Source organism: Anas acuta, chromosome 4 (genome assembly GCF_963932015.1).
Source record: "Anas acuta chromosome 4, bAnaAcu1.1, whole genome shotgun sequence".
Lineage (NCBI taxonomy): Eukaryota > Metazoa > Chordata > Aves > Anseriformes > Anatidae > Anas > Anas acuta.
Window position 1 is genome coordinate 1,937,209 of NC_088982.1, and position 141,836 is coordinate 2,079,044.

A 141,836-nucleotide genomic window follows, 5' to 3' on the forward strand; every position below is an offset into this window, starting at 1 on the left:
CCCCCAGCCCTCAGGCTCTGGCTCCCCTCCCAACGTGGGCTGCTGTTCTTCCAGATTTACATCTCCCCAGGCTCTGATTCGCCTTCTGCTATTTTTTCCCCGTGAATGCCTTTTGTTGCTCTTGTTCCTTCTAGAAGCGTGAAAGGTGCCGGGCTCGCGATTCCCTCACCTCCCCCTTCCCCCCCTTTTCCTTTTCTCCTTCCCAATTTTTGCTGGCATCCTGCGTTTGGAGCAGATCCTGGCTGCGCCGGCTTCTCCTGCCATGGGGGCGAGCTGCCAAAACGAGAAGGCAAATGCTGCGGCCAGCTCCCTCGCCGCGTCCCCGTCCTCCTGGTTCTTGGCTCCCGGCCACCCCAATAAAATCCGTGTGGATTTGGGCTGGGAGAGGGCAGATCCACACCGCAACCCCCCCCCCGCGGCGCATCCAAAGGGGACGTTGTGAGGATGGAAATTGGTGGGAGCAGCGATTTGGGAGGCTCCTTCCACTGCTGCCTCGGTGCCCTGAGCATCCTGAAGCATCCACTGAAGGGATTGTGGAGGCTGCTGCTTGTCCTGCTTTGATTTTGGAGGTTTCCAAATTTCCAAGGGTGACTTTGATCCGGAGCTGAGCCCGGCAGAGCGACGATACTTCGGGCAGCCGGCATCGAGCATGGGTGGTTTGGCCAAAAAGGGGAACTTTTTCTCCAAGCAATTCAGAGCCCACCACAAAACACGTGTGGCACAATAATTACGGGTGGTTTTGGAGCTAACCCACCACTTCTGGGCAGAATGAAGCCGGTGAGGAGGTCGACGTGGTCCATGAGCATCACCTACAGCATCCGTGGCACCAAGCGGGGCCCCGGCAAGGGCGCAGCGCTATTCCTGGCTGGGGCCGTGACTCAGTGCCTCACCTCGGGCAGAGCACTTCCAGATGTGTCTAGCAGTGCTTCCCCACGCTGGCTGCTCTGTAAAATGTGCTGAGATCTCCGGAGAAAAGGTGCAAAGAGGCGTTCATCCAGGCTGGTGATTCAGGGAGTGTCAGGGGATGAGCTGCGAGGTTTAGGCTGGAAACAAGAGGGGATGGAGAGAGGGGCAGGACGTTGTCACTGGTGGAAATGGTGAGCAGGACATGGTTATTCATTGTTTTTTGGCTCCTGGGAGCTGGGGGAGTCCAGTGCCATGGCCACAACGCAGGTTTGGGGCAGGCCAAAGGCAAGGCTTCGCCCTGCAGGGCTCGGTGAAACCGAAACTCGCAGCTTCAGGACGTCACGGAGACCAGAGCGATAAATGGGTTCAAACAGTCTGCCTGTGGCTGCCGGGCACAACCACAGCCTCCTGTGCAGGAGATGAGCTGCCTGCTGGTGGGACCCAAACCGGGGATGGAATTCGGGATCCTTGCTGTCCTCCTCCTCCTGCCCTGGGTGTCTCTCCAGGGATGTGTTGGTCACCCCAGGTCCCTTTTCTCCTGGAGGTGGACAAACCTGTGCCACCTTTATGGGATGGCAGCAGCAAGGGCTGACGTGCCCCACATGTCCCCTGCCACCACCACGGGGCGAGGGCAGCCCTAGGAAACCTCTCTCCATGCGGAGAGCTGATCCTAAAATCGTGGTGGTCTGCGTCAGGGAAACCACGGTGTCATTTATGGGAGCCTGGGGGAGCCCTGCTAATTGTCCAGGGGTGCCTGTGATGGTTTGGGTACGGTCTCCCCTACCCTCTCCTTCTTTTTTTGCTTCGCTTGAGAGAAATAAAACCTCTCTTGCATTTGTAAATCAGCCTCTAAATGACCCTCTCCGAAGGCAGCTCCCCTTGAGGCGCGAGGGGAGCATCAGCTCCGGCCGTGGGGAGGGGACGCTGCCAGCAAGGGCTCCAGCGAAGCGCATGAGGTAAGAGAAAACGTGACCGGGAGCGGAGCCAGGCTCTGGGGCCAGCTGCTGGCACAGCTCCTCGGTGCCCAGGAGGGTCCTTGGCCGGGAGGACGCGGGATAGCCTTCCCGTGGCGCTCCGTGTCGTCACACGGGGACAGGAGGGAATCCATGCGCCGCCGCCAGCTCCCCTCCCGCTTTGCGGAGGCACCCGGGCAGATAACAGATTTCACCCCCGATTTGCAGGTCCTCGCTGGACCGTGTCGCAGGAGCCTCTGCTGAAGCCCTCCTGGAGTGGAAGAGGTTTGGAAACCACTTTGTGAGCTCCGTGCGTGCACCTTGCCGTGGCGATTGCCCCAAGGAGAAAGGGTTCGGCTGCTATCCGAGCATCCCTCCCTACCTGCACCCTCGGGGCAGCCACCCATGACCCCAAAAGGAGCAGATTTTTTGTTCTGGCATTGCCAGGAACCCAAAGACAGGCCACAATTTGCCCTGTGCCCGCTGGACCCCCACCTTTTTTTTTTGGCCTCCCCCCCGCGACACACAGATCATCGCGACAAGCTTCCTCCCCACCCAGCGGGGCTGTAGCATGGAAATCAAGTGCAAAATCTTGGTTTTGTTTCATTTCTCCCCCAGCTTTCGCCTTTGGGGGCTTGGTCTGGGTTCGCCCTTATGCTCCAAGGGGATTTCAGCAAAGGGATAATTTCCGTGCGTCTTCTCCCACATCCCAGGTATTCCTGTCTCCTGCTTCTTCTGCACCAGACCTATATTTAAGAATCCTTTGTGATTTTTTTCCATTGTCCTATTGCTTTTTAAGCCCTTGGCACCCTCTGCTCAGCCCCGTGGGGTGTGTGCGATGAACCTGCTGGCTGCCCACCAGAGAAGGTGCCTCCACCAGCTGAGCTGCTGGTCCTGAATATTCAGCAAGCTGCTTCGGCGATTCCTTTAAACCACCCCCACCAAAACTGAAGAAAACACCAGGAGACGATGCTATTCCTTCATAAACCACCCCAAATTTCCCTCAGCTGGGCCTTGGAGATGGGAAAGGGAGCAGCAGCACATCCTGAAGCTGGTGATGGATTTCACGGGGGGACGGGTGGTGAGGTGGGATGGGGCAGGGACCCCTCATGGGGTGGCTGCTGGAGGTGGCACGGTGCTGGGTCGCTGTCCCTCCACTGGATTTCACCTCTTTGCCCCGTGTCACCCCTCCGGGGAGACGTCCATGGCCCCGTTCAGGAAAACCAGCACGCATTGCTCCGCATTTCCATGGCAACTGGCACGCCACCAGCCCTGCTGCCAGTCTCGTCCCTGCTCGGCAGAGGGGATGTTTCTGTGACAGAGGGGACACCGAGAGGTCGGAGGGGATGCTCGTGTGATGGAGAGGACACCAAAAAGTCGAGAGGATCACCTCCATCTCCCCCCCCGTGCCACCACCGAGGACTTTCGCCCAAGCGCATCCTTCCCCTGGTGGCTTCAGCAGATTTGAGCAGCGTGTGAGGCTCTGTAAGATGTCTGCCAAAAGGGCTTTTTTTTTTAATTTTTTTTTTTTTTTTGTTACCTGGCACGAGGGAGGAGCAGCTGGCTGGAATTTCAGAGCTGAGCCCGGCGGGAGGTCAGGGCGGATGGCTATCGCCCTCCAGGTTTTATGTTGCTGCCCATCACCATATTCAGCGGGCGCTCGGCGACGATGCCGCCTCTTCCCAACCTTAATATTTACGGCTTTTCCTGCATCTTTGCTTTTTTTTTTTTTTTAACAGCTTTGGGGGGAAATCCCTCCTATTCAGGTGCCGTGGCTGCTCCCTGCAGCCCGGGAGCAGGCGAGGACAGCGGAGCAGCTCGCCAAAACGGAGCTTTTCGTCCTAAAAATAGGTTGGGAGGAAACCAGCTCTGCTCCTGCTCCCCCCCAGCCCACCGAATGATCACACCCAAATGGATCCCAAAGGCAAAGAGCTCGCAGGGAAGCAGCAGCAGCGTTTCTGCTCTCTCCCTCATCACACATCCTGGCCACAATATTTTTAGCGTGGGTTTTGCGTGCGCTGGTCAGGGGCAGGGCAATCAACTGGGCTCAGGACAAGCACGGGGACTTTCTGGTGGACACATTTCCCTGTAATAAAGCCCGAGGGGATGATTTCCTCAACTTCTTTCCAAATTCACGTTTTTCTCTACGAGTCTCTCCGCCACGGTGCGTCGAGTGGCAAGCTGCAGGCACTTCAAGCAAGCCTTCCTTCCAGGCTGGATGAAATGATTCACGGAGCCCCAAAAAAGCCTTTCTCCACTCGCTCTCACACTGGTTTTTAACCACCTCTATAAAAAAAAAAAATATCTGTGTGTTTTTAATAAAACAATATTTGACCTGAACCATTGGGCTGGTTTATTTTTGACTTCTGAATTTCCAGAGGGCTTTGACTGGGACCTTGATGCCCGAAATGAAGCAGCACCGGGGGGTTCCCTCGGGGCTCTCAGCCCCTCCAGGACATCCCCAGCATCACGGGGCTCTGGCTTTGCCAGCAATGTGGCAGCGATGTCCTGAGAAGGGGATCACAGCAATGTGGCAGCGATGTCCTGAGAGGGACAAGGACATCTACTGCCACCCTCCACCCGAAACGGAGCCGCCTTGCCATCAGATAAGGCTGCTCATTAACAAACCATTGCAATCAAATCCCCTAAGGACGGATGCAGAAGAGCTGAGCTGGCTGCAGAGGTGCTGCTGGCAGAGGGCAAGTTATCAGAGCCATTTCTACACCCACCGGGACGAGCTAAGTGCCATGACCAAGGAGAAACAGAGAGCTTGTTGCAGAGACGTTGGCCAAAGCTTTTCCAAGCAAGCCGTGCCCTCGAGCCCCCCGTGGTTCCCGACCCTTCTGATTTTAGGGTGAGGAATTTATCCCACAGCTCCTCATTTGTGAGGGCTGCCCGCTTCCTTGACCAGCTCCTTTTCAGGAATGTTTCCGAGACTCCAGAGAAACACACTCCGGAATCATTAATCAGAGCAGCACAAAGATTTATTAACTCTCTTCTCTGTGAAATAAAACCATCAGCCTCCGAAGCCGGCTCTCTGTGCCATCAATTCTTCCTTCCAAGTAAATTTAAAGGCTGTCACCGTCAGCTGCTAGAGAAGGCAAATCCATCCATCAAGTTCTGATTTGTTGCTTGTGGTTACAGCATCGTGATCTCGACCCACGGCCAGAATACGACTGTGAGATGATGGGAGGCTTTTCTTTTGCCATTAGTGTTAATTACGTTAATGAAACTTGATGGCATTCTTGCCAAAAGGTTGGGAGCGCATGGAAATCCACGGAACCCTGTGAGCTGACTGCTCTGGCCTCTTGGCATGTAATTAGGAGAACTATTAAACGCGGGGTTTTGTGCAAATGAATACAAGCTACATCTCTTCTGCAGTGCCCCCGTTCAGCAACGAGAGCAGAAGTTCCCTTCTCACCTGCCTGCCAACCTAGGTATGAATGGAAAAGTGTCACTCGCAAATATATTTGCTAAAATGCTTCTTTTTTACCCCAAAACCCTCTCCGTGGAAAAATACCGTGGTGCAGGAGAGGGAAGGAGTCAGCGCATCCCCTCCTGGTCCGATGCCTTCTGGCCACGCATCCATCTCCTTTTTACCAGGATCTTCTGGAGCTGGGAACAGATCAGTAAGTAATGCAGCGAGGAAGATGTAGAGGAGCATTAGGCTGAGCTGGAAAGGGATGGGGTTGACATTTTCCTATAAATATGAATCACCCCAATGCCACACATCAGAGGAGGTTGGTTCCAGGGGGGACCTTGCCTTGCTTCGGGCAGGGTCTGGGTGTCCTGATGCCAACAGCATCAGCCCATTGGTGTGGTGAACCTCTGTTTTTTTCTCTGTTTTGTTTCTCTATTTTTTTTTTAAGACAAGCAGGATGCAATCAGTGCGGGCAGCGCCGAGTGCAAGGCGCAGGACGGACGTGGTGCCCCTGGTGTTGTGACAGCGAGTGATGACAGACGCATGCTCAGCTCACACCAATTTCTCCCTCGCTGCTCTAGTTTGCAACTAAAAATAAGCTGAAGAAGGAGCTGAGTCTGCTCCAAGGAACTGTGGGGTAATAGATAAATAAAAATAAAAAGCAGTGCTGGTGAGCGGAGACGTTTTTAAAGCTCGATCACCTCCGTCATTGCCACAGCGTTAAACCTCTGCCCAGGAAACACCCCCAGATCGATGCCTTCCTGCAAAAAATAGACATTTTTTTTCCTGTACGGCCAGGAAATATCCAGGGAGGGGGATGCAGTCAGAGCTGCTGACCCCACCTTCATGGTCAGGTGAGGGGTCAGGATCCCAGCATGAAAACCTCCAGCCAGCTGAGTTGCAAATTTGGGCACCTTGAATCACCACCTGGAATCTGCAGCTTCTCTCACCAGCTGAGATTTGAGCTCCTAATAAAACACTTTTATTGCCCAAATTCAGTTGGCGTGCATCCCTCTCCCAGCAGGTCACATTTTAGGGGATCCCAAACACTGGGGTCCTGTGCTCCACGGCCACCGAGTGACCCGGTCTGGCTGTCTGGGACTCCAGAGAATCATTCCTTGCAGGGCGCACGTGAATTAAACATTTTTAACACTTGTGTTAATAAAATAACATCAATAACAGGTTAATGTTAATAACAACATGCTGCAAGATGCATCATTCCTGCCCGAGGAGTTTTTGGGAAGGGCCAACGAGGCGCACGTCCCCTCCCAAGGTCGTGCACCAGCTGCCACTGGGGAGATGGGGGTGAGCTTTCTTCTTTTTTCCCCCTTCTCCTTTCAGAATTCAGATTCAATCGGTGATAGCAAAAGGTCGAAAGACCACATCGTGCTGGAAGCGTGGACATTTCGGGGGAAGAAACATGCCTGGTGTTCCGAGGAGATGAAACAAGGCTGCGCTTTGTCGGCACAGCCGCGACTTTCCCGCAGCGATCCGCAGGCGACGCTTTGAACGTGTCCGACATCAGAAGCTGTGGCTCTGCCCTTTCTCCTTGTCCTCGCTGGTGATTCTGACCCCTCGCTGGAAGCAGCTCCAGCTTTCTCTGCAGTCACCGAGAGCGCTGATTAATCCCATTTGATGCCTCGCTGATGTGTTAAGCAAAATGCCGCACCGGTTTGGAAATGTCAGGCTCTTGTGGAGTGTTTGCTTCTGATCGTCAGGCTTTGCTCCCCCTTTGTCACATTTAGCTTCATGAAACATGGGTGTTGCATTTTGATTTCCATTGCATTTCGATTCCCATTGCATTTCGATTTCCATTGCATTTCGATTCCCATTGTATTTCAATTCCCATTGCATTTTAATTTCCATCGCATTTTGATTCCCATCGCATTTTGATTTCCATCACATTTCAATTTCCATCACATTTTGATTTCCATCGGATCACAGGGCCAAGCCTGGAGCTCGAGCCAGCCAACTGACACCGCCTGAAGCCCTGACTCATGAAACTTGGCTGGGGTTGAGTTGCTCTTCCAGAGAAGACCAAAAGCTGAGGTCTTCAGCCCCGAGCACCGGCTGAAACCATGCGGTGCTCTTTGCCAGAATGTCTGCATTAGCTCTCCGTTATTATCCCAAGCACTTGTCAGATCAGGATAATTTGGTCTCCTTTCCTCCTCCATCCCATTGCTCCTGCTGTATGAGAGACACGAACCTCACCCCTCCGTGGTGCCTTGGGCAGAGGCAGACAGGCTCCTGCTATTCGTGTCAGCTCTTGCCCGTCTCATCCTTGGCACTGGCCAAAAAGTCCTCCCGAGCTCCTCTGCTCCCAACACGTCCCGCGTGCTGCAGGAGCAGCAGCAGAAACCCGTGCTCTTCACTTTCAGGAGCTGTGGAGGGCTGAGATACAGTCCTGCAGGGCAAAGCATTCCTAGATCATGCCTGCAAGTTGCCATAAATCTCCTTGAACACAAGGAAAAAAGCCAGATTTGTCAAAGGCAAATGCTCCACCTGAGCACCTTCAGGTGGATTTTCCCAGGATGGGTATCTCCCTGATCATCCCACATTTTTTGGCGCTCCAAAACGCTTTTTAATCCACCCAACCAACATATATTTTTTTTTCCTCCCCTCGTTCCCGAAAACCACAGAACTCTTTCATCCGAAACTTTACACAAAATCTCAGCTGGAGAGAGACGTTTGTCCCAGAAAATTCCTGTCCAAACAACTGCAGTTTGGCAAAAGTTCTGAGCAGCTGAAGTTGGGCGTTGGAAACAGGAAGACCTGGGCTGCCGTAACGAGCAGTTGGAACTGGCAACGGACCATATATGCTACCTACAGCAACGGTGGCTTTAGCTTTGTATCCCTGAAGAAAACTTAGTTAATTAGTTAATTAGTAAATTAGTTAAAAGTTTGGCTTCTGTATCTGCAAGACTCATTGGCAAAATGTTACAAGTGCCCTCACTACTTGTCCGCGCTGCGTGGAGTCTTCCCTCTTGCTTCCCAATGGTTGCCCAAGGTCAAAGACATTTCAGCCTTTAGGATCCAACTCTGTTTCCATAGCGAATGAACCCAAAAAGCAGGTGCTTTGTATGAACCCCAAAAGAGGACTTTCTGAGGAGGTGGGACTCGAGGGTCTCCTACAGGTGAGGGGTCAGCCAAGGTGGGCTTTAACTCGCGACAGCAGATCTTGAACTTGGCTTTCCTGGATTGTCGAAGGAGACCACTTCCGAGCTGCTAAAATCTTAGCAGAGAGGATTACAGATATATAAGCCAAGGGCATCTTGCTTCACAGATGGAAAGATACAGAAATCATGCTGATAAAATTACTGAAAACTGTAACACACCCACAACACGCTGGCTACCATATTTTTTTTGCATGCACATTCCGGGTGATCCTGTAGCCAAAAACGGCAGCTAGAAAAGCAACCCGAGGGGACGCAATTCCTTCATCTAACTTTGCGCCCGGGAATCATGATGTGTGCCAGTTCCGCGGATCTGTGCTGAACCAGCCGGGGTGATTCAGAAGGGTTGGCAAAACGGAAGCGTTAGTCACTGCGAAAGATCAAGGAGGTAGTGTTGGCACATCGTGGGCACGCCGAGGAGAAACGAGAACCAAATAGGGAAAGGGTAATGCAGTGGAAGAGAAGCCGAGAAGAGGATGGAAAGGGAAGGGTAACGTCGTAAATAAGGAAGGCTCTGGAAGAGGAGGGTAGGGCCAACACGGGCAGGTCATGGGTAGGGCAGGGTGGTAGCGGGTGTTTGAGCTCGGAGAGGAATGGGACTTGTCCAGCACATCAGTGCCCTCACATGGGTTGCTCTGTGTCCTCAGTTCAGCATTTCTCAACTTAAAACCACGACCAGGCACTGAGATCTGGCAGCTCCGCAGGCAACGGTGGGTCCCCAAGCCCTCGGCAGGAGATGCCAAAGTGGGTTCAAGACCAGGCTCACGCGTGCTGAGATCTCCAACCTCTTCTTTTTCCTGGTGTGGGCTGCTTGGTGGGCTGGGTGCTTGTTATGGTTGGGACAAATTCCATTTGGGACAACTGCTGGGGATCTGAGTGGCCACATTTTGGCCCCATTCTATGCTTGGAGGCCGTTTGCTGGAGCGTGGTCTTTCCAAAGGTGCAGGGGCTCTTTCCCAAGACGAGAGTGAATTGGGCACCCTCTACTGCCTGGGTTTGCCTGTCAGATAGCTGGGGTTAACTCGGGTTTTTCTTGAGTATGACACGGGAATACGAGGCCTCCACGCGTGGTGAGCTTTGCCCACAAAGCGTGATGAACCATGTAAGTGAACAAGGTGGGCAGTGATCAGCAGAGCCGCCGAAGCCTGATGTCCTCCAGAGCTGCAGCTCTTAATTGGGTCCCCTGGCATTTCGTAAGGCTCTAATTAACGGACTATAAAAATCCTCCCGTGGCCGGGCAATTCACAACATTTGGTTGAAGCCTCCCAATGGCTATCAGCCAGTGATTACTTTATTCCCTAAAAAATCAGGGCGATGAGCAGACAGACAGATGCAGGCACAGGCAGGATGCGATCACCTCAGCCTTGTTTCCAAGGAAGCCGGGCTCAGAGGTGTCTCAAGGAATTAGGACGGACATCTTACACTTCTCAAGTGTAAGATTTCATAAACTCCCACACGGGGGTGACCTGCCAGACAGAGCTCAGCGTCATGCTTTCTTTGTAACAGGCTCTGACAATGTGAGTTTGGAAATGCCAGCAGCTGAAGAGGCACAAACGGGGATGAAATGCGCTTTGAGCCCATTGTTGTTTCACATTTCTTTCCACATTGAAAGGAGCAAGGGAGAAGGTGGAAGGGTTTGAGGTAGCAAAAAGTGATTCACCACGAAGGTGCGGGTCAGCAGGTGGGGGTGGGCTGTACGCTCACTCAGCTCTGTGCAGGGATTTCGGGGATATAAATGAGGTGCCGACGGCCGTCTGAAACACAAATGGATGTGTGACCCCTCCTAAAGCTGCACTGTGGGTTTTCATTTTGTCTTCGCAGCTAAAAATTACAGCTTACAGAGGGGGAGCACACTGTAAATGTTTGGTTCAGCAAGTGGAGTCTGCAGAGGGCACATAAAAATTGATTAACTTTTAATAAACAGCTGCCCTTCCGTGCTGGTATAAACAGGCTCTGTGTCCCCGGTCCTCCAGACCCTTGGTCTTCTCAGAAGGTATAAAGCAGAGCAAATAAAAGCTTTTTAGAGGGGGTGAATCACCCCCTGGGCTCCATCTGATCTCTGTTGGCTACAGGTGGATTCGCAGAATGAGGTCCATCTTGTCCACCCATCTTCCTTCGGCACAAAAAAGGTGCCTGCGAGTTGGGTTTCTGCATCTTGGAGCCCTAGGGGACCCGTTTCTTTGTTGGATTATGGCCAGGACCCAAATAAATACACCAGGAATAATAACTATAATAATAGTTACAATGATATAATAATAATAAAATACTGGTCCAGGTAACACTACATATTATGATTTTTAAGTCATCATAGGAAACCCTAGGACAGGAGGTGAGGATTTACAGGACTTGGCTTTTAACCTGTTTTTTTTAAGAGAGGCATTGACATATTGGAAATAATCCAGCATATGGCCATCGAGATGATCAAGAGAACCAATTTTTTGTTAACCTAGAAAAAAAAGGGGGTTTGGGGGATCCCGTCCATGCCCATAAATCCCTGCAGAAAGGTGTGGAGGGGATGGAGCTTGCTCTGGCCGTGCTGCAGAGGGAGAAGCCGTGCTGGGAACTTGGTTTGTGCAGAGCAAATGCAATTTTGCCCGCAGAGCTGGGAGCCCGTGGCCAGCTCTGCCAGCTCCCCTGTCTGCAGAATGAAGGAGTGATGATAGTGGCATTCAACGTGAATTCCCACCTGCCTCGCGCGCCTGTTTTGGGCTTTAATTAATACTTGCAGAGTGCTTAGAAAGCCACATATAGGAGATGTTATGTAAGCACAAGTTATTATTAAAAAACATTATGAGCGAGCTGTTAGACTGGCAGATGGATTTATCAGTGGAATTATCCTTATTAATCGATCATCTTTCATTTCGTTTCACCTCCCATTTCTTTTATCACCCCCCCAGCTCCGGGCTGGCTGTCCCAGCACTGGTTAAATGAGCACCACGCTGAGTGCTGCACCAGTGGGGGCACGAATTATTTGCAGGCAGTGATGGGAGCACGTGGTGAAACCAAGCAGAACCCATCAGAGGGCTGAAATGGGCACCGAGGGTAGCTGAGACCTGGTTGTCATTTCCAGCATTAAATTTCTCTCTTCCCTTCTTGGGATGTTAGGGGGACTTCTCAAAAGCCAAAGCTCCCGAAGAGGTGACTCCTACCCCAGTGCTTCCAAAAGCCAAAGAGGTGACCTTCCAAAACTGCAGCCTTGGTAATTATTTCTTAGGTCTTTGGTCTGTACAGCAAACATTTCCTTCTGCACTTGGCCAATGTAGAGCACATCTGGCCTTTGTTTCTGGCTGGGGCTTTTCAAACAACAAGACAGAAATATTCCTTTTTACTATTAGATTTCTCTGGAGTGATTTGGTATCTAGAATTAGAGAAGTCTCTGGAGTATATACTAAAACTAAAAAAAATCAGAGCCTTTTGGGAAAACATCTACAGATAACATAACACTTTCCCAATTCCTGTTCTAGAAAATCCTTTTTCCTCCTTGACTGTACTGGGAAAGACCAACTGGGACAACTGGATCCTCTAAAACACATACCCGTGCCTGTTGCTTTCCTACTATTTCCCCCACCCGACCATCCCGTCTGTCAAAACTTCTCATTACATTACCTGCTTTTTGCTACATATTTAATTGCTACATTTAATTTATGATGCCCGTGCAGTCTAAAATAGGTAACTTGCTCAGCAGCTTGGATTCCTAAAATAATCAAGTTCATTAATGTGATTAAGAGCAAAATCACTTACTGCTTCTGCTACTCAACATCAAGTTGAAGAATGAAGAATGAACATTTAAATAAGACAGTGTCTCGTGTAGGTCTCTTATTTTTGCAAAGCATAAAAACTCTGTTAATGTTAAAGATTTCTGTCCAAAAATAGTATTATACTGTACTTTAATAGTAAAGTACTCCAAAAAAACCCACCCAAACCCTTCCGTGAAGTAAGAAGGAAACAAAATGTTAAGCATTGTGAGTTCCCAGACGTTCATTGCATGACTAATACCGCAACGATGATTTTAGACTGGTCAGAAACCAAATGACAAGGATTCTGTGTAACATCCGACTATGAGAAGAAGATGATTGTGCATTTAACATGGGGCGGCGGTTTATGATTTGTAGGATTTTGGTTGCCATGCTAAATTTAAATCCTTAATTTGCTTCGAATTGGAATTGCTCAGTCTGCTTACAGCCTTTTCTTAGCCAAGTCTGAAAATGAACTACGGTTCCGTGTTATTGGTCTCACTTTGGAGGCTGATAATTATAAGTAATTTAAGGACAATCAGAGAGTTAAAATGGAGGTAGTTTCCCATTACCCCGGAAGAGGATTTGGGGAACAGAGATGAAGTCTTGTACAATTTTAAGGCCTTTTTTCTTTCTCGTGAGAGCCGAAAGCTGGGTGCCCACTGCTGTGAGTGTGCCACTGTTATTTTATTGTATGTTTATCATTAAAATGCTTCCAGCCCTGCTCACACACCAGGGCCACGCTGTGCCATGTGCTGCACGAGCACAGCAATCAAAAAGACAGTCTGCCTCTCAAAGGCTCCGGTCTAAGGATAAGGCAAGATATAACAGATGGAAACAGACAGATGGAGGAAAGCAAGAAAACAATGATACAATGTCAGCCAGCATGACGGGAAGTCAGCTCAGCACCCCAGTCGGGCTGCTGGAGAGCTTTCTGCAGGAATCGCAGCAAAACGGGGGCAGTGGCATGGGGAAGGGCTTGGAGGTGTTTGTCTGCACACGGGCACTGAGGTTGCACATCAGCACAGAGGTTGGACATCAGTCCAGAGGTAGTGCCAGCTTGCTCCTGGTGAGAGAAAAAAAAAATCTGGCTTCCTGATGCTGATGAAAGATGAGGGATGCCTGGCAGTAAGTAGGGAGGACCTTGAAAATGAAGAGCGAGCTCTTGAATTGGAGGCAATGGAGGGGAGAGAGCCAAAAGACACAGAGAACAGGGCAACTGGAGGAAAATGTTTGGTTTGGCAGCTATCCCTTCAATAAGGGGGGTCAGGCTGTGAAGTCCAGAGAAGAGGACAACACAGCATTTAGGCTGAGAGATGGCTGGCGGTGGGAGTGCATCTCTGAGCCTTCAGGTGGAAAGGGTCAGAGATTTTTAGATAGATTGAGTGGGAGTCCAGGAAGGAGACCCAAGTCAAAGGTGAGAGCTGTCATATGTGGCATATGGAGCCCTGTGAGACCTACGCAGAGACCCTGGGAGCAAGAAGAGAAATTCTCCAAAATACATACTGAAGGATCCACTGGAGAAACAGAAGGATGCCAGAGAAAGACAAGACTTCAAGAAGTTCACTGTCACCTCTGGAACTGACTGCTGAGGGAAGGTGAGGATGTAGCATTGTTGCTGAGATTTAACCCTAAAGAAGTCATGAGGGACCCTGGAATGAGCACATCTTAGGTATGGAAAAGGATGGACACTGGTGGAAGAATCCAAATAAATTTGGTATGTCCATCCTTAGAGGTATTCAGAACTCACCTCAACAAAGCCCTAAGCAACTTCATCTAGTTGGATCTGCTAAATGACTTCCCCAAATCCCTTCCAACCCTAAATGTTTCTATGATTCTGTGGCAGCAACTGTGTATTCAGTGAGTTTTGAGGAGGGAGAAAGGCAGGTGGGGCAGGAGAAGAATGAAAGGCAGACGGAGATCAGGGAAGCACAGATATAGGGAGGGGTCACACTATATTTTGCCCATAAACTCATGGAAGTATTAGGCAAGATCCTCCTCTGACAGAGAAGCAGAGCTGAGAAGATTGGGAACTTTAAGGAGTTATCAGTGCAAGAGTCTAATAATGCATTAGCCAGGTAGCAGAACTTGAGATTGAGTGAATCCACTCAAAAGAATGAATATCTAATGAATGAAGTCACCCTTGCTCTTTAATGTTGGGATTCATCAGACCAAAGATAGGCTTTCATACTACAGATAACTCTATTTGAGCAAGACACCCTGGGCTCCCTTTAAAGTCAACACAGAAGAAAAGAAACTTTGAGGGCACGCTTCATCTCATCCTAAAATAGATGTTTAAAACAGATCAGCTGACTCATGCCCTAAAAGAGCATGATTTTTCCCCACAGACTACAAAAGAGGCTGACACTCTTGAGCTCCAATTAGAAGCCGATCCTGTAGGAATATAGCTTGGGATGAGTGCCGTGCTATTTATCCATCCCAACAGCCTGCAGGTGAGTGCAGGAGCAGAGAACTGGGCAGCCCTGCAGTGGGAAAAAAAGGGGAAAAGAGGTAAAAGTAGAAAAGAGGGAAGAGTGGAGGTGGGATGGAGCTGAGGGGGATGAGCACGTCAATAATGGTCACCTGGAGGGCAGAGAAAATCCGTCTGTGGGTTTACAGTCAGAGCTGAAAGGAGCAGATTGCTTCAGAAAGCCTTCAGAGAAGTGTCTGGAGAGTAGTGAGTGAGTGAGTGGCTCCTTTTGGGAACGTGCAAGTCAACCAAGTGTAGCTGGGGCTCCTCAAACAGGAGCATGCGAACACAGGGATGTCTGTATCTGAGTTAGGTGTCTAAGCTCCCTTTACCCTCATTAAAAATCCGAGGATTGGGCCTTTTGCCCAACACGGGCACCCAGCGCTACTTGAGATGCCCAGCGGCGTATCGTGTGTCCATTTCCACACGGGCACAGGTCTCCCACAAGGCTGGTGTCAGATTTACAGGCCCCACACAGACGTCCTGGGTACTCCGCCACTTCTCAGGTGGCACTGGATGTGGATAAGTACCGAGGGCTGAGCCTTGTGAGGTGCAGGAGTGATTCGGCTGACCCTACAGCAGATACCCACGTCTCATTAGCTGACTGCATTTCCAGAATCGCTCCTGTAGACGGGTGAAGGCCTTCACCCCACAAACTCCACGGGGATGTGCAAGGACCTCAGGTTGAGCTAGGTCCTATATATTTAGGAAACAGGATCCCCTCCTGCATTGTCACTGACTGTAGAGGGTTTTAAACACAATCCACTTGTAGGAACCCCCTGTGTAGGGACTTAAACTCAGGTGTTTTAATTAATCAGCTAAATTTTTATATTTGGCCTGTAATTCAGATCCCTTGGATGCCACGGCATGATGGCATTCTTGTGGTAGATGGAGTTACCGACTGCTAGACTGAAGTAGACTGAAGACAGATTGGAAACTTTTAGACTTCTCCACACTTCAAACACAAACCAGACACTTCAGCTCTTTCCAATTTATCAGAGAGATTTGTCTGAAGAAGGCCAGGCACAAGCAGGTTTGAAGCATCCAGAAGCCACCAAGACAACTAGCAAAAGTTAATGTATTTCTGACAGCCCTAGACAACGCAAAAAGCAAAGTCTGAATGGGTGATGGGGTGCAAACAATCCTGAGGGCCTCTGCCACCAGAGCTGAAGCACACTGGTGGGGTGGCACAGGCAGAAAGTCCTGCAGGTGTTATTCTAACCCAGCAGGTAAAAGGAAGAACTCAGTTTCCAAGCATTGACAGTTTGCCGTTTTTCATCCCCATTAAATTCATTTTTTTTTTTTTTTAAACTTAGCACATAACTCAAGGAACGTAGCATTTTAGCTTGACAAGTGGTTTATTCAGGCAGCTGATTTACCAATTCAAAGGCTACTCCCCACGGACTCCAACCAGAAATGTAAGCGTTCAGTCGTAAACCTCTGATTTAATTAAAGAGAAAGTTAGACCTCCAAACATTATCTCAGCTGGAAAATCCATAATTAGCTGAACATTTTTCTGAAGGAACTTTCCCCTAATTTGTCTGAAATCTGGAGAAGGGCTCCATAAATCTATCATAATTTTCTAACACTTTCAGCTCAGGCATTAGAGACGCTGTGTGGGCAGATTTAATAGGTTCTTTCGAGCTTCCTGGTGAGGAGAAGGATTGCATAACATGTGAGTCAAGACACAAGTCCTCAATCTGTGGCTGTGATAGTTGCAGGAGTTGCAGTGTCTGTTGTCAGAGGGGATGCCAACAAGCAGCACACCAGCCTGCTCTGGGTCACTGGGGAAAGGTTGGCTACGAGGTTCTCCTTTTGCTTGAAATCAGGGCTCAGCATCACCCACTCTTTGGGAGGAAGGTGCTGGGGATCCTGTTTTATCCCAGCTTACCCTTTCATGCTTGTAATTGCATCCTAAGCTTTCTCATCCCTCGGATAAAGCTTTCTTGGTGATGAGTCCTCCTGATCCCTGTTTCAGAGCCCCTGATTATTCACAGCATCCACTCTGAGGTTGTTTTCCACCCAGATCCAGAGACTTTTGATGCAGTTTCCCTTCTAACATGGGGCATAAATTTTAAACAAGCCATGTATCATTGACAGAAAGAAATTTCAAGCTTTCTCCATGCTCAGGTCCCCAGAGCTTGACTCTAACTTGATTTCAGGCATTTTACCAGTTCACCTAACTTGGACGGTTAGCTACCCCAGGCACCCAAGTTCCTCAGGTCATTTCATCTCCTTAAGTAGCTCTCTTGGTTTAATCCCAGTTTGCTCTTTTGAGATGGAAGACAGCAGCCAAGCCCAGATTCTGATTATCCCTCCATATAACTTAGAATCAGTTAATCAAGCCTCCAGCTTTCTCCAATTGGATTTCAGTAATCATGGCAGATAGCACTACTGCAGGCAGCAGAGAAAAAAACCTTTTAACAGCTTTCCTCAAAATCCCGTTGTCCTACTCCAGTTCTCTTCTGTGTGTTCCAGCTCCTATGCTATATCTGCAGCCCAGTAAACCCAGGCACGTAGCACAGGCTCCCATTCATTTATCTTCTTTCCCAAACAGAACTTATTCTTTGGTGTCTGTGCTCTAGTCGTGAGTTCTAACTCACTGTTATTGTTATCCTAATACCTGGTTTCATGTCTTGCATCCCTAGTTTGAACTCCCTAGCTTGCACTAATACATACACATTGCAGCTTCTCTTTTAACACAGCACTCCCACTGTCCTTTCGCTAATTGTGTCACCTGCCTAATCAAGTCTTCCTGAGCACGAGCACTTTTTTTTCTTTGCTGCCCACCCTTCTGCCCACTGACACACTTTATCTGTTGCCATTCACCCATTCACCACTTACCTACTTTTTTTTTTTTTTTTTTTTTTTAAAAACCAAATACATTTTTTAAATCACAAACCAGGAAAAGACATAGCAGGGCAAGCTCTGTTAAGTGTTCACAAACACACACGCTAAAATAGCTGAGATTTCCCAGGCCAGCTGAAGAATCGTGTTGACTGGCTCTCACTGATGTTGAATTTCCAAGTGCCTCAGTGCATCCAAATTCTACAGCCTGAAAACTCAATTAGATCTTTGGCAAAATACTTGAAAAACAGTCTCCGATTCTGTCGGTGTGACAAGAAGACTGTCAAAAAGCGCAGTAGCTGAGGATACCACAGCCATTCATAGGTTACTTTTCTCTCTATCATCTCAGGTTGCCTGGTATCACCAGCTGTAGTAAGGACAGAGACTTTTATTTAACAGGTCATAATTCATTCACAGTACTATGTACCTGTTTTTATTAAACATTTCCACCGAGGCCACATGAGGAGTCCCCATCTGCCTGAGTGCTTTTGCATGAGATAGAAACAATCCCTATGCCAAAAGCTTTGTAATTAACATCACAAGCACAAGCCAGGACCTGATTTTTAAATATTTCTTTTTGCAAGGTATCTGCAGTTACAAGGGACACCTATATTTTATATTCTGCTTTGGAAATAGCGCATTATTTAATTGCTATGTTTTAATACATTTCACCATTAAAAGCCCCTGGAATTTACATAGTTTTTTGGGAAAACCAAGCCAGGCAGGGCTGGTCAGGCCTGGTTCTCTAATAATCTTCCACAGTGATGGCCTGTTTTTAATTCCTCACTAATTTTCATTTCAAGTGACATTTTATTGAAAAGGATTTTAACATATTACATCTCAGACTGAGTAAGTCTCTGAATATTGTTAGAAAATTAATAAAGAATTTGAACAGCTTCCTGTATGATGTGTAAGTGATAAACATTCAGAAAACCCTTCCTCCTCCCCTCTCTGCCTGTGAATTGCTCTTCTAAAAATAAAGGGTATGACAGAATTTCTGTATTGTATGACAAGAGAAGCCCTTCAGTCATTTGCAGCTGAGAAAAGCAAATGGCAAGCTTTCTCACAGATGACATTTGGAACTGTTATTAGCACTACAACGTACGGGCTAAATTCTGCTCTCCCTTGTACCACTGTAATTAGGGGAAAATGGCACTGAAATCAAACAGGCTATTCCTTGTAGTTCCCACTAAAAGCAAGAATGGAAGCTGCTTCCTGCAGAGGTATTTATTTTTTTTATTGCTGCCTCTTATCTTCCTCATTCAGTTTTCCCAGGCACACCTCCGCATACGATTTTTTTCCCTTAAGTTTCACTTGTAAATTACTAGGCGATGATTTTGGGGATGTGCATAAGCAAGGACTAGGATGGGCTGAGACCAGCAAAATTTAATTGCATTTGTATTAAGAGACGGGTTTGGATATAAAGCCGCATTTTCTTGTGAGCGTTTTAGTTATTTTAAGGAATGTTTTCCTCGATGCATTTGACTGCTCTGATTTATCCAGTACCGAAAAATAATGCCCAATTGGCTGCAGAACCAACAGAGACAAAAATGAACATACACTGCCCTTTGGGAGATGTTACGCTGGATACGTGGCAGATAACTGCTGTGAGGAGAATAAATAACTTGGGAGACAGAAAATGTCACGAAAGCGCCTTTATTTTTCAGCCTATCTCAGCTTCCCTCTGCTTAGCAGGGAATGAAGGCTGGCGCAGTTATTTATTGTCTTATACGCAGCGAGGTGGACAGCCTGAATCTGTATTCATACCGACGGGTGGATGTATGGCTTTACCAGCACCAGAAAAGCTTAAATGATTTTGAGAAGGAGCTGGGTAAGTTTATGAAGATTATTTATGAAGAAATCGCTCGCTGCACACCGATCGCCAAGCTTCAGCCAGCGACCCCCAGCCTCTTCCATGGCACTGGAGGAAGGTTTGTCACTGCGTCACCTCAGCAATTTGCAATGTCTGCTGCTCGTGGATGCTTTAGAGGGAGGGTAAGCCGAGCAAACACAGCACCCAGCTTTTGTGGGGACATCCCTCCCTGACTAAAGCAGCAGAAACATCACGTATCACGGTGTGCACTCGCAGCGACAGCACTGTGGCTGCGTTAGGCGAGACGTGAGGCTCTGCTTTCCTCCCTGAGTACCCCAACGGAGGGCAGAAGTGATTCTGTGACAGGGGATAGTGCTTAGTGACACTCAGGCCTGATGGCGGCCATGACAGCGCCCCCCTCCATTTCCCCCCTCCCTCCCTCCCATCCGGGCACCGCCATGGCGCCCTCCCAACGGTCACCGCCGCGGGCCGCGCATGCGCGGGGAGGGGGGGGGGCGAGTCCCTAGCGACGGGGCTTAAGGGAGGGGGGGGGGGCGGCCATGGCGGAGGGGCCGCGCTGTGAGGCAGAGCGGAGGCAGCCGGAGGAGGAGGAAGATGAGGATGAGGAGGAGCAGGAGGTGCCCGTGAGTACCCGTAGGGGGGTGTGGGGAAGGGGAAGAAGGGATTTGAGGGGGGTTTGGGCTGTTTTGAGCTGGTTTCGGTGGTGTTTGGGGGGTGGGCTGGGGGCTGCTGGCTCTGCCCTGCTGAGGGGATGGGGACACGACCCCCTCAGGGCAGTGTGTGGGGGGGTCTGATCCTTCTCCTCTGCTTCCCTTGGAGGGAAGGAGCTCGGGTACTTTGTGGGGGCAAGGGGGGAGCCCTGGAGATCCCCCACATCCCACCCTCTGGGACCGGCATCTTCCTAAATTTGCTCGTTTTGGGGACTTTGGGGAGCTGCCTGTGATATTTGCATGGTTGTGGCACCTGTGGGTACCTGTCCCGCTCTCTGCTCGGTGCTTTGAAGAAGCAGAAAGGGCTCGCGGCACCCGCACGTGTCCCCACGTCCCAGGCTGTTGGGGAGCAGCTGATGTTGAGTGCTTGGGGCTGGAGATTTTTATGTGTGTCACGTCCCAAAATGCGTACGAGGAGAGGTATAAAGGATCAACACCAACGTAAAGCTGCAAGGATCTCGTGGTCATCACTCCAGAGCTTCACCCTGGAGCTCTGAAGGACCTCCGAGGTGCCACCACCGAGTGACAACCCGTGGTAGGTGTCAGTGATTTTTGCAGGCATAGGATCATTAAGGTTGGAAAAAACCTTCCAAGATCATCTGGTCCAACTGTCAACATTCCCTGGGAAGAACTATGGATTGGTACAGCTTCCCATCTTATCAGAAAAATGAATAGAAACTAAAATAAAGAGTGGAGGCAGTCATGTGAGTAAGTTTTGTACAACCAAAGGGAAGTTTTTTGCACCGTGATTGTGTGTTTTTGTATATATTTTATCAGAAATGAAGTTAATCTGAACGCTGATTTACAGATGGACAAGTCTCATAGTTTAATTTGTGGCACCCAGTTGTATATGATGGTTGAGACCAGTGGACTTGCGTCCTGCTCCTTATCTTATCTTCATAGTATTCATCATAGCTCAGTTCATTCTGACCCGTTTTGGGTTTCATGTTTTGTTGTTTCGCAGTGGCCAGTGCTTCCTTCTCTGCGTTTGTTTAGCTCTGAGGATTAATTGCTGCTCTGACAACCAGAGCTCAGGCCTGGGAATACCAGATGGAGCTGAGCCAAGCCTGTTACCGGAGTGCTACCTCTGCTGTGGGTCGAGGGGATGCAGGTACAGGTAGGCAGGAGGCCAGCTGGACCTTCTGTTTGTCCCAGCATGGTTGCTCTTACACCTTTTATTGCACATTTTTGTTGCAAGAGATTCTTTGTCACTTGACTGTATAGATAAAATAGAGGCTAATGCTGAAGACCCATGATTGTAAGCTGTAATACCTAGGGCTGTGATTTCGTGAGTGCCACATAAATCAGGAAATCTACACCAAGAGAAGTAACGTGCTGCTGTGTCCTGGTTGCTTCTTGTCGGTGCTGTCTGTTCTGATAGACAAAAATCAATGCAGGTAGGCAGTGGGCTGTTAACTGCGTTCAAAACTGTCTCAAGAAACATGTAGACAACTCTTACCTCAAGTTTTTGCTTGCTGAAGAGAAGCTGGGGCTGTATCTTCCTGCTGAAGTGCCAGTTTCTGATGATTTAAAGATGTTACGGAACTGCTGGCATTGAATGAGAGAAATTTCTGAATGAGAGAAAATTCTGTCACCAATGTAGTGCTCCTTTTTCCTGTTTATGCTATTGTTTTATCAATGAAAACAGTTTGGTTTTGGTTTGGTTTTGATTGTGAGGATGATTGCAGCAAAGTTTTTGATCCTCAGTTTAGTTAAACTTGTGTATTGCAACTAAGATCCAATAGGATCAAGGTTGTGATTCGTGCTCTTAAGCACTGTGTATTAGTGCCTCTGTAAAGTCTGTAAAGTCCATCGTTGATCATTAGAAATACTTATTTTTTGCTTTTTTAAGATAAGTAGAAACATCGTATTAGGGTACATCTGACAGAGTACCTTTTATTTCAGTGATAATTTAGTATGGAAGCGATAAAGGAATGAGCATTTTCTTAAACCTCAGATGACAGATAATACTTTCAAGAGCTGTAACCTGTTATCTACACAAAAATCTAAAACTTGGGGATATGAGTGGCGTTTTTACTGATGCAAAGCAGTGAATGTAGAGAAGTTGTTGACCTCTACTTAAAAGCATTCAGGAACACTTCATGCTGGAGTTAAAATTTAGATAGTAAGCAATTAAGGGATTTTTTTTTTATATGAATGGTGCTAAGATGGTTTAGCTGCTGTATGCGAAACGAGCAGCTCTGAAATCTCAGGTAGATGCTTGAACTATTTAATTCAAATAAAGACAAAATGCAGAAGAGCTTGATGCTTGGAGGAAAGTTTGTTCTGATTATTCGCTGTGAGATTACTGAGGAGGCTGTAGCGGTGTTAGCTGATGTCAGGAACTCGGTGTGTTCTTGTACTTGTAAATCCAAAATAATTAGTTTGGAATTAATAGGGCAGTCCATGTTCAGTGCCAAAGAAGTGGGATAACATCATAATTTCGTGTACATCTTCCTTAACCCTCAGTGCCTGCTCAAAGGGCTTATGGGCTGGCTGCTTGCTGGGCTCTATTAAAGAGTAAGTAAAGTGTAAGTAGGAGCTGGAGGCACCTGCGTGTTCCCTCTTCTTGGCCTCACCAGGTCCTGTCACCTTTTTTTGCCACCACAGGAGAGGTGAACAGAGTCATCCGAGTTCCCTGGAGGCCTCCAGGAGGGTCGGGGCTGGTGGTGCGTGAGGAGAGGCAGAGGAGGCTGGGTTTGTTTGACCATATCCAGATGGATATGAAATTAGTCAGAAATGACTAATTTTGCCCCTGTCTTTTTGGGACAATCCATAAATCTGTTGATGCTATAACCCTGCCTGTAAACTCCTATTTTTAAAAGATTCACAACGCTGTGCTAGCAGCCTCTGCAGTGTCAGTGCCTATTGTGGAAATACGCAGATTATCTCCCTTATCATACCTGACAACACCAAATCATCGTTACATTCTTCGAATCCTATTCCTGAAATCCATATTACTTCTAGGTAAGCTCACAGATGAAGCTCCAGTACTAGAGAATTTGCAGACCATGGGGATTTTGCTGTTGGTTTCAGTTGCTGCACGGAAACGCTGACAATTTTCAGCAGCTCGTGGTACCGGGCTTCTGGCCAAGACCAACTCTGATGTAAAAACCTATTCTGCATTTGAATGAGGAGCGAGACTACCTTATACTTACACACCAAGCAGGTTTGATACGGGCTACAAAACCACGACAAATTGTTGGGTTGTGGTGGAATAGCTGTGTTTCTGTAGCATTCATGGAGTTCTGCCTTTGCATGCAGCCTTTGAAGTGCTTCTGCATGGCAGCTGCTTTGCTTTTCCTTGATTATTTATTACCAGCTGATAAATACACTGTGGAAGGAGCAGGGCAGGTGTGAGAAAGCGTGCCCTGTGTTCTTCGTGTCCTGGCAAAACCGTTTCTTTAATCCTCAGGCATGGCTGGGTCTGGTGGTGTGCTCACACCTCGCTCCCTGTGGCTCCCTAGGCAGGGAAAAAGCTGTGGAAAACCAGAATCAGGTATGGTCTGTGACCACTTAGAGCATTTACAGCTCCTCCCAGATAAAACTTGAACGTAAACTAATGGATAAATGTGAACAAGGATCTTTGGTACCCAGCACAAATTTTGCAGCAGTGAAGAAACTTCCAGTGAAAGGATTTCAGTCATAGATGCTCTCAAAAATCAGTTCTGGATACAGATGGTTGAATTGATATTTGTCTGAAATTGAATTGATATTTGTCTGAAAGAACTTGTCCAATTATTCATTAATTGTGTTTGCGTATTCTATGCTTGTTTCACCACGAGCAGCAGGTGATAAAAGCACAAAAATGCAAGAATTCGGAACAAACTGTTTGTAACTAATTGAAAGGAATTAAGAAAACATCCAAGGGTGACTTTTGTCGAGAAACAATTAATTTCAAACTCCCTGAATTAGTCTTTGAAAGGGTGAGTGATCCAGAAGCGATGTTGTTATGACTGTGTCTTGTCAGTGGGGTTTGTGATCTTGGGGTAAGCTCACGAAGTACACAGCACATTTGGAAGGCATTTCAATTGCAGCTCTTGATGTTTTTCCTAGCTTATTCTTATTCAGTATTTTCATTGATGAGTTAATTGCGGGATCAATGGTAAGTCCTTGAAAATAAGTAGCTAAAGCCATGCTGGGGAAAGTGACAAACGCTCTGGAAGATGGCATCAAAATGAGGAAAGTTCTTCAAAAAATGAAAGGGAATCCTGCATTTAGCAGTTTGAAATGTAGCAAAAGCAAGTTCAGAGTGGCTTCTGTCTCTAGCACTGTTATAGGATCACCGTAATTTGGTGCAGACACTTGCTGGTGTTGGAAGAGCTGCCCCTGAACCCCGCTGCTTGCTCTTGCTATGTTGATGACTTTGCAGCTGCGTGTTCAGCTGGGTAAGGAAACTGCAACACAGATTAATCCTGAATTAATCGGAATTAATGGTGATTTTTAGGAGGCAGTAATGAGATGAAATAAAGTAGTTTGAAGAAGTTAGAGTGTGTTTCCGATGTTTGGGGAAGATCTCTTTCTTCAAATTGCTCATCTAGGGCGTTCTTTTTCCTATGATCTTTGATGTGCTGTGGTCTATTGTAGGATATTTCTACTGGGGTATTTTTGGTGATCTGTGGGTCGGCATAAAATAAGCAGAAACGAGTCTGGATATCCAAACTTTCAGTGGTCCAAAACTTTCCTCTTTTTTCCTACAAGGCGTGCTGTCTTTTTTCCCACAAAGCACGCCAAGCAGGAGCTGTTCCTGCCACGCACGTCAATGGCACTGTGGGGCGTGGGGGTGGCTGGGCTTGGGAAGCTTTATTTTCGCCTTTTCCTTCTCATTATGTGTTTAGCAGCACAAGCTGACTTTTGGATCGCGGGAAGAAAAAGCTGGTTAAATTTTTCTTCATTTGAATTCAGCTATGCGGAAGCCCTCCGAGATGATTATACTCATTTACTCAATCCCAACTCTTTTTTTTTATTTTTGCTTGCAACTGCTTCGTTATGTGCCCTGGTACACAGAGTGCTAATACATGGCAGATCTGTTCCATTGTAGCGTTACTTTAATATTGCTTTCTGCTATGAGGATTAAAACCGAAATAATGAATCAGAAAGTGCTGTTTGCACTTTCCCTTCCCTCCAGCTGGTAACACGCGAGGTCCGAGTGACTTGGCTGGCTTTGAAAAGGAAAGAGCATTTCCCTCGTGGAGTTCTGCTAATGTCATGTCAAGCTTCTCTAAAAAGTGATGCTAAATGCATGGCACAGCTTTACGCACGCAGCGACGAGGACCTCCTGCTGGTAAGCCTGTGGGTCTCCAGCCCTGAGCTGGGGAGTTTGCTGGGTGACAAAAAATAGGGTTGGGAGATACCAGGAAAAAAAAATCCTGCAGCATGGGAAGTGCTTGACTTCAGGAAGCTTTCCTTGGGGTCCTGTTGCTTCGGTACCTCGAGCATCATTGACTTTTGATTCTCTTTAATTTGGAAAAAAAAAGGAAATGTGTGGCTGTGGATGTTTGCAGTTGTGTAAAAATTTCTTTTTCTGTCTTTGAGGGAAGTTTTAAAGGTGCAAATTCATGAAATCTCCCCAGAAAAGCTCTGACTTGTTTGTGTCAGAGTAACTAACGGTTTGTAGGACCCCGATAACTCTTGATGGATGTGATTCTTTTGGAGACAGATGTGCAGCTGAACTATTTAAATAGCAGCAGTGGAATGGATAAATGTATGGATAATGGATAAATGGCTTCAGTGGGTAGCCTCATGCTGGGCCAGTAGGGTTGCTCCTTGATTTGTGGACCTTTTGACTTGTAGGATGGCTGGTTTTCCAGGGGGATTGCCTTCCAGGACAAATCCATCAGTTACTGACAATAACTGTTTGTTTCACATGGGGTATCTTGGGTGCTATTGATGTCTTCTGAAGAGCGTGTCTCAGTGGAGAACTCCTTACTATTTATATTCCTTTCCCAGTGGTCCTGCTTCATTTTTTCCTCACGTTCAAATTCTCTTCCTTCCCAGCCCTGGGTACTTTTGCAGAAAGATGAATGATTTATGGGCATTTTGATAAGAAGTGGTGTCAGCTGGAAATCAGAACTGGGCACCTGGATAGAGCAGGGGACCTGCAGCGAGTGTTTCTGGCTTTTTTGTCTCTTTTTCAGTTTGCCTAAACAAAAAAGGTACTTTTCTTGTTTGGATCAGGGAGGTGCATAATGAAAATAATAATGTTTTATAGAAAGGGACTGCAAATATCCCTTCTCTGTAGCTACAGTTTTTATGTTGATGCTGTAGTGTCACCGTGACAGTGACAGCAGTTCCCATTGTAATACCGTGTGCTGTTAAGGTGTATCATTATTTAATTGTGATTAAAACAAAGTTTTCCCTTATTTCACGTTCTCATTTCATGCTTTAATCTCTTGGGCTAGTGATATGCTAAGTGCTTCTCTTTTTGACTCTTATAACAGGAAGGCGCAGAGCATCAAACAGGAGCTGTGTGTGCTGTTGTGGTCATACCACGCTACTCGGGGCTCAGCTCTGGCACTGATTTGTGGTGGTGTTGTATACATTAAGGTCTCCATGCCTAGTAAAAACAGGATAAATATTTATCATGTGCATTCTAATTAGTGCCAAGAATCAATGTTTGTGATTTGCACTGTGTAGGTCCTCTTGGCAATAGCAGTGCTGCTTTGGCTCCTTGCTCTCCTGGGTGAGCGATTGAACCTTAGGTAGTTCTGGGTTTAATTGTGCTTGGGATCTTCTAGGACATTACTATTTGTCCTAAATGCATCAAAACTCATTCGTACTTTCACAATTTTTGAAACTTTGCCGCTTGTCTTGTGGCATAGTGACCAAAATGCATCACTCCATGTGCACTGAAAAAGAAAGAGGGTTAAATTCAGATTGTGTCTGTAAGAGTTAATGAAATTGTCACCTTGGTTATATTTTCTTTAGGTTGTCAGACAATTTTTTTTTATTTTTTTAAATCTTTGTAAGCAAGTTAATCAGCGGGCTTCAGGAGGTGAAGGATTCTCCTTGTGTGAAGTGGTTCCAGTGGCACGTTTGTGGGAAGCCTGCAGAGCAACTGCTGGGGCATAGAGAGAGGATTTTAATGTAAGTGGCTGGCAGGTATACAAACAGTGAAAGGATTTGGAGAGGATTTGCTCGCTGTAGGCTAAAGAAGGTTATTTTAAAGAGGAGCCCTCGCTCAACTAGCCACGCGGAGCATAGCTAAATAAAATCAGGACCTATTTTTTGGGGAATTGGTTTTCGAAGCGCAGTGTGGGGCCCCCTACCTAACGCTATTAATTTCCAGCGAGATGAATAAAGTCGCCCTTTGTTGAAGATGCAGAATCAAATTTTCAATAACAGGCCTTAATTAATTTACCAAATAGCTCCTGGATTATTTAGCATTCGGAGCTGTTGCCACGCACACTTCAGCGCCACTTCTTTTAATGACTTCGAGTGGAGCGAACAATAAAAACTAGGGGAATGCAACAGCGATTGAATATATGCATACAGGCTACAATTATTACCTTTAGTCTTGACACAAAGCCCAGGCAAACCCTTTTTTTTTTTTTTTTGTGCAGGGAATTAATTTGGAGAGGTGTAGGAGAGCTGCTCCTCCCTGCCTGTGCCCCCAGGACAGCAGGGGCTGGAGGTGCTCCGTGTGGGTAAGGCTGGACAAAAGACTGTGACCACTGCCTTCACCTTGTGGTTTCTGCCAGGCTGAGGCTTGGTTCCATCCCTGTGGATCACGGAGCTCCTGGCAGCTCTAATTTCAGAGCTGTTAGCTCTGGGAGTGGGGAGCTTCATCAGCATTGCAGCGATGCTTTCAGGAGAAGCTTCTTTTTTCACGTAAATCTTCATTTAAGGTGCAGTAACGTGGAAAGAAAGTCCTCATCACCAAGAATCAACAGCTCTCTGTTGAGTGCTAAACGCAGCCAAAAATATTCTCGCTGTTCCAGGTAATTTTGGGGGTGCTGACCCACCCAGAAGCTCCACGTGGCTGTGAGCTGTCAGTGCCATGCTGCACACCTGCAAAGGAAAGCTGCATGTTTTTGGTTTGGTGCTGCTGCTGCGTGGAAGAAAGTGCCGAATGGTGCTGAATTTTGGCAATTATTCTCCTTCCTAAAGCTAAAAATTGTGAGATTGCTGCGTGGAGTTGAGGTCTGTGTGGTTGCATCTGGAAAAGATGCAGAGGTGTCGCCCCAGAGTTGTTCTTTAAATGTATGCATTTGAGTAAGTGATGTATTTTAAAGGAAAAATAAAATAAAATTAAAGGTCCCCCTGAGCAAACTCTTTAGAGGCAGGAGAGGTTCAGATCTGCAGGTTCCCAGACTTGGTAGAGGTGGCAATGTGCCCTTCCCTGGAAGTTTGGCTGCCTGGTAATGGGGATTTAGAGGGAAGACGCAAATGCCTGTAGGTGATGACCCAGCCCAGTTTATTTTTTGTGGATGGACTGAAAGTGTTGGTGTGCTTTGCGTGAGGATCATCTTCAGCTGAGACTCTGTAGTAGAAAGTCGTCCCTCCTTAAGTTACAAGCAGTCACATAAAAAAATAAAAAGGTTTTTAAACCTTTTTTTCCATTTCCTTGCCAGCTTTTTGTGTGTAAGAAGAATTAAACAGAATCCAGGTGTAAATTTAGCTGATTTAGTTGGCATTATCCCTGTCTAAAGAAAGCAATCTCAAATACTGAACTTTCAGCATTTCTTTTGCAGTGAAGCAGGTCTGTGCTCTGGACTTTTTTTTTGCTAAGTTTGCGTCTGATCTCTTCCCTTATAACGTGATGAACGTCTTTATAATAGATTCCTCTGCTACCTCGTGGGAAAAGTGTTACAGCTGCTTTTCTAGGCAGAAGTCCAATTTAACTTCAGTTCACGTCCTCAGTCAGGTAGTGCTAAATTATAATACAGAGATCATCTTGCCGTTGCCTTAAGATATTTACATAAGTTGTCTTTAATAATTGAGTTTAAAAAACTTCTATCAATATTATCAACTGAATATAAATTAAAAGCCTTCTGTTTTTCTCAAAAATAATATAAGATAACGATAACAAAAATGGCTGTTGTTAATAAAACAGGAAAAATGCTGGAATGATTTTGGTCTAGACAGTGAGTTTAGGGTTGTGATTGACTCAGAGCTGCAAGTACGTGGGCTGGGAACGAGAGGTAAGTCTCTGGCCCTCAAAAATGAGTGGCTAATGTGCAGAAAATTACACTTTCTGTTGGGACTCCATGGAATTTTGTTTGCTGGCCAAATACATTGGGGTAGGTGCCTAACTTCCAGCATTGGGGATGTCTTGGCTATTTTGTATATTTAATTCTCCAGTCGCTTAAATATGTACACATGTTGAAAATCTGGCAATTTTCTGCTTTAAAAATGCATTTAAATTATTTTTTCTATTATTTTTTTTTTTTAGCCTATTGCAACAACTCCACCGCATCGTTGCTGGAAGGAGGAATCACTGAGCCAGAGCAGCAGTGAGACCCAGGCATCGGCTACCAGCGGGATCTCCCTGGGAGAAGCGATACGTCAGAGAACTGCCGTTAATCAGGTATTCGCCTTGTGCTTTTTTTGTTGTGGTTGAAGGTTAATTATGCGACTTAAAATAATATAAAGGGCTTTACTGGTATAATTTAGGCCCACCCTTCATGAAGTTCAGCATTTCTGTATCTTGGAACTGCAGAACTACAGGACTGCTGTGAAATCTGTCAAGGTGTCTAGCCTTGATCCAGGCTTGATCCAGGTGTAAAAAAAAAAAAAAAAAAAAAAAAAGGTAAAAAAAACCTTTTTTTTACATCCACTGTTCAAAACTGAGTCACCAGTAGTTGAGCTGAGAACATACCTGCACTGAGAAGAGTGGGGTGACCTCTGTTTTCTGTTTCCTGCTTATTAACTTACACAGATTATCCAGTATAATGTTTTCTGCATTGCAGCAGTGATGTGTATCCAGTTTGCAATTCACTATAATCCTGATCCTGCTACTTCTAAGTTGTCTGCCTCAAATACTGGATTTCTGTGTTAGCAGAGAGCCCTGCTGCAGTTCATATAAAGTGCAACTACTTCTAGTCCCTCGTTTTAATGACATGTTCTTGATTTGATTAAGGAGAATCGTACATTGTGATGCAGTAGTTCTGCCTAATGGATGTGCTGCTAAATATTTCACTACTCCAAGAAGTGCCTAAGATCACAGTTTTTCAGAAACAAAATTTCTCATCAACTCAGAGTTTTCAAATAGACTATAAAGAATCTTGAGCAAAGATGATAGCTTACAAAGTAAAATCCTGATGTGAAAAGTAGCTTTTAATACCTTAGCAGTGTTTGAAAAGGCAAAAGAACCTGCAACTATAAAGCAAAGATGCAACTTCAGCAACAACCGAGCTGCAGCAAGGTGCTGAGTTCGTAGCAGCAATGTGTGGATTGCATCTGGCATTGGTGGTTCAGTGGTAGAATTCTCGCCTGCCACGCGGGAGGCCCGGGTTCGATTCCCGGCCAATGCAGAAACGCCCAAAATTTTTGTGCCAAGAAGGCCAGGAGCATCCTGGCTTGCATCAGGAATAAGCCAGCAGGAGCAGGGAGGTGATCGTAGCCCTGTGCTCAGCTCATAGCCCTGTACTCAGGGGTCGTTGGACCAGATGATCCTGGAGGGCTTTTCCAACCTTAATGATTCTGTGCGCTCTGTGTACTTCTGCCAACTTACCAGGACACTTTCTTGCTTATATTAACGTATATATAATTATGTTATATACGCTCATGATAATGGTTTGCCTTAAGTCATTGTTATTCTTAAGTCTTTACACCTGCCAGGCCTGTACCTTTTCTATAATTAAAAATTATCCATTTAATTAACTCCCCAGTAATCCCAATGCAAATTCTTTAATGAAATACGTGAGTTGACGATGCACCTTTCCAATTGCACGTGACCTGTATGTCTTTTTCTATTAAAAAACAAAACGAAGGGTAGAACTCTCAGGCATTATCTGTGTGAACTCAACTTCTATAACTAGAATCTTTTCATGGAGCAGATCCTCTTGGGAGTCATCCTGCGGCACTTGAAGGGCAAGCAGGCGATCAGGCCCAGCCAGCATGGGTTTATGGAAGGCAGGTCCTGCTTGACGAACCTGATCTCCTTCTATGACAAAGTGACGCGCTGGGTGGATGAGGGAAAGGCTGTGGATGTGGTCTACCTTGACTTCAGCAAGGCTTTTGACACCGTCTCCCACAGCATTCTCCTCAAGAAACTGGCTGCTCTTGGCTTGGACTGGTGCACGCTTCGTTGGGTTAGAAACTGGCTGGATAGCCGGGCCCAAAGAGTTGTGGTGAATGGAGCCAAGTCCAGTTGGAGGCCAGTCACTAGTGGCGTCCCCCAGGGCTCGGTGCTGGGGCCGGTCCTCTTTAACATCTTCATCAATGATCTGGATGACGGCATTGAGTGCACCCTCAGTAAGTTTGCAGATGACACCAAGCTAGGTGCGTGTGTCGATCTGCTCGAGGGTAGGAAGGCTCTGCAGGAGGATCTGGATAGGCTGCACCGATGGGCTGAGGTCAACTGTATGAAGTTCAACAAGGCCAAGTGTCGGGTCCTGCACCTGGGGCGCAATAACCCCAAGCAGAACTACAGGCTGGGAGAGGAATGGTTGGAGAGCTGCCAGGCAGAGAAGGACCTGGGAGTGATGGTGGACAGTCGGCTGAATATGAGCCAGCAGTGTGCTCTGGTGGCCAAGAAGGCCAACGGCATCCTGGCTTGTATCAGAAACACTGTGACCAGCAGGGCTAGGGAGGTGATCGTCCCCCTGTACTCGGCTCTGGTGAGGCCGCACCTCGAGTACTGTGTTCAGTTTTGGGCCCCTCGCTACAAGAAGGACATCGAGGTGCTTGAGCGGGTCCAAAGAAGGGCGACGAAGCTGGTGAGGGGCCTGGAGAGCAAGTCCTACGAGGAGCGGCTGAAGGAGCTGGGCTTGTTCAGCCTGGAGAAGAGGAGGCTCAGGGGTGACCTTATTGCTCTGTATAAGTACATTAAAGGAGGCTGTAGCGAGGTGGGGGTTGGCCTGTTCTCCCATGTGCCTGATGACAGGACGAGGGGGAATGGGCTAAAGTTGCGCCAGGGGAGTTTTAGGTTAGATGTTAGGAAGAATTTCTTTACTGAAAGGGTTGTGAGGCATTGGAACGGGCTGCCCAGGGAGGTGGTGGAGTCACCATCCCTGGAAGTCTTCAAAAGACGTTTAGATGTAGAGCTTAGGGATATGGTTTAGTGGGGACTGTTAGTGTTAGGTCAGAGGTTGGACTCGATGATCTTGAGGTCTCTTCCAACCTAGAAATTCTGTGATTCTGTGATTCTGTGAAAGTTGAATTGGTAAGTGCTCTGCTTGTTAATCCCCAGTTACACAATGCAAACCACCTCTACTACACAGTGTCAGGTCCTGTATTGGCCCAGCATCCTGCAGAAGCATTTGTCTTCATTGGGGTTGTCGTTTTGAAGTGTGAGATTTCATTCTGGTTTGGAAAAATGTCTCCTGTATTTGTAGGATTTGGAGATGGAGCTCGGTTTGTGAGAAGTGATGGGAGGCTGGTGAGCAGGTAATAAATGCTGAGAACTCTGGCCATGGTGAGAACTGACAGTGGACTTTGGCAGTTCATTAGTGCAGCATAATTCTTTAACAACTGAGTATTTGTATAGAAAATACAATCTGGAAGCAATAGCTTCGCTATTTCAAAACTTAGGCTTTAATTCCTTGGAACAAATGTCTTGGAATTTTCTTGATGCACGGTTTAATCTCCCCACTTGTTCTTAGGAAATTGAGTCATGGTATCACCTTCCCCCAGAAGTGGATGCCAGCCGATTAACTGCTGCCTCAGAGACAAAGCTGGGCCTGACTTGTGATAGAAATGACCTGACAGAGTTCCCTACGCTGGAGGAAGGAGTACTGTCTGCAGCAGAAACATCCAGAAGGCAGTATCCTGGAGATAAGTCCCGTGGCTTACTGCTGGGTATGTTCAACACAGCATCATTAATCTGCTAAATGATTAGGATTTTACTTTTCCTTTTAAACCAGTCCTCAGCTTGGATTGGATTTGACTTCTTGTGAGAACTGGTGTTCACAAAATAAGTTCTGTGTAATTTTGTTGTCAAAGCCCGTCTTCAAAATGAGATAGAGAGCTTGTGTGCCTTCCCTGGGTCTTTTAATAGGTGAACTGATTATCTTTGTTCTTAGGTAAAACTGTAGTCTTGTTTTCCTGGAGGATTAACAATAAACTGTATTCAAGTTAGAAATTTTTGGGGTTCTTTTTAGGTGTTTGGGTATTCTCTGCATCTTTAAAATTCATATTAGTTTTAGTCATAAATCTTAGCTAACTTCATAACAGTAAAGTAGATGTAATTGATAATGTCAAAAACCTTTGTGTGAATGCTTGCACCCCTTTCTCATGTATTCAAGCTGCTGTATACTGCTTCCACCTTTCTCTGCTTATTTTGTTCCAAAGCAATCTCCAAATACAGTTTTAAAAAGTTTTCAATGGCCTTTTATAGAGGTACTGTATAAATGCTGCTGTTCTTTAATTAATTGGTACTTGTATTCGTTTGCAGATAAGAGGAAAAACTGAGGAATTTTAGCTAGAAGTACTGTACTGCTGCGACCCAAACTATCCAGATAAAGGGATTTGCCCATGTAGGAAGTCAGTATAACAAAGACTACAGGGAAGGGGATGGTAATTTTCAAAATGTCTGAGTAATTTGATGTCCACCCACTCACACTGTTGCACTCAGAGCCACCAACTTTTTAATTTTTTACCAGGTGGCCTAGCTAGGATGCACTAGCCTTTGTGTTACAGACCAGCTATCAAAACTATCAAGTTCTGGTTATGGGGTGGTGCCTTGCTGTATTCTCCTGTCCTCTTGGGCTAAGAGGAAAAGGCACCGTGTATATGAAATGCTGCAACCTTGTTGTCATCATCCTGTAAGAGCACAGGGTCTTCTGCTAATTAGCCTTCTGTTCTGGTCCTTGAACATGTGTTCACAACCAAACTCTTACTTCGTTCATATCAACATTAAGGATTTTGTTACAAGTCCTTAAATTTCTGTCTTAAAACGATACCTGTATTGGGATGTACTCCATTAAGGGTACATCTAATGTCTGTATTAAATTGGTCATTTGGGCCTTGCAGTGCTTTTTCAGTTGGTATGTTCTCTTCAGTACCGTTAATCATAGAGAAGATATGAAAGCTGTGTGCAGTTTATTGCTTTATTACAAGCATTGTCATTAACAATGCAGTTTCAAATACAAAAAACCTGAAGGCTTTTAAAGCTGATATGTCTGTGACCATCCAGAATAGTACACTGATGGTAAATAATTGGAGTTTTTGCATCAATTAATCAAATTAGCTATTAGTTTTCTGACATAATTTGAGGCTTTCTGGCTTGGTGTTTCCTCATACTTCAGCTTCTTGTTCTATTTGTTGTGGTTCACCAAGAAGTTTATTTTCCAGCCTTACTAATGCTGATGCAGCAATCTTCCAGACAATACATGTATAGTTCTGAGTAGCTAATGCATGATGTGGTTGGACACTGAATATATTTCATCCCTGATATGTGAATGAAGGACATTTTGAGTTCAGTTGTCCTCACCAAGCTGGATACTGGGAAAGATCACGCATGCAGTCGTTTCTAGCATCCTAAGTGAGAGAATCATTAACTGCTGATTCGTCCTGTATATGAAATAGTTCCTGCTGCATTTGAGTACAGCATTCTTCTGGCTGTATTCCTGTAGGACAGACCCATTTGTTACAACTCCCTTTTTCACAATGCATTTTTAGCTCTGCTAATACGCCATGAGCTCTCACATGAGGTATCCTGAGTGACTGATGGATTACTTCTGGTAATCCTAGTGGGGATTGTGCATCTCTTATTTGGCAGTCATCTTTATTTCTGACATAAAGGATCCAGGTTTTCTGTTTCTTTATTCTTTCTAATCTTATCTTATGAGATGGTTGTATTGTTTCCATGCCTGGAACTTGCACCAGCCTAGGCACTGATTTATTCATGGGATCACAGAACAGTTTGGGTTGGAAGGGACCTTTAAAGACATCTACTTCCACCACCACGGGGTGGTTCATTTTCTTATTTTCTTTCTGCATTGAGTGTTCAGATAAATGATATCTTTGTAGCAATAGACCATAATTTATAGCGTTTAATGTTCTATTAGTGGACCTAATTGCTAACACTTGCCTTTAGGTACAATTTATATTGCTGTCAGAAATATTTTCCAGTTCTAACGCCTCTGTTTTAGAGAAGATAAGCATTTCTGTTGCTTCCCTTCACATCTAATTGCCATGGTTTAGTTAGATTTATTTGAGAGGTTCTAAAATTTAATTTTTTACCTCTATTTATTCTGTGTTACATCGATTTTCATCCATGTGGAGTCAGAATATTCTGGTCCCTTCTGGTTCTGTGTTTTTTAGTTCACTGGCAGCAGTACATCTTTGAAACAGAAATCTTCTGCTAGTAACACAACATTATTCTCTGCATCTTAAGATGCAAGTGATACTACTATACTACTGATTTATTGAAGTAATTTATAATTATCCTCAAAATGGTGGAAACAAAGACTTTTGTTTTCAAATGATCCCCATTAATAATAGCAAACACATCTTTCACCCAACAAGAGAAACTAATCACTCTTGGGAGTGGAGCCAACCTTGATTGGATCCATTTTTCTTTATTGCCTTTATTTGCTTGTATTTGCTCTTTTTTTAAAAAAAAAACTTTGAGTTTCAGCTATGGCAATTAATTTATAAAGCATATTAGACCTTGGGCCATCAACAATGGCATGAAATTTAACAAGAACTGTTGGATTTTATGCTTGAGGTGGAGTAATGCTGGATATAAGTATTGATTGGGAGACAAGTGTCAATCAAGCATCAAACACAGCAGAGCCATACACTCAAAAGAGGTCATTCTCCTGCTGTGTTCAGTGTTGGTGCAGCCTCACCTTGAATGTTGCTTGCAGCTCTGGGCTCCACAACGTAAAAAAAGAAGTGAAGGTCCTTGAAAATGTCCAGAGGAGGGCAGCAAAGCTGGAGAAAGGGCTGGGATGCTTGTCCTGTGAGCAGAGGCTGAGGACACTGGGTTTGTTAAGCCTGGAGTAAAGGAGATTGAGGGTGACCTCTTTGTTTTCTGCATTTCCCTGAGGAGGGGAATTAGGGAGGTGCTCATCTTTTCCCACCAGTATGTATTGACAGAATGCATGGGAACAGCTCAGAGCTGCACCAGGAGAGGGTCAGAGTGAACATTTGGTAAATCTTAACTGAGAGGGTGGTTAGATGCTGGAACAGATGTCCCAGTGAGCTGGTGGTTGCCTGTGCCTGTCTGCCTTTAAGTCATTCATTTAATACTCCTAATGATATGTTTTTAATTTTTAGGTCAACCCCGCAGAAATCAGAGAGCTGGACTTGATCTTTGTTGGCCCTTTCCACCTGAAACTATTCTATCTTTTCCTTTTTGCGTTTGCACACTTAAAACAAAAAAGTAAAGGTAGAGCTAGGTAGTGTGTAGTTAACCATACCCATATAGAATCATCGAAGCATTCAGGTTGGACGAGACCCGTAAGATCATTTAGTCCAACCTTTAATATTGTATAAGTGGTTTATTTTCCTTTTCTGTGCTACCTATGGCAGACACAATTAGCCAAGACTAATTACCCAGTTACTAGTTACCCAGGCTAGAACGGTTTCCTTGCTTACCTTACCTAATTATTGCATTATTTTTCATTTATTGCATTTCTGCTTCCTTACTCACCCCAGTTACTATGTTCAACCATCGTTCAGCAGTCCCCCAGCCATGCTTCTTGTCCATCGGTTGCAATGCTCCTGTTGCATTTAGGTGTAGAGTTCTGCTCTTAAATGCTGGTTCTTTCATCAAATTTGATCATGTGCTGCATGTTTAACTTCTGGCTTTCAGAATTAGCTTTGTCTCAATTCCAATCAAATATTGTGGTGTTAGTTTTCCCTGTGCAAACCTTTGTGGGTCTAGATGATGTAACTAAGTTACAGGATGTTAACTTCTTGCGTGCTGATAGCACTTATTTTTCTTTGTTTCTTTGCTTCCATGGCACCCACCTGGACTTCTTTTATGCATATCCTTGCATACGCTTCTTGGAAACGCATTTCTTAACAATGCTGTTACTAAGCCTGAAGTGTTTCTCTTTGTACTGATATCCCTCAGAGGATCACTCTGCAAAATCAAGTGTTATCCACCTGTTATGTTATTATATTTCTGACTCACTTTTCCAGGATGTCGCTGAAATTGCTGAATAAAGCTGCTTCTAAGGCTGGTTTCACTACACCATCTTTTTTTGTTCTTTTCATAAACAAACAAAATAATTTTAGGCAAATAGCATGATTGCTTGCGATATTTTTAAAATAAGCCTCTGTTGCTTCCAGTTTAGGGCAAGTTCAGCTTGCAATTTGCTGTTCCTATACCTGCTTGTATGCATGTTGCTTTTCGGGGTTGTTTGTTCTGAAGTTAAACAACTGGCTCAAAGGGATGGTGTTGAAAGTGCCTTGGGAATAGCCTGACAAATGGTGGCTCTTAAGGGTTTTGTGAATTCAGCAGTGAATAGACGTGGAATTCTGTGAAGAAAGCCAGGACAGAAGATGACATCTACCTGCAAATGCAAAATCTGGGACAAACTTAGCTTTGGTAGAAGTAATACATCTGTTGAAGGAACAGGAAAAATCCTGTGTGATACAAAAGCATAAAGTAATGACCAGCACATCTTTTTCCTTCCTAGAAACTTCAGGTAGCTTATTGTAAGTCCTGAACTTAGACTTTTGCCAAGATACAGTTATTATATTGCTTTTGGTCTATACTGAATGCTAAACCATTTTGCACTAAGCTTTTCTTCTTTCTCTAAGTATTATGTTAGCAAGATGAAATGAGGTCCTGTTCTACCGTAACAGCACAAGCAGAAAAGCTGGTATGGCTGAATTAGTTGCTGTGGATTTGGAGTGACTTCTGAGATGTTTTGGAATCATGTTCTTTATGAAGCAAAAAGCACTCCTAGCGATCTCATGTCTGGGTGTACAGGTAACATCTCACTGCAATGTATACATAAAGTGTCTGGCTAGAGTTAGGTAATACTGAATAACCCCCCTTTTTTGTTTTGCCATGTGCGAAATTCAGGTTTAAGTCAGATATTAGATAGTAGAAGGTCACTGTAGGTTAGGTGTGCTTTATTTTTGACTACATCCTTGGTGTAGGATTAGTGTATTTAGCATGCTGTATAGCTTTTTTTCCACATTAATGTTGTTTGCAGAACTAGAAACCTTTTTATCAAGAAAAGTTTCCTGTTATTTGTCAAAGTTTGTTTTTAAATGGAGGAGGAAATAGAAAGCATAAGGCTTTTTAACATGATACTTCAAGATCTAAGAATTCCCTATGCTGCTGGCATCTTATTTACTGCTTTCTAGAGTGTGTGCCAGTAACCACAGCCTTTCCTTATATATGCTTAAATTTCCAGATCTGAGAGGGAAGGGAGCAACGTAAGCTATAATACTAATGTATTCCTTTCTCTCTTCAGAAGGTGTTCTGAATCACCTTTTGGTGGTGGAAAGAAAAATCACAATGACAGTTGCATTGAAAGTGCTCCTGCTACATTGTGGAACAGATTGACAAAGCCAAGAAGGTTTTGTTTTTGTTTTGCCTTCCTTTTTTATCTTCCACAAATGGCAGTTTGACTCTGGCATTCAGAATTGTCAGCAGGCTGTAAGATAAAGTAGCATGCCCAGCTTTGCTTGTTCAGTGAATTCAACTGTGAGGAAGCTTTTGACCTTCAGAGCGACAGCAGGAAGAATTACTGTTTTGACACAAGATCCTCGAAGTGTGTTGTACTGACGTCACTTGCTGCTTTAAGCATCGAGCACCTGCTTCTCTGCCTGCAAAACCTAGGTTATGCCGGGGTGTAATGAGCCCCCAGATCATTGTAAGCAACCAAAATACGATAGCAATGATCCTTCTCCCTCTAGAATAAGTTACTGAAAAAAGAGTTTGTGTGCTGAAAGATTAGAAAAGGTTTAAAAAAACAAAAAAAAAAAAGAAAAGAGCTGGAAGGGAGAGAACATTTGACATGGATGGAGTTACATTGTATAAAATATTTTTAGTTTTGTAGCCCCAGTTAAATGTGATTTATTTAACTCCATAAGGGTGCTTCTATGGGTTGCTGCAGGGGGCAAGCTGGAGGAGAGGGTTTCCACTGAGGATGCAACTGTGCTGAATCACAGCTGCTCCTTCCCCTTCTTTTCTCTTCCCCTTTTTTTCATCCTGCCTGGCCTCATCGGTCGAGTGCTGCCTCAAGGCACTGAGCTCCAGCACCCTTCTTCTGAGTGAAATTCTGGTGGCTGTGCAAAAAAAGGAGGGGGAAATGCATCCCTGGGCTGGGGTGGGGAGACTGGGGTCGTCCCTTCTTGGGGTTTGGTTTCATTGTTTTAGGTGGAGGTGGAGAACTCGGGGTCTCTTGTTTAGGATGATGTATAAGAAGCGGAGAAGAGAGAATTAAAGCAAAAAAATAGCGGTTGAAGTTATTAATGATCTATCTAAAGCAAGCACTCCGGAGTATCTTATCATCTGGGTTTGCATAGTTTTGGTGTTTTATGTTGAGTTGTTATTATATATTGTCCGCTGAACTGAAATCCTCTTAACTACCAAATTTCTGGTCTTACGTGCATACATACAAATGTGATTGAGTCACCGGTAATCTTCTCTTTGATTACACTAACGAGATCTAGCTCTGACAGCCTTTTGTGGTGAGGCGTGCTTCTCTGATCACTTGGCTGTTTTCTCTGATCCTCTGATGATATCTTCTTATCTTAGGGGTATCTTCTGAGTTATGGTTATCAGGACCTGCAAATGCCACTTCCACAGTAGCTTCAGCAAAAGGTTGGCAAGAGTAGTCCTTGTTACTACTTAGCAACAGTTTTTCTCCTTGTATATATATTTAGAAAACACCTTTGCAATTTAGGGTACAGTAATAGGCTGGGCTCCTGTCCTGGCTTGATGATTATGACCCCAAGTCATCCTCTAAGGTAGCCCTCGACTCTGTTGGATTTGCCAGGGTGCTTTGTCCCCTGAAATGTATGGCTGGACTTTGGTCATATAAAGATCTATACCTATATAAAAATCTATATGTATGTATTTCTGGGCTCTCCAGTACAAAAAAGACAGGGATCTCCTGGAAAGAGGCCAGCAGAGGGCCACAAAGATGATACGGGGCCTGGAGCATCTTCCCTGTGAGGAAAGGCTGAAAGGCCTGGGGCTGTTCAGCCTGGAGAAAAGAAGACTGAGAGGGAACTTATCAATGTTTATCAATATCTGAAGTGTGGGAGACAGAGGCCAACGTCTTCTCAGTGGTTTGTGGGGGCAGGACAAGGGGTAATGGCAACAAAATGGAGCCCAGGAAGTTCTACACCAACATATGAAAGAACTTCTTCATGGTGAGGGTGACGGAGCGCTGGGACAGGCTGCCCAGAGAGGTTGTGGGGTCTCCTTCTCTGGAGATATTTAAGGCCCGTCTGGATACCTATTTGGGCAACCTGCTCTAGGGAGCTGCTTTGGTTGGACCTGATGAGCTCTGGAGGTCCCTTCCAACCCCTGTAATTTGGTGATTCAGTGATACCATTTGCCATGGTGCGATGCCAGGTGACCAGGCCGCCCTGTAGTGGTGGTCTCTGCTGTGAGATATTTATTGCTCGCAAATATCTACCTCATCCTTGTGCCTCTTCTGTAAGAAAGTAGGGATTTCTAGGGGCCAGGGTTTGGGGTAGGACCGGGACGAGAACGACCATTGAAGGGGCTGACTGGATGCAAACCCTTGTAGGGAGGATTTCCTGTTTATAACTCCGCTTGGAGAATGGTAAATAATTTTTCATCAGTTTGAGTACGAGGTGGAATTTCTCAGCACAAATATTGAGTGGTACTTAAATTTGTGTTGATATAATATATCTTCAGAGCATTGATTTATCAGCCAAATATTGTGACTTAATGGTGTGTGTGTGTATGCCTATATGCACATTTATTTTATCAATACGTGTGTAGATGCATTAAAAGTTGTTTGGCAGGATCTATTTTTGACGGCTTTTGACAGCTTTTTTTCAATTATTTTTTGGTTCCCTCCCTCATAGTCTTTTTTGTCTCTTCATTTACAATGACAGCACACCCAGGCTTTATTGTGCAGGGAGCTTTTTTCTTTAATCACTTCTGATTTTCAGTTTAGCTTGAAAATACATTTTCATTCAAAGTGAAGAAGTTAAGCTGAAAATTGAGAGAGCTTATTTTCCTCCTCTATTGTATGACTAAAAATAAGATGCCAGCTCTGAGAACATGAAGTGTATCATGATGGGAGATGACAAGGCTAATTCAATAACTACGGTTACTATTTCCTTTGTTCGCTAATATTTTAAATGCAAAACAAGATTTGGGAGGAAAAAATGCATCTAATACAGCTAAGATAGTTTGGATTCCAACTTGCTTAATGTTTCTTAAAATAAATGGTTTTGCATTTTTAATGCAATTCTGTATGCAAGCTATCTGTGGTCAGTCTACTGTCTCAGAATTTTCAAGAATAATCAAAATTAAAAACAGTAATTTGAATGAATATATACTAAACATAATAAATGGTGGATTAAATACATTGTATGTTTCCAGTTAGTGATTGGGAATAAGAAATCTAATGTGCAGAATGTATTTGGTTCTAAACTAATATCAGCCACTGGAAACAAAGCTCGTTGTTTTCCTTAAAGCTGTAAATAACGTTAGAGATTACATTGAAATGAATCAGTCTCCTGTTCCGTGATTTTAAGTCATGATTCAAATTGTGATTAAAACCACGTAAATACAAAACAACCCAGTACATTTGGCCACAGTCTTGGTTGAAGCCCCGAGGCACTATTTGTAGCAAAAAGACATCCTTGGCCTTGTTCCTTGCTTAGTTGGATCTTGCTCCCTCTGTGCTGATGTTGTCAGTGTTGTTTTCTCCTTTTTGCTGTTCTGCCTACTTTTATAATGGGTGTGGAAGGGTAAAACATTTTATCAGCCTGTTTGGCACAGGTGCTTACCAGTCTGCGTTGGAACCTCTTCCAAATGCTTTCTCAGGTCCAGTTGCTCAGAAGTAGCTCGTTATATGTTCCCCCACCTTTATGATACAAATCCTCCTGTTCCTATAAACATCCAAAAAAGCAGGTAGCGTATCTTTTCATTCCTGTTTGGTATTGCAAATAATTATCATGAACGTGCAGTGGAATGGTTGCTAGTGCAATGCATTTATTTAATCAAGTAGAGGAGAGAGTTTAGCTTTGAGGAGGTACTGGGTGCTAGAAAAACAGACTCCTCACTTAAGTTGCTGTAGCATGTTTGTGCCATCTGTACAACTGATGCTAAGGTACAAATTTGGCTCCTTCTAGGAGACGTTAGGCTTGCCATGTGGTTGAGATAGCTGCTGAGATAAAAGGGAATTTCTGAAAGAAACTAGCAATCTATTATTGTTATTGTTCTTATTATGGCTGCTGATGGGGCTGGAGTAGGGGGCATCCGTATTTGGATCCAGCTTTGCTGTGTGATATAAAATTATGTCTACTCCTTTAATCGTGCTCTGATTATGTAATGTTCTAAAGTAATTAAAAAACATTAATTGTAAATATTAAATTAAGAATGACTCAAAGGTCATCTTCTGGTCAGATACCACTCATCAGGTGATGTAATAGAGGCTGTGGAAAGCCTTGGGATAAAGCTGATGTAATGTTAAAGTTTTATTCTTTTTGTGTAATGGTCATCTTATCTGATGTGATTACGCTTCTGTAAGTGATCCAGAGTATAGCTGGTCTGCGATGGTTGGAAACTAATGAACCTAATTGGAGTCAATGTGAACTCTGATTCTGAAAGTCAGATTGTTGATGACAAATTGCTTTTTTTTTGCTTAAAAAAATCTGTTTACTTATCATTGAATTGGAAGTAATTGTTTTGCTTCTTTCAAAACGTGTATGTTGTCATTTACTTTTATCAAATGCAAGCTTACAGTTGTTTGTATTCTTGTGTTATAAAACACTTCCTTTTGTTTTTGTAAGCAGTGAATTAAAAAGGTTGGAAATGCCAAATACTTCAAACAACAAAGAAATGCATGATAGAACCTAAAACTTACTGCTAATGGCAGTAGACAGTGGTGCTAATGTAATTGTGATAACTCAATTTTACTATTACTTGCATCTTTAAATCCTAAAGAAAAAAAAATATGGCCTTTGCTGGAAGCAGAACTTAGGAAAAAATGGCAACTGGAGAAGACATCACTGGAGCTTCTCTTCTTTTAAAGGAATAAATGGTGGTCTGGGTAGCAGCCCTGTGGATGTCCTCCCATGTACAGACTGCAAGGAAATCACTAGAAGAGATGCTGGCTAATGAGCAAAAAAGGATAGGGATTTGCACAAAAGGAAATTTAAGGTTAAAAGGGTAAGTTAGAGATGTCAGTGTCATGTAGCATTTTGAGATTGGTGAGAGGAAACCTTTGAGTTTGGTACATAAGAAAAGCTAAATTTAATGCATAAAGGAATATGCTTCAGCAGAGTAAATGATGGGGTTACATCATCTTGACTGCAGTTAGCACGTTTTTGAGTTTGAAAGCTGTGTTAGTTGGCAGGGCAGTTAAATAGGGATTACCTTGCAAACTTTGACTGCTGTGTTGTTGTTATTTTTAAAAGATATTCAGGACAGTCAATTCTCTCCCTGTCTTCCCCTGCTGACGTATTCAACACAAGGCCGGAGGTTTTCAGATGAGACACTTCTCCAGCAATCAGAAGTGGATTTTATTCCTTTAAGGTAGGAGACAGTTACCTGGTGTTATGACAGAAATCAACTTTTCTCCTGAGTGACCATAAATTGTCCTGTCTTTCATAATTAAATAATTACCATTTTATGGTCACAGAAACAAATAACAAAGATATATGGTTGTTTGCTTGTTTTTATTATGTTTTGTTTTATCTATTTATTTTAAGTAGAGAAAAGGCTTTAGTAGAGTTCTTCTCATTATTTGGCCTTCAAAAGGGTTTGAAAAAGGGAAAAGGCTCATAAACTTTTCATCCTAATGTACCTGAAGAAAATGGGAAAATGAAAAACTCTGCCCTCCCAGACATCTCTTTAGCTTTCTTACATTCTGAAATAAACTTTATCAAATTTTGGGGACAGAAATCAGGTGCAACTTGTATTTATAGTAGTAAATACTAGCATATGTATGGATGCATAATATTATACCCCCTCCCTGGGAGTGCTCAAGGCCAGGTTGGATGGGGCTTTGAGTAACCAAATCTAGTGGAAGGTGTCCCTGCCCATGGCAGAAGGATTGGAATGAGATGGTCTTTAAGGTCCCTTCCAACTCAAACCATTCTATATGACTCTGAGCAACATTTGTCATTTAAAATAGTTACTTTTATATATATTAAAAAAAAAAAAAAAGAATATTTTACTACAATAAGTATTTCTTTAAAGTCTTGATAAAGACTTCATACAAAAGTGTGACATAACTCCAGTGCAAAGAAGTCAGGAAATCTTCTGCCCTTTATTAAAGACAGGAAAAGAGTGTGCGTGTAAAGATAAATATTTAGATTGTCATTGATGTTTGTTTCCTCCTACTTACTTGGTGTGTGACAGGGCAGATTTATTTCCTAATATAACGTACTGTGACTTTAGTTTGTGGATCAGAACTTAGTTCCTCCAGAGGTGATGATCTGCTTACATTTAGTAATATTAAATGAGGTTTAATGATAATTTTTATATTAAAAAACCACTACATTTAATATCCTTTATAGAAATAATTAATATAAAGAAACTGAAGTGGATGATTCTTGTATTTTATTTATCAATATCATACAATTTATATATATATGCAATTTATACAATATACAATTTATATATATACATTTCCATTTTTTAAAAAACTGCTTAGGCAAATCTCTTTATTTTTTTTTATTTATCTTTTTCTCGATTTTCTTTAGACTTTGTCTATTTCATATTTATTTAACTGAAGTATCCTGTTAGTACAATAAAAACAAACAAACCCTTTAATTCCCAAACCGACTAAAAATACTGACAGACCAAGTAGAAAAAACAATTTTCAAGCCTTTACTTTATAGGGCAGGAGAGGTTTTCGATATTATTTAGACTTTCTTTACATTTCTTTGCATTTTGCTCTGTTTAGGGGATGTATTTATGTGCATGTTGCTAAATCCCAGTTACTGGTTTGGATGAAGTCCTACTTTGGCCTCTTCCACTTAAGCAGGAAATGTTGAAATAAATAGCATCATGAGAAATGTACTGACTTTTCTTGTCTCTTATAGAGGAGTCCCTGATGTTTCTTGTGCTTCTGAGGAGCATTCAAAGCCTTTGCACGTGGAAGAAGCTGAGTGTCTGGCAGATGCAGGAGGATCCTCTGATGCACCCGGTGACTGCTTCACTTTGTCTCAGCATCCGCTTCCATTCAGACATGGGGAACCTTGTGATGCCAGTTTTAGTGGTGGTTTGTCTCAGCAAGCCTCTTGTTTTTCTGGACATCTACTTGTGGACAAGGAGGCAAATGAAGACTGCAAAAATGACGCTAATGGGAAGACACCGATCCCCCAAACAGGTGACAATTTAGCAAGCTCCACTTCAAAAACGATGCTAATCCAGCAAAGTAGACTGAACAAAATGGAAGGTTCTGCAAAAGATGAATGTTTCTCTTGTGACAACAATGTGATAGCTCCTGGTTTTGAGCTTGAACAGAAGGAAAAAGGGTTAATGAGGCATGATGAGTTCTCATCTTCTGAAAACTCCTCTTGTAAAACAGCACTGACTAAGAATTCAGAAAAATGTGAAAGAGAGATGCAGATGGAGCAGGTAACAATGGCTAAGACAGAGTCAGAAGAATGTGTGAGACACCTAGAGAAGTTGGAAAAAGACAAGAATATTTCTGGGCTTGATTTCTCTAATAAGTTGTCTGATTTGAGGAAAGACAGTTGTAAAACTTCAGATGTACAAGATGCGTTTTCTGCAAAGACTTCTGAAATAGCCAGGGAGTCTGAGGAGCATGGAGCAGGTTTGAATGACTTTGGAAGCATGAAATTCGTGGCCGTTACTAATGAACCCCAGGGAGCTTTCCTAGATGATCAGCAGAAACAAACATCTCCTGCAGTTAGATTTGAGAAAGAGGAGCTTGTCCCTGTTGTGACGAGCCCTAGTGACTGTACACCTAAACAACTCGTCATGATGGACACGGAAGCTCCTTCTTCACGTGGTGAGAATGCCTTAGTGGAAGCAGAACCTGGAGTGCGCAGGGGTGAATTAACTATTTCAGATTTTTCCATAGAAAGGGGGCATAAACTTAGAGACATTTCCCCTTCATTTAATTTCCTAATAGGTGATGGTTCATTCTTTGGACACCTTGCTCGTCCAAGCTATCAGTCTACTCCAGGGATATTTGCAAACAAAACAGAGGCAGAACCCAGTGCTCGAGTGATCAAATCAGATATTCAGGCCTCTCCTTTGTGCTTAAATGAAGAAAATTCTGGGAACTTGTCTACCAGTACACCTACATCTGTTGAGAAGGAACATTCTCTGCAATGTGCTCAGAAAGAAAATCACAAATGCTTTGAGTCCTTAAAACTGAAATATCCTCACACTGGAAGAATTCAGTCCCTCCCATCACTTAGCTTCATGGAGAAGGTGGGGACTTGGAATATGAGCCAGTCAGACAAGATACCTGATGCACTGGCTTCGTCTCACCCAAGTGGAATTTCTCCAAGAAAGAAAGCCCACAGTGCAATCACCAGTTCTTTGAACAATATTTTGTCAACGCAAAATAGTAGTAAAAACCCTAAAAATTGTCTTGCTGCTGCTTCTGGAGAGACACATTCCCTGGAAAATTTGCACTGTCATAAGAAAAACTTAGAGCATGTTCACCCTCTTACTAGATCTCAGTCTGACAATTCAGTAAATGTCTCCGGTAGGAACACCTCCCTGACTGATGTTGTTCAGCCAGCAATCTCAACAGAGGTGATGCAGCCTTTAGAAGAAACGAGTAGTGTTTTAAGAGTGTCTGAAAATAGATTAGGAGGCTCCACGATACACAAGGTTACAACTGAGATTGTTTCTGGACCTGTTGATAAAGATGCTGAAAGTGACAGTACAGGACAAAGCTCAGACCCAAATGGTTTCATTTCCAGTGAAAGACTTGCTCAGCTCCTTAGAGAAGGTAGAAACTCTCCAACTGATGACCAGAAGAATTGTGATGGCCTTGAAAATCAACAACTGCCTCATAACTTAGATATTCCTACTCGTCATGTCAGCATGGACAATTTAGGGGATATTTCCCAAGATAGTTTGAATCTTCCCGCTAGTTCTGGGGAAAATAGCCAGGGGGGCTCGGGCTCAGCAGTTTCCAGACACTTCTTCACCAGTGCAGAAGACGATAACTTCATCCCCTTTGGAACAGCTTGTTTGGGAACTCCGGAAAAAGAAGAGTTTAATATCGAAGAAAGGATCCCAGTAAGTTATGTTCTCATAAAAAGTTGTAATTTTTTTTACCTTTGATTATGAAGGGATACGAGTATATTCAGCTACCTTAGAGCAAGTAGGACAAAAGCACAGAAGGTATCAAAGGATTGGTTGTCTGAATAGAGAGGCTGTCATGCTTATAATTAGTTTCTGACATCCAGTTGTGTTGGGAACATGTCATGCAATGGTTATTCTAGAAATACTAGGTGATTTATTTTTGTGTATGGCTAATAAATCTTAAAGGACACTTCATTTTTCTGATTCTAATAATTCTGATGTTAGAGTTGTCCCATTGTTTTTCCCACTGGACAGGACATAGCATTAGCGGTAAGTGAAATGTTTGATACAAAGACTTGTAAATAAGTTGCTTACAGCTCTTTTTGCAGAGCATTGATAAGGCATTTCTGATCTTCCAGCTTCTTTCAAATGATCAGGATAGAATTATCCAAACGTGAGGTTGAGACTCAAGTGCTGACTAAGGAAATGTTAGGCTGCGGGAGAGAGAGCTGAACTTCACACACCCACGGATCTGCAATAATAGCAAAACCAACACAGAACTTCTTGGCAAATCAAATTGCCTTTTTCCCCCCCCTCCTATAAATACTCTTCTTTCTTGTTCACTTTGTTCCGGTATCTAAGAGATAAATTCCTGATTCTTTATATTGCTCGTGAATGATGTTCGAAGGCTCTGCATACCTTTCCTTTGCTCTCTCCTATTTGGCTAATGCAGATTTCAGTTCTCCCTTCTCCATTTTAGGATTGTTGGTGCCAGTGGAGGGCAGATTGTGGCAGCCATGTTAACTATACTGAGCGTTAGGGAAAATTAAATGCAGATTTGTGTTAATCATAAACATGTAATTATCTTCTGAGTGTGTGGCTGTTGCTCTTGCAAGATGATTCCCCTAATCATTAGGTCCTTGGAACTATGTTTTAGAAGCTATCCTCTCTGGGATGTCTCTGAAAACACATGTTGAAACAAATATAAATGTTGTAAGGAGAATATTTTAAATGGAATTCATGAGATATAAGGGTTGTCTGCTACCTCCATTTTTTAATGAATATAATGAATCATGGACTCATCAATATAATGAAGCGTGTTCTCCAGTTGTAGTTTTGAGGATTCTGTTCTCATAAATCACTGACAAGGTAAAGGGGATCAGGTTGCACATAAGCTATTAAAATATAGGTTTATAATAGTATCATAGGGGATAGAGTTGGCCATAAGTCTGTAAGTTCATTTATTTCATATGGTTGGCAAGTTTAGGATGTAGTATAAGTTGAAAATGTCTTCCCCCTAGAAGTGATAAAATCTAACTTTTTTTTTTTTTTATCTGTATATAATATCTATAAACATAGATACTCTGCTAAAAAGAAAGAAATTTTCTCAGGAGACCGTAGGTGGCTTTTGATAGGCTCTTCCTTCTGAGAGACTGTTCCAGCTTTCAAAATATATTAATACAGGGCATGATGCTGTGTGTGTCTGAACCAACAACCTCTGGGTGTTGCACAGAGTTGGTTTCATCCTTGTTATGTTTTTCTCTATATATATAATCACACATTTTTTAGATTTTTGAGTCAGATTTTAGTTTTGCTTCTGTAAACTGCTTTTAATGTTTAATGATAATGAAGAAATTTTACCTGGATAGTATTTTCTTATTTAATACATTATTCAAATAATATATGCACATGTACTATACAATTACAAATAATGCTTGTGTGCATTTTGTCTGTACTTTTCTGTATAGAAAAGGAAAAAAAAGACATTTTATGCCATATGGAGTGATTTATTGCTTTAGCTACATTAGTAAAACTAAATCTTGGTTGTGGATAGAACTTGATTTCATCCCTAGTCCAGTGTGGGTTTATTCCATGTAGCAAGATCACCAAAAATAATTCATTACTGTTTTGAACCAGCTCTGGCAAAAGGGTTCACAACTGTTTGCCTTGAAGACTGGCCCATAATGAACTTTTCCTTAAGAGTGAGGAACTTTCCTGCTGTCTGGTTTAAATTTCAAAGTCTGATCATGTTAAGCTGTCTGTGCTGAACCCATTTGGGAAGAAAAAGGTGGCGTCAAAAAAGGCTTTTTAAAGTAAGTCAGCAGCAAGAGCAGGTCTGAGGAAGACGCTGGGCTGATACTTGATGCAGATGGGCACCTGGTAAGTAAGGATGAGGAGAAGGAGGAGGCATTTAATGACTTTCTTGCCTCACTGATTAAAAGTAATGACAGATCTTGTGCTGCCCAGGCCACTGAGTTGGAGGACCGTGACGGGGGAGCAGCGACGCTCCGTCTGTGGTCGCTGAATTGTAAGGGAATCATTTTATCAGCTCAACATTCGTAAGTGCATGGGGTTTGACAGGATTCATGCCAAATTGCTGAAGGAGTTAGAGGATGTTACAGCTGGACCCCTCTCAGCCATTTACCAGAGGTCACGGGAGGCTGGGGAGGTCCTGGCTGACTGGAGGCTGGCCAATGCTATACACATCCACAAAAAGGGCATGAGAGAAGACCCAGGGAGCTACAGACCTTAGTTTAACCTTAGTTCCTAGAGAAGTTATGGAGAAGATTGTCCTGGGAGCTACTAAAAGACATTTAAAGAACAAAGCTGTTACTGGGTGTAGTCAACTGTGGGCTCGTGAAGGGAAGGCCTTCTCTAATTTGATCTCCTTCTGCACCAAGGTCATCCACCTTGTGGATGAAGGCAAGGCATTAAATTTCGTCTTTCTGGATTTTAGTTAGGCCAGGGATGATGTCTCCGATGGTGTCCTTCTGGGCCAGCTCAGCAGGAAGGGACCTGAGGGGAAAGCACACGCTGGGGTGCATCAAAAATGGCATATCCAGTCAAAAAAAGGTCATTCTCCTGCTTTCTTCAATGTTGGTGAAGCCTCACCTTGAATGATGTGTGCAGCTCTGGGCTCCACAACATAAAAAAAAAGATGTGAAAGTCCTTGAAAGTGTCCAGAGGAGGGCAGCAAAGCTGGAGAAAGGGCTGGGAGGCATGTCCTGTGAGGAGAGGCTGAGTGCTGAGGTGTTTTATCTGGAGCAGAGGAGGCTGAGAGGTGACCTCGTTGCTCTCTGCAACTTTTTGGGTAGCCCTGCAGTGGTCAGGCAGTTGGGCTTGATGATCTCTGTGGGTCTCTTCCAACTCATCTGCTCTATTCTGTTCTAAGATGAAGGGAAAACGTGCAATTCAGAATCCATTAGCATTCCCTAAGAGTGCCTTGTGTGTTCCTTATTTCTTTTGTCAGATATACCTTCGCAACCTCGGCATTGATCAGTCACCTGGAACTATACTGACGCCGTTTGTGCCCCGAGGACCCATCAGGGAAGTTGAATTTTCCCCTTCAGAGCTCAGAACGCTGAAGGACTCCACTGACACGCTGGCGAGGACCCAGCAGCCCCAAGGTATGTAGGAGGGGAAGGTCTCGTGATGTGCAAACCTTGGAGAACACAGAACTTCAGATATACCTGTGAGGTTGTTCATGGCCTGGCAATGTCAAGCATGTTTCTTCTGTGATGCTCTGCATCATTCATACGATTTGATCTCAGACGTGAGATATTTGAACTGGAAAAATAAGCATTAAAACCATTGGAAGCATGCATTTTCACTAAGAAATTCAGGCTGTATGGCATCTAGCCAGTGTGATACCAGTTATCTTTATTTCTCTTTTCATAACACTTCTTAAGAAGCAAATGCTTTGTATCTAAAGGTTAAAGAAGTGTTGCAGAACATTTTCTTTCTGTGAGAGTAGTAAGTCTTGGTTTATTTTTCTCCCCAAGGCTTCCTTGGTTTGTTCAGGGTGACAAAATTCATACACACTTTAAAACTGACCTGATCGGTTCATGAATCAGCCTATCTCAACATAAAAAATGTATGGATGATGACCTTAATAAGTGTTGACTCATTTCTATATGAAAAACAGCATGTTCAGTTTGGGTTAAGAGGTCCTTCAGTGGCATTCCCATGTAGTATCTCATTTAAATGTTAAAGTGGGTATTTTCCTTAGCTCATACTCTTTTGGCATTTGCATCTTGTACTCAGTGGGGAAGAGCAGATCTGCAGCCTCTTCACTAGTACCTGCCTGACCCTTGGAATATCTGAGAGTTTTCAAGTGCCTTGTGCTGACCTGCGTTTCTGATCCGAAGAGATTAAATGCATCTTTTTCTTAAGCCTGTTGGGCTTGCTTATTTTCTCTTTTTTTCTTTCTGTAAACATTATGGGATGCTTGGCAACTGAAACACTTGGCAATAGGTACGGGGGCAATGTTGTCTGGGCTAAGGGTACTTGAAAATGTCAGTGGTTGGGACATGAAACAAAACTGTGTTTGAAACCAACAAAATGGACTCGATGATCCTTGTGGGTCCTTTCCAAATCGGGATATTCTATGATTCTAAATTTCCTGTTGGTAGGCATGCTAGGGAGCTGGCTTTTCGCAGTTGTGTGTACCTCCCAGTGTGGATTTAAGAACACTATTTACATTTCAGTTCATTTCTGTAAAGCAATTAGGCATTACATATCCAAATGCTGAATGTAATGCCAAATGTGCATCCCGTCTGCTTTTGGACTTTTCCAACCATTAGTGGGAAACCAGCTTATCTGTAGTATTTTGGAAATACAGTCCCGCAGCACTCTTGTTTCTTGCAGGGATGCTTTTATGATCTAAGGATTCATTTGAACGTAGAGTCACCACTATGTCGCTTATCTAAGAACAATTATTTAAAATGTACAATAACCATTTATTTAAATGCAAGTTATTTAAGTCAGTTTCTGTAGCTCCTTTGATATTTATCCAAAATGTTTTAACGGATTTCTTCCAGTAGATAATTCTCATGGAGTTGTTAGTCCAAGTCTCATTCTAAAAACTTTTCCCGAACGTCTTCCAATATTTGTAATTCTTCTCTTCCTGTACAAGAAGGGAAGAATTAGTCCTTCTAGTATAAGAAAAAAGTAGTCTTTACTGATATGGCTGTTTCCTGAAGCCCCAAATTTAAATACCTTCTCTTTCTTTGTAGGTGAATTTCTGGCAGCAGTTGAAGTTACACAAACAAGTTCGAACTCTGGCACTTCCACTGTCAGTATTTCTATACCAATGAATTCAGTGGTTGGCTCTGATATCCTGTCGCCTAGTGAACTCTCTCCCAACTTCTCCAGATCTTTTGGAGACAAACCCGTGAGTCCGTGCAGTATGCCGTGCCACCAAGTGGAGATAACTGCTCCACTTTCCACACACCAGGAGGCAGAACATTCAGCTGTCTCCAAGGTAGCTGAAGCAGACCAGCACCTGCAGACTGTTTCACCTGACTGCCATTCTGACAGAGAGAGTCCCATGCTGGCTGCAAAACGTGTTCAGGATCTGCTCGTTAAAAATGAGTTGAAAGATGTGAGTAGCAGCTCACAGAGATGGACTGCCAGTTCTTTGGCTGGAGTGAAAGGTGAAATGGAAGTTGAGAGAGGTTCACAAACATCGAGTACAGGTAGTGAGAGAGGTAAGGGTCAGGAAAGTGATTCTCAGATTGGATCTGGTGCACTGCAAGAAATACGTAAGCTTTTGGCAGAGGCAGAGGTTATAGCTGGAAGCTGGTGTGACCCTGTCCTTTCCAGTGCCTCTTCTAGAGAAACTGGCGAGTCTTCCCCAGCGCTGATTAAAAAGGAGGATGGCCCCAAAGATTCTGCGTTGGAGAAAGACAGCGTCCTTTGGTTTCAGAAGATACCGTCACAAGGTGAGACTATGACCCAAAGAAGCATGCAAGAAGAGGGATTGTTAATAAAGCCTCTGGATTCCCACAAAGGCAATTTAAGATGGGGAAGCTCTTCTGATGTCAATTTGCGTAGCAGTGAAGAGATGATAAAGGAAATGACCAAAGAGTTTAGGATGGGGAAGTCTGTAGGAAGGTCTGAGCCAGAAGGCTGTAGCAGCGTAACTACAGACAGAAATCAACCTGGTGTTGTGGCTGTTGCACAAAGCAATGCAAGTAGCAAACTCAGCACTGAAAGAACTTCAGAGCTGGGGAATCCTTCTTCATCTGAGCCTCTCGGCAGTGCTGCCAATGTTCCAGGAAGCTTCCAGAGCTTCTTGTCTAAAGCCAGTGTAGCTGGAAGCAAGGCAGGAGGCATGCAAGAGAGCGATGGCAGTAGCAGTGGAGATTCGCTTGCTGCCCGTGTCAAAAGTCTGCTGAGGAATCCGTCTTCAGTGCCTCTAAACAGCATCACTGATGTCGCAGGAGGCTTCCAGAGCACGTTGTCAAAAGCCAGCGCAGCTGGAAGCAAGGCAGGAGGCATGCAAGAGAGCGATGGCAGTAGCAGTGGAGATTCGCTTGCTGCCCATGTCAAAAGCCTGCTGAGGAATCCTCCTTCAGAGCCTCTAGGCAGCATCACTGATGTCCAAGGAGGCTTCCAGAGCGTGTTGTCGAAAGCGAATGTAGCTGGAAGCAAGGCAGGAGGCGTGCAAGAGAGCGATGGCAGTAGCAGTGGAGACTCGCTGGCAGCCCGTGTCAAAAGCTTGCTGAGAAGTGGATCGCCTGCAATACACTCGACACAAGTTCTGAGCATGGATGAAGAGGAGAGGAAAGCACGAGGTAATGAAATAGCTCAGCTGTGTTGTAGCAAGTGTTATATCAGAATGGCAAACCTTTAATGTAGGTATATGTTTATTTGAAATGAAGAGATATGGGCATAGAGGGACCTCTGAGTTTGTCTGAGTCTTTTCCACTGGTTTTAAAGGTTCATGCCACATCTGACATCATGTTGCTGATATCACGTCACATTATGTTGCTTCTGGTAAGCTTTAATGGGACAAGGCTTAATGTTCAATGCCTTGTCCTCTTACGTAGGATGATAGAATTGTACTTACTGATTTGGACACTTCTTTTGCCTAAACTTTTCTTGTGGTTTTGTCCACATAGCTATTAGAAATGTGCTACTTTAAATAATTGGGAAGGGATTGTGTAAGAGTGTTGGCTTGAGCCTGAGGCTGTAAAGATGTCAGAACCAGGCAGTTGGTTCTGGATCCATTTTTCCAAACAAATACTCAAAAGGTCCGTTTTGAATCATATTCCTGGTCAGTCTGTCCAGGAGTGTGTTTCTTATATTCAAACCACTGTATTTGATACTAATCTTCTTCATTTCCTTTGTGATAGTTAGAAATGCATAGCATAGTTAGGATTTTAAATTATAAAACTGTTGCTTTAAATGATGAGCAAAAAAGAGAAGTAATCATCATTCTGTTTTATGTCCTTTTTGTGTAGCATGGGTGAAGCTAAAGCTGGCCAGCCGATCTCAGGAGTCTGTGTCAGACTTGAATGAAGAGGACCGCCAAAGAATAGAGGAGATAAAGGCAGAGCTGCTTCTGAGTGCCAAGAAATCTGGACTAGCCAAGGTATGAAAGAGAAACAGCTGCTCTGGAGATTTTGTGTGTCTTCCCTTCCAGCATACAGTGATGAATTATTTCTCTGATGTTTTTGAAGACTGGTGGATAAGCAGGGAGAGGTTTGCAGACTAATGAGAACTTCATTTAGTGGATAAGCTTGTTTCTTCTTTGGGCATGGCTTAGTCAGGACCAGCTGTAGCACATCCTGTTTTTTTTTCCTATTTTTTCTTTTTCTCAGCTGATAGTTGGATATCTTAGGGGCAGTGCTAATACATAACTGAAGATGCTTAAACTGGTGTTCCAGACAACCGTAGAATCACAGAATGGTTTGGGTTGGAAGGGACCTTAAACATCACACAATTCCAACCCTCTGCCATGGGTAGGGATGCCTCCCACTAGACCAGGTTGCTCAAAGCCTCATCCAACCTGGTCTTGAACGCTTCCAAGGATGGGACAAATGTCTTTAGCTTTAGTGATGTCTTCTGAGTGTGTGTTTTTTTTTTTCTCTGCAAACTGACTGCATGCCAGGAAAAACAGTAGTTTAGGGTAAGGGGGAGAGTATGATTCATGTGTAGCCCGTATTTGCGTTTGTAGTTTTTTTGGCAAGAGCAGTGTTGGTAATAGAGACATCAGCTTCAAAAAAGCATCAGACGAAACTTCAGTTACTCAGGTATTGATGTAATCTTTGAGCCTAAAAAAAAAAAAAAAAAGGAAAATAAATTCAACAACTTTATTTCTGGAATTTGAGACAAGAGGCTCTTCCCACTTTTAAAATAAAAATAATAATTAAAACAACAACAACACAAATGTCTGCTTCGGTCTGCTCATCAAAAACTAGAGGCTCTGCATGCTTTTATTTATTTTATTTTATTTTTTTTGGTTCTTGTTAGGCCACAGCTTTGTCCCTAATGGAACTAAATAGTTCTACCTTTATGAGACTTAGTGTTGGCTATCAATTGTTTTGTTCCAATGTAGAATAACAAAAAAAAAATAATTGTAAGCCAAGACTCCAAGAAATTACTTTTGGCTTAACTACAACACTTTCTGCTTTGATTTTGGAAGCATTTTTTACTGCACAATAGCTTTAATTGGAGATCAAAAGTAGTTTTGAATTTGCAGAATGAAGGTAGATGCTTTTTTTTCTTTTTTGTTACACTTGAGATAAATGTTCGTTTCCCTCCAAGGAAAACAATGTCACTGAAAAATCCAGATTGTTGAAAATAAAACTATTTAACTGAAAAAAATGCAGCCAGTTTTATTGCTGACAAAATAATCTACTATAAATTTAATGGAAACCATTCTGTAAAATACCTCCTGAATTTACAGAGTGAAGCTGGCAATGTGTTGACTCAAAAAGAACAGAAAAATGACTATGAAAAGATATTTTCCTTCTCCTAAACTTTAAAGACTATGAATGGCAGACTGTTCCTAGCACTCATGCAAACAATTCTTTCATCAGATCGTCATTTTTATTTAGTCCTTCTATGCAGGCTTATGACAAATACTCTTTTTTAGAAAGTTTATATGCTGCCTCTCATTTTTTATAGGTGAAAGCTCAAGAAATGTACCGCTGTGATATTTTATTGTTTGTAGCAGGAAAGATGTGAAGCTTGTCTGCAAAAAAGAAAATGCAAGGAAAGAGCAGGACAGCTTGGGAGCGTTTTTCTCAGGGATCATCTGAGTATTGTTCTGTTTTACCTTTGGGATAACGTCTGATCGATTGCTGTTTGTCATTTGTGATGTGTTAAATAACAGATGCTCTAAAAAAGAAAAAGCATAAGGGTTTCTCAAGTTCCAGTTGAGCAGAGTGTTTTAAGGAGGTGCTTGGGACATACGCAGACGAACAGGCTTCAAACGTGCATTGAAGTGCTCAGCTGAATACTGCCCCCAGAAAGGAGCACTCTATATAAAAATGACATTTAATTTTGAAGATGCATTTCTAATAGCAAGCAACCCTCATGACTAACTCAATCTGAATTGTTTTCTTTGCTTTCTCTTCCGTAAAACTGCCAAACCCTGCCCTGTGCATCTGTTTTCTGTGCACTTTATTGGTGGCATCCTCCTGTCCATTTTATAGCTCTTCCATTGCACACAAGGTGAGAAATCCTCTACTCATGTGGTTATAAACACTAAATCTTGGCAGGCTGTTTGGGGATAGATGGCAGACATGGGACTTCTAGAATACAGCTTATTTCCTAAATTTCATACTGACTCCATTTCCAGTCGACTCTTGCTAAGGGTCTTAGCTGGCCCTTCAAGAGAGGGGGAGGTGCAGGACATCGAGCTTCTTTAGGAGAGTGATTTATTGGATTTATTCACTGTGAATGTTATGTGAAGGGGCCTAAGAAATGTTAAATTTTAGGTTGTATGGAGGTAAGACTCGTGACACTTAGGGTAAGTGTCTGTATAATTTCTGTATCTGTAGCCAGATGGGAAAATCTGAAGACTTGCAGGTGCTGTTCTGCTCCACACGTATTGTCTTTCAAATTTAACCTTCTGCCTGTGCCTTCTGCATATGTTTATTTCTTTCTGTGCCCCCTCGTTTGGTCTGAGGGGTTCTGAGATGCTGTTAGACGTAAGTGAATTTCAGCATACTAACCCCATGATTTTTCCCACGTAAATTTAGGATCTTATTACTCCACCTATATTCATGGGGATGCCACGTAGCTATCCCTTGATTTACCTAAGAGTGTTCTCCCTTTGCATTCTGTGTTCTTCCACTATATACTGTATTTTTCCACTCCTTGTTCTTACTTGCTTTTTTCAGGAAGTTCACGGAGTTGTAGCTATAAATTTGCACTGCATTCTCTTGTGGATCATATGCCGTACAGATCTTTTTTGGAAAGATGACACATAACAAGCACAATAAAACATGTGAAAGGCTTGGGAAGATGAGTTTATAGCAACTTCTGTGCTTGCTTTTAGTAGGAGTTGATGCATTCAGGCGGTTGAACCGGTGCATGGCTCAGGGAAGAGATGGGCTCAGGAGCAGCCCTGTGCTGGTACAGAACTGCCCCGTGTCCTTGCACACTTCTACACCCCTTTATCATCCCTCACAGCCACAGGAAATCCAGGGACTCAAATAAAGTAATGCACTTCCTTAAAATAGGTAAGGCCACAGAAAAGTACTGCTTTGGGAGAGTAATCCTAGCCTTTCAGATGCGCTACTGCACTCCAGGGATTTTGATGTCAATTTTGGATGCTGATGAAACTGTTTGTCTTGTCTTGCTGTTCCCAGCTAACCACGATATTGCCCCTGACGCTAAACCAATCCGTCAGAAAGAGATGGGCTGGGATAATGGAAGAGGGAGCTGCTGTCTAGCATGGCGTGTGAAACGTGGGTTGGTATTTTGCGTCAGGAGGGGGGAATACGAGTATGATACCAGGTTTACTTCAAACCTAATTAAGGGAGACGAATCTCTGTGGATAAAAAGTCACTCTGGGATTGCTGCAGCTGTTTGTAAAAACCAGTGTTTCCTTTGTTTTGTTACTGCCCTTAACTGAAGGTGCCCTCTGTGCAGCTGAGCAGTTAGCAGATCAGGTGAGCAGGAAAAAAAACACTTCTGTGAATGGTAACCTAAGTTTTTCTCAGTTATACTTGCAAGAATTTATCTTTGTGCTCTTAGATGAACAGGTTTTCCACGTGCATCTGGGAGCGTGGTGTTTTATTCACACGCTTGTAGTGTGATCTCGGGGTCCTTGCATTTCTTTTCTTCCAAACTGCCTTCTTAACGCCAGTCAGGTAAGTTGCTGCAGGGATGAGCTGCCAGCATTTTGGGGCTGCTGCTGTAACGAGAAAAGCCTTAGAAACAAAGGTCCTGCTGCAGAGGGAGGATCACATTTTATTTGTCCACCTGGTTGATCTCTAAGTCCCTGCAGATGCTGAATGTTCCTTGTTAGTGGCTGTGCTTTGTAATGAGAATTAAAAGCATATTCAGACTTCACTGATGTATTTAGACACGGCTATTTTGTGTTGTTTGGCAAGTACACTTGCAGATCCCTTTCTCCCTTCTTGCTCTGTGTGGTATGTTTAATGATTTGTCTGCAAAAGGTGTAGAGAACTCAGGTTTCATTTTGAGATGCCAGAAGACAGCACAGGTTCCTTAGAAAGCAGAGGCTGTAACTGAGGAGCACACCCTGGGAATTGTCCCATTAATTGCTGTGTCAGTTTTCTGCCTCGTTAACAGGTGCTGAAAGGCAACACCATCTGAGGAGGAGACTACATAACGAGTAGGGTGCAGGTTTTTTGACTGATTCTGCTGTTGGGCTATAGCCTATGTTGCTTTAATTTTATTTACTTACTATAATTTGCTGTTAATTGCTGATGGTGGAGCTGTTTGGATGGTGGCAGTGGACCTCGAGGTACAGGACAATATGAAGCAATGAAGGCAGGAGATTAGTAAAACTGGAGGTTAGTAAAACAGGGCAAGAAAAACGGAAAAAAAAAGTTAGTTATTAGTTTCAGTTCCTTAAATGATAACATATGATGAATACATGATAAATAATAAACAAATAACTTAAGACTCAGAATTTTATAGCATTGTGTAAAACACATGCCAGAGATGTCTGAATATGGGTAACCAAATAGTCAAGTCCTAAATGTAGTGGCTGTGATCCTGGGGTGTGATATGGATGTGGGACAACTTTCAGACAAAGATGTAAACGTAATTTAGCCCAAAATTTATGAACAAGGGCAACTGACAGCAGGCATCCTTGGTTTTGGCTGGATTAGTGCCTTACCTGTTGCTAGGATTTCCTTATGCTGTTTGCAGTATCCAGCAGTTTCAGCAGCTTTCCAAAAGAGGGGAGAAAAAAAAATATATTTGTGGCAAATGTGTCTGTTTTGATGGGAGAATGAAAACGATCTGCACCTGAAAATTAGGAAGTTTTTACAAGTTATCATTTGCCTTAAAGAGTAAATGAAAGGTCTGATTGTTTCCAGTCATATTTTAATTACTGTCAGCAGTGGGTGGTGACCGTAAAAAGATTTATTGTAGCTCTTCTCTGGGAAGTTGGCATGCTTATTTTAGAGGAAAACAAAAATATCAATTATGGAAAATGAAAGCTTTTCTAATTAAATATTTTCTCATGCTTTTTAAAGAGCATCTCTGTTTTTAAAGAACATTTCTTCTTGTTTTGTCACTGAGTTCCTTTCACTTTAGTTATACTTCATGAATGCTAGAGTCAAACAATTTAAGTGTGAGGGAAAACCTTTAATATAAAAGTTCTACTTTATGTTGTGATAGTTATGACATAGCAAAATGTCAGATTGCAGAGCATCCCTGTAACCTTAAAATGTCACAACGTGGAGATTGGACTCTGCTCCAAACAAAACTATTTTTAGTTGCTATAACTGATTTTTTGGTGGCTGCCAGCATTGAACATCGTGTACTTGGTTAAGGCTTGAGCACTTGTAACTGGAAATTAACGTGGGGGGCTTTGCATTGTGGTTTGTTTTCCATGGAGCCATGGAGGGACGCCTTTCATCAGGAACTTAAAGGTAGTTAAAACTGATCCAATCTCCATCCTTGGAAATCTGTGAAATTTGATAAGTCCCTCAGGAACCTGTTGGGATGTTGAATTTATTCTGCTTTGAGCAGATCAGACTGGAGACCTCCAGTGGTCTCTTTAACCTAGGTGCTTCTGTGATTGCGTATCTAACTGGTTATCTTTTTAACGATTAAAATAGCACTGAAATCCCGAAGTTATAGTGGTGTGTGTGTCTAAATCACTTTGAACTTAGCGAACAAATATGCATTCAAAGGGTAGTAATTTTTCCTAGTACGTTTTGAAGTAGGTAAGTATGGTAGGTGTTCAACTGTGTATGAAAAAAAAATCATAAAAACTCAAAAAGGTAGAATTTTTTGATGTTATAACAAGCATCAGAGGCGACATCTGCAATACAACTTTGTAGCTTACAAAACTAAAAGGTTCTAACTCTATTAGTTAGGATAATTAAGTTGCAAATACTTCTCAACATCACTCACTGGTAAACAAGAATAAAGCTGTTAGCTAATTTGCTAGCACTTAAAATAAAACCAATTTTTAATTAGTTTCATAAAAAGATGAGTTCCAAGGAAAGCGTGTGCTCATTTATAATTACAGACTCTTGATTACTGATAGCGCTGCTCTTTCTCTGAATTCTGAAATCCTGATGTTGGTGAGGACAAAAAGCCATCCACGTAACCTGTATCAATTCTTCTGTGTTTTTCAGGGTGCACGGAGTTGCAGTTTGGAAGCTGCTTCTGGCTATGGCCGTAATCAGGAACAGGACGTGGACTATTTCAAAGCTTTGAGTGACAAAAGATGTCATGCTGACAGCCAAACACAAGCCTCCAGGACTAAGGAGCTTTTAGAGTCGAGCTTACAACAAGTCGTGCCTTTATGCAGAGCTAATCCTCCTGATCGTTGCCTTCTGAAGGATACACCCTTTAAATCTCCGAGTGCTGTTCAAACGCCTGTCTGCAGCCAACATCAGCCAGTTGCAAGCAGTCATTCTGCTGGCATCGTTGGGCTTCACTCACCAGTGCAGAAGGAACGGGACAGATGTGTGCTGAGGTCTGCAGCTGCTTCTGATGTGCAGGCAGAAGTCCATTTGCCAGCTCAGAAGAAGCTGTCTTTTCCCAAGTGTTCCGAAGAGATGTCTAAGCAAATTACCTCCATCACCTTTTCATCCCGAAAACGTTTCTCTACCCCTCTGACTTCCATGGCACTCGGTGGCAGTCTTGATGGAGATGTTCTCGATGGGTTAATGCCTTTGGAGGTTGGTTGTGCTAGTGCTGAGGAACAGAGCCATGGCAAGCAACACTGGGAAAGATCTGAGGCTTGTCCTCCTTCAAGTCCAGTTCTCTCTGGCTCACAGTCTAATGAGATGGCATTTGCTGCTGACAGAGCCAGCTTTCATCATGTCTCTGCTGGCAGCGACAGAGCTGGAGCTTATCGAGGAGCAGACTGTTTGTCAGAGCAGGATTCTGTAGGCATCCGTGCTGCTGAGAGACAGACCCTTAGTGCAAAAAAGCCTGACATTCTGTCTGAAGATGTGACTGAATTGGGCAGGCGTGGTGCCAGAAGCCTGGGGCTAGACTCTGCTGCAAGATTCAGCCAAGGTACGAGTGGGCTTTGTGAACCCCCTGCTGTAACCTCTGAGCAGCAGGAGGAGAGCAGCCCTCCTGGCCACGTCCAGGTGTGTGAGAGCTTAGAGGGTTCCCGTCCAGCCGTACAAACTGACTTGCTGAAGGGCCACGTTAAGCTGTTGGAAGAAGAGCAACGTCCTTCTGATGCAGTGCCTCTCGTTCAGAAAGGAGAGCAAACCGGTGCGTCTCGCCATTCACCTCCAGATGAGGTTTTATCCACCATATCCGTGTCTCCGTCGCCAATTAAGAAAGCGCTGTCTTGTGTCCACATAACTCTTTCCCCAAAATGTCATAACTCAGAGCTGCACAGGGGCTTGGATGCTGCAAATGAGATGAGATTGGGGGATAAACCTGAAGTCAATACCCTACCAGTGCCTTTAAAAACTCCACGAGCTTTATTAGAAGCTGTTTCGGAGTTACCAACTGCTGCCCTTATTCCAGAAGATCAGAGAGGTTCATCTTTCCCCATGCCAGTGTCTTCAGCAGATCGCTGCCTGCTGCTTTCTTCTGTTCCGAGTACAGCAGCCCACGAGCTGCCCCCGCAAGGCAGTGAGAGTCTTCAGGCTGTGGGTTCAGGGGGATGTGACCTGAAGAACATCTGCAACTCCGTAGTTCCTGCAGAAACTGGGAAAAGTACCTCTGATGCCACCACCCAGATAACAACAGAAAGTCCTGAAAAAACAACCTTTTCAGCAGAAATTTATGTTAATTCACAAGACGGCGAAAATATTACCCATCAGTCGTCTCTCCAGAAAACACGTAAATTTCCCCCAAACACAACTTCAGCTCTTAACAAAATTTCCTCTTTCCTGAGGCAGGGTGGTGAGCAAATCAGTGTCTTATATGCCTGTGTAGTCTTCCATCTGTTCAAGTTTGAGGTATTTATGGGTAGTGAAACCAAAAACAGAACCCCAGCTTTTTGTGAAAGTAAAAACCTTGAGATAATTCTAATACTGATATTTACAGGTCATACGAAACGAACCCCTACACTGGGGATTTACAGTTTTGTTGGTAGGGAGCTAAGAGAAAAATGTGCCCATCGCTATTTTAGAATGAAATGTAGAATAAAAGAGAACGTGCGGGGCTTTTTAAAGCTTAACAGAGGAATATGGATGTTGCAGTGTGGTTTCACACACTGATGTTTTATACTAGAAAAACCGTACCCAAAAAATGTAGTGTTTGTGCTATTTTCCTGTGCTCTGGACTTTGTATCTCTATTGTCAAGGTGTTTAAAATAGTATAGTTGAGAACAGATTGCTTCGTGGCATCGGAGTGCAAAATATGCCAGCTATTTGATCAGCTGGTCCCTTCTCTGTTAGAAGGCAGCTAACGTTTTGGTCCAGACATTTGTGTGTGTTCTGTTGTAACAGCACCCTGTGTTTATTGACTCAAGAGACAGGTATCGATGCTCATTGTAAATGATTTCATTAACCGTGGGTCAATGGAGGCTCTGTGGATATACGAGTTGTGTTTTTATTTTTTAAGCCAGCGTTTGTCACCCTAGTCACAAATTTAATAATTTAATATTGATCTTTGAGGAAAAGCATTGGCAAGTAAGCTATCTTTTCTATTTAATTGACAGTCAGTCTTCCAACCCGTGGGTAGGTATTCATTAGATACTTAATAATTGCAATTTGTTTTCCTAAAGAATATGCTGTTTCTCCAGATTTACTGCAACGACCACCTTCTGTCTGCTTGCATCCTAATTTGTTACTTTTATCTTCAGCTGCATTAAAGGATTTAATCCTGATTTCTGTCAATTGCTTTGCTTTCCATCCCTGCAGATCAGCCGTTACTGCTGCCGTATAAACCTTCTGGAAGCACTGGGATGTATTATGTTCCTTATCTCAGAGCAGGATCCAAAATTTCTCCAGTTGGATCAGAAACGAGCGTTAAGAGCTCTCACTCAGGTACTTATTTGGCTTAGATCTTCCAATGTGAGATCGTGGTTGTAGTTCCCGGGTCAAAATATATCTATTTTGCATGCAGAATTATCTCAGTTTAGCTCAGAACTCTTCTGTCCTGCTAGTTTAGAGGAAGCGTGCTGATTTTAATAGAAAAATGTCTTGGTTCACGTTCATGCCACTTTATAACACAAAGATACCTGAGTCCTGACTGAAGGTTATGGCTTCAATGCCTCTGAAAAGGATGTTCTCATTCTGTTAGCAGTGAAGAGAAACAAGGCTGAATTAGAGCTTGATAATTCTTTACTTTTCTCTGGGAGTTACAGTTTAGTTTTGGCTCTTTCATATCTCTGCCAGTTCTCCTTCCTTATAGTTTCTTTCTTTCTTTCTGTATTTTCTTTCTCTCTCTCTCTTTCATTTTTTTTTTTAATTTGTTGTGTGTGCATTCTGAAATACCAGGAAATGCCACATGCATTTCTGATAATAGCTTTCTCAGTATTAAATGTCTTTCCTCCATTTTAGGGGATTCCAGTATAGAAACTTTCTATAAACATTGCAATTTGTAACTCTGGATTAAAATACAAGCTAACCTCTCACCTCCCATCCACCTATCTCTCAGTAAAACACACTTATTGTTTAGTAGAGAAAAGGATGATCTAGGATTAATCATCATCTTGTTTTCTTTTAGTTCTATGTTTAAAGAACACATCACTTAAGCTATATAGGTCTTATTTTCATGTTTCAGCCAGAGCTTTTTGACATCCAAAGCTATTTGTAGGCAGAATTAATGTTATAAAGATGTCCAGTTCCCATCAGATGTGCCCCAGGGGAGCAGGGTGGTACAGCGGTGACAGTAAATGCACAGGTTTGTCACTGCAGCCCCAAGCTGTGCTTGTGATTATTTGTGTGTCCCTGCTCATTCCCTTTTTCCAGTCTGCCTCTTGTAGTATGGTCAGAATGAGAGAAACAGATGTGATGATAAATCAGTTAGGGGCCATTTTAGGTTTCTACCATTAGGACGCAGCGATACAATACCAAGAACTGTGCTCCTGTTGTCTTGAATTCCTGTTCAGAGGTTATACAGACCTACTCTTGCCTCCTAGCTGTTCTCCATGGCTATTCTGAGCTCAGAAAATAGGCATTTGCATCAGTCAGAGAAAATGTGCGGAATTTAATTTGAATCGGAGGGAGTCTGAAGTCCTGTGTCTGGCTTCCTAGCAGACTTGTCTAATGCTAATTTTCTTGTGTTCTTTGCTGCTCATTAGCAGAAGAGGTAAGGTTATCTGTGTCTCACGGAAGAACGTTGTCACCAAAGTTTGTGGAAAACAATCCTGCAGTGCCTGCTGCCTATTAGTCATTGGATCTGCTCTCTAGGGATCATGATTGCTGCTTTCTGAATGTGCTGGTACTGAGACTGATAATAGGCTTTCTTTCAGACATTTTTGTTGTGAAATTTCTGTATCTCTTCTTTGTGTTTTCACCTTTTGCTCGTAATTACTGCCCTTTCTTTCTGCAGGATCAAATGATGCTCTTCCCTCAAGGTTTCCAACAAATGTGCTTGGTTTAAGAGATGATAATCCTCCAGACAGCACGGCTATCAAGCATAAAGAAGGAAGCTACAGTAAGAGAACGAAGCCCAAGCTAGCCTGGGCTGAAGAACAAATGATACCCGTGGAGGCTGCCCCAGGTAGTTAATGTGGTGGTATTTTTTTATTTTTATTTATTTTTTGTATGTATTTTAACACACATGAATGAAATCACAACAAAAGAACTGGGATTTAGGATCCATTGTGTTTGGTCTTATGCTACTGCTGATAGTCTCCTTGAAGATGCTAAATCTGATTCGTTTTTTCTGTTCTCCGTCTCTCTGCTTCTCCCTGATTGCTCAAATACATAGAATCATAGAATCATTTAGGTTGGAAAAGACCTCTAAGATCATCTGGTCCAGCCTTTAACCTAGCACTGTGAAACATGGACGTTTCTATTTGCTAGGATTCCAGTGGCTGCAGTGCTTATCAGGGCCTTTGTAAGATTAATTTTATTTTTTTTAAGGCACTTTGTTAAGTTTGTGAAGTGCAAAGCTTTCTCTAAGTACGGAAAGGATGCAAACGCAGAAAATAATAGAAATTCTCAGAAAATATTTTTTATTTTAATATTTTTTTAAAATATCAAAAAAATATTTTCTTTTTAATAGAAAAGCACATGGGATGGCTCAGCATATGGGATAGATTTCTTCCTTCCCACAGATACTTTACATGACATCACAGGATACCAATGTATCTCTGTAATGCTGGTCTTTAACTGAGTTTTAATTTGATTTGACCAATGTCTTCCTTCCTCTCCTTCATTAGCCTTCTTGGATGGTGTTCCCGAGGGATGCAGGTCAGGGTTTATACTGTAGCAGCCGACTTTAAGGCAATCTTGCATTGTTGGAATGCCAACAAAATGAAACGATGCTGAGCTATCCAATGGCTTTGCACCGTATCTCATGGTAGTAGCTAAAATTAGTCCTGATGGACTTTTAATTAGTCCTTTTGTACAAACCTCATGCTGCCATTTTAAGTGTCTGATAAACTTCCTCAAGTCTGAGGAGGGATGAGGATTTTTGTTCAGTTTGGGAATTGCATCTTGTTCCTGGGCAGAAGCAACAGCAAACAGAAAATGGTGGCGTGGTTGCCATTTCAGCTCCGAATTCATCAGGGGAGGTGTTTATCACAGAGTACAGTTCTTGCAACATGTGCTAAGTTAAACAGAACGAGCAAATTGCAAGAAGGTAATGTAACTATGGATATTAATGTTGGGTGGGACCAGAACCACGTGAACAGCATAAAGGATGCTGAATGAGAGGGTTCCTCCTCTCATAGGCAGAGTCCCATATGGTATTTTAGGGAACCCATTTATTTTTCCTAATACCATATAAACTCACCATATGAAGGTGTTTAATGGAATATGTTTTTGGAACGCATTCCATTAAATGCATTATTAAATTCCATTAAATAATCATACTTCAGTATGATTATTTTTGTTGTTTTAAGCAGAGTGCTCAATCTGCCTGGGTTAAGGTCACCCCTTAGAGCTGTGCTGATGTATCAACAGTGATTCCTCCTGGTGACTTCAGTTCTTCCATTTAGAAGGGATTTTCTTTTGAAGTGCAGCTTTTTTTCTTCAGAATGGAGATTACATTATTGATATTTCCAGAAGATAATTTAAAATCTTTCTGTAAGACGCTTAATGCCATTATTTTGTGTTTGTTTTTTTGATGAAGGTGCATAGGATCAATAGTTGAATTAGAGCAACAAAGACAACATTCTCTTAACCTATCTATTTGAACAGAGGAAATAATTCTCTGAACACTTTTAAAATGCAAGGATACAAAAAAGAGGAATAAGACTTTTTTTTTTTTTTTTAAAGAAGTTCTTTTTCTTGCTGGGGGTAACTCAAACCAGAAGTTGAATCTTGGGTCACAGTGTTAGAAGTGAAGAAAGACTGAGTATATAGAAGTGAGCTTTCCAAACAAGAATCTGCAATAAGAAACAAAATGCTGCGCTGGAGCAGAGAACCATTTATGCTGTCTGTCTGAATAGCCTGGATAAAAATGAAAGGGGAGCACAACTGTTAATATAAAATTATCTAAAGGTATTTTTTTTTGTAGCAGTGACGGCCTAAAGACACAGGCAGGAAAAGAACAGAGTAGAAATAATCTTTTGTTAAAACAGTACAGTTGAAAGCTTAATAAGCAAGCTTTCTGAAGGAGAACTTGCATGCTTAAAACCTTCTCTGACTCTTTCAACTGTATTTTTAGCAGGCCTAATAAAAGATTACCCACAGAGCTTGTCTAGAGCTTAAAATTATGCAAGTTATGTATTTATTTTTTTAAAAAAATTTCTCTATATAAACTTATTTTTGTTTTTGTCTGTTTGCATTCCTTCTGTCTTGTTGGTAACTTTTTTTTGTAAAATAGAGAAGTAATAAAAATTCTGCATAGTATTCCCAAGCCTGTTAGTCAGGAGGATGTGGAGGAATGTTCCTACCTAGGAAGAGAAAAAGTTGACCTTGTATGCAAACACAAATTCCTCTCATTTCAGAGTTAGTGAGACTGGGGGTGCTGTTCCTGGTCTGAACATGACACTGAAATATTTCTGTGATGAGACAGGGAAGGGAAGAAACAAGTTACTGAATGAAAGTCAGATTTACGAAGCCTGTGTTAACAGGATAAAATGACGTAATTTTATCATAACTCTTTCTGTACTTGTCTTGCATCACTACTTCCCATGTGGAATTGAGGTTTTATAAATCCCCAGCCTGTGTTTCATGATGAGGCAGGTAGGTTTTTCCTCCGTGGGGTGGGGAGAGGCTTGGTTGTGGGACTTAATATCCCTTTTGCTGAAAAGCAAGATTTGCTGCTGTTAACAAAAAAAAAAAAAAAAGGACTTAACAGTTCTATGTTTTTGTTACCATCGCAGAAGGAAAGAAATGAGAAATTTAAAACAACAAAACGTTTTGGGGGAGAATGTTGAAAAGCTAGGGAAAACTAATTTGAGTGTTTGAGGACTTGAGAAGTCCTGGCACTAGGATCTGTAGTTCCTGCTTTCTTCCTTTATGGGTCATTGACTATATGAGCATATAACTCAGTCCATTGTACAAAGAACATAAAATGAAACATTTTTATTTAAACTGTATTTTTTTTTATATCAAAATGGCTTTAAAGTTGTCTTTGAAGTATTTTTCTGCTAGTATGTGCTGCGTGCATACTTAATGTGTGTCTATTACCAATGAGTTAGTAGTTGTATTCCTGCACGTAGTGCTCTGTAATTGCAGGTAGTAGCATATTCTTGGGGGATTTCACTGCTACTTTGAGCTAAAATGTGTGATTTGAGCTTGAATAAATATCAGAGCTAGGTCTTGGTGTGCTATCAGAAATGTTTCCAGGAGCTGTACAGAAGGTGGTATTGGTTGTCTTGTATATAGTGCTCCTCTGAGTTACGAGGTAATATTCAGGCATAGCCCTAGGGGGATGTTTCTACTCCCTGGGCATTTGTCTGAAAGGCAAAACGAGCTGTGGCTTCGTGTCGTGAGTTTCCATAAATGTAAGTTTTCCAATAATATAAATTTGTCCAAATTTTGATCTCTATTACTTGCGACGTATCTAGATTCCTCCTTCAGATTCAGATGGATTCAGCATTCTCCTGGGTTCCATGTTGCAAATGATAGAAAATACTATTTATGTACTTTTAATAATGCTAAAACTTCATTCCTAAGTGAGTTGTGAATTGGGAATGGGAAAGGTGAGCTGAAAATCACCCTGTTTCAAATATGCTGGTTTTTATTTGCTTCCATGTCAATGAACAAAAAAAAAAGTTTTTCTTCTGTTGCAGAACACACGGATCATTTAAAGTCTGTGAAAACCACTCACTCGGTCTTCAAGTCTGCCCAGTTCTACCTTCATCATCCCATGTCCATGCGTGAGAGCTCCTTCCAGTCGAACAGTGAGCCCTCAGAGGATGGTTCGGGTGTTGGATGTGCTAGACCTGCCTCAAGTGCTGTCCTCCAGAACTGGAAGAATGCACATCGCCATAAACGTGTTTTCTCTGCCCGTCATAAGAACGATGGTGAAAACGAGTTCTTCCCACTCGCTGCAGAAGCAGATTACAGCAAGAACGAGGATCTAAACGTTGGTACGTCTCCGGAGAGTGAAATGCCTAGAAAGGAGCTGCCTCAACACGGCAGAAGAGACTCAGAACAAAAGGCAGCTAAAAGTTATCCTTTAGCATTTAGCCAAACAACTTGTCTTCATGAGAATGTGGAGAAAGACCTGCCGCTGAGGCAGAGAACCCACTCCACCTGTAGCTTGGATGACCTCTGGGTTAAGTTTCTGGAGCGCCAGAAGAGATACCAGCACCATGATTTTAGGGGTAACGGTGAGCTCTCCCTCGTTGAGCGCCTCGATCGATTGGCCAGGGTCCTTCAGAATCCCATTAAACACACGCTAATACCAGCAAGATCAGGAAAGAATGTTTTGGAAAGAAAATATAAGATAAGGGAGCAGAAGAAAGTGAGGCTGCCAGAAAAGAGCACGTCTGAAAGTACCTCGGAGCCTCATGCAGCATGTGTTGAAGAAAGGCCATTTATCAACCACGATGAAAACAGCTTTGTTGAGCTTAGGAAAAGTAGGTCAGGAGAGAAAACGATTTGCCACATGCATAAAATTTTGGAGCACCAGCAGTACTTGGAAACTTCTAGTGACACTTCCTCGGAGAGCAGGCTTAGTAAAGATCACTGCACCACCATCAGTTCCACCATCTCTGAATCAGATGGGGTAACCCAAACAGAGCTGGAAACTGTTACTCAGACTGAGGTGAGCAGTTCCATTTCCACCATCGACACCGCCAGGCTCATCAGGGCTTTTGGGCATGAAAGAGTGCAGGTGTCACCACGACTTTCCCAGCTTTATTGCACCATCAACCACCAGAAGAGTCGCTCTGAGAAGTGGGACAAGGGAAGCAGCAGAGCAGTGGGCGTAGAATATCCCAAGGTTACTGCTGAGAAACACAGGAAACGGAAAGAGACCCAGGTACGTGGTCAATTAGACCAAAAGGTAATTTTAGCTAATTTTTACAGGCACTCTTAAACTGCTGTACAGCGATAAAGTCTGTTGTTACTTGGAGAATCGCTCAAAACTCGCAGTGGTAGGCTTCTATCTTTGATACCTCAAAAGCAAAACACTCTCTTTTGCTTCTTCAGCAGTAAGGAGGAGCTCAGAATACCTTAAAACATCCATCCTGCTTCCTTTCTTCATGTTCCTATATTTTTTTCCCCTCTTTCTTTATTTGCCTTGGAGGTAGTCTTGGGAAACAAGATGCTGCTCTATCTTATTTCTAGTTACCTGCAGGTTCTGTGCTTTTTGCAGTCCTGGTAGAAAGCTCAGGTTGCAGCTTTTGACTGCACATTGCTACCTAAATATATCTGGGCAACAATAAATTCAGTTTAATAAAAAAAAAAAATCAAAGGATTTATATGAATTTTATTATTGTTTGTCTATTTTAAATGTTGGAATTTAATCAACATCTGAGTGCTGGCTGGTTGTAAGTTTCTGTCTTTGGCAGTTTAGGCATATAAAAAGAAAGCATTTGGCCTGAGAGCTCTAGACAAAAACTCCTGGAGCAAAGCTGTTTTGAGGCTGAAAGAATCGTTCTGATGACTTCAGTTGAATTTGTAAATGGCCTCCTGCAGGAGAAATGAAAATCAATTTCCTGAAAGGGGGCCATGGTATGGGCTTGATGATTATGGAAAGAAATGAGAGCTCTGGGGTTCTGTCATATACACTAATGCTGAAAAGTACAGGAACAAATAGGAAATATTTCTCTCTTCTTTTTAGTGGAAGAAAGTGATGTTGCTATTGTTAGTAATGGATTTTAGAGAAACAAGTTATTTTTTCTTAATACAACCAACTAAATTTTTCTGTCAAGTTACTGAATGCAAGTCTGGGAAGAAAGACTTTCAAGGCTAAGAATTGTTTTAAAATAGATTTATTAATATTATGAAATAAAACAGTCAAACTTTGCAACATTAAGACCATTAATCACCACACTGACTGTCTAAATATGGAATTAGGATCCAACACATGCTGTGCCGTGGTTGTAGTGTTTGGAAGAAATAGAATCCCAGAAGAGTTTGGGTTGGGAAGGACCATAAGGATCATCTAATTCCAGCCCCCTGCCATGGGCAAGGATGCCTCCCACCAGCCCAGGTTGCTCAAAACCCCATCCAGCCTGGCCTTGGGCACTGCCAGGAATGGGGCATGATGATTTTGTCCATATTCTTTTGTAAGGCTGATCCTTCAATGTCTATTTAGACCTTAAAAACAACCTCTGGTCTACTTGACTTTGACAATCGCCTATGAGATAACAGATTCCAGTAATACTTAGGTGGGAATAAAGGCTTACTGTTCTCAGTGCTTGGTGTTGCACTGAACCCATATGGCTCTTAGAAAGCGGTAACCTTTATCTGATGATGTGCTGTGTGTATAACCAACACATAAAGAGGTGCTTGACCTGCCGCAAGTAAGGATGAGAGAAAATTAATGGCAGAACGTTAACTTCACTGTAAAATCCAAATGTTGATGATTTCCGTGATGCTTGGCGGAACAGAAATCAAGATCTTTTTTCTAGTTGCAAATTTCTGTGGTTCAGAAACTGCTGTTTATTTATAGCAGGAGCTCTACTCCTAAGGAGACTACTGTACAAATCTTGCAGACAAGCGCTGTGCTTTGTAGCTCAGTGTTGTTTTTTTTTTTTTTTGAGAGCCTATTGTCAGCTCTGCTTCCAGAAAACTTGATTGCAGCCTATTTTATTTATAGACGCTGAACCCATCCCAGAAGGTTTTCATCTATTCCAGTTTGTTATTCCTAAAGCACTCTTAAAGCTGCCATCTGGTAGCAGGTACAAAACTAAAGGTTGTGCTATTTAACTGCTTGAAGGGCTTTGAAGGCACTGTGCTGAGTTTTCTGGTCCAAATAGGAATCTGCGTGTCGATATTCAGTACCAAATCTCTGCCTGTATTTATTTCTGCATGTGCATGCAAATGGATTATCTTGTTTTTTTGTTTTTTTTTCCCTACTTCATCCCATCTTTCCTTTTGCTGAGCAGCCCATATTTACATTTGCTTCTGCTCTCTGAAAGAAGATAACACACCTACTACAGCTGCCTAGTGCACTGTGTCAGAGCTGTAATGGTTTTGTGAAACTAAAAAACAGCTCTTCCTGGTGTGCACGAGAATAAAAAAATTGCCTCCTTTAAATGTGGAAATGAAATTGTTTTGCATTGAAGTGGTGGTAGCAGTGGATCAATCAGAAGGTAATAAAAAGCCTTTGTTCATTTCCATTGTGGCTAGCGTTATGAGTTGCTAATAGAATACTAATTGCTATGATCAAGCAAAAACCCAAACAAAATCTGCTTCATAATTAAAAAATGAAATTGAGCAGGGTTGCAGAGGCTGGGCTGTGCCACGCTGCTGGGTTTGAAGCCCAGGGAAGCACTGCCACTGACCTGCTCTTAATAAAGCACTGCCATTCCCTGTGCTTTCTATAACCAAAAAGCTCATGGACTAGATGCATTACACTTAAAATTTATCATATGTAAAGTTATAATGTATTAAAATAATTCTATGGCAGTCGTGCTGCTTGTTCTCTTTGTGGCTGGAGCTCCTGTTTGTGTGCCTGTTGATGTTGAAAGTATTGTTTTGCCTAAGCTGTGCTCTTACCACCTTGCCTCTTCCTTTGGAGTTGAATTTTCTCCACCTGGAGAACTTTTTGTAGTGAGGATCCCAAGGGTGAGAGAACTTCTTGTACTTGGAGATTTTGCTCTTTCGTGCCAGCGTTGCAGATCTGGAGTTTGCTGTGAATTCACTCGAAAGAGCAAGACGTTGTTGCTGGAGGGACAAATTGTCTTGAAAGAACACCAGCCACCTCTAAAGGCTTTTGGTTGAGAGGGTAGGAAAATAGGATTCGGTCCAGATGTATTTTCTCCCTCTTCCCAAAGCAGAAACAAATGATCTTGGTGCTGCAGAGGGGTTTTGGAAGAGTTGTCTCAACAGGCCATGCTGTCCCATGAGCTTCGGACAGGTGAACAGGAGGATGCTCAGCACCGTGCAGAATCTGCTCTTACAGAAACCAGGCACTCTTACTAGAACAGGGTGCTCCAAGTGAGTGCATTGCTATAAAGGCTATAAAACCAAGGCTGACTGTTGTGTGGCACAGCAATAGGTGACACTGAGCAGGCTCTTAAACATCTAAATAACATTAGAGTCAAGGTACTGCAAATAGGGATGACTTTCTTGCTGTTTAAATCCCTCTTCCTTTTCATTTCAGTTAGGTTTTTAAGAATTTCTGTTGTTTTTTCTCCCCCTCCAGAAGGCAATCCGTGTTTCGTTGGATTCAACTTCTTCAAGCAGCAGTTCCTGGGGGCCAAGCTCAGCTCTCAGTAACAAGCGACGAACACGGATGTTAAACAAAGGTGTCCAAGCAGGTGAGCTCTCAGCTTCCAAGCTTGTCTTTCATGTTTTGCTTCTGCCTTTTATCTCTTTGATCTTTTATCCCATTTTCCAGTGTCTGTTGTACCTTTCTGGTTACAGGTATGTATATGCAGCATTCTCCAAATTCACTTCAAGTGCTTTCAGAGAAAGATGTTCTGGTCTAATTAAAATGACCCATTTCATTGCCTTTCTTGGCCTGCTTGAGTACTAGCCAAATTTCTCACTTGCTAGTAAGTCTTATTAACCTAAACTTCTGATTCATTTCAATCGTAAAGGTAGACTGATGATTTTTTTTTTTTATATCTTGTTTTCTCTGTAAGACATCTGTTACTCACAGAATGTATTTTGTGGGCACGTACTATTTCAGAAGGCCTGTGACTGCAGCGTTTCATATTCCTCTTGGTAATATTTTGGATGTTATGTTCTATTTAAAACACAAGCTCATCCTGATCTGGTGCAGTTCTGCATTCAGTTTTTTCCGGTGGCAGTTTCCAGTTCCTCCATTACTTTCATTTAAATGCCAAGTTCCTACCATAAGATTGAATAGTGGCTTTTGTTTCCGTCATCAGACACATAATTTATTTATTACCGCTTTTTTCATGTGCAGCAGTGGTTCAATTTTACTCCCACACCCTTTTAATACAAGTATATAATCGATATACATACGTATTTGTATATTATTTATATTCACATATTACATATATATATATGTATATATATAAAATGCACACATAATATACGTTTTTATGTATTTATACATTTGTATAAATAACATATAAATAAAAATATCCATGCTTTGCCTGGGGAGCTGGATTTACACATCTTTCATCTTATTTATTTATCATTTAGTAACAATCCCAAGTAACTGGATTTGCTTTGAATTTGAATTGGCAGTATAAATGATTTTGCTTTTTGAAGATGAGGTAAAAGTGACCCTTCAACTCCAGAATAAAAATTGAGGGTCACCCCCTGAACTATGCATGTTACAGGTGCTGATGTTGAAGTACTTCCAGATGCTCTAGAATAAGGTGTTACTGCATTGTTTTGATCTACAGGAGACTTGGAGATTGTGAACAGTGCAACTAAGAAAAACACCCGGGATGTTGGTGTGACTTTTCCTACACCAAGGCCCAGCCAGCCAACTCAACGACCACGGAAACCCTGGCATTGTGTCGATGGTATTTTTGGAGAGTCAGCTGGTATGGTCACAGATCATCAGGCAGCAGGAAGCAAGGGTAAGCAGAAGGGACAGCCAGGCAATTTTTTCATGGAGAAAAGGACAAAAAGGAGCAGACTGCATTTACCACAAGGTCAGTCCAAAATACACTTTCTGCAGAGCAGAAAAGCTCTGCGTCTCAACAGCAACCACCAAAACTTATGAGGAGGATTAACTGGAATGCAGTAGTCTCTGACACTAGTCTAGTCAGTTCTTACATTGTTTTTAATCAGTAAATTTTAAACAAAAATACTCACTATGGCAAATGAGCTTTATACTGCTCTATGATGCATTTTCAATCAAGCCATTAGATGCAGCCTTTCCAATAAAGGTAGCAAATAGGAGGCAATGAATAAGGCAGGGGATTAGGTAGGAATCTCATAGGTATGTGGTTTCATTTTCAAGGTATAAAAGATTCTGCTAAGTTCTGAGTAACTTGACCCTATTAAGTTGTAATTACTGCTTCATATACTAAGGCTTCAAAGAACAAGTTTTTTTTTTTTTCTTTTCTTTCCCCGGAGTACTTAGGAGAAGAATTTGGTACCAGAAGAGCTAGACTTGTTTCCTTCTTTCAGCTAGAGTTGCATTTTTGGACTGATGGAGTAGTTTCTTGATTATTTTTTTTTTTTTTTAATTTCCTGACAGCCTTCACAGTGTCACGATTAAATGTTTAAAAATATTTTCCTTAGTCATCATTGTTGTTGTAGGGACAAATCACTCTCTCTCATACCGTTTTTATTTAGAAAATTTAGAATATCTGCTCAGAATACTAGCTGATGTATTCAAACCCCATTATGTATGTAAACTGTGAGTAATCTAATTCTTGTGTACATATTTAACACTTGGAAGATGTAAAACATTTGTTCTTCAAAAAAGTCTATAAAAAGCCATCAGGTTTAGAACATACAGAAGCTCCTTAAAATGTGTAATTGCTGATAAGTAACTATTCATAGGATGGTTTGGGTAGGAAGGGGCCTTAAAGATCATTTAATGCCAACCCCTTTCCATTGCCATATTCTTTCTATAAAGGGAGAAACTTCCAAGTGAAGCCATTTCGTGCCTTTCCAAAAGTGCTGTTTGATAGGGGCTTGCTGGTTTACTGACACTTGGCAAAAAAATTCTTCAGAAACAAGCAATATCTGGTACAGAGTCCCACTGAAATTGGTGTAGGAGCTGAAGTGAGTATTTATTGCAGTGTTAGGCCCCAGATTGTATTTAGCTAATAAGGTCTTGGGCATGAAGGGCCATTGATGGGGATGGAAAAAGGGCATTGTGTATCTTTATCTTTACTGTCTTCTGTGGTCTCCTCCACAGGAATTTCATGGTTTGTCCAAGCAGAGGATTTGAAATCTGAATCGAGGAAAGAAAACTTTTCCAATTCTTGTCCTGGTCCGTCTTGGTTTGAACCACTGACCAACACGAAGCCCTGGAGGGAACCTCTCCGAGAGAAGAACTGGCAAGAGCAGCAGCACAGCACCGTGACTCAGCCAGCAATTCCAGAAAGAGATGCTGAAACCAGGGCCTTTCGGCCACTTGTGAAGCTTACACTACAGGTAAAGGCACGCTGGGATCTCTGTAGGATTTTGTTGGGAGTAATGCTGAATCTTGTGGAAACACTTTGTTCTTTTTTTGTTTTGTTTTGTTAACTCATCTTTATGATTGCTGCAAATCAACAAGTTAGACTGTTCTTTCTTAAAAAGGCAAAACAAAAAACTAACCAAAACACAATGAAGTCATCAGGCGTGTTTGTTTATTATTGTAGTCTGGCGTTGCCCAATATGATAATCCATTTGAATTGAGCTCATATTTTAGGGCTTAAATCATTTGGTTTCAGGAACTAGAGGGAATGTAGCTGAAATAATGCCAAGTCATACCTGCTTCCATGCAGAAGTAATAGTGTGATGTGCATAGTGTGTGATTAAAGTGGGCTTTGATTCATACAGTGCAAACACTCAAAATACTGATATTCATGCACGTGCATATATGATGCACACTCAAGATCAAATTGAGTGTGATCACTCTAAATATCTGGGAAAATACAGATAATAGCGTACATATATACTTTTGAAGAAGATCATCCATAAAAAGTGAAAACTAAATTGGCAAATGCTAATGCAGGTGCGCTTCCGAAGTTTGTTTAAGTTCACTTGCATCTATTCCGGTGTTCAGGGACTTCCCTGTGATGGAAACTGAAGCGTGGCAAATAGGGCAATCAGGAGATACTAAAAAAAAAAATACAACAACAAAAAAGAAAATTCCATTTTTGATCAAAAATGAAGTTCTGATGTTGATGTTGAATGCCCATTAATTTCTGGCAAGGGAGACTGTAACAAGTTATGTCATCTACAGGCTAAACTTTGTGTGAACCTTGCTATGCTTTTTTGAGAAGAGGTTTGAGTCCTTTTTGCTAATTTTTAAGGCATTATTTTTTCCTTCCAGCTTGTTAATTTCCTTATTGTTGACAAATTGTGTGTTAAGCAAGGTCTCTGAGGATCTACCAAGCACTAGGGATGCGTGATTTTGTACGTTATACCAAATATTGCTTTGGGATTACTTTTCCCCATGCTTTGGTAATGAATTAGATATTTCATTATTCTCTTCCAGCTGTGGGGAGTCTGTCTGACCACTTTAGATTTTGTCTGAAAACTTTAGATTTTGTTTTGTCATCCCGTCTTAGGAGGCTCTTGCAGTGCATCGCCCCGATTTCATCTCTCGCTCTGGTGAGCGTGTGAAGCACCTGAAGCTTGTAATGGAGGAAAGGAGGATACAGAGCGTGCTGCAGTCTGAACGTGAAGAACTATTTAATCCCCCAGAGAAAAGGAAGGGCTACAGGAATGCAAGTCACATGCTGTCTGACAGAGGTACCTTTGTGGTTCTGCTCCTGGTGTTCTATAGGAATGAATTAATTTACCCATTGTTCTGAAGGATGTGTGTATTTTTAATAAAAGTATTACATTTTTTTATGTTATCTGTAAAAAATCCAAAAAGGAGAAAGACGGATGCAACAGAATGCTTTGTGATAAGCAGACTTGTTCACTGTGCTCTTATCCTAAAACTTTCTATTTAGGCTACCTGGTTAAAGAAAAGAGAAAAACAATTCCGAAGAGTGAAATGGTTCAAAGATCTAAACGGTAAGGTTACGAAAATTTTGTTTCAGATAGAGAAATGCCCAGAGTAAATGAGTAGGAAAGATGGATGAATTGTATATGTAAGAAAAAAAAAAGGGCTTTGGGGATTCCTGTGCAAGATGTAAGGACTTTATAAGAGTAAGAAAGCACCTATTCATAAAATCCTAGAAATTACACCATTTTGGAAAAAACATTTCTTGTAAATTGAGTATTCTGCTGTAGTATCTGCGGTCCAAACACTACAGCAAACTGTCGAAGTATTGGAGCCCAAAAGGAGATGAAATGTAGGGTGCAGGCTTCTGGAGTGTTGGTATAGTTTTAAACATTAGCAAACTAGGTAATTGGGGCAGGAAGTGAGGTACCATTTCACCAAATGGAGGTAGCTTTGTGGAAGAAATAATTATCCACAAAGGAATAATGAGGATTTTACCCTTGTAAAAAAAAATCTAAACAAAACACCTTGTGATAGATTTCGTCTTATGTTTGATACAAGTACTTCATAGCTAAATGCACAACACACTAATGGTGTATTAAACATTTGTAATTCTTGTGCCAGAGAGAGAATATGCAAGGATTTAATTAAAAAAAATGGTGTTTTATTGCATCTGGATTCTGAAATGATAGAGATAACAAGAGGAGGTGGTGGAAAGGTACCACGTGAGAAACAGCAGAAATACTTAAACATAAATCAGTAACTCATGAAGCTGTCTCTGATGGTGTAAGTGCTTTGTTGCACCAAATGCAAGTGCTACACGAAGGGAAAGGTTTGTGCTATGGGCAGTATTTGGGGTCAGAACTGTTTCATTGCATTTTTATCAGTAGCGATGGGGTGGAACACACCTCAGCAGTTTTTTGGGAGGACCAGCCAGTATGCCTGAGAGTAGCTCTGGAGCATCTGGAGACCTCTGCAGGCTGGAAAGGGCCAAGGTCAACAACAAGAAGCATCAAATGTCTCCTGGGGACACAGCAACCCCTTTAACTCTAACTGTGTTACAGTTAAAGAGAGAGACTAGAAAATGAGTATCTCACAAGAGGGTTGTGAAATGCTGGACCTGGGGCCAACAGAGATGGTACAATCTCCATCACTGGAAACAGTCAGAAGTTGGCAGGATGAGTCCGGAGCAACTTGATCTAGCCTTGAAATTAGTCCTGCCTTGAGGAAAAGGTGGACTAGGTGACCTCCAGAGGTCCTTTCCAGCCTAAATCACATAGTGAATCTGCAAACTATCCACTGGAATGCATAATATATAAAATAAACCCTGTGATATATGTGCTAGGGGACAAAAAGGGTGTGTTATTTCAGTAGCCTTTGGCATTTAACAGTATTTTTAGGGCATTAGTTAAAAGGTGACAGAAGTGGTAAATATGCCAGCTCCCCCAGGAATGTACCTTCATGTTTTAGTGGAAACGGATTTGGATTCAGGTCACTTGGACTGTGTAATCAGCATATCTGAAATCACGTATTTTTCAGAAACTCTGATTTCATAACACCGAAGTCAGCAGGATTTCTATGGAGACTGATTCAGGCAGTCGCACTCGGTGACATTTTTTTGTTCTTACTGCTGTCATACTCCAGCTCTCAGTTGGATCTGAGAAGTAATTTATTCTGTACCATTCTTCTGAAATCCACACCTATAATGAGTACAGAAGCTCTTGCTTTTTCTCTGCAAGGGTATAAATGGAATTTCTCAGGGTAAATTAGCTAGAGCTAATGAAAACCATTTTCAGGGAGTTTACCTACAATTCTGATTTGTCCATTTCCTGCTCTAAATATCTTTGTGGTGGGGTGAATCGGTGTGTGGTAAACCTTGATCTTTCATTGAGGGGAGCCCTAGAATGGTGAAGCCATTAGCGAATGGTGAGTTGATAGTAAAACAAAACCCCAAACCCCCCGCTCCGGTAGCACTTCTATAGACCTAGCACCCTCTGCTGCCTATCAGCAAAGCATCAGAGATGGAAAATAAGCATCCAAATATGGTTTACTTCCTCTTTTCTGTAGCAGCATTGTGGGTAGTGACAGTTTTAGAAAGATGGCCTTAAGAGCAGCTGCAGACAGAGTAGGAGAATAGAAATGCATGCAAAGAGGTGGGTCATGGAAACAATTCCTTTATTTTCTTTATTATTTTTTGAATCTAATAGCAGTTGTCTTTATAGATGCAATATTAAGTGGCCTGTTAAAGAATTTCCTGGTGCTGGATTTGTATTTCCTTGCCTTCAGAGGACATAAGCTCAGCAGTTCAGCTGTGATGGATTGGTACCCACACTGGTGTAACACTTGTACAAATGAGTGCGGCTCTCCCTAGCTGATACTGGGGAATTAGGACATAAAAGTCAGTTCCAATCAAAATTTTGAATGTTTCCTTGCTTTGTTGACTCTGCTTTCTTAGTTATCTTTCACTTTCATTTTAGTTTGTTTCCCTGCCAACTTCTAGTCCTCATGTCCTTTGAAGCATGGAAGTAACACCTGAGTCTTGCTGACTAAATAGCAAGTCAATGCAAGTTGACTCGTTCACCTCCATCCCTTCTTTCACTGTTTTGAAGAATTACTTATTTTCCTGCTGGAGTTAGGACCAAGACAACTGTGAAAGACGCCCCTCCTCCCTCCTGGCTGGTGGGCTGCATTGATTTGCAGTGTTCAGAATGGAATGGGTTGAAGCACTTGCAGATAATAGGAGTTGAAGGCATAGATGCGTTTAAAATATTCAAAGGGAACAGTAATTATGGAAAGTTGTTATCATATTGACGTAAGAATGAAGCAGTCTCTTAAAAAGTGTACCCTTGCAGTATTGTAACTCTTTTTTTTCTTCCTTCCCTCCTCCTATTGCTGATTATCAAGTCAGTATGTTAAGGAAGGAGTTATAGTATCTGTCTTGCCTTAAATATAATGGGACTGGAATTTTGAACAGGGTTCATTTTCACGTCCCATAGACTGTAATCTTTTTGAAGCTGCATGGTTCCTGGCAACCACTGTCACGAAATGAGTAAAGCCCTATGATCTTAAAGGAAGATATGGGGGAGGCAGTGTCAGCACTGCTCTGCCACCTTAGCAATTAGGTCCCTTCTTTAGGTGGCACCTTATAAACCAGACTAGAACAGCGCACTGACTCTGGGGTGAGCATCAGGCACCTTCATTTTTTTTATTTCAGAGCTTATTTTCCACGTGTGACACTAGTAAACCCCCAAATACAATTGTGACAGGCCGGTAGCCTTCAATAGAATGTGAAGATAAAAAGGAGAATGTTTTTTATTTCGATAAATTCCTTCCTGCCAAGTCACTATTTTTGACTTCTTGTATTTACACTAAGGATCTACGAGCAGCTGCCAGAGGTGCAGAAGAAGCGAGAGGAAGAGAAGCGAAAACTGGAATACAACTCGTACCGCCTGAAAGCACAGCTTTACAAGATGGTAGGTGTTCTGGTCAAGTGTTTGTTTTGGAACCTGTTAGATTTTTTTTTTCCTTGACGTCACAAGCTTCATAGTAATACTGAGTGCTAATTCTGTGGTGTTATTTTGCAGATTCTAGGTGATTAGGATAATCAGGGTCAGAGAAGTCAAGCTTATAAAAACGTGGAACAAAAAAAAAACAGAAAACAAAACAAACAAAAACAACCAACCAAACAAACAAACCCACCAAACATCTAACCTGGAAATCTTCCAGTACCTACATACTGTGTAGGGGAGGGAAAAAAAAAAACAAGGAAGCATAGTTCATGTAAGCAGCACACAAAAAAGGCCATGTGCAGAGTCTTGAGGGCAGACCAAGGTGGGCTGTGGAGCATATCCAAAGGAGATACTCCATAAATAAGCTCCTGGAATTGAAGGCTGCTGTTGCAGCTCTTGTGCACCCTTGCTGTAGATGACTTTAGCATACAATATTCACAGATAGCTTTGTAGCTGTGTTTAAAAAAGCCTGGAGCTGTTGTTCCTAACTTTTCTCCAGTGGAGAATTGGCAGTCCTGGTGGAAATTAATGGTGATAATTAAATTTGAGGGCAGTGGATTTCACAATTAAATGTCTGTTCAGTTGATAGTATGGTCTTAGTGCTCTGGCACTGATCAGCCTAGGATCTGCTCTGTCTGGCGAGCTGTGGAATAAACTGGTATCTCCAAGTGTGGGTGTGCCTAGCATTGAACCTCAAACACTGACCAGCAGTTCGTGAACAGTTCCTGTGCTGCGGTCACACCGTACAACCAGCAACAGGTCACAGGTGAGGTGAGGACTCCAGGATTTTGGTGAGAAGGAGGAGAAGGAATCTGTGGGGACGGTTTGGCTGGGTTACTCTAGGGCTCTGCTGAATCCTGCCTCGTTCTGCCACGAAGTGGAGAGATCCCTGCAGGGAGCTGCTTCTGTCCTAGCCAGCAATTGCTGCTAGAACTCTTCGTCCCTGGCTGTCCAAGTTTTTTAACAAGTGTTTTATGTGTTGGTTAAGCTCAGGTTTTATTAACAAAAGACTGAAGAATGTGCTAGAGACTCCTAGGTTAATCACAATGAGTAACAAGAAGTCTTCTGTCCCTTTCTCCTCCTATATGCACACATCTTGTCTTGTATTTCTGTGTAGCAAAGCTTATCAATTTATATACAGCGAGTGATGTGATAAAACAGAGGAGGCTAATCAGTCTCTTCTGTGAAGCACATCTCTCAGGCTGACCAGTGTATCCCTTTTTGAGCTGCTTCAGCCACCCAAGTTTTTTTGTTAAGACAATAAAAGCTAAAAGATGGGAAACAACAGTCTACTACAAACAGTGAGGTTTTAACCTGACTCACCTTCTTGCTTCCTAACCCATGTACCAATAAATGCAGCCTTCTGCAGAACTCGGGAAGCAGAAGAACCTTCCTAATCTGGTTTTGGGTGCTTATGACTAGAATTACTTCAATTTGCTGTTATGCTTTTACACCGTATATTCACAACATATTTTTGCACTAGTCTGAGAACCTCGGATGCCAGTACAGTAAGGTCTCAGAGTTGATGATTGTTGGCAGTAACTCACTTGAAGCAGTGTAATCAGCTGGAAGAAGAGGGAATCGTATTGAAAGTTTTGTGTACAAGTGTTGTTTTGATTGCAAGAGGATGGTGATTCATTGCAGTAAATACTGTAATCTTTTGTCTTCCTTGATGATGCAGAATAGCTGTGGTGAGTAGCTGTAAATACAGTGAATAAGTTTGTTTAGAATTTTGGTAATGTGCTGCTGAGAGCATCAGTTTCTAAAGCAGATCCGATTGTGTGTCGGGGGAAAAAAAAGAACTACAGATTTTGTGGAATGGCTCCAAAGATGACACAGAATATTAGGAGGAGAAAACTGTTTTGTTATGCTGGTACGAAAGCTAGACTAAAAACATACGTAATCACGTAATCTAGGGTTTTATCATTTAAATGATCTGTCACAGTATCCAAACTGGCCTGAGCATCTCTTGCAGTGACGAGTTTGTGAACTGCTGATGATGCAGATCAGTGCTCTAGAATAAACGTGGCTTTTATGTTAATTACAGTTTTCTGGAGGATATCTGTTGCCCCATGCTAGGTTTGTATAAGGCCTTGTTCTATCCAAAATCGTTTGGCATGCATCTAGAGACAAAGCTTGGGAAGGGAGAGGGGTTAGATAGTCAAGTAGCCTACTCGAGGCTGTGTTTGGGTCACGATGCCTGTATTCTCCGACTCCAGGTCAGTGTTTATGGCATGACTTGTCCCTAATGAATCTTCACTGACCTTCTCTGTTTGGATTTTGACAGGCTAGCACAGGACGTCTTGGTGGGGAAGGATGTACTCGTGCCACAGTTCAGGGTGCAGCTCAGTAGGTTACCACCAAATGTTAATAGCTGGCAGAGGAGCACTAATGAAAAAACAGCTGGGAAGGAAGGGGATGTCTTACCTTCTTCTCTAGTTTTTGCTCGGTAAATGAGAATTTGAGCATTCTCCAACCACCTGTGGATTTATTATTCATTATTATCAGAACAAAGAATACTTACACACCAAGTTTATTACATATCAGCCACGGTGTAATGTGGCTTTGGGACTCTTCCTGGACACGTAAGAAGCAAAACTTAAGTGTACACCTCACTGATTGCAGTGCAGATGGCTCTGAGGATGTGGTTAGCTGCCAGTACCCACGTGCAGGCTGTTTCTGCCATGCATTGAGGGCTCACAGGTTAAGGATGTTTAATGTCTGGGAAGGGAAGCAGTGAATTAAATGTGTACACACACTCATCCTAACGTACACGACCATGGACAAGTGTTTGCCAGTATCACTTGCGAATGAAACCCTCACAGCAGCACTTAGAGGTATGTTGGGTATAAGTGCATGTTGATATAATTTGTGTCAGCGCTTCAGAAGGAAAAATGCACCCCAGCTTCTTAAAAATGCATCCCAAGGAGACAACACAGCTGTGTGTTTGCAGTGTGAACAATTGTGCGGAGCACACTGCTCCCTGGAGGCAGCATCTCTCTTCTCATCTGTAGGGAGCAGATGATGATGAACTTAAATTAGTGCACAGGTTACAGGGTGGGGTGAAACGGAGTTTATGGGGCTCAAAACAGGGTCCCAAATTAACAAATACATCTGACCAAAATCCACTTTTGTAAAGTACAAATATTCATACAGGACAGCTGAGAAGCAAGGGCTGGCAGTGCTTGTTCTGAGTTGTTCCTATGCTGCTGTAGCAATGTGGTGAGAAGGAAAGAGAACAAACTAAGTTTTGTTATTACTAAATTAGGAGGGGATCCTGGTATAACTGCAAACATCAACATTCATGTGCTAGAAGGCAGCTGAGAGGGCTGTGCAGGCTCCCTGAACTTTTGGAATTGTTAAATTCTTAACTTTGCTATCTGAAAAGTTATTTTTATCACAGCGTATGCATGGGTCTGGGCTGATGCTCTGTCCCTTCTCTATTTTTACTTTCAAATAGAGCATAAAATTACACTGGTTAGATAAGGGAATGGTGCAAGCCCTTTAATTCTGAAAACTACAGTTGAGACAGATTTCTGATCTGATGGCAGCATAAATCATAAGGAACTTTTCCAACCCTAGTCACGTCAAACTGAATTTATTTATTTTTGAATTTAGCAGATATGAATTTATTCTGTTACTGATGCTCTTCTGTTAGATGCAATTAGTGTTATTTTTGTAAATACGAAGCAGGAGAGAAACCTCCATAAAGGGGATAGCAAAGTTATCAAGCTACATACTTCCCTCTAGCTTTTTTATTTATTTTTTAAGTATTAGCATTCAGGAATACTGAAGTTTTTTGTGCGTTTATGACATTTTTTTAGAGCCTATGCAGGACAGGGACCACAAGGTGTCGCTACCTCAAAGGAAACAGCTCTCATTTCTAGAGGTGTAAAACTGAACTGCACTTTGCTGCTGCTTTACAAGATTCTCTACTGTTTGTTTTTCATCCCCTTGGCTACGTTTTCTCTTGACAGCCTCATGGTTTTCTTCTTAGCCTGTTTCATAGCCACTTCCAGGAAGTAGAGCAAAGAGGGGAGATAGCATCTCATCGCTCGCTGGGGTTGCTTATTAAATTGCAAGCTGGTCTGTGCCCTGAAAGGTGTGCTCAGAGGCTGTGTGGGGACGGCTTTCGAGACCTGAGGCTTCATGAAGTTCCTGGGGCCATTCCACACTCAGACTCGTGCCAGCAGCTTCGCATTTTGTATGTATAAATGTACCTCTGTGTAATATAAAAGGTCACATCAGGGGATGCCTCTATCATTCCCTATTTGTAAGACATCTCAAGCTCTTCATCTCACGCTGCTGTAAAGCCTTACAAATGTTTGCCATGCCTCACAACACCAGCAGCGTGCTGGCTGAGCTAGCAGAGTGATGTTTCAGTACCTGAATTGCCCCTTGTAAGAGCGGGTCATGCTAGCAGGTGCTTGGAGAAGAGCAGTGTAAGGGAGCCAGCACCCATAGTGCTCCTCTGAGGTGCTTTAACCGTCTTGTGTGATGTCCAAGGGGCTTTGAGGCATCTTTGATATACTTAGTGAAGGTTTTTTCCTTCGTGAACTTGCCTACTTGTGGTTTTTTCTTAGGTCTGTCACTAACACCACCTTTCCACCTACTTCAGGCTTTCTCAGAATCACGTAGACGTTCACTTGCTCATTGCTTCCTCTTCAGATACGGCTCATCCCTCCCACCGTGATGAAAAGTCTTAATTTCTTCAGCATTTTATTGTAGAAAAGGCAATTTCTGTGTCTTCCACTATCCTTGTCACCCTTCCCTGTAATTCTCCTACTTCTCCTTCCTTCTGTGTCCATTCAGTGAGCTCAGGGAACGAGAGGCTCGCGTGAAGCCCAGAGCTTTGCCTTCAAAACCTGAAAAGAGACTGCGGAAACTATCAGCTAATGTCAAGATGTGCTCTGACTCTTCATTCTTGTTTCCAACAATTTCCACAGCAGCCAGCGCAGGGATGTCCTGGTGGTTTTTGTATTGATGAGTGTGAAGCAGCGAGGCTGCTGTAGCTGTCCTAAAACCTGTGAACAGTCATTTCTTACAGTCACCTATATAAGCTGTGCTCATGCTGGGTGTTTTTAATTTTTAGAGGAATAATACTGGTCTCTACTTCCTTTATTTTTATCTTTCAGAAAATCACCAACCGTGTCTTAGGGAGGAAGGTGCCTTGGAACTGATAAGGATCTCCTCTTCAAATGAAAGCGCGTTGTGCCTAGTAAACTCTGCATCTTCTTCTGTAAAGGAGATTGTGAAGTGAAATAGATAACACAGTAAATATCATGCAATGTATGTTTTGTGGCATTCGGTGATGTCTTTTTGTACTCATAGAATCTTGCCATATTTTTTAGGATATTAAAGGATCAGTGGTGCAAAGTGAGTGACAGATTTTTAAATAAGTGGCTGTTGCTTGTAGTGCTGTTATGGACTTCCAAAATTGGAAGTCCATAAATTTTGGCAGTACTTGGTCCACAACATATTTATAACTACCTGATTTAAATAGGAGTTTTATATAAATTAAATACTTTTTAACTGAGATTTTTATTATTTTTTTAATTTTCTATTTCATTGTAGAAAACCTGTTTGTAATTATTTTGTACCGGAAAAAAAACATTAAATACCATCAGGTGAACTTGTAGCAGCTATTGTAGCAATCATGAAATATATTTTCGCTGTCCTTATGGGCAAGATGGAAAGAAATCATGCTGTCATCACCGCTGACTACCCACCACAGGACTCTGTTAAGAATTTACAGTGCAACTGTGACAGCTGTTTAAGCTGGACATCATTAGTACCTGAAACTGAAGGTGTCATGACTACATTTACTTTTTGATTGGTTTGCTGTCTTTTTGTGTTAACAGGAGAATCTAATCAAAGAATTTTTATTATTATTATTATTATTTTATTTTTTTACTATTTTGAGAGTTTTTAAGGTTTGCCAGGGAGAGTCCCCGTCACTTCATTAGATGCTTTTATATTCACGGGATGCTTGGTTATGCACTTAATGAGCAACACAGTGGCAAAAGATGAAAAATAAAGATTGTGGTTCTGGGTGATAGAAGCCTGAAGTCTGTTTCATTGGCTCACCGCAGAGTAGATCTGGTGTGTACACAGGAAAAGAAACCTGAGGAAACCTAAGTGTGCAAACGGCAGCTTTCTTTTTCATACACCTTTCTTTTTCATACACCTTTAAGCGTTCTTTACTTAAAATCTTTACAGCAATTTAGTTCGAGGAACAACTTGAACAATAAATTCCTGCAGAGGGTGAGGCACAACGGAGACTTTTTGACCAGTCCTGTTCACTAGGAATGTCCCAGAACTTCTTGGTTCACCCCTGTGCTGAGCGGTCACAGTGGTGGCTGTGATCTAGCTCTGCCAGTAATCCCCGGAGTTCACATCAGGATGTAATGAATCAAATCTTATAATGATAGGAAATCATTTCCTGGAAGGTCAGTAGAACTACACTATATTGCAAAGACATAGACAAAGATTTAGAATAATATTTTTCAAGCTGTGGCATGTGCTAGTGTTGGCACATGCTGTAAAAGCAGCTGTTACATGCATTTATTTGATTTATAAATTTTTATTTTATGAAAGGAAATACTCTGAGAATATATCTGGGTGTGCTCTGCTTATCAGAACAGAATGCAAAAAAAAAAAAATAATCAAAAACATAATCCAATGTGCCAGAAGGCCATGCCTGCCTGGTCTGGTCTCGGAAATCTGAAGTTGAAAACTGCAGATTAAAAATAATACAGCATCATGTGGCTGTGATAGATCGGCTGTGAGAATGGCTTACATCCTTACAACTTTCCCCTTCTCTAAATTTGCGTTTACCTATTTGCTGCTTCTTCTGCCTTGCCTTTGGAATCGGTTTGGGTGCGGGCTGCTTTGCTTTCAGAGTGCTCTTCTGGGGCTAGAAGGCAGCTTTGTATGTTGCTGAGGCAGAAGATGCTCAAACTTGCCAGTGCTGAGGTTTGTCATGCGCTTCCCTGATATACATATGAATAGGGTTTTTTTTCCCCTGCTACAAGAAGTTCAGTTGTGTTAGTCATGGCAAGATGTTGCCTCACTGAAAGCTCATTTAAAGCCACTTGGCCGCTGAAAAATGCTTTTAAACTTACAGCTGATGAGGAGAAAGAAAAAAACCACTCCCGAGAAAGCTTAAGGGCCGTACTGATGCTTCAGGATATGCTTGGAAGTCATCCTGCATTCACATAACACAGCTGATGGTATTTTTTTTAATGGCCTTAGCATGCCTGTTCATTGCTCCCTCACAGAAGCAGAGAGGTCAATAATTGAGAACATTGCAAATCAAAGAGGTAGAGGTAAGTCTATTGCAAGCAGTTGGAGCACCCATCCTCCGAAGTAGAGAGCTGCACGCTGTAAAACCTTTCAAAACAAAGCTGCTGCAATTTTATTTTTTTTTTTAACCTTGCTTAAAGGTGTTCAGTAACTGCCAAAATACTCTGAGCAGTCGCTGCTGTTCTCTGAGTCACTGGAGTTGCAGCATGAGAGCTTCAGCAAGAAATAGCTGTAATTCCTCATTTGGTAATGACATCGGAGCATTTTTCTATTGCTCGGGGAGATGTGGTTGCTTCTGTTAAATTTTTTCTGTCCAGGCATACCTCAGTATATCAGGAAGTGTGAGCTGAAAATTGTTCTTGGATGTCTTATGCCGGTCTCGGGCTGCACAAAGAGTTTCTGAACTCTGAAGTTTGAGGCTCTTTCTGAAACACTGCAAAGCAAACGTGCACTTTGCATGCAGCGTGGGGAGGAAAGTGTTTTAGAGGAGCACTCAACGTCTCTTCCTCCCCTTGGGGTAAGCACCTGGCATTCCGGATGACACCAGGAGGAGCTGCACTTTCTCAGAACTTACAAAAACGAGGTCAGCGGCCAGGTTTCCAGGAGCAGTGGCAGTCTCCTGCCTGGTCACATCCTTGAACGGTGTGGTCATCCATCCTTCTCATGACGGATGCTAGCGAAGATGACTCACATCCATTCCACTTTACAATTCCTTGTCCTCGGGTCAGATAAAGCTCACGCTGGGTGAAAAGCATCTCGTGTTTACAGTTCTCTGGAAAGAGACTGTTGATGTTTGGAGTCATGGGTTAGAAAATGGGACAACTTTTTTCCAGAAACTCAGGAAATCATGCTCGTCTTGCCCTGATTTCAGAGTGGAGTCATCTCTTCTTAATCCCCTGCCAGACAGAGACTTTTAGGGTAAATTCTGCAAATCTGCACAAGTTTAAAGAGGGTGGAACTGTATTTTTTTTTTGTTGTTGTTTAGGATGCTGGAGGTGCAAGCTTTTGCTCTGAGTTAACCAGAAATGTTCTTTGATCAGCGTTTGCCATGCCCACCCCACACAATGGTTATTGTGTGGGTGCCAGGTACGTGTCTGAGTCTCACCGACAGGCCTGCTGTCACAGCTGCCACCTCAGAGATGGAAGAGAAAGCAGTCTTTTGACCTAAATCCAGAAACCGAAAGCAGCTTTGATCTAGTCCTGTTGTCATTCATTTCTACCTTGCTCATCACCGAGTTAATTTAATGGCTGGCATTTGGCTTTGCACTGCCTGTTGATGTACCCTCAACGAGCTGAACTTGAGGCGGTTGGGGCAAGGAGGCAGTGGAGTGAGGGCTGTAGAAATCAAACAATTTTACATATAGTTCTATTTATATTTATGTTAAATCCCCTCTTTCTTGATGGGTGCTTTGGAGTCCTTTTTGAAGGGAACCACTTTCAGGTTAGAGGGCTGCCTCATCAGGAAGCTTCAAGGGAACGGGTGAGGAGCTTGAGCTGATGCTCTCAGGGACACGTTTTCTCTCCTCACCGATAAACAGAAGGATTAAATCACCCTTACGATTGGTTCCCATGGCAAAGGAAAGTTGAAGTGTGACTTTTTTGGGAAGTCCTGCACTGAACGTGGTTGCGTTACCATTCGCCTGTCTGGTCGTGGCTGTGTCTGGGGCTTCTTGATCCTGGAAGGAAGCTCCTGGCTTCCCAGAGGGATTTCTGCTGCCTGAAGTCGGGTGTAAATTCAGTAGTGGTTGTGCCACAGGCTGCAGGACAAGGCAACAGGAGGACCTGGAAGAGGAAGACACCGAAACGAGGTTTGCCCTGTGCAAGCAGGTAAGCTAACTGCTTCTGCCTGCCTGTTAAAGCGTCTGGCTTTATAATTCACTTTTCCTGAAATGAGATTCTAATTAAGAAGGAATAGTGCTTCCTGGCTGGCTGTACAATACCCCAGATCAAACTCTAATCCAGTAAAGAAGACTTTAATATAATTGCTTCCTTCATGCAGCATTTACTGGCTCGCCAGCTGGATGGCTGTGCTTGCGGACAGCCCAGACCCTACCACGAAGTCCTGGGGTGTGCTCGTCCCAGGCTTGAACGAATTCAGCTGAGCTGATGTAAATGGGAAAGACGCGACACTTTCACACAAGCAAAGCTTGAAAGTCAGACTTATATTAATATTTTTCTCCCTACATCAGCAGATAAACTGAATTCTCCGGGCCAAATTAGACCCTGTGGGACGGTGAACGACCTCCGCATGACAAATGAAAGCCCCGTTGATTAATACCCTTCTGGAAGGCACTCAAATTCCACGGTGATGAGGACAGTTTTGAGGGCTCTTGATGGGGAAGAGGGTTTTCTCCTTCCACAGGCTAATTTCATGCGTGTGCCCATCTGCTGCAACCCTGTCGTGGTCTACAGCAGAAGCTACTTCAGACTTGATGCAAAAATAAAAGAAGGGAAAGGTTTTGGCTAGTTTGCCAAGCTCTGTGCTGGGTCCTGTGCCCAGGTTCGATTCGATGTGTCCCAGACTTTCCCCTGGGAAGTCTCCGAAGCTCTGAGCCCTGTGGGATGGAGCTGGAGGACACAACGTGCCAGGTATGCTCCGTGGCCTCCTGCATGCCTGCGCACGAGAAGGCAAGTTTCTGTGGTATCCTACAGTCTTATTAACGGGACATTATGTGAAATTGGGCATAGGGAACTCTTACAGTCTTATTAATGGGACATTATGTGAAATTGGGTATAGGGAAACAATTTTTTTTTCTTTTTTTTGGCCTATCTATCAAGACATCGTGTAGAGCTGCTTTATGTAGAGCTGCTGTGCTACGGTGCAGCTGTCCTGGCCCTGTGCAGAAGGATCCGTGTCAGGCCAACAAGGAGACGTTTGTGCTTATGGAGCAGTGGAAGAAGACCAAAGGAGGGTGCTTGGGGTGTTCCTGAGCAGCCCCGTACCCGTGCACCTCATGGGGCTGCCTCAGCGAACCCTATAAATAACAAGAGCTGAACCCTATGAAGAATGAGAGCCGAGGAGGGCAGGAACATGCTGAAAATAAATAGTGAGGGCTGTTCTCTGCCTCTAATGCCACGGCTGTGAGGGGTCCCCTGCCCCCACACAACACGTGCTGCTCTTGGCTGGGGCTGGGATACCAAAATCCCCCCTCGGCCTCAGCTGCTGGGCTGCGTGACCCAGCTGCGGCCTGGGCGGGTGCCCCTGCTTCTGCAGGCTTTTGGCAGCAGATATCGAGCGGTCGGGGCTGGAGGCAGGGGGAAGGAGGCCGGTTCTGCTCCAAAAATCTCTTCACAAGCCCCTCAGGGTGGGCACCAGCCCCTGAGACCCCAAGCCCTGTGTAGGGCCGCAGGCCAAGGCTCTTGGCCTGGTGGCAAGCGGAGGTGCTTCTGCTGAAAATGAGAGATGCCAACGTGTAGTAATGGTGAAGTCACATCCCTCACAGCATTTTGGGGGCAGATGCCTCAGCAGAGAGTCATTCTGGACGTGCCAATGCCCGTCCCATCTGCCAGCAGCCAGCGGGGCCTTGTCTGCCATGGGACGGCTCCAGCCTCACACCGAGCGCTTGCTCCGTCCCCTCTGCCAGCCCTGGCCACCACCGGCTGCCATTTCTTAGATATTCACAGCTCCACGCAGCCTCTGCCCTCCAGCCTGTGCCCCTGATGCCTTTCTCGTGGCCAAAAACCTTGGAAAAATCTGGTCGGCTGCCAGGCTGCTGCTGCACAGCTGCTCTGCCCGGCTGCCAGCGAGCTGCGGGCATGGGAGGTGGCAGGGCAGTGCCTCTGATTCTTGCACAGGTTTATATTTTTCGACGTAGGTTTATTTTTTCGGCGTGGTTTTATTTTTTGCCATCCCTCCTGTCCCTCCCCCAGAGGGGCTGGGATCCGCACAGCCCCGGGGCGAGCTGCAGCAGGAGGTGCAGCTGCCCCCGTGCTGTGGCTTCAGCCAAGTTTATTATGCTTATATTTTTATTATTAGGGTGATACCTATTATTAGGATGGTAACTACTGAATCCTTGGGCTGGCTCCCTAGCGGAGGAACTGAACTGGGTGGGGGTGACGGAGGGGAGCGCTGCGGTTTCGGGGCAGGAAGGGAAACGAGCGGCACCCGGTCCCGGTGCCGGCATCCCCTCTCGGTGCAAGAAGCAAAAAAACAACGGCCAGAAACGTAGCGAGGGGCCTCCCCTCCGCCTCGCCACGCCTGGAGGCACCGCTGGCCTGTTGGGGGTTCTTCTTCGCTTTAGCTGTCCCCTTTTCCTCGAGGTTTCTCCTTGGGGGAGCACCGGGGGGCTGCCGCCGTGGCTGCGGTGCGACGTCCCTGTTGCAGGGTGTGTGGGGAGGGGGGGATAAAGTTTGGGATCAGCCTTCGCCGCCCGTCTGGTTTTCATTAGTCAGCCCGGCTCGGCCAAGAACCACAGCATAAATAAAAGCGAACAATGCCAGCCCCCTCCCTGCAGCCGCCCCCATCTCGCCGCTCGGCCCCAGGATGCAGCCTGGGAAAAGGGGGCTCCGGCCACAAGCGAGCGGGACAGGCCGGGGAGAGTGAATGGGGCTGACGGGGGACAACGGGGCGGAGGGGAGGGGACCCGAGAGCATAAGAGGGAAGGCAGGGCCGGCGGCGGCGAGCAGAGGCAGTGACAGCCCCCGGCAGCGCGGGCATGGCGAGGCTGGCCCCCCGCAAGCCCCCTAAGCGCCGGGGCTTCGCCATCCTTTGGGGGGACCACGTCTTCCTTCTGGGGCTGCTGCTTTTCCCCGGGCAGGGGGGTGCTGCTGGGCCACGAGGTAAGGGGATGGGGTCGGGGGGTGGTGGTGGTGGTGGTGGGGAGGGAGCAGCACGCCCCAATTTGGGGGTAGCGGGGTGAGGATGGGGGCACCCCACTTTGCATGGGGTCTGGCGGTGGTGGGCACGCATGGGGTGGCGGGGTTGGGGCTGCCACGGGGCAGAACATGGGGGCGGCTGTGCGTTGAGATTCCACCCCTTGACCCCACAGCCTGGTTTTTGAGTGTGTGTGGGGGTCCCCCCTTCAGAGACCCCCTTTCTGTGGATCCCCCCGGCCCCCTCCCAGCGCCGTCCGGGCCGTGCCGATGCCTCTATATGGTCTGGTTGGGAGCTGAGGGCTGCGAGCAGCCACGGCCCCATGAGAGGAGGGGGGACAACGACACAGACCCCCCCTCAGGACATCCCTTTCTCCCCATCCCAAATTAGAGACCCCCTCAGCTCCCCCATAACTCTCCCAGCTCCGGATGGCTGCAACTCGAAGCAGAGCCCGGCTCGTGCCGCTGAGGCGTGTTTTGGGGTGAAACTCGGCCTTTTCTGCTGTTCTGAGGAAATCCGTTATTTTCCCCGAAGCTTTCAGTCATTTTTTTTTGAAACGGGTGTTTACTGAAAGCCTGTCTTTGCCGGTTTGGGTTCAGTCTCCTGTTGCCTCCATCCCTATTTTCTTCCCCCCCCCCCCCCCCCCCTCAGGGAGATTGGGGCTTTCCTCAACATTTTCACGATGATTTTTATGATGATTTTTCCCTTATTTTTTATGATTATTTTTGAGCTTTGCTGGATTCTGTAGTCCTGTGGCCACCAAGTTTTCCAGCAGCTCCGAGCGAGCCGTGCTGCCGGGAGAGGAGCGGGGCGGGCCCTGGGAGCCAAAAATCCCCGTTTTGGTAAACTTTGGGCAAATCCCTGCTCGGAGCAGCAGACGGCACCGAAAGCATCCCGAGCACCCATGCTCCCGACGTGGTGTTCCCAACAGGGCTGGGAACGAGCGTGTTTTCCAGGAAAAAATATAAAATAGCAGGGGGTGGGAACTCTACCCCCCATGCTCTGCGTTTGGCTTTCTTTGAATTTCGAGTTTTAAGGCCCTATCTCAGGCTCCGGGGCTCTGCCAATCCCGGCAAAATCCCTCGTCAAAACAGCCAGCAGCTGAAATTAATAACCAAAGGGGCTTTACGACGTGGCCCAACCCCAAACCCCGCAGCACGGCCGCACGGATGCTCCCCCGACAGCGTGGGAGCAGGACGGGCCCCGCTGCAGCCCCTTGCCGGCGTCGGGATTTTTTTTTTTCTCAGATATTTTCCCAAGCAGCCAAAAAAAAAATGAATTTGGCCCCCCAGGGGCTCCTTCCTCTTTGCCTGGAGGAAAAGTGGTTGCTTATTTATTTTTTTTTCCTCTTTTATTGTAATGGGGAAGCAGCAAACTCGCGCCGTGCCTCAGTTTCCCCATTTGCACGGCCACGGGGTTGGAGGCCCCGTTATCCTTTTTGGAGGAGGTGAGGAGAAGGGGGCCGGGAACGTGCCACCGCCTTATCTGTAGTTATTCCTGGAATCTGATGAAATGTTATATACATAATGCGAGCCGATTAAATGCCACCGTGTGATATCTCCAGGCTGGGCAGCTTTAAGTGCTCACTCTGCAGCTCCCACCCTACAACTTCATCTTTTCTTTTCTTTCCCCCCTCCTTTTTCTTTTTTTTTTTTTTTTTTCTTCGATAACATCATCTTTTCTTCAATCCCAATCTCCCCGGATAGTTGCAGGGGGAACCAAAACAAGCGTAGAAAAATTCTAAAGCCCCAGGCCCTGTTATTCCACTCCCTTAATAAATAATTTTGCCCTTGGCTCGGGAAGGTTACGAGATCCCAAGCTTTCACTGACAACATTTGGCTTGGCAAGGTGGCCTGGTGCTTGACATTTTTGCTAGACCTCATCCCCTCTCAGCAGTGTCTTCAGCAGCGGATTTTATTTGATTTTATTTATTTTTTTCCCCCGTTGTTTTCCAGGCTTAAGCCAGGAGAAGCTGCTGGGTCTGCTGCAATCAAATGCAGCCACGTTGTTTATGAAAAAAAAAAATAAAATAATAAATCTTCGAAAGCCTGCCTGGCTCCAGGCGAGCCAAGGAATGGCTCGTGCTGCTCTGCCCGGGGGAGCTGGGATGGCTCGGGCAAACCCGTGCCCTGCCGCAGCTCCTTTGGCAGCTGTGGGATCGAGCAGAAGGCAATGGCTCGATTTCTGGGTGCCTGGACCAAATTTCCTCATCCTAATAATAGCTTAAGGATAAGTTAAAAAAGAAAAAATCCAATTCTGGGATGTTAGGAGTGGGTGGGAGGCACCGGTTTGGGGCAGGGATGCTCCAGGAGCCAGGTTGGGGTGGCAGGGTAGGTGCTGGCATGGGGACGGGGTGATCCAAGCCCCAAAAACCCCAAAGAGGTGCCCCTGGCTGTCCCCACAGCCCCTCATCTCTTTGTATGGCTGCTGAGAAGCCCCCTCCGTGGAGACTTGTGGGATCCCTCTCTCCATCCACATGCTCACCAACTCTTCTCTCCCCCAGGCCCGGCGTCCCATGGGGAGCGGGTGACCCCACACTGGCTCCTGGGGGGCCGCACCCGGCGAGCTGTCAGCATGGACGAGCAGGTGAGGACCGAGACGGCTCCTGTGCCCCACACCGTGCTGTCAGAGCGGGATCAGATCCTGTGGGACTGAGGCTTTGTGGTGTAGGGACACCAAGTTTGTAGGGCCCAGGGTTTGGGGTGCCCAGCCCCACATCCCAGTGGCTGCTGCAGCTCCCCCAGGAGGAGCCCCCCAAGCTCTGGGCAGCCTGTGCCAGGGCTCCGGCACCCCTGAGGGGCAGGGGGAGCCTCTGGGGCTCTGCATTTAGAAGGATTTAATCCCTTCCCGGCAGAGCGAGCACCCACGGGGGTCACTGCAGGAAACCGCTGCGGTTTGGGGCCGCGCAGCCTCATTGCTGACGAGGTTCGGTGCCGGGAAGTGGCCTCCGCTGGGGGCACGGCGGTGAAGCCACCTGAGATGTCTCCCCAGGACACCTCCGGGCTGATGCTTTCTCTCTCGGGGGATTTGGCAGCAGCTGCCCGGAATCGTTTTTCTCCCCAGAGCTGAAATAGCCTGCGGTGTGCCCGGCCCCGTTGCCTCGGGGACCTTGTGGTCACCCTACGAAAACGTCACCTCCCTCTCTGCTCCATGGCAGCCCCAGCCTTGGGGTTATATTTAGGCTGGATGAGGGGCACCCGAGAGGCAGGCTTTTTATTTATACCCTTCCTAGCAGCCCGGCTGCCCAAAATCGCATCGGGCGAGTGCCGACGGCAGGGTGCAGGCGCATCCCGGTGGCTTTTGGGGTTGGGACGGCCACCAAAAGGCCAAGGGGTGGCTGGGCAGGTCCTGGAGCTTCCTAGCATCCTCTGTGCCCCCGCCAGCTCCAGACAGCCAAAACAAGGAGGCTGCTGTTCGGAGGGGCTGCGAGGAGGGGGGAGAAGCAGACAAAGGGGGCGAGCAGCGGGCTCCTGCTTCCACATCGAGACCCGAAGCGTCGCCAAGGGTCCTCTCCCATCCCACCCTTTGCCCCCAGCCTGTTGCCGAGTGCTTATTTATAGGATAAATGTAATCCAGCCCCCTTCTGCTCCCCACCCCGTGTCTCCTGCCCTCCAGCAAAGACGCTGGAAATAATCGTGGCCACGGCTTCCCGGCGCACAAAGGGGCTGCTTGTCCGCGGCACGCTCCTGCCTGGCCTGAGGCCACGGGGAGGAAGAGGAGGAGGAGGAGGAAGAGGAGAAGGAGGAGGAGGAGATGCTGGGGGCAGCGTGTAGGGATTTTATGGCCAGGCTCGTGGGCTGGGATGGGTTGCGTTGGGTGGATGTGGGTGGAAAAGCCTGGAGGTGGGAGCTCAGCCGGGCTGTGCACACCCTTCAAAGTTGTCCCCAAGGTGTTGGGACGCCGGGCTCGGTCCCTCTGATGCTCTGCCATGAACCACATCCGCTGCTCGAGTGGGAAATGACGGCTTGGAGCGGGTTGGATGAGTGGGGTGACCCGTGCCATGTCCCCGTGCCCCCCTGGGAAGCACCCTTGGGGTTGGTGGTGTCTCTTTTTGGGGTGGAGCAGGACAAGGAGCTGCCGGTGGCCCTGGTGGCCCCGTCGTGTGCGGGCTGGCACGGCGCTGGACCCGGCCTCCTATTGTTGGGGCTGAAATCCCCGCGGGCTCGCGGCTCCCGGCACACATGGAAGCGATTTCGGAGAGGCCAGGGAGGAGGTCGTGGGGACCCTGATTGCAAACAGCTCCCTCGTCGCTGGCTTGGGGTGGGATCCTGTCCCCTGTCCCCACCGAGCTGCATCCGGGCAGACCCCCCTGACCTTCCTCCGTCCCCCTCCTGGATGGGAAGACCTGCAGAAGGATGTGTTGTGGAGCATCCTCCCACCCACGGCTGGGTCCCTGGAGCAGCCAGCATCCCCCTGTCCTGCAGGAGGGAACTTTCTGTCCCCTTTTCCGTGCTGTTCAGCATCCTGACGGCTCAGGACCGTCCCCAGGAAGCATCACCAGGGCCGGGCAGGAGGAGGAAGGGAGGAGCAGGGAGTTGCCCTAACCCCAACCCAAACCCTGCCCCGCTGCAGGTGCTGTCAGCTGGCTCCGTGGCACGGCTCCTGCAATCTGTTTCCTGCAGGGAAGCCCTTTTCCCTTTGTCTGGCAGGGCACAGACCGAGCTTCTGGGCCAAATTTGCTTTGAAACAATCCCAAATCCTCCCTCTGCGCCCGGGGTTCTCCTGCTCCCATGGAGCTCTTTGACCCCAGGGTGCTTTTCCAAGCAGCAGCTGATCCAGAGGCTGGCCTTGGGGGTCTCAGATCTTTACGCTGGTGTGCATTTAGCTGAGGATGAGGCGATGCAGTCCCGGTGCTCCCACACAGGTTTGGGTGATGGGAAGCTCCAGGAACCCAAACTTTGCTGCTCGGCTCCAGCTCCTCCTGAGCCTGGCGGGGCTGCGATGCTCCAGCTGGGAGCTCAGCTGCAAAAATCATCACCACAGCCTCTGCAGAGCAACCGAGAGCATCCATCCCCTGTGGTGGGGTGGGAAACCCATCTTCCTTCCCTCCTCTTCGCATCCAGGCTCGCACAGGACCTCGGGGCTCGTGGGACCTCCCCGAGCTGACCCCAGGCTGAGCTCCGAGATGTTTCCAGCAGCTCTGGAGGAGGGCACCCGGCTGAGGATGCGCCCAGGAGCCTCGGGGAGACAAAGATCTGCTTTCCCCTGGAACAATAACACAATCTCCTTGGCCTCAGCCCCTCTGCAGAAAAAAAAAACAACAAAAAACAAAAAAACAACACACGGCTGTGGTTTTTCTGATCAGCAGATTGGAAAAGAAAACCGGAGCTGAGCTCTGCCCTGCGGGCTCCTGGCCAGGGCGGATTCATCCCGGCTGCTCCGCGCAGCCCCCGCTGGGACCGGCTCTGCTGCGATGTGCTGGAGAGGGGCCACGGCTCCTGCAGCCCCTGGAGGGTTTTAGGGCATCTTTTGGGGTTGGAGGAGAAAGGCAGTGGGGTTTGGGTCAGGATGGAGCCGGGATGGTGCTGGAGCCAGGACGATGCTGGAGCCAGGATGGTGCTGGAGCCCAGGACTGTGCTGATTCTGCCCCTTGCCGGCCACAACCAGCATGTCTCAGGGACTCAATTTAGGTTCAGGGCAAAATTATCAACGCTTAATTAATGCAATCAACATCATAACCATTCCTGGCCTCAGAGCTGGGCTCTCTGGCTCCTGCCTGCCATGGGAGCTGCACGCTCGCTCCTCTCCCATCCTTCCCATCCTGATATTTATTTCCGCAGGGTTTTTGCCCCCCCCAGGATCAGCTCCTGGTGTCTCCCCATGTAATCCCCAACCCTGGGGGAAACTGAGGCACAGGGAGAGGGAGACCTTGGGATGCAGCCCCGTGTAGGGTCCAAGCACCGACCCCATTAGGAGGAATTTATTTTCCAGCCTTCAGTGGTGTGACAGAGCGTGCACAGGGGGGGCTGCAGGCGTCGGTGCGATCCTGCTCGCCCTCGTGTCTCTTTAACTGGGAGCAAGCCCTGAAATCGAGCCTGGGAGTAATTGCTGGGGAATTTAAAGCGGGTGAAACGAGCTGGGACTGGAGGAAGGAGGAGGAGGAAGAGGAGGAGGAGGAGGAGATGGGTGCGGGGAGAGGGATCGGGTTAGGAGCAACAGGCTTGAAATACGGGAGGGCCGGGGAGGCGGAGGAAGGGGGGTGGGGGGAAAGCAGGGAAATCGCAAGAAAAATGTAGAGACCATGTTTGGCCAGGGAGCGATGTTTGTATAAGATTCATGTTCTAAAAATACATATTCGACCAGTGGTGGAGCAGAAAGAGGAGCCTTCAGCCCCGGCTTCTCCTCCTCCTCCTCCTCCTCCTCCTGCGCGGCGCAGGGCCCCTCGCCCACCAAGGGGCTGGTGGGGAGCAGCACGGCCTGGCCTCGTTGTTCCTCGCTGGTTTTGTGGCTTTTTTTTTTTTTTTTCCCTCGAAGCCCTGCGTCTGGTCTCCTTTTTTGGAGCTGGGAAGACGCCGTGCGAGGCGTCGGGGTTGGGGCTCGGCCATCCCCGCGGCTCCGTCCCCACGTCCCCGTTCTGCTGTAGGATGGGGTGAGCAGCCCCTCGGCATCCTCACTGCTTGGTGGCACGGGTTCAGCCCTGCTTGGGGACAGGAGAACCCCATGGGAGCTGCTTAATTGGGGTGCTCAGCTTGGGGTGGGCCTGAAGGGAAAAAAAACACATCCCTGCACCCCAAAATGCTCGGTGCTGTCCCCTAAGGGCATCCCCAGCGCTGTGGGGCTGGAGGTCCCCGGTGTCCCCCTCCTGGTGCCTGGGGTGCATGAAGAGCAATGCCCCTCTGGATTTAGGGACGGGCCAGCAGGAGGTTTTGGGATCCGATTTATCCCAGTTTGGGAATCACCCAGCTTCGCCCCCACCCCTTCACATTCCTGGTGACAAAGCCGTGATGCTGCGAGCACTGCCGGGACGGCTCCGTCCTCCCCCATTTCTCTCCCCAGCTGGGAAAACCTCAGCAGCAGCCCTGCTTGGGGAACTGGAGGGATCAGCACTGGTCGGGAGGGACCCAGGGGTGGGGGACAAACCCTTTAGGGTGCTGGGTTTGGATGCTTTTAGGGGATGTCTGATTTGGGGAGGTGAATCTTGATGCCATCCCCCACCTGCGCCCCAGCTTTGCGCTCTCTCCTGTGTCCCCATAACCAAGTGCCACCCGCAACCAGTGTCACCTGCTGCCACCACCCTGGCGGTGTGACATCCCAGCCACCCAAAAAAAAACAGGAGACGGAGATTCAAGCTCTGCCAAGTGGCACCAAGGATGATTTTCGTGTCCCTGGAGCTGGGACAGGGATGTGGGGACATGGACGCATCCCGGCACGTGCAAACCGAGCGCACTGGCGCGGATCCATGAGCATGGTGATGAAACCAGTTCCCGTTTTCAAAGCGAGGGATTGAGTAAAACCTCAGGCATCCTGAGGAAGCTGAGTCAGACGCTTCCTCCCACCGCCCCCGGGTGTCTGTAGGGCCACGGGTCCCCATTCCCGGGGCTGTTCCTATTCATCTCCTTGGCACCGCAGCGGTGCAGCTGCCAGCACCCCCCTGGTCCCAGCTCCAGGACCTCTCATTGATTCCCACCCCTGTCCTGCTGCTCCCTGCTCCATTTTGCAGTAGGTCCTACAATAACACAGGCAGGTGCACACCCTCCTGGCAGCACCTAACCCCTTCCTGACCCCATTTCTCTTTTTCTTTCCCTGCAGGAGCCGGCGCCGGCGCGGGCAGAGGTGGCTGTGATGGCCGAGGGCAGAGAGCTCATCCTGGTGCTGGAGAGGAACGAGTAAGTGTTGGGGCTGTGGGGAAGGGGCTGTGGGCGTCCCTGCCATGGGACCACCCAAATTGGGATTACCCGTGGCTTTTCTGCTTCATGGGACAGGTCACGGTGGTTTCCTGCTGGCCGTGGCCAACTCAGTGCTGCAGGATGCTGGGTTAGGGCTGAAAAGCTTTTTTCCTGTGACTCAGCCCCGTGTCATGGCAGGAACGGGCTGGGCAGTGCCACGGTGCAGGGCAGAGCGTGGGTGAAGGATGGAGATGGTCCTACAGCCCTTCCAGGGGGGCTTTGGGGGCATTTGGGAAGCTCTGCTGCTCTTGCCTGGGATCAGCCAAGCACGGAGAACCTCAGAGTGGTCCCTGGGGACCTCGTGCCGTTTGTGGTGTCGTATTTTCGGCTCTCTCCTGGTTTTGGGTGGCTCTGAGGTGTCACGCAGGTCCGGCTTCTGCTTCTGCTTTTTGCCAGCTGGGGTTGCAAACTAATTTGCACCGCCCAGCCTGCTTCCTAGCTGCTGTAGCGGGCCCAGAAATGTTTTTTTGTTTCTTCTCACAACCCAAATTCTGGCTCTGGAAGGGAGCAGGGAGAGCTGAGCCCCTTCACATGGAGGTGGCACCGAGTTTGCTGTCTTGTGCCAGCCCTGCCAGCCCATGGGCCAGCCAGGCTTTGCTAGACCCCAAATCTTTGGGGTCTAGCTGGGGGTCTGCTCAACCCTCCCGGCTCCCCCTGTCCCCAGGCACCTCACGGAGGCTTTCACATCTCCAGCGTCCTCAGCTGACCCATCCTTGTCCCCATCCCTGTCCCTGTTCCAGGACCCAGTCCGAGTTCCCGTCTGGTTCCCCTGCTAGACTGGAGCTACTGGTGCCAGGCGCCTGCTCGCGGGGACGTGGGTGCCAGGAGCGTGCCCGCAGCAGCATTTTTGGAACCGAAGCAGATACAAAAAACAACCCAAGAGACAGGGAAGGGGGGGCCCGATGCCACTCCGGGGCTGGCCGCTGGCTGCATTTTCTCCTCCTGCAAGAGCAAAACCACGGGGAAGGGACCCAGAACCCCAACCCCAAAGGGCCAGCAGGTGAACCCAGCCCCTCGTGGTCCTCCTGCGGGCAGCAGGGTGCCCATCACCCTGATGTCTGGGCTGGCTTTCGCCTTCTCTGCTGCCGATCCCCCCGATCCCCCCGTGCGCAGGCGCGTGGGACGCGGGCTGAGCTCTGGCTCTTCTCGCCTGGAGGCAGGAAGCAATTTGTCAGTGTGGGGCCGGGGTGCGAGACGGCTGGCAGCTGCGGGGAGCAGGGCAAAAGCAGGGCCCTGCAGAGCAGCCTGTTTTTTTTTTTTTTTATTTCACCAGCATTTTTGGATTTTGGTGAGGTGCAGGCGCGGGGGCGCATCGGAAGCTGCACCCTCGCCGTGCCACGAGTGACGTGCCCAAGGCCGGATGGGGTGGCTGTGTTGGAGACCCCAAACCTGGCATGCTCTGGGGCTGGACCCTAATTATAGGGCTGACACTGTTTTTTTCCAGGCTGGGCATTGCCCCTTGGGGACTTTGGATGCTGCTGCTTCAATGGGCTGGGGCAAGGGGAGACTCTTCCCCCATGCCCAGGACCCCGAGCAGGAGGGGCAGCCCCATCCTTGTGAACCTGGGGACTTCAGAAAGGGGCCAGAGGCTGTGGTTCACCCCCCTGCACATCTCCTGGGGCTGGGTGGCGGTGGGACCTCCCCGTCCCTTTGGTCCCCGTGTCCTCGCTGGCCGTGGGCCCCAAAATGGGCAGCAGGTCCCCATTGCAGGGTTTTCCTCATCACTCTGCTCTCTCTGCAGGCTGCTGGCACCGGGTTACACCGAGACACACTACACCACGGACGGGCAGCCCGTGACGGTGGCTCCCAACCACACGGTGGGTGCCAGGGATGGGTGTCCCTCGTCTTAAAATAAGGGGGACGATGGTTTTGGGGTGTCCCAGAGCCTCAGCTTCACCACAAGGATCCCCAATATCCCCTTCCAACGATGTGTCCCCCACATTGGGCAACCTCCAGAGCTGGCAGCATCCTGGCTGCATCCATCCCCGTGTCCAGAAGGATGCTGGTTGTGAAATGCAAAGCGGGCAGCTTATTTTTTTTGGGATGAATACATGGGATTTATGGCCGGCCAGCTCTGCGTGGTGGCTTCTAACCGAGCTCTCCGTCCCCTCTCTCTCCCAGGACCACTGCTACTACCACGGGCACGTGCGGGGCTACAGGAACTCCTGGCTCGTCCTCAGCACCTGCTCAGGAATACGGTACGGAGCCTGCAGGGGGGTTTGGGGGCTGCTGAAGGGGGGATTTTGGGGCTGCTCCGCAGGGACCCCGCTCTGATGACCCCTCCGAGCATCGTGGATGCTCCTGCGAGCTCTGTGGGGCTGATTTTCCATCGTCCTGTCCTGCTGCTCTCCATATCCAGGGGCTTGATCGTGGTGAGCAGCAATGACAGCTACTACCTGCACCCCCTGGGGACCCCCGAGCCGGGCCAGCACGTCATCCTGCGAGCAGAGCACCTCCCCATCGCAGGGGGCACCTGCGCCCACGGCGACGACTTGGGGAGCACTGTGGGTGCCATCGCCCGGCTCTTCAGGCCGCTGGAGCGCCGGGTAAAGCCAGCCCCGGGTCCTTCGTGTGCCTCTGTGCCCTCCCTAAATGTCTGCTGCTGCCCCGGGTGGGCGGCTCAGGGGGTCTCAGCGTGGGCAGGAGACCCCAAAGAGAGTCTGGGATGTGGGATGGGGTTGGTGTTGCGTTGGGTGGGATGGGATAAGGGGGACACGGGGAGGTTGTGCTGTAACAGCCCAAATTGGCCTCGTTTCCCCTCCCAGCTGTCCATCCTGGGAGGCTCTGTGGTGTCTGGGGAGCCCACGAGCCCCCCGGGCTGCCCACCCCTTTGCTCCTCCAAGCTTTGCTGTCTGCTTTGCAGGCGAAGAGAGATGCCTGGAGGACCATGAAGTACATGGAGCTCTTCATCGTGGCTGACAACACGCTGGTGAGTGCCACTGGGGGCAGAAACGTGGTCCCCTGAAGAAAAAACAGGAGCCCGCTCTGTTCCCTGCCCTGCTCCTGCTCTGCTGACCTTCCTCCACCCCCACCTCTTCGCAGTTCAGGAACCAGAACCTCAACCTGGGCCTCACCAAGCAGCGAATCGTGGAGATTGCAAACTACGTGGACAAGGTAACGCCGGTCCCCTGTCACCACCTCTGCTGTTCCCAGCGTGTGGGAAGCACCTGGGCTCGGGGCCAGCCTTTTGGGGACCCTCGGGGACTGTCCCCGTGTCGCTGGTGCTGGGAATTTAGGTAATTAGGCAATCTTTTGGGTAAAGCGTGTCCCCGAGTCCCCCGGCGGATGGAAATCAAGGAGATGATGGCGAGGGGAGACACCTGGTGAGAGCTTGTCCCCTCCAGCCCTGTCCCCCTCCAGTTTTACAGGTCGCTGAACATCAAGGTGGCCCTGATCGGCCTGGAGGTGTGGACGGAGCGGGACCAGTGCACCGTGACCAGCGACGCCAACGCCACGCTCTGGTCCTTCCTGCAGTGGAAGAAGGCGCTGAGGGCGCGCAAGAAGCACGACAACGCCCAGCTGCTGACGTGAGAGCCCTCCCGGCCCGGCCCGAGCCCTCTGAAAGGGCTAATTGCTAATTGCTCTGCCTGGAGGAACTAATTACCCTTCCGCTCTCCTTTCCGGTGGGCGTCCGAGCAGCGGGACGACATTCAGGGGGACGACCATCGGCATGGCCCCGCTGGAGGGGATGTGCAGCGCGGACAACTCTGGGGGTGTCAGCATGGTAAGGGGGCACAGGGGACCTGCTACTCCTCCTGGCCTTGGGGACCACCTCCCCATCCCGTTTTTTTGGGGTTAGAGGGGCAGGCTTGGTCTTGGGATGCAGCCTGAGGGCAACCAACGATGCTGGTGGCCTCTCAGATGTTGGCCTCCTGCCCCCACTGCAGTGGGCAGCAGCCTTGGGGTCTTCTGTGTTGCTTCAGCCCCTTATCTTGAGTACCCCCTGCTTGTTCTGGTTTTGCAGGGTCATCTCCCACCCCATAGACCTCTCATGCCTCTCCTTATGGGATGATGGTGGTCCCGGTGACCCTGTGGTCCCAGTGACCCTATGGTCCTGGTGACCCTGTGGTCCCCGGTTCAGGCTGGCAGCGTGGTGCACGAGGTTTCTGTCTTTTAGGACATGCCCTCCAAGTCCCCAGCTTTTCAGCAGTCATCTCCAGCCCCAAATCTTTCCCTCGCTGGGCTTCCAGGAGACCAAACCCCACCTCTTCCATGGGCCCTCCTCGTGTGGCACCCAGCTGTGGTCCCAGGGCTGCCGTGGGTCCCTCTCGGGGACCTTGTGGGCCATCCCCAAAACTGACCCAGACTGTTTTCCCCCTGCAGGACCACTCGGAGCACCCCATCGGAGCTGCTGCCACCATGGCCCACGAGATCGGCCACAACTTCGGCATGAGCCACGACAACCAGGGCTGCTGCGTGGAGGCCACCCCGGAGCAGGGCGGCTGCGTGATGGCAGCGGCCACCGGGTAAGAGGGTGGCCGGGATGGGGACAGGGACACAGGGACGGGGACAGGACATGGCCACGAGCCTCCCAGCAAGCTGTGGATGGTGTTTGCAGCTGGGCAGCCTGACTGCATCTCCCTCTGACATTTTTTACTTCTTTATTTCTTTTTTTCCTGAAATATTTTCCCCCCACACGTGCACAAAGTACATCTTTGCCTGTCCCTATTTGCATGTTCATGTAGCAGTTTATGGGTTTATTTACTCGTTCACCCAACCGTAACTTGCAGGGACTTATTGTTTTTTTCTAGCAGATCTTGAGATTTTCCCCAGACTTCAAAACCTCCTGAGAAAAGGCCACGTTTCATGTCAGAAACGAGATACGCTCGTAGGAAAGCAATTGTTTTTTGGCAATATGAGGAAATGAAAACAGCACCGAAAGAGAGGGCAGGAGCTGTGCTCCTCTGCTTCCTCTTTCTCAGGGCATCACCCCGAAAAACCCCTCAAAACATGTACAAAATTCTGGAAGGGCCCTTCTCAGAGCTTCTGTAGGAAACCACCGGTTCCTGTCCAGCTCCTTGAGGGACAGGCCAGCTGGGTGTTAGAGAACTGGCCATACAAGTAGTGGCTCCTGATTTTATTCTATTTATTTTTGCTGCTCTGGCCTTGCAAATGATTAATTTTCATTATTATTTTTTTAATTAGTATTTTTATTTATTTATTTTTGCCTGGACACATGGGCACTGCACGCAGAGACCCACCTTATGGGTAGGGTCAGGGGGTCCTTGGTGTGCCCTGTGCAGAGGACCTAAGACCTCCTATCTCCAGGAGATTTCTTGCTGGAGATCCATTCCTCCAGGGGCAGCACTGAGCAGCTCTGCTTGCCAGTCCAACCCACTCTGGAAAATATTTGGGTCCAGTTTTCCAAATATTTGTGTCCTGGGCTGTCGGTGTCCGGTGCTCGGCTGTTGGGGTGCTCAGCGGTGCGGGTTGGGGTAGGAGATGGAGGTGTCGGTGCACCCGCCTGGTTGGTGCTGCTGCAGCTGCTGCTCCTCGAAGGGTTTGTGCCAGTTTGCCCGTGTCCTTATTTCCCAGCTCTGACTGTGGTTTTCCACCTTCTCCTGGCCCCGACCGCCCCGGTTCCCACCCCTCCCCATCTGTCCCCTGCGCAGCCACCCCTTCCCGCGCGTCTTCAGCTCCTGCAGCAAGAGGCAGCTGGAGAACTACTTCCAGAAGGGAGGAGGCATGTGTCTCTTCAACCTGCCCGACACCAAGGACCTGGTGGTGGGCCGCAAGTGTGGCAACGGCTTTCTGGAGGACGGAGAGGACTGTGACTGCGGGGAGGTGGAGGTACGGGGCCGGGTGTGCCGCACCGATCCTCTCCACGTGGCACGGAGAGGGGTCTTCCCGAGGGGCTTGGGTGGTTCCAAAGGGGCTGAGGCCCAAGGGTGGTGCTGTGAGGGGTGGAGAAGGGGCCGAGAGCAGCGATGGGAAGGGGAGGGGTGGGCTCAGTCCCCGTGGTGATGCTGTCTCCATCTCCCCACGCAGGAGTGCACCAACCCCTGCTGCAACGCGCACAACTGCACGCTGAAGATGGGGGCCCAGTGTGCCCACGGCGACTGCTGCCAGAACTGCAGGGTAACCCCCTCTTTTTATCATCCCCCTAATCCCTCCCTGGACCACGCAGTGAGATATGGCCCCCGTGGGACCATGTTCTGCACCAGGATCAACCCTCCTGGTGCCAAGCGAGGGGAGTTGTGCCCAAATGTGCATAAATTTGTGTCCTCGGGGGAGTCTCTGATGCTAAAAAAAAAGTCCCGTTTACGTCTTTTGGGTGCTGATGCTTCTCTCTCCTCCCGCGGCAGCTGAAGGTGGCTGGGACGACCTGCAGGGAGGCAGCAGGATCCTGTGACCTCCCCGAATACTGCACGGGTGCCTCTCCCTACTGCCCGGCCAACGTGTACCTGCTGGATGGCTCGTCCTGCGCCTACGGTGAGGCGTACTGCAACAACGGCATGTGCATGACCCACCACCAGCAGTGTGTCCAGCTCTGGGGGCCAGGTGAGTCCCAGTCCTGCCACCAGGGGCATCCTCAGATGGTGGCCAGATGCTTTGGGATTTTGCTCTCTCCGTGTGGCCACAGGCTGCTTATAGCTCATGTAGATATATCCTGTGCATGCCCCCATGTTTTTTATGGCCCTTACACCACCTAGAGCTGCACCCTGCCCCTGAGCACACTGCGGTGCCCACCCCAGACACCCCATTTACACCCACCCCCCCCCCACTCCCAGCCCAGGCAGCTCCCAGCTCCCTGTCCCCTTTCACGCATTGGCACTGCCACCCCCAGAGCCAGGAGAGCTGCAGCAGGCACAGAAGGGACAAAATCCACCCCTCCAGGGCCAACATCCTCTGCAGGACCCCAACACAAAGCAGGGTTCATCCCTCCTGTGCTGTCCCTCACCCAGCACCCCCAGCAGCCCCGCCAGGAGAAATCCCCAACGCGTTTTCTCCGCGAGCATCCAGCCGCTGGTCCTGATCCTGGGGTTTCTCCCTGCTGGCTGCTTTCCCCATCCTGCAGCCTACGAGACCTTCCCCCTCCCACAGGTGCGTGGCCAGCCCCGGATGCCTGTTTCCAGGACGTGAACATGGCCGGCAACACCTACGGCAACTGCGGCAAGGACAGCCAAGGGCGCTACGTCAAGTGCGACAAGAGGTGGGTGCCCCATCCATCACCTGCAGGTCCCATCGCCCACCCCAAAATAGGGCTGGCAGGGCCACGTCCCCACCTCCAACATCACCTCTAATATCTCTGGTTTGGGTCTCAGAAGCCACCAGGTCCTTGCTGGGCTTGGTCCCCATCCCTGCTGGGAGGTTGTGGCACCGTGTGCCACCTTCCTGCCCAGCCTGAGGGGAAAAGCAAGAAGAGCATCTGCAGGAGAGGTCATTTAGGGAGTGTGAGCTCTCCAGTATTCCCCGTTAGACCACTGGTCTTACTGGGAAACCCCTGCCTGTTCCCTCCAGCACCTCTCTGTCCATCTCTCTCCCCACCACCTCTGCTCTCCATGATTTATCCCAGCCCGTTCTGAGCCTCACCCATGACCATAAATTTGGAGGGAGGCGAGCCAGCAGGAAAAGGACACCGGGGCAGCAGGGATAGGGCAGCCAGTCCCCTGCTCCTCCTACCTTCATCTCAACTGTGCCCTGCTCCTAGGGATGCCATGTGTGGCAAGATCCAGTGCCAGAGCTCGGCAAAGAAGCCCCAGGGGACCAACACCGTCTCCATCGACACCACCATCCGCTTCAACGGGCGGGAGGTGAAGTGCCGGGGCACCTACATGTACACAGCGAAGGACGACGAGGAAGACCTCTCTGACCCCGGGCTGGTGATGACGGGGACGAAATGTGGGGATGGGATGGTGAGTGGCTCGTCCTAGGGCTGGGGTCTCCTGCAGGAGATAGCTCCGTGGCTCTTGTCCCACTGTGGATGCTCTCCGCGTGGTAGCAAGTCCAATTTACCCATTTTCCTCCAGATATTTCCCTGATGACATCTTAGCTGTGGCGTTTCTAGACGTTGCCTGATGCTTGTGCATAGGCAACCAAGCCCTCCTCAATTTGGTTTCATCTTAATTTACCCATTTAATGAAAAATACAGCAACCACAGCAGGGGCTGCGTGCCCCAGGACTTGCTGGTAGAGGCTTCCTCCTACGAACAAACATTTTCCCCCACGAAAGCTATTAGGAATAGAGGTATCTACTTGGATAGATACAAATAGATGCTGCTAACTGAGCGTGTCTCCTCCACAGCCCCTGCATCTCCACGTACTTCTCAGAGGCTCAGTTCAGCTGGGGATGGGCTGGGAGCAGGGATGCGTGCCAGACCGGGCTGGCTGGGCACATACAAGCTCTGCTGTTTGGCATTTTCCTAGCGAAATTTTCTTCCCAGTTTGGGTTGAAAGCCAAAATGTTGATGTTTTCGTGAGAAAGGATGGATGTTTTTGAAAACCTGCCTTTTGGGGTGGATGGGAAATGCCCTCTGTAGAAGGTGGGTGTCAGGGGAGGTAACCTGTACGGGACAGAAGAGGGCAGAGGATTTTTGGGCTGTGCTAAAAAACAGAGTGAAATGCATTGACCTGGGACAGCGTGACTTAACCAACTGGCTTTTTCCAAAGTTCAATGTCCTTCCAGAATCCTATCTGTGAAGCCAAACATCGCTGTCCTGCCTCTCAGGCCTTTCCTAACCTTTTCTTCTCGTCTCTCTTTTAGGTTTGCAAAGACCGCCGGTGCCAGAATGCCTCCCTTTTTGAGCTGGAGAAGTGTGTTTCCCAGTGCAATGGCCATGGGGTGAGTTTCTCAGACCTACAGCAGGCTCCTGAGATGAGCTCAGATCCTTAGGCAAAACCAAGCTGTGTCCCACAGGGACGAGCCTTGCAACACAGCTTTTGGTTTTCGTAATGCTCACATCCACGTCAGCTGCAGGTGAGACAGAGCTGAGGTCTTTGCTTCTCTGTGTCCAAGTTAGAGGGAGAAGAGCATTCCTGATTTTGACCATCTGCAAAATTTGGATCAGGGTCCGGCTTGAACTGGAGAGCGTTCAGAGCTCAGAGCAGGTGCCTGTTCCCTCTGAGAACAAAGCAATGGACGGAAACACAACTGGGACTGCAGAAATGCAGGGAAATGGTTCAGCGAATATATAAAAAAACACTATTGCCCAAAGCTTAAAGGCCACAAAGATTTGATCCCTGCAGATGGGGACTCCCTAGGCCATGGCTTTGTCAGATAAGGAGATAACAAACAGCACTGCTGTGTTATGCAGAAAAAGGTGATAGGTGCAACACCCAGCGCTCAGCATTGTCAAGGCTTGGATTCTCACCTTCAGAAATGCTGTGGGTTAGTGGGACATACCCCAAGGGAAGACGTTTAACAAACTTCTAGCCTAACACAAAGTATTAGGGCCATTGGTGTGAAGACTGAAGCTGTAAGATGCCTGCCTGCAAGGTTTCTGCGAAGAGCAGGGATAAAACACGCCAGCAAGAAAACATCTCCCTACGTTGGGATTGCAGATTTGAGTCCAACATAGCCACGATCCAAGTGATGTCCCGGGGGAAATATTAATTTCCACGTGTCCCTGGTGGTCTCCAGCCCTCCTTCTCTCCCTGCAGGTCTGCAACAGCAACAAGAACTGCCACTGCAATGCCGGCTGGGCTCCCCCCTACTGTGAGAAGCCAGGCTTGGGCGGCAGCGTGGACAGCGGCCCTGTGCAGCATGACAGTGAGTCCTAGAGTCACAAAATCATTTTCTGGAGGTGTGGTGATGCAGCAGTGATGTCTCAAGCCTGGGTGGCTGGGAACCTTTGCATCAAGCAGAGCCATGCTCTGGATTTAGCCCCAGCCACAGCAAACCTGGAGGCTGCCAGCCCTCCCAGCCCCGTTCTCACCCTTGTGCTTTCCCTAACAGATCATGAAGCCATCTTAATAACTCTTCTGCTCATCTTCCTGCTCTTCCTCCCGGCCCTGGTGACGGGCATCTACTTCTGGTACCGGCGGGAGAACTCGCTCCTGAATAAATGGATCAAGGAGATGAGGAGGAGGAGCCAGGAGACGTACGAGTGGGTGATACGTCCTAAATTCTCTCTCTTGAGGACCCAGTGGGACCCTGAAACCTTCTTTTTTTTGCCCCTGGCAGCAGCCAGCCTGGTAGGAACAGTTGTGGGGGAGCAGGGAGAGCATAGGACTTGCTTCAGAGTGGTATGAGACCTCCCTTGTGATACGAGGAGCTCCTCTTGGGGACAACCTGAGGCTTTCAGCTCTCTCCTGAGCAGAGGGCAGGAACGATCCCATGGACAGGGTGACCCTAGAGAGTGATGATGAAGGTGGCCTGGTACCGAGCAGCCTCCTCGACATCTTCTCCTAGCAGGCTGCAAGAGCTGGAAGGGCTCTAAATGAGCACAGAATTTAAATATTTATTATTTCCTCTCTCAGTATAATCACCCGCCCTCCCACGTCAGAGCTCCTGCAAGCATTTGAGATAAAAAACCCAGAGCCAGACAAGCACCTTCTTTTATATTTCTAGTGACTTCAGAAATGCCACCATCCCCTCATTATCTCAAGACTGACTTTTGTCCCTGCTTGCCCAGCCCTGCAAAACATTTCCCTGTCTGTTTGTGGAGGCAGGACGTGGCTGAAGTGCAGCATTTTGGGAGGCAGAAGACTCTTTATTGCAAGGATGGTTGTTTTATTTTGCCCTCTGTGATTTACTTTTGTGATCCTGGGCAGGAACACAGCCTTTGGTCGGAAGGCAACAAGTGGCCACTCCAAAGCTGCTTTCACCATGCGGGACGTTTCCACCTCCAGCTACACTAACACAGTAAGTAATGACTCAGCTTTAATTTCTGTTTTGTTTTCCTCCTTAGTCCTGCTACTTGTGGCTGATCACATCTCCCTCTAGTAACAGGGCCAGCTCCATGCTGGTTTTGCACGTTATTTTGGGATGAGCCCTTGGGCAGTACTAAGCATCCCTGCTAAAAGGGACTCTTTTGAGCTTTGTCCACCTAAAAAACCTTGGTGTCTCTGCAGGGATTTGCCCCATCCCCGTGGCAAAGCCTGGCAGGGGCTCTGAGGTCCTGCTGGTGGCTTTTGCATCTCTGTTGGCCTTGCGGTGGGTAAACCCAAGGCAGAATTTCGGAAGAGTGATGGTGGTTTTGAGCCTGGCCACAGGATGTGAGAGCAGGGCAGAACAATATCTCTCATCTCTAATTCGTTCTGGTGGAAACCTGAGATGAATTCCCCAGAGCTGGCCCTGCTCCAGGTCTCCTGAGCCCGGCACCCTTCTCCTCCCTGCGTGCTCTCTTGTGGTTAGCGAGGAGCAAACGTGCTCAGCTTTTGGGTGGGATGGTGAAAAGTCTGTGCCAGAGAGAGGAATAAAAATTATGTTCTTTTTGAAGGCATTTATATGGGTTATAGTGCATATAGGGTATATACAGGTTATATATTTGTATAGGGTATAGATGGGGAGTGCTGTGACTCCCCAGCACCCAGACCTTGCGGGGACATCTGCTTTTCAGCACCCAGAAAAATGCACCTGAGGGTTTCCCCCATCACCTTTTCTCATCCCCGCAGGCATCGCGGGCTGCGTTCCCTCCCAAACCCAGCGCTCACCACCCCGGCCCCCAGCCCGTCAACATCGTCCACCCGCTTCGTCCCCCGCCTCACTCCGTCCCCCCACGCCCGAGGGACCCCAAACCTGCCAGGCCACCTCTGCCAGCCAGCAAATCGCCCACGGTCCCCACCAAAACCGTCGTCTCCCAAGCTAAGCTGCCTCCTCCGAAGAAACCTCTTCCCTGCAGCCCCGTGAGGACCCCGCTGGTGAGTGTGGCTGAGTTTCCTGCTGGATTCGTACAAATTCCTCATTTTGGGCTGCCTGAGGCTCTGTAGGGTTGGGAACCATGAAGGAGCTGTCATGCCACCCTAAGAAATGAATCTGTTGCAATGGTGAAGAAAGCTCAGCAGGGGATGGGAATATTTTAGGGTAGTTTGGGTACTGTTGGTGTATGCTCTGAAGCCTCTCAGCTCTACAGCAAGACAGAGTTGGTTGCAGGAGGCCACCTGAGGCTCCTCTAAGGATCTCTTGTGGTTAGGAGGGTTGTAGGATGCCACTGGAGGCTCCTCTAAGGGTCTTCTTTGTGATCCCAGGTCGGCCCAAAGCACCAACCGCCTCGTCGGCCGCTGCCTGGAAGTCCTCTTCTGGCCAAAGAGCTGCCTCCTGCACACGGACAGACCCTGCTGGTCATGGTCCCTCCTACCAACTTCAAGGCATCGGGCACAAGCACCACAAGCCACTCTACGAGGCCGTCCAAGTAAGTTGGGAGAAGAGGAGCTGAGCTACCTCCCTCCACAGCTGGGGTCCTGCAAGAGGCAGCCACAGCAGGGGGGGTCTCATGGGTCATGCTTCTGTGGGACACCCCAAATGTGCTATGGGCTGCTCCTTGTGCCCTCATCTGCAGCAGGACCTCAGGTATGTGGTTTCGTGCCTGGCTTGAACCTGCAGGATATGGCCAGTGGTGGCCAAGGTTGGGATTTTGGGTCCTTACGCAGTTGGGTTTTTGTAGGGTTTGGATGAATTAAGGGAGATGCCAACCTCTGGTGAGTGCCCCATTCCTGGAAGTGTTCAAGGCCAGGCTGGATGGGGCTTTGAGCAACCTGAGGTGTCCCCGCCCATGTCAGGGGGGTTGGAATTAGATGATTTTTAAGATCCCTTCCCAACCCAACCCATTCTGTGAGGTATGGCGTGTGGCTGCCCATCCTCCAGCACAGAGGGGGCTGCTGGTTTGCTGCTGGGATCCAGGGATGGACAGTGATGCTCTCTTTCATCTTTCCTCCCTACAGGCCGATGCCACCTCAAAGGTGAGTCACAGACACCTCCCAGTTTGGAGCTGGGAGATTCAGTCTTGGTCTTTTACAGTGTCACAGCTAAAGAAATCCTTTCCGCTCATGCTAAATTTACTGCTAAATCCTCAGGAAAAAGGGTCAGTGGATGTTTTTGCATCCCCTCCTGCTAGCCAGGCTTACCCGGACATAGAGGGAAGACACTACACTGAACTGAAGCTGACCCTCATCCCCAGATGGTCTAATTACTGCTCTGCCTTTCTTAAACTATTTCAGGCTCTCACGCCTTTGTAGTTGTGACCGCAAGGAGGCTGAGTATGCCCCAAAATTTCCTGGTGTAACTCAATCCCTCCAATTTGTCCCTTCTGCCCATACTCTCGTCTGAAATGAGAAAAATTTGGCACATCCCTGCAGCCGTGGCTGTGGCCTTGCTGCCCGCTGGGAGCAGTCCCTGGCCGTACTCTTCTTAAACGGTGTCAGACAGGGTTGATTTTGAGGACCAGATGTGCTGGGGAGCTGGATGTGCCCATGTCCTGGTCCCAAATCATCACTGGTCACCACCAATATGTAAGGGAGGGAAATGCTCTCCTTCCTTGGGTTGGGTTATGGGACAAATATTCTCCAGCTGGGATGTAGGGTCCATACTGGGATGGCTGGTTTGGGGACGTCTCTGGTAGTGCACAAACCTCTGAGCTGAGGAGGGCTGGCTGTGGTGGGGGTGGAGGATGCGTGGTCTCTCTGCACCCTAATGAGTCGTCTCCTTTCCCTTTTTTTTCTTGCTTTAGGCCAGTCCCAGCCATCAAAGTCCAATCCACCTCCTTCCCCTCGAAGAAGTGACAAACCAAGGACACCTTAAGCCCATCCTCCCTGAGCTGGCTCTCCTGATTTGCACTGCTGCTGGCGACAGGGGTCTTTTATTCCTCTTGTTTTATTATTATTATTTTTTTTTTGATACCAGAGGACTATTTTTATAAGACAGAACAAGGACTCAGCACACAAACTGTGGTGGCAGGGGGAGGAGAGGGGAAAATTGGCACCGTGGTACAACGAAGGGTTGCGGTGGGCTGGTGGTGGGGGTCACCACGATGGGACCTCCACCACAGCTCTGGGGATCGCCTCCTTGCCAGGTTCCCCCCCAGCTCGAATTCTTCTTGACATTGCACACGAGCTGGGTCGGGGTGCCCTGGGGGTCCATCCAACACCGAAGCAAGATAGATGCTGACGACGGTGGCAGCTCAAGCTGTGTAATATCCTCCTAGCTACCTCCTCCTTCTCCTCCGGGCCTGGTGACATCCCCTGCCACCCGCTGCCACCAGAGTTCAATGCTGGGCGTTGTCTCCGGGGAGACTTTTGCCTTCAGAGAAGAGTGCTTTCCAGTTCGGACCGTGCCATACAGCGCTGGGACACGGCCACGAAGGCTCCAAATTCTCCAGCTCCTCCAAAAAAAAAACCCGGTGACGATCCCGAGGCCGTGCCTGGAAGGAGAAGCCACCTGAGAAACGTTTTCAATGCCTGCGGCGCTGGTGGCGGCTGGCCACCATGGTGCTTTCGAGGGGCTCGGGAGCCCTTCAAACACGTCGCAGGCCCTGAAAGTGGCTCTGTGAGCTGCTGTCACTGCTGTCCCCAAGGGGACGGAGCCACGAGCCAGGAACACGAGCAGGAAGGCCTCCTGCCCAAAGCAAGGCCTCGGCCGAGCCGTTGCATTTCTCTGTGCCTCATTTCCCCCCCCCCCCGTCGGTAACACGGGGAGGGGGTTGTTGATATACCTACCTCACAGGGGTGTTGTGAGGTTTAGCAAACCGGTGTCTCGACAGGGCTTTCACAATCCTCAGACGAAAGGTGCTGTTGACCCCGCACAGGACCGCTCCGTGCCGCTTCCCCCCGGGACTTGCCGCGCGGCTGTCAGGGTGTGAAACCAGAACCATGCCTTTGTACAGCGCCATGGCTCCTCCGCCTGCTTTCTGCCTCAAAATGTCCCCGACCCCTCAGACACCAAGCTCCGGGGCACAAATGGGTACCCCTGGAGCCCCTCTGTCATTAATCCCGGGACCAGCCATGTGTGACACATCAGCTACCCGGGGTTAGAGCCCATCGGACCCGGGACAAGGCTTTTTGAGATGTGTCCGACCAACGTCAGGGTTATCTGGGGTGTGGGATCAGGGGCAGCCCTCAGGAACTGTCCTGGTGTTTCATTAACCCCAGTACTGCAGAAGGGGCTGCTAATTGCAGGCTGTGCCTAAGGCCACTTTAACCTAAACTGTGCATGCTCGTGTTTTTTTTTTTTTTTTTAATTATTTTATTTTATTTTATTTTATTTTATTTTATTTTATTTTATTTTATTTTATTTTATTTTATTTTATTTTATTTTATTTTATTTTTATTTTATTTTATTTTATTTTATTTTATTTTATTTTATTTTATTTTATTTTATTTTATTTTATTTTATTTATTTATTTTACATTTATTTTATTTTTTATTTTTATTTTATGTTTATTTTATTTCTAAATTATTTTATTTTATTTTACATTAATTTTATTTTTTATTTATTTTCCTTTTTCTTTTTATCTCTTCTCTTCTCTTCTCTTCTCTTCTCTTCTCTTCTCTTCTCTTCTCTTCTCTTCTCTTCTCTTCTCTTCTCTTCTCTTCTCTTCTCTTCTCTTCTCTTCTCTTCTCTTCTCTTCTCTTCTCTTCTCTTCTCTTCTCTTCTCTTCTCTTCTCTTCTCTTCTCTTCTCTCTTTCTTCTCTTCTCCATTTAGTTTATTTATTCATTTTGCATTTATTTGTTATTTTTAACATTTTATTTATTTGTTTCACAATATTTTTACTTTTATTTTATGTTTTTTTTTTTTTTTATTTCTAAATTACTTTATTTCATTTTATTTTATTTTACATTTATTTTATTTTATTTTATTTTATTTTATTTTATTTTATTTTATTTTATTTTATTTTATTTTATTTTATTTTATTTTATTTTATTTTATTTATTTATTTTAATTTTTGAAGTATTTACTCTTGCTCACGGCTCTTCCCTGAGCCGGTACCTCCACATCTTTCTCCCTCGGTGGGTACCCAGGCAGACTGTAGGATCCAGCAGCTCCCTTAACTCATAACAAATCACAGCATCACAGGAATATTTAGCCTGAAAGGGACCTCTTGAGGTCGTTCTCAGCTCTCCTCCAGAGCTTAAATGACCAGATCCCTAAACCTGCCCAAGGTCCCAAACTATTTTCTGTGAAATCCCAAGAACTTCTGGCATGGCCAGACTCGAAGGAGACCCTACAGAAGTGCTGGAGAGGGGAAACCCTTGTCTTGTTCTGTCCTCCTGATGGTGTTAGCAGCTTTAAACACTTGGAGAGGGTTTGGGGAAATCACTGCAATGACAAAGGGGTTGGAAAACATTTCCCTAATGACTAGGACATTTAGCTAAATAAGTGAGGGATGCCAATGCTGCTGTCAAAACCCACCTTACATTGGGGTGGGCGCTTTATGGCTCGAGTCCTGGTTGGAGTCACTCCTGCAGGGGGGTTTTGGGGTGCTGAGCCGACACCAGATGGCAGCAGATAACCAGAAATCTGCTCAGCCTTTCTCTGAAGCTCTCTGAGATGTTCCAGGGATGGGTGCCTGGAGAGCAGCTTTGCTCCTGGCATCTTCCCTCCCCAGCCATCCTCTGCGACCCCATTAAAAGCAAGAGCTGGGCCGCTGGTGGCTTGCTGAGCCCGAAGTCCATCCAAGTGGGGCTTTCCCCAAAATTTTTTTGCTGCAAGTTTGGGTCCCTTCAGAAACTGACAGCGAAACGAGAGCTGAAAAACCACGGCCCTTTCCCTGTGCCGCTTCCTAATGATGCTCTTCATCTGCCTGGGGAGGGGCAGGGTCCCACCACGGTGGTCCTGGCTCAGTCATTTCACCTTCATCATCTTGGGAAGCTGGAGGCTCACCCCAGATTTGGTGCTGGATTATCCAACTAATATATGATGTCCATCCCTGTGCGCACTTGGAGCCCAGCATCACAGTGAAAAACCTGCTTTAGCATCGTTTGGTGGGCTGCCAATCCATCCCACGTTGACCTGGATATCTCCTGGGGTACAGGACGGGCCCTCCCCATGGGTCTGTCTAGTCTGGCATTTGATTTCCAGCAGCAACCAGACCCAAGCATCTCAGAAGAGAGGTGGAGCAAAGCCCAGCTGCTTTCGGGTTTTACCCTGATCCCTGGTAGATCCTGGAGTCAGCTCTGACCTGGCAGAGCTGCCCTTATGTTCCTCAATCTGCCCATGATGGAGAGCCTAGGGAGCACCTTTCTGCATCTTCCTCCCAGTGGTGCAAATGTTTTCCCATTTTCCACCTGATTTATGGCTCTCCCTCTTCCTCCTGCACTGAGATGCTCCAGATCCTGTGCAAATGAAATGAGGGAGAAACTGAGCTGGGGTACCTTGGTTGGCCATCCCCAGGGGTGTCTCCATCCTTCTCTGCTCTTCTCTTTCTGCATCTCCTCTCCGTTAACATCCTCGTCAAGGCTCCTGGGGTCCCTGTACATCGAGCGCTTTAGCAAACAGTGAAACCGAGAGCTGGTGATCCAGCCTGCTACGAAATTAGTGTGGGCCTCTGGGCTTTCTGGATGCTTTCACTCCTAGCGGGGCTGATTAGGGGGTGTGGGAGTGCGCGTGGGGGGTGTTTGAGCATCTCCCAGGCTTCCAGCTGATGCGGTGTCCTCCTTTGAACTAAAAAGATCCGGGTGGATCTTTACTTCAGCCTGAAGCTGGGGACAGGTCCTGCTGAGCTGATGGGGCTCCTCTGCTCCTGGGGGTGGCCGAGGAGAGGTGATATTGTAGGAAAACAGCTTGGGGGGGTTGCAGCTGGCTTCTTCTCCCCTGTGACAACTACAGGAAGAGCTGGCCAGGGCACCAGGGCTGGTTTAGGTCCTGTCTTCGAGGCAGGATGCTCGTGGCTCACTGGGAGGTGGGCACCACGCTTGTGGTGCAGCTGACAAGGGCTCCTTGCCCTGGAGCAACAATTTGGCATCTCCCTGTGCCTCATTTCCCCTTGGTTTGTGAAATGCAGCCTCCTTTTGCTGTCCCACCCATGCCTTCGCTTCCCCATTTGCCCTGGGGTGTGGGATCCACACCAAGAGGAGACCAGATCCGGACCCACAACATCTCCATGGCCTTTTGGGGCTCTCCAAGGCTGCAGGTAGACACAGAAGAAGGTCAAAACGATGAGAGGGGGCAGTGGATAGTCCCCAGGTCTGAAAGGCTTCCACCGAACTGCAGAAACTGGGAGACTTTTCCTGGAGTGCACTGAGAAGTCACCGCAGGACAAGAAGTGTCCTTGGCTCCCTGGGGCTTGAATTTCAGAGTGCACCACTCCTGCAGCCACCTCTGTGTGTGCCCTGTCCCTGTCCCCGTCCCCTGGGACGCAGCACAGTGACATTGCCCAGATGAAAACATCTTCCTTTTGTTTTTCTTGTATGATGCTGAGTCCTGGAGGGGAGAGATGAGGGGGACAGGGACCGAGGTGGGAGCGGGCAGCCACCAGCAGGCAACTCACAGAGCTGCAGGAGCCGTTTGTTTTCCCTTGTTTTGGGAAAAACACACTCCCCACCCCTCCAAAAAAAAAAAAAAGAAAAAAGAAAAAGGGAAGAAAAAAGGCAGTGAGGCGGTTAATGAAGAGGCTCCTGCAGCCAAGGACGTTGAACCATTCATCATTTTCCAGCACCTTTTCTTTCCTTTTACTTTATTTGTCTTTGGCAGAAGGCGATCGCTCTCCCCGCCCGCTCCTGCCGGTCGTGGGGCTGATAGATCTCTCCTTGGAGCCAAGAATGGTCCCATTAAAAATGAAAGTACGGAGCACAGCTTGATTTTAATTCCCTGCGTCAACATTTCTATATATGCAGGGGGAAATAAATTTATAACGTTACACACACGCACGCTGAAGACTTGGGGTCCTGTTGAGTGCTGTCACTGAAGTGTTGCCTAAAGCTGATGCCGTATCGCTCTAATTTCCAAGGATTTTTTTTTTTAAAGAAGTGCCTTTCAAGTCCCGGCACTAAGAAGTACAAAGCGAGCTCAGGGATGGAGCACTTCTGTGTCAGCAGTGTCAAAGCGGGATGCGGCTCCCCCGTGCCAACTTTCCTTTCTGTTTTTAATCATTTCTCGGAGAAATAAATGAAGGAATCGATGCAAGTTGAAGCAGCGTTTGGAGAGGAGGAGGAACCCTGTCCTGTGGCTTCCCAGTGATGTGGCACCTGGGTGCAAAGAAACTGCTCCTGCCGTCCCCTGGGGTTTGAAGAATTTAGGTGGGCGAGGAGGGGGCCGTACCTGGGTACCAGATAAAAGTGTTCAAGGAGCCTGCTTTAGTCCCAGATGCTCAGCTGAGATGACCAAAGTGTTCCGAAGAAGGAAAATCAGGAATTTGGAGGTTGTGGAATTGGAGGGGAAAACACCGCAGCGTGGCCTCAAACCCACTGCATGAGAGCCGGGTGTCCTGCTCCTGGCACCAGGTGAGGTCGATAAGTGAAGGAGGAGCTGATTAATGAAAGCTCCACAAATTGCTGCCTTGAGAAATGCACCTCAGGGTGCTTTCACAGCCTTCTTCACAACGTGATCACGGACGACATGCTCCGAGATGCTTGCAGAGGGCAGCGATGACTGACCAGGGGCTGAATTGTGCCGATGGTGCCCAGGAGGATGGTTGGGTTTGTGGCCATCCCGCAGCCACAAAGCACTGAGCTGGTGGGACACTTGTCCAGGGACAGAAGGCTCCTTATTGCTATTTCTGCTGCTTCTTTCATTCCCCAAGGTCCCGAGGCCTTCATCGTGTCATTAAATTCCCCTACCTGCAGAACCAAGTGGCCACCAGCAAACTCTCAGCTGGGCGGATGGGATGGGCCATACGTGAATTTTATAGGACCGTGGTGAGGCCGAACGTGTGCCAGGAGGCACCAACAGTTCATCAGTGTGAGTTCAATCCAGAATTAATGTCACTGCTACAGACACAGCTTTGGGGACTGAGCTGGAAAGGAACCATCTCTGCAGCTCTCCAAAACCAAGGGTGCTCCTTCTCGCAGCACCCAAACACCAAATAATCCTTGAGGTGCCCAAGGGCCAGGATCCAGCCTTAGGAGCTGCACTGCTGGCTATGCTCAGTGAGTCCAAACTGAGCCATGTCTAGAATAAAAAGCTTGATTTTCCCCTTGGCATAAAAACAACATTTTTTTTTTTCAACCATTTTCTTTCTTCTCCACTTGGTTGGGCTTAGACCCCCTGCCTGCCCTTTCCACGACTGCAAAACCAACTTTACTCATTCTTTGAGTTTCAAATCACTCTTGGCATGATTTTTTTTTTCACCGTGCCGTCTTCTCAGCAGAGGTTTTCCTAGGAGGGTTTTGCGTGTGTGAGGCTTTTGTCTGGCAAGCGTCTCAGGACCGAGTCGAGGTTTTAGCATCCGTTCCTGTGGCCGGCCTCTGTAGAGCTCTGCAGTTGGGCACTTCATTAGCAGCAGTCATGCAGCTTGGTCTTTGCATGTTTTTCAGTTTTATACCAGCAGTGAAAATAACTCAGTTCCCTTTGAAGGAGCTCTTTTAAATTTTTTTTTTTTTTTTAAATTATTATTATTTTTTATTTCTCCTCCTTTAGAGCAGAAGCAGAAGAAAATCAATTTAAACAAGATGCAGAAAGGTTTCGAAACGCAGTCTTAATCAAGTCAGCTTTGCCTCCGATCATCCTCTGGCTCAGCTCTGAACCACCCCCCAAACCTGGCAGCTAAAGACAAAAGGAAATCAGCGATGACACATTTTGAAATACTTGGCATTGAGTGACATGCACAACAGTTTTTTTTTTTTATAAAAAAAAAAAACAACACATAAAACAATTGGCTGGAGAAAATTCTCCATTAAACTTCAGAAAACGCATTGTTTTTTGGTGTGGGAAACAGCTTTTTTGGTGTGTCTTGTTAGAGAACGGGCCCTTGAGCATAGCCAAATTGAGCCTTGTTGTATTTTCAGAAGAGCTTTGCGACCTGCTGGCCCTTTTGGCCGTGGAGTGGTCTCAGCAGCATCACACGGTGTCTGGACACTGCCACCTGGACCTTGATAAGGTGCAGAGAGCTCCTTGGAGTGGTTCCAAGCAGTGGCTGTGATGTTGCCTCTCCTTGAGACCCCAGGTTTGCTGAAAACCACCCCAGGGCGAAAGCAGCCTCTGATGGAGATCTTTGGGAACTACAGAGCTCTGTGACCCTCTGGGTGGGACAAGGCCCTCTCTGGTTTTGCAGAAGAACAATCTCATCCATTCCCAAGAATCCCTGAGGGGCTGGTTGGAAAGGACCTCCAGCTGAGCTCCGAAGCGCTCAGAATCTTTTTAATTTCCAGGAAAATTCAGGGGCTGACTGCACTTAGCGCCCGGTCAGCCCTAACCTCAGTGCCACATGCTAAAACAGGACTGTTCCAGCTCTGGTGGTGATTTTATTTTTATTTTTTACCATCACAGATCTGCCTTGACCAAACCCCAAGGCCTCAAAGATCAAGCTGTGCCCCATCCACCTCCAAAATAGCATCACCCTACCCCTCCTTACAACCACAAGGGGAGTTCTTGCATTTAGGGCCCTGCTTGCTGCTAGGTGGACTCTGTCCTTTCTCCTTGATCCCTAATGACCAGCAAAACTCAGCCTGGCGTGAAAGCAGGAGAGGGATGATTTGCAGCAGAATACCAATTTCGCTGATTATACACTGCGCCGACACACCATCAGCACGAGGGGGGCAGCTGATGGGCTCGGCAGCTCCGGGCGCTTAACGTGCCGCCTTGTTTTTGCCTTGCTGTCATCTCGTGGCATTAATGGCTTCGCTGCTAGATTGCGTGACCCCAAAGGACACCCGGCTCCCTCCTTCTTTCCTCTGCCTTCCTTCGCTCCCCGTGCCGGCGCGCGGCCGTGCGCCTTTAATGGCAGGCTGTGTTTTAATGGAATCTCAATGACACCTCTGCAAGGACAGAGAAACCACAAGCACCCTGTGAATTATTTTGGCTCTCCCTTGATAAGCTGGTGACCCGTTCCAGCAGTGAAGCTGGGGGACTATTGATTGGGCTCAGGGCAATTGTGTGTGGGGTTTTGCTGAATTGGCTCGGCACCTTGGCTGGAGATTGCGCCTATTTTCCCTTACAGGAATGAAAAGCTGCTGAGCTCTTCTGTCTGCCTGCCTCCCAGCAGGACTGCGAGATGAGGAACTGCTCCGGGAAGGGTTAGGGTGTCAGATAAATACTGTAGGGCTTCCCAGTTGTAGGCTTTAATTCACCATCACCATTAAATTCATCACCAGAGATGGTTCCTGGGTTGGGGGAGCCAAGGTCTCCCTCATCCCCAGGAGCAGAAATATGTCCTGGAGGAGTCCTTTTGTCCATGTAGGAACAAGACATGAGCATGCACTGTGCCACCTTTCTTTCCAAGCAGAAAAAAAAGCCTCGTGCATGGTTCAGAGGTGAATCCTGGATGGTTTCAGAGGGGAACCCTGCAGGAATACAGCCTCAGGAAGGGCAGGGAAAAGCCCCAGTTTGGGGCAGGGGCAACCAGGCAGCTCCAGCAGAACTGACCCTACAGGCACACAGCTCCTCTCGTGCTTGTGTCTACTTCCTAAGAGGTCAGGGAAAAAGACAGGGTTTGTCATGACCACTCTGAAATTCGTGGTATTGGGTCCCCCCCAGTGCTCTGCTGCGATCCCTGTACCCAGAGTGGTTTTGGGGCAGCACATGGGTGTGCTCCAGGACCAGTCTGGGTGGGTGGTTTATGAACCAGGGCAGATCCACCTCTACCTGAGATTCAAGGGATTTTGTGCAAACCACGAAGCTGGACCCTGGTTCTGACACCAGCTCGGGGTAACGTGGCCCTTGTCTGGTCCCTGCTGGCCTCCTGGTGTCTCCTGAGCCCTCTCACCAGGTCTTACACCTATGGCATCACTGATGTGTCCTCCATGTGCTGCTCCAGGAGGCTGTGCAGATGTCTTCCACACCCTCCAGCATCTCAAGATGCCTGTGTTCAGGCACTTCAGCATCTCAACTCGCCTATTTTCAGGCAACTGGAGAGGGCCTTTGGTCTCCACTGCCTGCGACTGTAGGAGCACAGACACTTAGATACTGAGATCTGTGTGTTTCCATCCATCAGCTAATCCTGCCTAGGGATTTAGTGTATTGTTAATAATGTGGCTAGCAGGGGAGGAGGGAAGTGTCTCAATTTTCAGGCTTATTCAGCCTTGAAAATACCATCGCTGCGCTGTTGGGGAACGGCGGTGGCGTAGCTGCTTGCAAGGCGTCTCGGGATAAGTGGGTGCTTCGGGTAGAAAAGGAAGGAGATGGAGATCCCACAGCAGAACTTGGTCCTGGGTGAGCCAACAGCAGTGGTCCCCCACCAAATAATTCCAAGACCAAACTTCAGACACCAAATAATTCCAACACCAGATAATTCACCACCAAATAATTCCTCTTGGTGGTGAATAGTTGCATACCCCTCTTCTCCGGCTTCATCAGCTCTGTCAATAACAACAGCCCACGATGTTCCTCCCTCCCTTCACCGGGGGCTCCTTCCTTTCTCTTTTGTCTTCAACTTCCAGATTCCTCTGAAGCCTCGGAAAGCAAAGATCCCTGCTCTCTGTCCTTATCTGCAAGGTGAAAGGAGGGAGAAATTGTCTTCTGCCTCCGGGAAGATAAGTCACGTTGGACTCTTCCTCTTTAGAAAACTCTCTAATGCCATTTATCAATTAATTACTGGGTTGCATTTATGCCCATTATTTCCCCTCGCTGTCTTTCATTTTTGGAAATGTCTGTGCAACTCAGGATCTAATTGTCCTGGTCTTTCATTGCTTTCTTTCTCATTTTCAAGTTAAGTGGATGCCAGAGCCTTCTAAGGCTGCTCTTGTATTTCCCTTGCAGATGCCTCTGGCCCCCCCCTTCTCCTCCACCGTGGTCGTGCTCAAAGAGGATTTGGCTGGGTTTTTATGGGGGGAGTGGATTAAACTGTGTGGCCTGAGCTCTGAATCCTAATTCTGCTCCTGAAACAACCAGAGAAGCATTTTCACCTGGAAGTTTTTACACCAAAAGTTATACTTTCAGGTCACCTGCGACATGCTGGGGTTTTGAATCAATCTTGGCTCATTATTTGGGTCCAAATAACCAAAACGGACAATTTTGAAAGGAAAAGCTTCTATTTAACTATTTTTTTTTCTTCTCTCCAAACAGTTTCACGTCTCCCTTTGAAACAATATTTCACTTGCTTCACCTCAACTTAAAACACAGAAGTATTTATTTTAAATGGAAAGAAGTTCCCACCTAAACAAAAATGGACTTATTTTGTTCAAATGATTTGCCAGAGAGAAATTGAAAAGTATACCTTTCAGATAGGTCCAAAAAATGTATTTCTTCAGCTCAACCAGTTAATCATAGAGCTTTTCTCGCCCCCCACCCCACAATCACCATCCCTGATGCCACTGGGATGAGCAGAAATATTGCCATTTAAGCCTTTTTTTTGGGCAGGGAAGGATTTTCTCACCTTTCTGGTGTTAACCAGCTTTTTGAGACGTGAGCAGGGTCAGTCCCCCGGGACAACATGCAAATTCAGCGAGAGCTCAGATTTTCAGGCTCCTTTTCCCTGGGTGCCCAGTGGGTTTTTGGATGCCATTGTATCAAAAGCCAATTAGAAGAAAATCTTTTGTAAAAGCCCTGGCTTTGAATGGAAAGGAGAGGGACATGAATTTGCTAATGCACCTGAATCCTGTTGGTTCCTACTGAGATAGAGCTGGGTCTGGTGGGCACAGATGTGTACGTGGAAATGAGATGTAATGAACAAAGAGAGCTTTTTTTGATGGTGTTTTCACCCCAAACCATGGGTGAGTGGCTGATTTTGTGTCCCCAGTGGGTCAAGGAGCTATGAGGCCTTTTAAATGGGAACAAATGGGAATTTTTCATCAGAGGTCTTGATGCACCAGATACCTGAAGCAAGGCAGCTTTGTCCAGGCTGTAGGTACAGCAATGGCTGTGAAACCAGGAGCCTAAAGCAGGGGACAGTCTTTACAGGTGCTAAGGATCAGCAAAAGCTGTGTTAGCCCTGGGTCAGATGGGACAGATATTTAACAATATGCTCTTGTGCGGAGTCCAGCAGAGGTGGGAGGTCCGGCTGAGATGGAAGGGGGCTGGAAAAGTGGGAGAATGGGGGCGACAGAGGGAAATGCAACCCAACATGGGCTGCTGGGCTTGTCGTCCTCAAAATCGGGTTGAAATTGTGCTCAGGTCTGATATAGGCTCTAACCCTGGCCATGAACTTCGCTCAAGAAGAGGCACAAAAGCATCCTGGCAAAGCGGGGCTGCGGACAGGCTTTGAGTTAACTGTCAGGCTAATTAGTGGGTCTCATTCCCCATTTTCCACTGAGCCTTGGATGCACTTTGAAAGCAGCTGCCGTCGACTGCGGCTTTGCGCCTGCTGCCTCTGTGTCTTTTTTTTGTTTGTTTGTTTGTTTTTGGTGGCTAATGACAAAAATGTGCTGTTTGAAAGCCTTCCCGGATCCTTGGAGGAGGAGGAGGAGGTGGTGGTGGGCGCAGACCATGTGGTGCTCATTGCTTGGGGCTGATCTCCTGCCCACGGAAGGCAGGGATAATTCTTCAGGGGCCAAACTGGAGGAGGAAGACTTCCAGGTATCATTAACACCAGAGATTCTGCGTCCCGTGGCCAAAGCCACCACCCCGGGGCTATCTCTGCTGCCATTCCCGTTTGCTCCTAGCTGAAAAAAATTGGATTTTTCATCACCCATCCGTTCTTTAAACCCTTCAGTCCTTCAGGGTGAGTTATCACAGGGCAGTGCATCCCTCTCCCAGGCTCACCCCGCTGCCGTGGGAGGATTTATTCGCCCTCATCCCAGCTGGGCTGTCTCAAGCCATCACCACGGCACTTCCAGGCTCCACGCCAGCTTCGTGCCTGGTGCCGGCTCCTCCCGATGTGGGAACACGCTGCTGGATGGAGGGAGCCCCTCAGAGGACCAAGGGCAAGGCCATCCCATAAACATCACCCTACAGTTATTTTTCATTATGAGGAGGTTGATACGGGAGGGAAATAAAGCTGCTTCTTGCCCCTGTGCCTCCTTGCTAAGGGACATTCAGCTTCTTGATGCATTTTTCTTTGGCCCACAGCAGATAAAGCTGGCTCTCACCCTGAGAAAACAAAGTTTCTTCTCGTCCTGCAGGATATTTGAAAAGGGGTGGGATGCAGCTTAGAGAGGACCAAATTCTGGAGGAAATTTCCTGGGAAATATTCTCGAGTTTCCTTTTAGTTCCTAAATCCCTCGGGTACCACCACGGCAGAAGAAGGCAGAGGCCAAGCAGCTGCTTGAGGGATGAGAAGAAGGTGAACCTGTTTATGGCCGTGTTGGATGCAGATTTTTTTTAATGGATCTTACCAAAGTCCTGGCCTTTTTGAGGTACGTGAAAAAAAGGTAAGAAAAATTAAACCACACCTGCAGTTTTCAGCCGTTTGTCTTCGTGCATCCCTGATATATTTCAATAAAAGGGCCCTGTTTGGATGCTCCTGCATGGCTGGAGGGTGTCCTCTCTTCTCAAAGTGTGCAAAAAGGGATGTGAAGAGGCACAAAAGCTCCCTTTATTCCCAGGCTGCCTGCAGGCTGGGGGCACAAATGCTGATGTGCTGGACCAGTTTGGGGCTGGAACTGGGAATGTGGGGCCTCCTGGGAGGCTGTGAACGTCCTGACACCACCACCATGCTCAACCCATCTGTAAGAAGTCATGATAACCCAGCGTGATGGGTGGCATCCCCTCGGTTTCAGGCAGGTGACACTTGCTCTCCATTGATGCCTGCCTTAAATAACTCGCAGGGCGGTTCTGCAATTTCCGCAGAGGAGGCATCTGTATGTGTGAACGGGGGGAGATGGAGCGAATGTGTAATTGGGCTTAATCTTTCCACACTCAAGGAAGCAACAAAACATCTCTCTTCGTCTATTTAGTCAAAACATGGCAACAGCATTGCTCTGCTGCTCAGGAACAATAAAGATGCAAATAATGTCAACATCTCCCAGGCTTTTGCCAGGACGTTTACTGGGGAGAATATTATTGCCTTCTGATTGCTTTGTATGAAATCCACTATCGCTGCCTGTGCGTGGCTTTGCTTCTCGAGGACACCGAACTAAATTGGAATGAAAATGAGACCCATCACGTCTGCTGCTCGGTGCTCCGAGTTACGATTCAGCTCTGGAGGCAGGGCTGAGGTCCTTGGCAGTGGGCAGAGGGCAGGAGGGCATACTAAGGCAGGTCTACACTTCAAACAGGAGTATTTTATGGAGAAGGGTAAAGTCTACCCTGTCCTGAGTGCTGGAGGAGCTTGGCAGCAAGAAGAGGAGAGGGGAAGGGATCTCGGTCTCAGAAACATGGATAGAGCAAGTTATCAGCATTTCTGAGCTGCATTTATGTTTTCTTTTCACTAGAAGGTGGGGGAAGTTCGGGGGCCTAATTTTGCTTTGGGCACTAGGGACTAGGGCATCCCTGGGACATTGTGCTTTGGGACTGGTTGGAAAAGAATGGGCTGGTCTGAGCTGAAATGGCTGGGTGTCACAGCTGCCTTCTCTGCATGAATATCTAATGGAATTAAACTCCTTTACAGGGCTGGAAAAATACCTGATGAATACAGAGGCAGAGTAGTGGGATAAGGAACATGGGCATGAGAAGGTGGGTTGGGTGGGGTTGCATGAGGTGGTCACTGAGTGAGGTCAGCAAGGTGGAGCAGGAAGTTCGGAGGACTTCTGAACAATAAAAAATGGAGATTTTACAGGCTCAGTGCTGAATGAAGGAGTTTAGGGATGGGGAAACCCTGCCCGGAGGGTGAGGGTGACTTACTGCCCTTACCGCCCTGCCAGCACCAGCAGTGATGCCTCCTGCTGATGAGGGGGCCTGGTGGCCTCCCTGTCCTGGGAAGACCCAGGAGCCAGCGGAGGTTTCTGTCAGCACCGTGACTGTCAGCTCCTTCCCCGAAAGAATTTGTTACCCATCAACAACAGCCACGAACTGCTCGTCACCTGTGATGCCGAGGGCTGCATCATATGACTTTAATTACTGCTGATAGGAGGCAGTGACAGATATTTATCCAAAAAAAGAATCAATTGCTGCTGAATGAAATATTTAGCTGAGAGGTGAATGGCATCTCTGATTGAGGAGTTGAAAAATTCAAGAAAAAGAGGTGAAATGATGCACATTAACCAGATATCTGGTGCACGCATGAGGTTCATTTTCTAATATCTAACGTAAGATGTTTTCCCCGTGTCAGTGTGCTGCTCTAGCTGTGCAGAGGAATGATTTCCCAGTAGCATGGGCTGGTTAACAAAATTCTGGCTTCCGAAAACTCTCTCCTACCAGAATAATACTGATAGACTTAAGTAGATTTAAACTTTATATAGAAGGACTTGATTTCTTGCCAAGAAATTTAGAAGCAAAACAAGATGTGCTCCTCGGTTTGTCTCGAGTTGACTTCTGGATTTTAATTGTTGACAAGTTTTTTTGGAAAGTGGGAGGATCATATTTGAAATGCAAGAGTTTTCCTGGGTATTTCATTAATTCCCAGCATGAGAATAAGGAAAGATGAAGTAGGAGAGCTTTCCCTAGAAAACGAGACTGAACAGAGACATTCATTTTCAAACACATATTTGGACCTGAAACCCTGTTCAGCTCTGCCAAACGCACAGATCCTGTGTCTGCCCCTTTCCCCCTTCGTTCCATTTGTGTTTCCCTTTACCTCTTTCTGGCAAGGAATCCCACGGTAAATATTTTACTCAGCTGTATCTCAAGCCAGTGAGTTTCAAAGGGACTTCTTGATTTGTTTGGCTTCCTTTCATGTAAGGAGTGAAGGTTGTACTGTGGCATGTGCCTGCACTGTTGAGAGACAGAGGCCTTTAGGATCTGAAGGAAAATAAAACCAAACAATGTAGGTGTCTATGCTGATTTTGTAAAGAGGTTTAGGCTCTTTACAACCATTTTTTTTTTTTTTTTCACAGGTGAAACTTTCTGATATGGTCTTTGGAAAAAAAAAATAAATCACAGGCTGAGCAAGTCTTTCCCCTTCCAATACCATAGGAGTGATGTCTTCAAAGATGTTTGACAAATCACCTAAATGACACCTCTCGCCCCTGTGCTCGCACTGCTGCCTTTAGTCAGGGCAGGGTTTTATCTACCTTTTCCAGGGTTTGTGTGGCTTTCAGTGCATTCAGTATTTAAGCACCTATTAAAGCACTGGAGGTCCACAGAGCCACTCATTCCCTTGAAATTAGACTTCATTAGGTCAATGGAGTGGTACTTGAGGATCCCTTGGCTGTGTTGACTGGGTCTCCAAAGTCTACGGAGGTGCTCATACACTTGGTGCATGTGTGGACACCTACATGGGGACATCTAAATTGAAATGAATTAATTAAATTCCACTTACAAGGAGTGGAGGGTGAGCTGGGCTTGACCATCTGCATTCAGATCTGGAGCTATAACTTGCCGATCCCTTTGCTAGGCAGGAGATGAAGAAACACCCAACCCATCATCTCCACCTTCCACTGCAGGCCAGGATGACTAATGGAGCTGGGAGTCCTCCAGAAAGCTTGAACAAAAACAAGGCCTTGCAACATGCTAGAAAACAATTGAATTATTGTGCTTTAAAGAATTACTGCCCAGTAGTAACCTATCCCGGCACTTTTAAGTTAGGATGTGCTGGTTTCAGCCACTGGGGAGCCGTGGTAGTTTGCTCCTGTTGAGTCATGGACCTGGACAGATCTCTCTATCTACAGAAAGGATCCTGGATTAGTTCAAGATCCATTGGGGTGGAGAACCAGTTCCTTCAGTTTCAGCGGAGTTTTCCAGCATAAATCATTTATTTAAGTTATTTAAGGAATCACTTGGTGGGAACAGGGGTAGCTAACTGCATCGTCCTGCAGCATTCAAGGCAACAAGGGTCATTGCTGTAGATGCCAAATCAGGCTCAGGGACACCTAGCATGAGCTCCAGTGTGGTCTCCACTCATGTAGCCAGTTTCTGATGCTATAGAGCCTGAAATACCCAGTGCTTCAGCTTACACAGAGCACCATCAAACAGGAATATTTTCTTTATGTCCTTTGCCACCCGCATGTTTTTGGTCTCTTTGGGTTCCCCCACCCCCAGCCAGCTGCTCCCTCTCCCCACAAATCTTTCCCCCCTTTGCACAGGCAGTGGCAGCACAAATGCCCACACTGCTGTGGCTACTTGCCCCGAGCAATACTTGAGCAAAACATCCTGAAATGGATGTTCGTATCTGGCGTCTATTGTGTGCAGAAGGGAATGGATTCCTTGCTGCTAATTGCCAATGCTCTCTGCAATTTGTTGCACATTATTCCCTTTTCCTCCTCTAATTAATGATTGCTTTGTGTTCTCTCTGCTTGTTTTGTGGCTCTCACTCTTTCCCCAGCTCATCTCTTTGCTATGTTTTTCCTCTGAGGCTGCTTCCTCCCAGCCCTCCACCACCTCAAAACAGCTGTTTGCTCTCCTGGGGGCACCTTTTCCAGCTAAACCACTACTGTTTCCAGCACACCAAGGTTTTTATCACATCTACTTATCTTTTTTCTTTTTTTTTTTTTGGTTAGTCCTCTTGATTGCTTTCTCCCCAACTGTTCCTTAAATGCTCCTTGCATTTCTGCTTTCAGAGTGTGCAGAAATCGTCCAATCTACTCTCATTTGGACTTGGGTTTGCATTTGTAGAAATTGCCCTGAGTGTTCTCGGTTATTTTATTTATTTATTTGTTTATTTTTTTCAGAGACTTCTAGCTGATGCTGTTTCAGATCAGGGATGGAGCTGGCAGTCCTGAGGTACCTTGGATGTGAAATGAGGGGATATCCAGGAAGCCCTGCACATGCCATCCTCCTCCAAAGCTGTCATGGTAATTAGCTGGATATGGAGTCCACACGAGAAGCTCATTGCCCAGCTGGAAAACGTTCAGAAAGTGCCACTAGGTAGATCTGGGTTGCAGTGAACCTGCTTTCCCTTGCAGGTTTGCAATGCACTGGGGGGCTGAAGACTTCTTGGATGCCTCCACCCCGCACTTGGAAGTGGTTTTGGTCCAGCAATGCTGAGATCTTTGTACAACATCTTGCTTTTTCTTCTGGGAGCTGTACAGGGAGAGACATGGGTTGCATGTCAACATGGATTTCGCTGTGTCCATCATCGGAGCCAATTGCAGTACAGCTCTGAGGCAGAAACGAAGCAGATTTGGCAAGCACAGCAGCTTTCTCAGGTTATTAATGTTTAGCAGTGCTCAAACTAAGCTGTGATTTGGGTCAGACCTTGCTGAATGCAGACACTGCGAGCTCAGCTGTGCCTCGGGAAAGAAAGCTTCAGGTCCATCAGTGGTGGCAGAGAGCCCTGGGCAGAGGACTTCCACCTCCTGACCTCGTTGTCTTCCCTCGGCTGTGGCTCTGCTGGACCTGCAGATCCTTCCCCAGCTCCTGCTGCTGGGGGCAGATTTCTCACACTTTGCTCCTTGCCTTCCTCCATCTCCTTCCCCAGGGACTAAGCCTGTCTGCTGCTGCCTGCATTTCATGTTTCTCAGCTCGGGGAAAACCATTCCCTTGTCATGTCCCGCACGAAATAAGACAGTCCACACCAGGCCAGTCTGAAAGATTGCTCAACCACATGTCCCACTCTGGGGCTGGGTGGTAGCAGATGTCTAAGGCAAGGAACAGGAACAGTGTAAGCACACGGTGAGACTCCAGCAAGTCTCCAGTCATGAGGAATTTCCTGTAAATCAGGGCTTTCCTGAACCAGAATGTGGCCTTGAGGTTTACCTGGCGGGGATTTCTTCCTTGAATATGTCCCTAAATTTGTCAGCAGGCACAAGGGAGTTGAACATTCTCCCAAAACACTGCAGGAAACAAAAGCTATGTGTGCAGCCCTGGCATTAGCAGACAAGCAGCCTGGTCTGACCTGCATCCACCCTCCCTACACCTGGGAAAATCAGAGCATGTAGGAGGTTTGGTTGGTTTGATGAGCAGCTGGGAATGCAGATATGAGGATGTAAATGCCCCGTGCAAAAGGCTTAATTTGGTTTTTGGATGTGTATCTTTCACTGTGACATATTCACGACGCCACAGCAGAGCCCTGGACACATGGTCACACCATGAAATTTTGGCTAAGCCAAGCCTGGTTTCTCCAGATTCCCAACACCTTCTCTCTGAGACAATTTCTGACTTTGCAGGGGCGCAGCTTGGGGCTCTGAATCTGGAAAGGACAAGTCTGAAGGCTGCCCATGCAGGAGGAGATGCAATGGTTAAGGCTGCTCTGACCCCCAGGAGGTGCAGTAGGACTCCCTACCTTCTTTCTTAAGAAGTCAGATATCCCTCCAAGGTTTTATTTCACCATTTAGTGCTGACAGGGCACAGAAGCCAAGAATCCTGCTTTCTTACCTGCCAGTCTAAGCACCCCAATTCTCAATTCTTCCCTATGTAGGCGTGCTTGCTTTTATGCAACTTCCAAATCTGTATCTTGACCCTGATGGCTGGAGATGGGAAATGTGAGGACCTGCTCGTGACACCTGGGAGGAGGACACAGGGGTGTCTGCCTGGTTGCTCAGCCACACAGGGCACAAGCTGCTTGGAAAGGCAGTGATGCTCGTTCCTGGGGGCTGCGCTGTGAATCCAGCTTCAACAAGAGCTGCAGAGACTTTGTGAGTCAGGAGCTGTAGTCCTCTTCTCTACTTGAACTGCTCGAGGTTTGCTTGAGAAGGGCTCAGATGATGGCAAATGGGAGGTTTCTGAAATTTTAGCTGGCCAAGCAGTCATCCTCACCCCCTTCTGCTGCAGGGCTGGTGTGGATGTGGCAGGGCGGGAGAGGTGCTCTTCCCTTCACAGCCTCGCTATAAATCTGATTTTCTCCCCCAGCAGCTCCATTCCTGCTATGTTTGGGGAGGAGGGATGCTATTTCTTGCCAAAGAACATGACCACCCAGGGATGGACTTTTACCCGTGGCTTCTGCTCTGCCCTTGCTAATGCAGGCCATTAGGTGCCCTGCCATGCTGTGGCAGTAATGGACTGTGGCAATCTCAGCATTTCCCCGGGTAAATGTTTAGCATTCCCCATCTGCTCCTTTAAAATAATGCAATTTAGCCTAATTTTTGGTGTCAAGGCATTTGGTTAGGGAAATTATATTCTGTCACCAAGGTGTCAGGCTTGTCTGGGTTTTAATAAAATTATGACACCCTGTGCAAGATGGTAAATGAGCAGCTCCTGTGTTCGAGCCCTGCTTCAGACCAGTGGTTTTTTCCTGCGGTCCCGGAGTAAACACTAGATGACAGTCCTGCAGGAGCAAAGCAAATGCGTTGTGACTAAGAATCACCTGCCACATGGCTGGGAACAGTGGGACACAAATAGGTTCCGGCACTGGCAGCAGGTCCCACTTGAAAAAGTTTTTGGGATCAGCGGCTGGGCTGCTTTGGAAGTGATTTATTCTTAACCCTTTCCAGGGAAGAGGGGAAAAATTGGGGATGTCTGAGCTCGGGGTGGAAGGAAAGGCAGTGGGATGCACCACGGAGAGCTGGTCACGATGGAAAATAGGGGGTGGGATAGAGCTGCCCTGCCAAAGCCCCAGTGTGAGGCAGGGGAAGAACTGGGGAGACCTGGAAATGACCAAACGCTTGATTTTTAATGATAACAAGAAAAAAAAAGCCTTGGGAACTCTAAGGGCGTTTTGTCAGAACTCTTTTTCAGGCCTTAAAACTCCAATAAAAAATAAGGGGCTGGAAATCACCCCTTGTATTTTAAAGACATAGAATCATAAAATCATAGAATATCCCCCAAGCCCATAGAAAATCCTAAGCCCAGTGAAGGTGGAGTTTTTTTATTCCTTTTTTCTTTTTTTCTTTTTTTTTCTTTTTTTTTTTCTTTTTTTTTCTTTTTTTCTTTTCTATTTTATTTTATTCCTGGTTTTCAGCCACGGGAAGGAGAGCTCCTGCAAGGCCACTGTCTCCACACAGGGGGAAAATTATGCTTTATTTATTTTATTTTGTGAAAGGGGAAGGAATTTCCTGCGCTAACGCCAGGAGTGGAAGTCACACCTGACTCTTATTTTGACTGGCAACTGGGATGCAAGCCCGGAGGAGAACAGAAACCCCATCTGTAAATGTAAATGTAAATCTGTATGGCTCTGTTGGAGCCATAACCAACTGGGGGGCTCAGCCCTGTCCCCTCTGGCTCTAGGGGCAGGCCCGTGGCTGAGTGTGGTGTCTGTGCACATCTGCTGCCCCCGCCGATGACCCTTTTTTACATAAAACAAACTGTGTCAATGAGGAACACATGTTAAGCAAAAAACCCTATCACCCAAATGGAGATTTAATGCATGTTTTGATCCAGGGCCAGCTCGCTGCTGGCTGGGAGCTGGCATCGTCCCACCGGCCTCCTGCTGCTGGGTGCTTTACACCAGGGAAGGAGCTGGCCCTCGGTTGCATTTCACCTCGGAGCTGATGTTTTTCACCTTCCAGAGTGGATGGGATGCTTTTCCCTCTGGGAAATCCCCAGCCATCAGCGCCGCATGGGGTCAGCTCTGTGGTAGCCTGGCCGAAATGATTGATGGCACTGGGCAGAGGTTTTGGGTTGCCCCATTTTGGGTCTGAGGCCTCAGTTTACCCCACACCCACCCCATAGCCGAGGCTGCCAGGATTGCACCTTAATCCCTAAATCTCACCCAGGACTCCCAGGTTTGTGGGAAAGGCTGAAGTTTCCATCCCATAATTGCTATTTCCTCGTATTTGCCTCTGAACACGGGTCCCATCACCAGTCAGCTCTTTTCCCCTAAATATCTCACTGATGGACATCACTGCTTCTGGGGGATCCTGTGATAAACCCCAAGATGATGCAGAGAAAATAAGATGGAAAAGATCTCAGAGACCCCCAAGAAATGACTCTGCAAGTTTTAGAAAGTTTTTTTTTTTTTCTTTTTTTTTTTTTCTTTTTTCCCCTTGTCTTTTCTTTTCCTGATGACTATTTCAATATGGACCCCTTGAGGAAAAGCGGAATAAAGCATATGTACGTTACAGGGACTTGTTGCATTGCCAGCGCTTAGCTTGCTCAATTAACTGGAAAATTCAGAATTCACATGCAATTTCACCACTGAGGGGGAAAAAAACATTCCTGCCAAGAGAGCAATACTGGTTTAATATTAGTTCTAAAATAACGTTGGTAAACAAATAGATGGTGCATCTGCAAGGGGCAGGGTGACACTTCTTAGAGAGGGGAAATCTTCCATTACAAATGCTTCAGTTTCCAGAGAGGAAAGGCATTCGTATTCAGGAACAATTCAACTGAACTTTCTTATCTGAAAACACCAACTTCCAGATGAGGTCTTTATCGCAGTTTTGTCACTGCTCCATGATTTCCAGCACCCAAAGTCCAAATTGCTGGAGTCTTGGCTCTGCTATGGCTAGCCCACCTACTTACAGCTGCTGGGCTGGAAACTCAAACCAAAATTCACAAAGTGACAGATTTTTTTTTTTTAATTATTATTATTATTATTTTACAGCTGCTGGCAACTCACAGAATTCATAGGCCCTTATAAAATACCTGTGCCTGGTGCTTATCTTTGACCCCATCCCCAGCTCCAGTGTGAGCTCCCACATGCCCATGGGTCATCAGCATCCCCAACCCACTTTTTTTTCAGCCAAACACTTCAACTGCAGTGAATCAGTATTTTATGATGAGGTCTGATTTCACAGTAAAATAAAATAAAATAAAATAAAATAAAATAAAATAAAATAAAATAAAATAAAATAAAATAAAATAAAATAAATAAAAAAAATAAAAAATAAAATATAAAATAAAATAAATAAAATAAAAATCCTGCAGTCCTGCTGTCTCAGATCTTGTTGGAAACCTCCGGACTTCACAGTGGATAAATCTGAAATCACCGCTGCTGACATCGAGGGAGTGAGGTGCTGGTTAGGGAGATCAGGCCTGTCCCTTCTGGGGGCTTTCTCTCTGCATGGTGTCACCCCAATTTCCCAGAGCTTTGCAGAAAGGCTGCTTCTGCTGCTGTATCAGTTTTTGAACCCTTAATCATTTTTGAAGGCAAAAGCACTCCAGGAGAGGTTCAGCCCAAGTCAACCCTGGGTGCAGAGACTCCTCTGTATTTGCAGGTGTCTCCTAGGAGCAAGGCATGGGAGAATCATAAAATCAGAAGATATCTGAGTTGAAAGGAACCCACAAGTGAGTCCAAATCCTCAATAGGAGCTCATGATATTCTTTGTAGTTTCTTAAAGCCAGCTATCTGGTAGCATTTGTGATGTCCACGTGTGTCTGAGGTACCTGCGTGGGACTTGCAGACCACAGGACACCCCTACCCTCGTAGCATGGTGGCCCTATAGGTAACCTACAGAATATTTCATGTCATATCTCACACGGACAGCTGAACCAAGAGCCCAGATCACATTTAGGTGTCTGGCTGTGTGAGCAGAGTCTCCCCCTACGATGCTGTGTGCGGTGGCAGCAGGCGTGGCGGTGCTGGGATCAGACCAAGGGGAAGGCACCGCGGGGAAATCTGCTGCTCTCTGGCATTTCCACCCAGCGCCTTGATTCAGATGAGCGGAGGAAGCCACCAAAGGACTGCAGGGCCCCGATGTGTAACCACCATGAGGGACCTTTTTGCATCAGGGAGCAGCTGCGTGCCGCAGCTGTGCGGTGACAAAAGGCCATTTCAGTTCATAGCTGTTCGCATCTAAATGCAAATCCTGCTGTGTTCATGGGCTGGAGAGGGGACGGTGCCTCCCCTGGCTCAGGGTTTGGGGCAGCCTGGACCCCTGGTCCTTCCAAACAGCCTGTCCAGGTAAATCAGGTCAGAATGGGGCTGTGGACCATGGGCAATACACACAGCTGTGATACACCCATGTCCTGCATCATATTCCCCATCATTTGTCTTCCCATTTGTCCCCCTGCTTTGGGGAGCTTCTCAAACTCAAAACAGGCTGAGCTAGGGGAAAATGCCAGGAGGGATTTGGCATTAAGACACACACCAGGCCATGGCTGATTCGAGCCACTGAGTCTGGCCCCATCGCCGTCCTGTGTAAACGCTTGGCTGAGGACAGGTCCAGGTGGTCACACATGGCAGAGCTCACTGAAGCGCTGCAACGCCAAAGACAGAATTAAGATGGAGAGGGATGCAGCCTGGAAAGCCCTCGGCACACTTTGGAAATACAAGAAGAGAAACCGAGAGGGTTCAGCAGGGATGCAGGACCGTACAAAGGCAAATTGTTTGCTGGGTGGGAGAAAACCCCCATAAAAATCCCTCAATTCAGTAACTCACCCACAACATCCAATTAACATTTCCAGTGTGGTGAGCTCAAAACCAGATACGGTTCAGAAAAAAAAGGGTCTTTCCAGTGGAAATTGTTTGAATTTCCTTTGGCTGCATCATCCCCAGAGGTGGAACAGGGGCTGCACAGTCCTAAGGGGCAGAAACTCCATTTCCAGCCTGGCTGTGAGCAGCAAATTGGCAGTTTGAGGGCTTTGCACTGCTGTCTTCTTGACTCTGCAAGGGTACCATGCACAGCCAGATGAACCATCAGCTCCTTCTCTGTAGTCTGGGTTGTTCTGGCTTATCCACTCTTGGCTTCCTACCAGTGCTCCACCAATTTCATTGTCCTGGAAGAACTAGAGCAAAGGCATTATATGAGCCTGTTGTTCTCAGAAGATGATATCTTTGGTCCCAAAGCCTCTTCTACATGTCCTCAGTTTCCCCAGCTGTGTTATGGGGTTCCCAGTGGCTTCCAGCTGCCCTCTCCTACCAGTATGAAGTGTCCAGGTGACACCTCCGACCTACCTGTGCGAGGTCTCCTTGGTAAACACAAGAACCAAAGCTGGAGCTCAAGCTCTGCAGGAGCTGGTTTGTCTATCTTCGTTGTCAGTTTATTTAATAGGTGCCTTGTGTTTGAGCTGTGAAGCAATTCTTTACACAACCTCTTTTCCCACTCTGTCAAAGCCTTTCAATCATTCCCCTATCCATGGCCCCGGTTTGGTGAGGAAGCTTTGAATTATTTTCTTGCAGACAAGAAGACAAAGATAAGAGGCGAATATTTGGCTGAGTAAACACCCGTTACCTCAGCAGGAAAATTAGCCCTGCAGACGTGACACAGGACCACTCTAATAATCCATTGCTAATTCATCAGCATGGTTTCGCCTCCATAGGAATAATCAGCAGACTCTGGAAAGGAGTTTATTAGTCAATCAGTCCCAGTGATTGTATTTATCTTATGAGTACACACACAAACGTGTTTTTTTTTTTTTTTTAAACTGGACTCCTTCAGCCCCTGCTGATAATGGATGAAAATGAGAAAAGATTACGTTGGTACAAAGATGTGACCAGGTTTGGTGAGATGGGGTCAGGTTGATGGAGAGATGTGTCAGATTTTTGTAGGGCAGTTTTGGCCCTGGGGTGTGTGGGTCCATCATTCTCCTGATAACCCCTTATTCTGATAATACTCTTTCCCCTTGGGTATCCCAAGAGCCTTTAAGTGGCACCAAAGGGCTTTCCTATCATGTTCCACAATGTCATCAAGTCCCAGCCATGCCAGTCAGTTAACCAAGGGGCCTGGCATGGCTGTGTGAGCTTACAGGATATGTGCAAAGAGGAGCCTGGAAGAAACCACCCGATGAAGAAAACATAAATGTGAAGAGTATTTTAGAAAAAAGAAAAGAAAAGAAAAGAAAAGAAAAGAAAAGAAAAGAAAAGAAAAGAAAAGAAAAGAAAAGAAAAGAAAAGAAAAGAAAAGAAAAGAAAAGAAAAGAAAAGAAAAGAAAAGAAAAGAAAAGAAAAGAAAAGAAAAGAAAAGAAAAGGAAAGGAAAGGAAAGGAAAGGAAAGGAAAGGAAAGGAAAGGAAAGGAAAGGAAAGGAAAGGAAAGGAAAGGAAAGGAAAGGAAAGGAAAGGAAAGGAAAGGAAAGGAAAGGAAAGGAAAGGAAAGGAAAGGAAAGGAAAGGAAAGGAAAGGAAAGGAAAGGAAAGGAAAGGAAAGGAAAGGAAAGGAAAGGAAAGGAAAGGAAAGGAAAGGAAAGGAAAGGAAAGAAAAGAAAAGAAAAGAAAAGAAAAGAAAAGAAAAGAAAAGAAAAGAAAAGAAAAGAAAAGAAAAGAAAAGAAAAGAAAAGAAAAGAAAAGAAAATCTGATATACACAATTAAGAAAATACAAAGATGAGGAGTATTTTAGAAAAAAAAAAAAAAACAAACACTGGATATCTCAGCTGATATAAATAAATGTAACTATAGAGTTAGTCCATGCTGCAAAAATAACATCTATTTACAGAGCAGAGGAAGTGGATCATGATCAATATCTGTGTCATTAGTTGTTTTTAATTGCCTCTGATGTGCAAGACCCTTTGGAGATGGCTGACAATGAAAAGTTAAACCACCCAGAGAACACGATTACATGATACATGTGCGGGTGGGAAATATCAGCAGAAAAGTTAACCTACAAAAACATGAAATATTCCAGCAATCTAGCGGTCAAAACTGGCCTGTACAAAGTCAGGACAACCTTGGGTGTGGGCTTGTTGGGGCAGGGTGCCTGGGAAATGGTCAGAGCTGAGTAAAGCTGAGTTTTTTTGGGACTCACTCACACGCTGAGGAGCTGGAAGGAGGGGATGAGACAACATCACCTGGGAGGAACATATTTATGGAAGAAGCCCCTTAGATAGCAGGCACAATCTCTCAGCCCTCTGGAACAATTTGTGTTCCCAGGATGAGAACTAGAGAGTTTGTAGAGTTTTTAAGGTCCTGTTGCTAGGTGGATCTGCACAGAGATCTTCCAGGTGAGTTAGAAATGTTCCATATGGGCTGTGCCTGGGCTCAGTGAACCTGTTTCCAGCTCAGATCTTGGATTCTGCCTCCACACCAGGTCAACAGAACACACCAGGACAGGCGACTTGAAACTAAAAAGTGCCATCCTTGCTCAAGTATGATACGGATAGTTTTGTTCTGAATTTCACACACTGATACTACAGATACTTTTTAATGCAAAAAAACACCTGATAGATCTCCCTTAAAAGCAACATCAGGAAAAAATAAAAAAGAGGGAGAGAAAAAAAAAAAAAAGCAACATTATAAAATAACACACGGTAAAGCAAAATAATAATAAAAAACAACAACAACAACAAAACGAAAACATAACTGTGCAAATAAATACCCTTTGCAATCTGGATGTTTTATGGC

At 46.2% G+C, this 141,836-nt stretch overlaps 2 protein-coding genes, 1 long non-coding RNA gene and 1 other non-coding gene across 10 annotated transcripts; 3 read left to right on the forward strand and 1 right to left on the reverse strand.

The window, feature by feature from the left end:
* The first annotated feature begins 19,826 nt into the window (after positions 1–19,826).
* ALMS1 (ALMS1 centrosome and basal body associated protein) lies at positions 19,827–87,861 on the forward strand. Of its 7 annotated transcripts, none has more exons than XM_068679523.1 (19): positions 19,827–19,961; positions 29,443–29,577; positions 32,816–33,011; positions 43,758–43,875; positions 45,390–47,574; positions 50,831–50,987; positions 52,596–54,158; positions 54,828–54,958; positions 61,164–62,904; positions 63,867–63,992; positions 65,503–65,673; positions 69,362–70,581; positions 73,894–74,008; positions 75,071–75,325; positions 76,546–76,784; positions 77,909–78,092; positions 78,299–78,362; positions 81,665–81,764; positions 86,936–87,861. In XM_068679523.1, exons 1-19 carry the CDS (start codon positions 19,878–19,880, stop codon positions 86,978–86,980), a joined length of 8,829 nt encoding a protein of 2,942 aa, XP_068535624.1. In that variant the 5' UTR covers positions 19,827–19,877; the 3' UTR covers positions 86,981–87,861. The 7 variants fall into 7 exon arrangements, with proteins under 7 accessions (XP_068535624.1, XP_068535628.1, XP_068535625.1 ...); XM_068679527.1 differs by having other exon boundaries at positions 75,071–75,250; XM_068679524.1 differs by having other exon boundaries at positions 69,362–70,557.
* LOC137855412 (uncharacterized) lies at positions 20,666–22,411 on the reverse strand. Its single transcript, XR_011095711.1, has 2 exons — positions 21,508–22,411; positions 20,666–21,422 (listed from the first exon to the last, which is right to left on the reverse strand). It is a non-coding gene; the product is annotated as an uncharacterized lncRNA (long non-coding RNA).
* On the forward strand, positions 30,453–30,523 carry TRNAG-GCC (transfer RNA glycine (anticodon GCC)). Its single transcript has one exon. It is a non-coding gene; the product is annotated as a tRNA-Gly (tRNA).
* Positions 87,862–93,350: 5,489 nt separating the features above from the next.
* ADAM33 (ADAM metallopeptidase domain 33) lies at positions 93,351–116,564 on the forward strand. The gene is made up of 24 exons (XM_068679530.1): positions 93,351–93,884; positions 96,422–96,504; positions 101,668–101,744; positions 103,546–103,621; positions 103,926–104,002; positions 104,164–104,350; positions 104,668–104,733; positions 104,847–104,918; positions 105,165–105,331; positions 105,444–105,528; positions 106,128–106,270; positions 107,417–107,594; positions 107,793–107,882; positions 108,110–108,305; positions 108,849–108,957; positions 109,456–109,660; positions 110,508–110,585; positions 111,404–111,512; positions 111,699–111,849; positions 112,517–112,607; positions 113,360–113,605; positions 113,933–114,096; positions 114,626–114,643; positions 115,411–116,564. Exons 1-24 carry the CDS (start codon positions 93,761–93,763, stop codon positions 115,460–115,462), a joined length of 2,844 nt encoding a protein of 947 aa, XP_068535631.1. The 5' UTR covers positions 93,351–93,760; the 3' UTR covers positions 115,463–116,564.
* Positions 116,565–141,836: the final 25,272 nt, after the last annotated feature.

Bases quoted from the DNA above. Each gene is read 5' to 3' on its own strand.
- ALMS1 (XM_068679523.1), top strand. From the start codon at position 19,878: ATGGCGGAGGGGCCGCGCTGTGAGGCAGAGCGGAGGCAGCCGGAGGAG. The intron at 54,959-61,163 runs GTATGAAAGAGA...TGTGTTTTTCAG, and splicing joins AGAAATCTGGACTAGCCAAG to GGTGCACGGAGTTGCAGTTT. The intron at 70,582-73,893 runs GTAATTTTAGCT...CTCCCCCTCCAG, and splicing joins GTGGTCAATTAGACCAAAAG to AAGGCAATCCGTGTTTCGTT.
- ADAM33 (XM_068679530.1), top strand. From the start codon at position 93,761: ATGGCGAGGCTGGCCCCCCGCAAGCCCCCTAAGCGCCGGGGCTTCGCC. The intron at 111,513-111,698 runs GTGAGTCCTAGA...TTTCCCTAACAG, and splicing joins CGGCCCTGTGCAGCATGACA to ATCATGAAGCCATCTTAATA. The intron at 112,608-113,359 runs GTAAGTAATGAC...TCATCCCCGCAG, and splicing joins CCTCCAGCTACACTAACACA to GCATCGCGGGCTGCGTTCCC.